Genomic DNA, 144,179 nt, shown 5'->3' on the forward strand with positions numbered 1-144,179 from the left:
TGTGTCTCATTGTAATATGGACCTTTGAAAAAGTAGATCGAAACTGCAACGTTTCCTACTAGATGACGCTACAGTCGCTACAGGACAGTTGGAAAGGCATATACTAATTTCGGCACCGACGCGACGGTAGGAGAGCCGTAGCTTAATTGGAAAAAGCGCTCAGGCCGCGATTGCCAGAGAGTCGCAGGTTCAAATCCTGTCGGTTCCGAAAATTTTTATAGGCATTCATAATTTCTAAAATATTTATATTTATTTGAAAATAATATTTTAATTTCTATTAACTTCATGGAATTATAATTGTTAAGTACCACTTTTTATTTCTAGGAGTTTTATTAACTGTTCTGTTATAGGTATTAAACCCTATATAAACTGTACGAAAATAAAATGTTTAATTCGCCTTTTTGATAATTATCAAAAAGGATATCATCAGGATTAACAAATCATTACAAGCCCACTACAAGGCACGTGTCTCCTCTCAGAATGAGAAAGGTGTAGGCCGTAGTTCACCAAGCTGGCCAAGTGCGGATTAGTGCGCAGGTGTAAAACGCACATTACTCAGAAAAGTCAGAAGTGCCAAAGCCCTATCAACTAGGCGCTGTTACAGATTCATAATGTTTTTGTTACAAAATTATGTTTGGATAGGTACTTTTAGGCTTTCACTAAGGAGAATTTATAAAGGTAACATTTAGGTGTCCCGTTTAATAAATCAAACCATTACCAGCCCAATACAGGGAAAGGGTCTCCTCCCACACAGAGAACTGCTTAAGGCCGTAATACACTACGCGGGCCCAGTGCGGATTGATGATTACGTAAATGAACAAGGTTTATACAGTTACCGGTCATTTTTTTTTTCTCTTATTGACAGACAGCACAGAGCCCACCTGAGGGAAAGTGGAAACCTTCGCCTATAAACAAAGCAACAATTCGCAAGGCATGCGAGGAAGACGCCCTGCAACGTGCCGCCCTCTATCTATCATTTATTTTAATATTCTACTAATATTCGGCGGTAGTATTTTCTCGGGTGAGCTCTGTCACAAAAATTCTATTACTTACGACGCGAATCTAGGTTTACTTCACTAGATGCGAATGTCTGGCTAAGATTCATCGGCGTAAGAAAATGCTAGTTAATACTAAATTTTATTACTTGTCTTTACAGTGGTTTTAAATAACTAAAACGTGTGTGTACTTATGTACACGCGTTGAAAGTTATACTTAATAATAATAATAATAAATAATAATAAATTCTTTATTGCACACACAAAAACAAAATACAAATAAACACATTTACAGAAATAATAAAAAAAAAAAAACTAGTTTAGGTGTGCAAAGGCGGTCTTATCGCTAAAGCGATCTCTCCCAGACAACCTTTGGCGATAGTAGATATTGGAAGGAACGGGTTGGTGCGGCAATAAAAAATTCTACCTACATAAAAATATTGCAAACTTAACTACATACATGGTATAAATTCTAATACTAAACATATAATTATTATATAAAATATATAGTGTTCATACATATAAATATAATAGTAGAAAGAATACTTCTTTGGAGTAACAAGATAAAATTTTTACTTTCGCCTTTTTCTAACGTTTGTTGAAAAAAACACACTTACAATAGAAAAAAGGTATTGAATACATAACGATAATAATAGCGAGACAAAAAACTTTATTTTATCTAGTTTTCTCACTATCGTACAACCAAGTTTAACTCACATAAAAAATTTGTTCAGTGTAGCGGTGGTTCAGTGGTTAGGACTTCGGATTTACTTTCGGCAGGGCCGAGTTCGAACCCCAGCACGCACCTCTAACTCGTAAGTTTTGCGTTTTAATCAATTAGAGTATCACTTTCTTCATCGTTAGGAAACCGCATGCCTGAGAGTTCTCTATAATGTTCTCAATGGCGTGTGGAATCCACGAAACTCTTAATGTGAGAGGCGACCCGTACCCTGTAGTCGATCAGTATTGGGTCGATATGATGATGGTGAATTAATGGGTTTAATTTAGAGCTAGAGCTAGCATAGAGAATATTTTCAATTAAAATTGGCTGCGAGAAACATATTATGTGGACGAATGTATGTTAGGAAGACCAATATGTCGAAAATGAAACTCGTGAAAAATATGAAAATATATTAATTTGTTCCATCAAGCACTAATGGCCCCAGGGACGGTATAAAAACACTAAAAGGTTAACACTTTTTAAATGCATGACTATCAATCTCCGATGCAATTTTAAAAGCCAAAATTTCGAGAGCCAACTCCAAATTCAGATGGATGGAAAGCTCCCTCGACACCTGAATATTCAGTTGTGACTCTACAGCGAGCTAACCTTACCAATTCTGTGAATATAAAATAACTTTTTACTATGTACTCTACCTATCTTACCTATTTATAACATTTACATTTATTAAAGTAATAGAAGAGCTTTTGTGACTGAGCTTATTTTTGCCGCTAAGCGGCATTGTTGTATAGTGGTCCGGTCTGAAGGTTGTTGCCGGTGTAATTACAGGCACATAAGTCTTAACCATTTTTCCTTTCCCATTAATGAAAAATTGTTAACAGCAATTGGGCGATGGAGATCTATATTCGGAGTATCTCTACGTGATCAAATGAAATAAGGGTATCTGTAAATGAACTAGAGTTACTGACATAGCTCAACGAGTCGTGAAGCTTAAATGGCAATGGGCGGGGCACATATCTCGGAGAAAGGATTGACTGTGCGGTCTCAAGGTGCTGAAATGGCAGCCCCGGACTGGTAAGCGCAGCGTTGGTCGACCCCTTACGAGGTGGACAGAAGACATCAAGCGCGTCGCTGGTACTTCAATCATTACCATAAAAATAATGAAATAATTACTATTTATCTAAACATTAAAAAATAAAAATATATTCGAACAAGTAGTAATATAAAATATAGCAGAACGCATACCACAATTATATGACGCAAAAGGGGCCGAAATGGGGCTTCAAGGGTCGCAGGGTCACTGCGGTTGTTCTAATACAAGTATTTTCACTTAGCCCATAGCTAATGTATAAAACTTTTGTTGTATACCGCTGAGCCTCGCAATTTAAAGAACTTCTATCCGTACATTTCAAAGGTATTTAAATGGACTTTTATCATCATTTTGAAGACCATTAAAAGTTCGTTTTCATGATTAATATTTTGTAAATAAGGAGAAGCGGTGATAGCCTAGAGACCAAGTTCAAGCCCCGGCAGGCACCATTGTCTTTTCGGCGTTATGTCCGTTTTTAATTTAAGCAATTTAAATGTAACTTGCTTTAAACGGTGAAGGAAAACATCGCGATTAAACCTGGCTGAGAGTATCTCCATATCGTTCTTAAGGACGTGTGAAGTCTGAGAATTTTTTAATTCGCGTTAAAGGGCATGTATAAACAGTTTCCTATATACCTGTTATGTATGATCCCTTTAATGTAAAGGTGATGACAACCTTAAATTGCCTCGTATAAGTCAATACTTTGGAATTCGGAAATGTCAATTTAAATGCGATGCAGCCTTTTAAAAGCATGACATTTAAAAATCATGAAATTTTGTGCAATTTTACAAAGGGCATATTAAGTAAGAGCAATTAAAGCCTCAATCGTAGACATTTCTAACTAATATTTTAAATGCGAACATGTGTTTGTTTGTTTGTTTGTCCTACCTTCAACCCCTCCCAGAAAAACCAAATGAATCTTTTTACATGCATTTTAAATTTATAAAGTGTAGGTAAAAACACTAATAAAAATTATAAAGATATAAAAACCAAATGGTTGGTTTGTAAAAAACCGGGATAAATGCGATCGAAGAATGCGGGAAACAGCTAGTTTGCTATATCCTAGCCACTTCAGCTCCAAAAACATATTAAAATGTTATTAGAGAGTAGGTGATCTAAGATAATAATTATTTGCTTCAATGTTTTGTTTTTATTATTTTTGAATTTTTTTGTTTTTGATATTATTATAGTTTTTTTTTTTTTATCTTAATTTTTTATAGCTTATTTTTATTTTATTTTTTGTGATTATTACTTGTTGTTGTTCAATTCTTTTAATAGTCCCGGGGAGACGAATTGGGAAACCGTAATGTCTTCACAGGGTGCGTTGCTAAATAAATAAATATTTAAAACGTCGAGATTACTTTAAAATAATGCAAGATAATATTTAAATGTTAGCAATGCATAGAAGCAAATTACCCTTATTACACACGAGATTTTATAAAAAGACTACGTACAGACGGACTTACTAAAAATAACTACTGAATAATAATCATTTATTTGCAAGAACGTTTGTACAATGTCAAGATGTTGGAATAAATAAATAAATAAATATACTACGACAATACACACATCGCCATCTAGCCCCAAAGTAAGCCTAGCTTGTGTTATGGGTACTGAGATAGCTGATGAATATTTTTTATGAATATAATACACATAGATACTTATAATATACAGATAAACACCCAGACACTGAAAAACATTCATGTGATGAACACAAACATTTTCCAGTTGTGGGAATCGAACCCACGACCTTGGACTCAGAAAGCAGGGTCGCTGCCCACTGCGCCACTCGGCCGTCTAATATAGTTAGTTTAGAGAGCATAACATTCTACTAAATTAATAGTGCGCAAATTTGGTTCAAGGATATTAAAAAGATCAACCTTAATTAAATGTCAAATTAAATTAAAATAAACACTACAAACACAATATGATAAAATTAAAAATGACAGCAAATAAATAATCAAATCGAAATAAATGATCCATAATTTATATTTAAAATTATTTAGTTTATAATAAATATTCTTTTACATCATAATAACATTTTTCGAGAAGCATGAAGTTTCATTCCGGCTTTCTTCTTTGTAAATAGACAAACTCGACCTTCGAAAAGACCTTGATATTTGAAGATTCAAATAAAACCAATAGAGAATGTTAGTTATATTTGAATTTGATATTCAGTAAATATGATTTCCTTAGAGAATATTCTTAAGGAGGGTTAGGAGGGTTGACGTCAGACAGGCGGTCTGTCTTATGATATTTGCGAAACTAACTAACCACCTCGTTGGTCTAGTTGTTATTTTATTCGATTGGAAATCACGAGGTCCTGGATCGATCCCCAGGTTTGGCCAATTAATGAAATTGAGTGTTTTTATCAAGTTATTCTTATTATATATTATTACTAGCTGCCCGCGACTTCGCCTGCGTTTGATTGTTTTTTGATGTGGCATTCAATTTAGATGTAGTTCTAAAAAAAATTAAAGTATTCAGTATCGCTAAGCCTTAAATGAGGGGTTTGCTGCTGTCCGCTTAGGAGTTCTGTCCTCTGTCTCCAACCACATTCAGATCTACACAAAGTTTGGGCAAAATTAAACACATATTATAACCTCTATAGTACAAAAATAATTATTTAAATCGGTTATAGTTTATCCGAGTTATAATGTAAAATCGTCAAACACTTTCATCCCCTACCCCAAATGAGCCGAGCTTAATGTCGGGATAAAAAGTATCCTATATTACTTCTAACACTTCCAAGAATATGTGTACGAAGTTTCATGAGGGGTTGATATGATGATGATGATGACACAAATGATTCTTACTTCAATTTTGAAGAAAACCCTTGCTATGCCGACTCCATATAAAGCAAGTGGGATAAAAGCAAGAAGAAGAGATCCCAGTATTTATGATGAAAAATCAATAAAACCATATAACACACTTATATTGAATCTTATCAATCTCAATTTGTTAACAAGTTGAATATTCAGCTTATCAGTTAGTCGCATGTCATTACTTCGTAACTTCGCCGAGGAACAAGCTCGTTTATTAGTAGGTAGGAGAAATTTGCTCGAGTAGAAATACCATTATTATCGTTTTGGAAACAGGACAGCTAACTTTATACGTTGATAAATCCCCCGAAAGTTCACTTCAAAGCGTGCCTCCATACAAATACAAAATGATTTGATACGAGTATAACTAATTGGAATAAGCTATGCCCCATATACTCTGGGCAAGCATCAGTCTGATTAATATTGTGAAGTTTATATTTTATTAACTAGGTAAGTATGAGTTTACATACCGATTAATTACCTTCTGGCCAGTGAGATAGTAATTACATTATGAACAAAAAATTAACTCTCATGCTTTAGATGTGTATTTAATTTGGCTTATTTTTCTTTATTAATTTTTTTTTTTTTTTTTTGTTACTTTGACATATGTATGCTATAACATAACAGAATAATGAAAAACTAAACTAAATCAAAAAAACTTTCATTAAATATTAATATGCAATATACAAAAAGTTACAAATTTTCTGCGCCCGGGCACCCCTACGTGGAGCTTAATATACAGCTTGTAAATTGGAGAGTCGTATCGATTTATTAATGCTTTCAGAATGACGTGAATTAAAATTAAAATTTAAGTATATAACTAACTGTGCACTGTTTAATTTGATTTACTTAAGATATATTCCACCGAGGTTCCGCTTTTAAATCTCACTCGTAATGATGAATATTTAACTAATTAGGACTGGTAATTTCTGATATCACACAAACAAACAAAATATAGAAAAAGACTTTATATTGTGAATCGGGCTTTATATTATTATATATATTTATTTATATTGCACGTGCACAATTTCCCCCCCCCCCCCCCCTGTTTATTATAATATTTTAAGACTTATTATTCTCTACGGCAAACGCCTTTCCTCCCAAAGGAGAGGTGACTACAGACTTTAGACACACCACGCTTCGTTAGTGAGAGTTTGCGGGCTCAATAAACGAACTCTCAGCTCCTTGGGTAAACATTATTATTTAGTATTGACGATAATGACAGTGGCTTTTATGCATTTCGATATTTATAAAACTTCAGAACAAACAAAAAAAAAATCTGCTCTAATAGAGCTGTTAAATAATTATGGCACGTACAAAAGTACTAGTTGTATCGGATATAATTATTCTTTAACTCTACGTATAAGCCTACCTCTAAAAACTGTGGCCAAGACGATTCACAGAAGAGTGTTTCATCTTTTTAATGCCGTTTCACCATTTATTATACGTGTAGGTAATAAGATAAAATATTTACAAAGAAGTTGGCTAGGTAGTACTTATGTATCCATTTATTTGGTTTGGGAAACGGATCGCGTGCCGTAAGAGATTTATAACTCAATCCAGCAATCAGTGAAACGCTTAACTAGCTGACGATAAGGTGTCGGCGAATCATTCCGACCCCCTATTTCGAGATAGCTGCGATACTTTCAACGAGGAGCTTATCACGTTATTTGTATTACGCAATAAAATAGAGTTAAGACGTAATAATGAAACGACTGATATCTGTTACATCCTTAGTTTACAAATATTTCAAGGCTAAAGCGGTGGTATTTTACCAGATATTGAAACTTTAGTGTCGACATCATTATATTTAACACCTGTCATAAAAATATCAATTAACATTTATTAAAATACTAGCTGTTGCGCGCGACTTCGTCTGCGTTTGATTTGCTGTTTTGTTTTTTGATGTGGCATTAAATTTAGTTGTAGTTCTAAAAAAAATTAAAGTACCTACTCTGTATCGCTAAGCCTTGAATGAGGGGTTTGCTGCTGTCCGCTGAGCAGTTCTGTCCTCTATCTCTAACCACAGTTTGGCCAAAATTAAACACATATTATAACCTCTATAGTACAAAAATAATTATTTAAATCGGTTAACACTTTCATCCCCTATCCCAAAGGAACCGAGCTTAATGTCGGGATAAAAAGTATCCTATATTACTAACACTTCCAATATACGTACAAAGTTTCATGAGGATCGGTTTAGTAGTTTTTGCGTGAAAGTGTAACAAACAAATTTACATTTACATTTATAATATTAGTAGGGATTAACTATGGGGAGTTACAAAGGCTTACACGAGCACTTTTGAATCGTTTTCTTTTGTATTACTCTGAGGATTAGAATCAGCACTTTCTTGATTCAAAAAGTTTAACCATACCATCATCATCATCTTCACCTCAACCATCGACTCCATGACCTATATATCAACCTTTTCCAAAACTGGTCCGATTTTTGCCAGCGTCGTTTTGTGTGATGTAGTCTGTTCATTTCTTAGACCAGCACTGCGTTTACCTGCGCCTTGTGCCCTCAACGTTCAGCAGTTCTTCGAGCTATGTTGTCTGCCTATTGCCACTTCAGCTTCTGTAGGGATCTTCTCACTTAAAATTAAAGAGATCATATTGAGTTACTCCCAGCTTTCTTCATCGCCCGATGAGTGACTCTGAACCTTGTTTTTAAATTTAACACTCCGCTTTTTAACAATTTATTGCTATTTGTACCATGTTCTAGTGTTCTATTCATTTTTTATTGTCTCGGTAACATAAAAAAAATGATATACCTACGAAGTTTCCCAATGCAACGCTTAATGGCAAGATAGCAAATACATGGCAAAATCAATGAAAGTCTCACAGTTTAACTTTACTAGGCTTTCATTACTATTATTTATATTTATTTGAAAGTTATATTTAATAGTTTATTAAATATAACTTTCAAATAAGCTTCTTAATAACTTCTATATCACCCAGGAATAGTGTGGCCAACGAAGTGGCAGTGAAACCTGAAACATTTCATAGTTCTTGAGAGATTTCACGCCGCTGCGTCAGAGAATAGTATACTTATTAGTTAGTTAGTCAGTTAGTCGATAGGTAGATGCACTATAATAAAACTATTCAACGAATTTCATTTTAAAAGGAAATGGTGAATATAAAATGTCTGTTAAATCTCAGATAGTACTGTTTAATGTAGCCTTCGGGAGTCTAGGAACGTATTTATGGTATTCTGAGAATAGGTCTGGGAATAGATTACGTGAGCGAATTAAAAGCCTTTTGTTTAGCACTGCCTACTAACATTCTGTTCATGAAAATTTTAGATCATTACATTATTTGCGTGTACGTGAGTGCCTCGTCAATGTAGTAATTAGTTAATTCAATTTTCAGTATAGGCAAGAGAACAGATTGTTCGATAGTGAGTTTTTCCTATTAAGGATTATTTTCTAACAGGTATGAGTTAGGCATTTGGCTTTCTCCTCCCTAATGCATCGGAGAGCACGTAAAGCCATCGTTAAGTGCCTACGCTCAGCCTGTTTTTACAGTTACACACACACAAATTTCTTACGGTAATAGGTACAGTCGAGGGTGTCGGTAGTCGGCTTGTACAACTTTAGTGGACAAGTGTTTCTAATGACTTCTAAATATTTTAATATTTGTAGAAAACATTATTTTTTGTTTTATCGTAAGAGTTTCGCTTTTACCTTCGTTCTGCTAATAAAATTAATATTGAGGTCTTTTTTCCAAATACCGGTAACAGGCGATGTCAAAGTAATAATCGAATATTGGTTGCCCGCAAAAATTCTCCAATTCTCGAATATTCCATGGAAACTCATAATATACCGCTCTCGTGGGAAATCTATTCTATTGCCCGTTTGTTTTGCTCAACTGCCTGCTACGACCAGCCAGATGAATGTCACACATGGCTTTATTGCCCTCAAATGGATAACTAGTTAAATTATTAAACGCATTTCACTGTTATCTATCCTCTATGGAATTGTGAATTTATCTATTTTTTATGCAAATTTGGGTAATATAGATACAGGGGGTGGAACAGTGATCATCATCTTAATTACATTAATCAATTGACGTCCACTGATGTGCAAAGGTTTTTTATAGGCCACGGTCAGAGGCCGCTGAATTCCAGCTGTTACTAGCGGCTAGACGTTAATTCTATCATCATCAGTAGCCTGTTACAGTCCACTGCTGGACTAAAGGCCTCTCCCAATAGGATGGTTTGCCCATAATTAACATGCTGGGCAGACGGGTATGTGATCGGAGTAGATTTTATCAGCAGCGTTCTCAGTTCTACTATTACTAGTACTTCTGCCCGTTCTCCTTTATATTCCCTCAGTCGCCACACGGCTAATAAATTATATATTTGAATACAAATAATTAGGAAAAAAGTTGTAGGAGTACCAATAATAGCACGAAAAAAAAAACGAGAAGGAACAAGATGACAAAAGAAGAGATGTTTAAAAAGGATATCCGTGTAAAATGGGTAGACAATGAGTTGAGGGTTAATAGAATTGGAAGAAAATAACGCGTAAAAGGGCTGAACATATCAATAGCGTGGGTATAATTACTTGTTGTAAACTACAAATTCATAAGTTTTGTAGTCTGGTTCATCTTCAGATGGTCCATGGTGGTGCTTCAGCCATGTCTAGTTACACTACTGACAAAGATCTAGGTACAGCCAAGCACTTTTGCATTCCGCTGCGTGGAAACCGATTAGGGGTAAGGGTTAAATATAACTGCCATACTATAATCATCTTTGAGTGCTCAACAATTAACACCAAATAAGTTAAAGGCTAACTTGTAGTGGAAAAAAAATAATTAAATGACTGATCATAACTAGGTCAAACCATCCGGTTGAGCGTAGTTTGAAATCGCAAATACGTCGATTGCGCTGGATAAGCAACGCTGATCAAGGTCGGTAACTGTGTGAGAAAGGACGAGCTTGACGAGAGGTCCAGAAGCGTGATTACGTATCTCGCGGGAGGCTTGCGACGGACGTAAATGTTGTAATCTTTGCTGTCAAACGTCATTTTTGTATTATTTTTAACGTAAAATTGACGTTTGTAGCAATGACTGCGAATTTAACGCCTGTCGGAAAGCTGTTGTGAGTTACGTAATCACCCTGCAGGAGCCTTTACTTTTCATCAGTGCCTCCGATTTTCTGTCCCGCCGTCAAAATTCTTACTGATATCTGATAATAGCCGTACTTAAGAATTCCATCTAACCTATCTAACCGTACTGCAATAATGCGGCGAGTCTAGGCTTTATATATCTCTCTTCTCTAGCTCTTTTGTGTCTATCAACAGAACATTAATTAGGTTGATGATAAAGTACGAACTCGATTCTTAGAAAAAACTAAGTGAATGCTCCAGTATTGTTCTAGATTCATAAATTGAAATCACTTTTCCATTGTCATAAGTACTTGCAGATTGTAACAGAAAGCACTCCATCGCAATTTTCGCAGTCGTTGAAATTACTTGAAACTTAAGAGCTATAAAGGTTGGCCGTTAAAGTCTCAAAGCCATTCCTCTTATTTTAACTTTATCGATTGCTTCCATAATTGAACTGTATTAGTGAACTTCGGTCTTTGTTTCAACTGTTAACTTTTCCTAATTGTATTTTCCTGTATCTTCAACTCTAGTATACCCACTTATAAATATGTATACACGTACCTATTTATATATATACCCCTCATTGGTTGGATATTATAGCATTACTTTATAACTGTTCATAGTTACTCAACTATCTTATATTACGATGTCATTTATGTTTGTGTTTAGGGAAAGAAAATATCGAGAACCAAAAAAAAATAAAAAACTCAAACCAGCATCCTAGAACAATATTTTTTATGTTTCACACATGCTTAAAAATGTTGTTGCTTTTTCGTTACTCAATTGTAAAATGGCAACTGTTAGAAACGAACAACTTCTGAGTTTCTTGCTGCCTCCTTCTCTGAAGAACATGCTTTCTAAACCGGAGGTAGAGTCACTACGTCGTAGAGTCATGACGCCAGCGCTGGAGTAAACACGCATTGTGTTTGTCTCAAGCTACATACGGCTTCAGTAACTGTGTGCGATCATTGTATGAATAGTCTACTAATGATAAAATTATATGATATACAGCTTAAATACATTATGGTCCGAAATGAAATGTGCCTCGAATAGTGCGTACCATGAGGTCAATCGAATAAGTGTTGCTTTATCTGACAACCTAAAACCTGAGTTATAAAATTAGCGTACTCCACCCGCGTGGCTAATGCAAAATGCAGGTGAAGCCAGCATTTTCGGAATTTAACGTGATATTATCATCAAGTATATAACAGTCCACTGCTGGACTAAAGGTTGTTTCAATGGAAGGGTTTTTCCATAATCATCACGTTGACAGACGTGTTGATTATCGCAGCAGATGGTAGTAGTAGCACAGAGGATGCTACTGCCTTACCTTAATCGCCTCGTACGACGATCGCGGGTATAGAAGGGGTGGTGACAACTGTATTCTGACCTGCCGTAACCACACGGCATACACAATATCATATTATAATAATCTTTGACGGCCGAGTGGCGCAGTAGGCAGCGACCCTGCTTTCTGAGTCCAAGGTCGTGGGTTCGATTCCCACAACTGCAAAATGTTTGTGTGATGAACATGAATGTTTTTCAGTGTCAGGGTGTTTATCGGTATGCGTATTATAAGTATTTATGTGTATTATATTCATAAAAAAATATTCATCAGCTATCTTAGTACCTATAACACAAGCTACGCTTACTTTGGGGCTAGATGGCGATGTGTGTATTGTCGTAGTATATTTATTTATTTAATATTGGAACATCGTGACGGATCTAAGCTTTAAATTCTCCCTGCCAAAAAAGATGAAGCCAGCGACCAGTGCCCAGCTGAGGAATGTTACTGTACTGAGGGTGGCGTTAACGGTGCTTAGAAATATCTGTCCGTAAATGTTCACGCAGACAAGGGTATTCTCATACTATGCCAAACGCGCGCAAATGAGTGGATATTTCTGTAATATAATTGACGGCTGACGCGGTGTGTACGTGACGCGTTTCTGCGAATTTTCACGCGTCGGCATCATGCTGAGTCAACCGCGTCGCTGGCAGAATGTCGGTTTGTGTGGTCGGTATACGTAATTTGATGTTTGATGTAGGCAAGTATGTAGGTGTTAGGAACAGTCAATCGTTATCGAGAGGGGTTGAGGCATGAATTTTCTATAGCCTCGATAAATAAAAGAAGGCAGACAGGCTACCTTAACGAAAAATATGGTTGAGTAACTCTGCCGTACTTATATAGTTATGTTATATAAATGTGAAAGTTGCATTGTGCAAGAACACTTTCGCATTTATAATGTTACTACTAATATCTTTACCTAATTTTATTTCAAAAATACTTTTCTTTGATTGGTTGTTAAGAATCCGTAAGGATTTATGTACTAATCAAAAATCTACAAATCACATCAAATTCAAACACCACATTTAATAAAAATCCGTTGTTATTTTAGTGTGAAGAGTTCGTAAGTTAATTGCGCTTTAAGTACCTACCCATGGCAAAAGTGCATCTATCCAAGATAAAAAGTAACATATGTGACTCACGCCCCATAAACTATCTCTATGTAAATGGCCAGTTTCTGGTACGCTGTCGATAATTATTGCTAAATATTAAATATTGGTTGATTATTTCCTAATTTGTGTTTCCGTAAGAGCACTTAATTTATTCTGGCTTAATTAGTTATAATGTTTATTGTCAACGGCCGATTGGCGCAGTGGCCAGCGACCTTGCTTTCTGAGTCCAAGGCCGTCGGTTAGATTCCCACAACTGGAGAATGTTTATGTGATGAACATGAATGTTTTTTATTGTCTGAGTGTTTATCTGTATATTATAAGTATTTATGTGCATTGTTTATAGAAAAAAATCATCAGTCATTTTAGTACCCATAACACTAGCTACGCATACTTTGGGGCTAGGTGGAGCTGTGTGTATTGTCGTAGTATATTTATTAATTAATTTATTTATTTTATGTATGCACCGATCAATGCTATTACGTTTAAGTACCGTATATTACTTAGTTTATCAAAGTTAAAAGTTGTTTTCAGATGATGTGGCTAAAGTAAGGTTTTCTAATAATAATTAAGAGCTTAGCTATAATGGGCTACATTTAGAGATACGAGCAACGTCTACAAGTTCGTTTGTAACATCTTGCTCATGTCATGGCTTCGGTTACAAATTTTATTTTTTAAATATATTAAGTAATTGGGTTGCATATTTTTAATCTGTTCCCTAATTACTTATAACAATTAAATCAGAACTAGCAGTTTGTGTCCTTAATTAGCACGTTTTGTAAGTAGATGTGTCAAATTCAGTGTCAATGTTTGAATTTTGAGTTATATTTCAAGTGTATTTACGATTCCATTGTCATAATTCAAGGGCTCTGAGTCGAAATACTACAATTGTCTTCTTAAATTACCTCTATTATAAATTTATAGGCCGAATTCCAAGCTGAAGCCATTAAATTTTAAAGGTGGAACAACAGTCCGAAAACAGTGGATTAATTACCACCGATCGTACCCTTTCCTATTAAAACAACGAAGCTTGTAAAATCTTGGATACTTAAAGGGATCGCATGAGGGATGAGTGAAAGTATCCCTTACAAAATTAAAATATAATACTTTGTATAATTGATATGATTCCCACTACTGGAAAATGCTTGTGTCATGAGCATGAATGTTTTTCAGTGTCTGGGTGTTTAAATGTATATTCTAAGCATTTATGTATATGATTCATAAAAAAATATGAATCAGTCAACTTAGTGCCCATAACACAAGCTACGCTTACTTTGGGGCTAGATGGCGATGTGTGTATTGTCGTAGTATATTTATTATTATTATTTATATGTAATAGACGTCATCGTCTACTTCTTTTTCACTACTGGAAAATGCTTGTGTCATGAGCATGAATGTTTTTCAGTGTCTGGGTGTTTATATGTATATTCTAAGCATTTATGTATATGATTCATAAAAAAATATGAATCAGTCAACTTAGTGCCCATAACACAAGCTACGCTTACTTTGGGGCTAGATGGCGATGTGTGTATTGTCGTAGTATATTTATTATTATTATTTATATGTAATAGACGTCATCGTCTACTTCTTTTTCACTACTGGAAAATGCTTGTGTCATGAGCATGAATGTTTTTCAGTGTCTGGGTGTTTATATGTATATTCTAAGCATTTATGTATATGATTCATAAAAAAATATGAATCAGTCAACTTAGTGCCCATAACACAAGCTACGCTTACTTTGGGGCTAGATGGCGATGTGTGTATTGTCGTAGTATATTTATTATTATTATTTATATGTAATAGACGTCATCGTCTATTACATATAAATAATAATAATAAATTAAATAGGGCCATTTGAAACAACAGCATAAAACAAAACTGTCGTCGTCGTGTTACCCCGTTATCGGTTACGTGAACTCGCACTAACGTTTCGTTTCCGCAAACTTGGAATGTAAAATGAAATGAAATGAAATGAAAATGAAATGAAATGAAAATTACACCTAACAGAATTAAATTATAAACAAAAACAACACAATAAAACACAGGTACAATGGGCGGCCTTATCGCTAAAAAGCGATCTCTGCCAGGCAACCCAATCAAGGAAAGGAAAAAAGAAAAAAAAACTCAGACTTAAGGGTTAGGTTGTACACAAGAGCAGAGCAGTTAACAAATTCAAAATAAATATATATATCAATTATTATATCATACAAAGTACAAGCCTACAACACAAAGAAAACTAATTAGGGTGGCATAAAACGTTTTTTAAGGAGTCTTTTGAAAATCGGTAGTGACTGCGCGCGCCTAATTTGAAAGGGGAGAGAGTTCCATAACCGAACAGCTTACACTGAAAAGGATTTAGAATAGAAAGAAGTACTAGAAGGAATGTGACTGACCCATATCAGTTTACTCGTGTCAGTCTCTCCAATTCTCCATCCATTAGTTACTCCGTCCGTTACTAAATTCATATTTGGACATGAATAAGTAAGTAGTACAAGCAGAAATTCAAAAAAGAAATATACTACGACATACACATGTCCATCTAGCTACAAAGTAAGCTTGTGTTATGGGTATTAAGATGACTGATGAATATATAAATACTTATAATATTCAGATAAGCAACAGATAAGCACTGAAAAACACAAATGTTCATCACACAATCTTATGGCAGTTGGTGGAATTGAACCCACTGCCTTGGATTCAGATATTAGCGTCGCTGCCCACTTTGCCAATCGGCCGTGAACAATAAAATGCTGTGATTATAATATAGAGATCAATATTTATTTTGTACATATTGTAATACTTTCGAAATATTTTTTGGTCAACACTTTAAATTTAATACATGTAGAGTTTGGTCGTTAGAATCATCAGCTCATTTTATGTATACCTTATACTAATAAAATGTTTTGACAAAAAAATATGAACTGCACTTATCTATAAAAAACACATGTTATACAAAAGTGTTTCTCTCTTATTGCTGAACACTCTCACCTTGTCTATAGTTGTTGTATATGTTCATAGTATAGTTTCAGAGACTCTTTAAATTAACAGTATACCTATATTATCAACTACTACATATTACTATCGAAGAAGTCTACAAGTACATTCCCTTAGCTATAGTATTACTTTGACTTGTAAGCCCTACAATGTGTGTAAGTTGGTAGGTAATTATGTTTGCGAAGGATCAAATCACGAGAACAAAACTTAGTTTTGTTTCAGGTAAACGTGAAACTCGAACGGAGTTCATCTAATTAGGTAAGTTTATAAATGTGCTACCTATTCTGAGAAAATACGCAAATACCTTGCTTTGTTTTACATAGATGAACTACCTACTCTATAGATCCATAAATATTATTTATTTATTTATACTCTTTATTTGCACACCTAAAATAACACAGACAGAATTAGTAATTAAAAGATTGATTGTATAGCATAAATACACCTTTGAACAGGGCTAGTATGCCATAATTATGACTACCCATTTTCTCACCTTATCTCATAGATATAAGGTGAAAATCATGGTAATTATCTCAATTTATTGCTTGGTGAAAAATCGTTGTTTGCCTTTTAAAGTTTTATTAGGTTTAATCTTTTAAAAGGGCTACTTATTAAAAGTTTAAATTTTAATTACGTAAATGTATTTACAAAGGTTCAAAATCACAAGAACCAAACTTCGTTACGTATCAGGTAAACGAGAAAACCGGCGAGGGTTGTCTAATTAGCTAAGTTTGCAAAATAGGCAACAAAAGTTGAAATGAGTATGTCTTAGTTTAACTTTAACTTTTTGCTAATCGATAGTTAATACGTGCATACATAACACATATATTATAATAATGGTATTATAAGGTATTTTCTTGTTTAATACGTAGAAGGTTATGTTTTTACTGATTGTGCTATTTCTACATTCAGTTTAACGATTGCCTTGTATTGCTAGCGACAGGAGCTGAGACTAGCTTGGGTCAACATTGCTTACCCAACTCAATAGTCTTTTCGTCATTTATTTTAAGTGATATTTAATTGTTTAAAACGCTCATTACTTCGGAAAGTTAGAGGTGCGTGATGATAATCAAACTCTGTACTTCTAAAAGGACAGCCAAAGTCTTACTTACCAGGCTAATAACACTTTTTTATAAATGAAAAGTCGGTAAAAATAAATGTAGTAAGTCCCAGAGACGCTCATAGAGGTTTCGAAATGACGGCCGAAATTGACTGGGATATTTTATTGAGAGCTACACCTATTGAAACAAAACTCTCGTGTTAAATTCGGGAATTTATAATTTCTGAATTTTCTCTGGTCTGGTCTAGTAAGAGGTGTTGGCAGTGGCTCATTACCTATCTACTGACAAAGACGTGCCGTATCGCTAGGTGAGATTGCAGTCAATGGCTAACTTGTGGAAATTTCACTAAAAAGTTTTAGATGTTTCTACCTGAAACTTTTTGGTGTAATTTCCATAAAGCTTCACATACGGGTTAGTGCAGTTATTGCTATCGATAACTTTAAATCCTCTCCTTTATAGTTTGGTTTATAAACGACTGCTTTGTTTTAAATTCGTGCCGAGCTATACAATACACCTACGGGAACGACAATGGAACGGGAATTGGAATATTTAATACATTTTATATGTAAGGTAAAAGTTTTGAATTGGATTCTCAATACGACTCGACATTCAAATTTCTATTTAAATATACCTCGAATATTCAATGAGGCTAAATGTACTGTTTATTAAAATGTCCCTCAATGCAAAATTTCTTTTTTAGCTTAGTCAGGAAAACTGTTATAAAGTCACACTAATAAGTAATGCATTATGATTTTTTTTTGTTATTTCACTACAAGTTTAACCTTAACAGCAATTTCACCTGGAGGTTATAGATTATGCAGTCTAGTTGGCGGGCTAATCTGTTACGGGTACGTCAGCCATATTAAACCCATACCTCTAATCAGTATCTTTGACTGAACTTGCGATATTCAGCATCTTCGTCAGCTTATATAAATGTATCATAATAATTAGGTACTTCTAGTTTTTCTCTAAGAGAAGGAAGGAAGGAAAATATTTCTTTGCATTTAATACGATGTGACGCGAAGGGGTCACATCGTATTAAATGCAAAGAAATATTTTCCAAATCTGACTAGTAGTGCCAGAGATTAGATCACAAAAATACACGCCGCCTTTAAAATCTTTCCGAGACTTCAACAAATTGTTTTAGATCAAAAGAAAAAAGAAGCTGGGAAGCATAATTCTTATATCGTCTTTGCTGGTAGCGCGACTACTGCCACTACTACTACTGCAAAGAGTATTTTTCGTAGGGTTTATATCCTCTCTTAATATAATACTTTTTTTATTAGAGATAATCGTAATGCATTGCTACGAGTAAATCTGTATGTGCAATTTATGTTTCTTATTTTCGTAATGCGCTATAAGATGTATTATTTCAAAAGGGGAACCCCCGTGGATAAATATTTTTCATACTTTTCAGTCATTTATAAACACTTACTCTACCAGCAATGTTAGACACAAAGTAACATCTATCAATCATACTTTATTCTTCGGAAAGTTTCTTAAAGTACCGCACTCACATTATATTCTCGTTTGGATATTAAACAGAACAAATATTTTTCTTAATGAATTAATTTGGGCATCTTTAGTAGTATTAGTTTGTATCACTGACTTAATGTTTGAATAATTGCAAACCTCATTAATTTTTTTTAAACTAAACGAAAAGGACCCAACCTGTATTGAATGACTGCCATAAAAAAAAATACTTAAACGTCGCCAAAGTTTAGCAACACCTTTCAATGACTGCGTGTGAAAAAAGACTGCGTAACGACTGGGCTATTGAGACGATATAAAACACTTATTTATAAGGATTTATTGGATATTCTCTGCCAGAGCCAGGAACTAGAGTTACCGACATAGCTCAGCGAGCTGCGAAGCTGAAGTGGAAATGGGCAGGGCACATAGCTCGGAGAACCGATAGACGTTGGAATCTTAAGGTGCTGGAATGGCGACCCCGCACCGGTAAACGCAGCGTAGGTCGGCCCCCAACGCGGTGGACAGATGTCATCTGGCGAGTCGCTGGGAGCCGCTGAAGGCAAACGGCCCAGGACCGTGGATTGTTGAACTCCCTACACTGACCTATGTCCAGGAGTGGACGTCCATTGGTTGAAATGATGATGATGATGTATTGGATAGAAGCAGGCGTTACTTTGCGGAATCCCATGATAATTTTGAAAATTAAGTTAAATTTGATATGCTGCGCGAAAAGCAGGAGAATCTGTATTTATAATTTCTTCAATTTTTATACTCCACACCAAACAGATCTTCGGCAATGTACCCTCTACGCACGTTTCGCTCCGAAACCGGAAAATCCTCAGAAATGTTGACTTTACAATGAATAATTCAAGTCAAGCTTAGTTCCATTGTAAAGTTAACATCTCCTGTTTAAAGTCACAGTCAAAAATATCTTTATACAAGTAGGCCCATACTACATGGCACTTTTGATGCGTACATTACATGAGATGATGGCGATAACCATATCCATTAACTTAAAACTAAAGCTACCGGGGTTCCAAACGAGGTTCCTGGTCGAGGTTCTTGTTGCCCACAACAAACTGAAACGGGTGTTTTTTTGTGTTATCACCATCGCACATAGTCATTTAAAATTATTAGGAGAGCAACCTTGTTAGAGCAATAATTCACACCCAACTTTTTTATCGATTACGTAGTCCTTTATACTATAATATGACTTTTCTATAAGCTTACGTTTAATACAAACTTTGAACTTTTTTAAGAGATATTTCCAAGATGTCAAGGCTTAGTTTTATATAGAATTTTGATTTGACTCAATGATTATATTACAAATCCGTAGTCTGAATTTCACTCTACACTTGTGGTAAGAGCTTCGGATTCGCTTTCGGGGGAAACCGAGTACGATCTACGGCATCACATCTGACTTTTCGGAGTAATGTGTGTTTTTAATTTAGCCTATTATACTCGTATCACGTACTTTAACGCTGAAGGAAAACATCGCAAGGAAACCTGCAATAATAACAGTTCTCAAAGGCATGTATAGTCCACCAAACTGCTCTTGGCCAACGTGGTGGGCAAAAACCAAGACCGTGCTTATTCTGAAAGAAGACACGTGTCCCGTAGTAGGCTGATAAAAGGTTGATGACGACGATATTTGTCATTAATAGGTTATATTATATGTTACGGTTAATTTTCAGAAAAGCTATCGATGTTAATATTAATGTTATGTTCTGTTGCAGGGTAAATGAAATTCGAAAATTATGCGCTCTGCACTCTGCACCCATTCGGACTACAAAATAGCAACACATGAAACGTGTCATAAAAGCCTATATTACTTTTTCACATTTATACGTCGTGTATTTTAATAACACGAGGTACCTACGGTGTATAAAGTTGATTCCGCTGTATAACTGGAGGATCTATTGAAATGTATTTCTGTGTGAGTCGGCGAGTGCACCTATTATTATGAGTATCCACAGGCCGACACGGGAGTACAGTAATCACTGTATTTTATCTACACGCACAATGGATTCGCGCAAATATATGTTTTTATAAAAGGCATATATCTTACACCAATCTAGTTGTATGAAGCAATGTAGATAGTTTTTTAAGTTGGTCACTACTTGCATCTTTTCCGTCAATTTTGTGATTTACAACATGGTAATGTGTCTCACCAATTTTCAGATTACAGTTTTCACCAATCCTCCTGTTACCGCGGTCTTTGTACGAGGCAACTTAAGGAATAGAATAAAGAACGGGCAGCAGCGTCCTTTTGTAGTAATAATTGAGGAACCAAGCAGGAAGCTCACCTGATGGTAAGTGGAAAACCATTGCCTATAATCACAGCAACTCTTCACAAGCCGCAGCACTTCAGACCGGAACACATCATGGCAACAATGCTGCTTAGCCGCAGAAATAAGCATGACGATATTTCTACCCCGGACGAGCTCTATCAAAAACTGTACTACTACTAAAACGACTGTGCTACTACTACTATAGAATGCGACTACCAAACCGTCTGCGCAGCGTAGGGATTATGGTCAAACCCTCCCGTTAAGAGTGGCATTTAGTCATGCAGTGGAATGTTATATAGAAGTACTAGCTGTTTCCCGCGACTTCGTCTGCGTTTGTTTTTGTTTTTCGAAAAACATGTGGCATTTAATTTAGTTTAGGTTTTTAAATCGGTTATCATTTGACGGCGTTATGGTGTAAAATCGTCAAACACTTTCGACGCCTCTCCCAAAAGAGCTGAACTTTATTTTCGGGATAAAAGCATCCTAATTACTTCTAATACCTTCAGGAATATGTGTGCAAAGTTTCATGATGATCGGTTTAGTAGTTTTTGAGTGAAAGCGTAACAAACAAACTTACATTCACATTTATAATATTAGTAGGGATTTTATTATATATATTGATTGCTGATTATACATCACCGATGTTTAAAACTAAACAAAGTGAAACAAATCTTGGTGATGTAAACAAATGTCTCGGTAAAGTAGTACAATGGTTTGAGGCTAATAATTAGCTCTCAACGAAAAAAAAACACTTAGAGTATTAAATTCGCGTTACCGTATGTTAAACAAGTAAAGAGCCTTGTACAACTTAATAATGAGGTATTGGATCTAGTGGATACGACAATCTTTTTAGGAATAACGTTTATTTATTTATTTAAACTCTTTATTTGTACACCACTACACAGTTAGGAAAATAAAGGACGAATAGAGAGAAACACCAAAAAAACTGGAGTAGAATACAAAAGGCGGCCTTATCGCTAAAAAGCGATCTCTGCCAGGCAACCTTAAGATTAGGAGACAACAAGAGCGAGAACAAATAGGTGGTGTAAAATTATTATAAACCTACATACCAATAACTACATACGAATACATAAACAAAATATACACAAATAAAAACATAAAATAACGTTATATGCTAAACTTCAATGGCTGCTAAATTATTTAAATGTGGGCCCATTTAAATAATTTAGCAAACAAACTTAGTTCTACAGTATACGCGTTTAAAACGATTTATCATTATTACATATATAGAAACTGCTAAGCTTATGTATTTTAGGTATTTTCACAGCATTATGTCCATTTAATTATGGGGGCTGCTGATATTGATACTATTTTTGTCCAGCAGAAGAAGGCTGTTCGTGCAATATATAAAAATGGGCCTAAGAGAGTCGTTAGAGGGTAAATTTAAAGAAGTTAAAATAATGGCGGTGCATGAACTGACTGTACATTGAATGATAAATTGAAATTAATTTATATCCATAAAAATAAAACAAAATTTAAAAAGAAAATGGACCGTGAATATGCATATTAGGAGCAAATATAAACTTGTTGTGCTGTTTACTAGGCTACATAAAATTGCTAAATTCATTCAAGCTAATTTTCATTCAAGGGCAGTTGTGTATTATTTTATAACAATTTATCGAATGAAATCTTTGAGATGTCTTTCAAAAGGTTTAAAGTTTATATAAAATGTAAGCCTAAAAAAAATTTATATTATAATGTCAAGGATTACTCAAGCAAAAGAAAAGCTTGGGTGTGAATTGCTCTTACTTCATAGCTTAATATTAATTTAATGAGAGAAGGTGATAACACAAATAACCTGGCTGAGTTTGTTGTGGGCTCTTCTTAGACCAGGGCGCGTTACCCCTAATAGCTTTAGGTTTAAGTTGGCGAACGAATTTATCTCCATCCCCCTTACAATAATGTAAACATATATGTATGAACGTTTGATAAGTGCCTGTGATAGTCCTCCACGAATAAAGAATTTTTGAATTTGAATTTGAATTTTTATCGTCGTACTCATCCCATAAATGTCCCACAGCTGGCATAGGCCTCCCCTCCCATGATTAATGGGAGAGAGAGATTAGAGATATGATTCTGCTCTGCGGCATAGAGGATCAGTATTTAAGAGCGTTAGGGTATGACTTTTTGAAAGTACGCTCTATAAAATTACACAAATTACACAAATCTAAGTGGTCGCGGAAAAATCTGTGCGTCTACAGAGAAATAAACAGTTGCAACGGACTGAGAAACCCGCATTTTTGCGAGGTCGGCAAGAAATAAGCTTAATAGTCGGATATTACGAGTGCATTCTATTTTTTAGCGGGAGAGCAGATGCAGTGCAGGCTTGGGAATATAAATAAGATTTACACCTCACATTCGAGAAAATGAGGTTGCAGTTACTCCTCTGTACACCCGTATTCGCACAACCCATAGCACGATTTTGTACATTCCGCAAGCTCTGATGATTCTCGGGTATCAAAACAGTGAAACGGAAAAGAAAATTGTACCAATTGTTACTCGTTTTTAACTAAATTTGCAAATAATACGTCTTATTTTTCTGGCTTCTGTTAGTTCGTTATTTTTTGGATATTTACCGAATTATTGGTTTCTTCGCTATCTTGCGCGATTTCATTCATTTTGATAGCTTGTCCTACCGTAAAAATTGTTTTCAAAACTAACTCATGTCAGAATAATTTTAAATCGATCAGGCATTACGGCATCTCTATGGTCGTACTGTCGTTACTGAAGTTCGCGATCGTAGTGAGATCAATAGTTTCGAACACAACCTTCATAGGCTTCTGTTGGAGGCCATTTGGCGATGGTAGAGACTAGACTCGAGATTGACTCTTTTAACTAGTCAGCCGATGTTGGAAGAGTCTCACTGAACCAACATGTTGATAACAATTTTTTTTTCTAGGTTATCGTTTCCCCGACTAATTATTCATTATAAATATTTTTTTTGGGTCTAGTTCATTTACATAGCAAACAAACATTTTGTTAAGTAAACGTTAGTAGTAAGTTATACGACATATAATTCAAAACAAGATATATATATATCTTAGGAACTGTGCCTCGCTGCGGTGGTTTCGAGGACGTTTTAGATTTTATTTAGTTATACATATAAATAGTTTATTTTAGTGTATAGTTATGTATTAATAAAAATTATATTTTAGAGTTAAAAGAAATACAAATAAAAGTAACTTTTCTAAACAAGATATTTTTGAATCATTTTAGTCCTAACCCATAGTGATTCGAATTTCGAAAACTAAACTATCGACGACGTGCGAGGCATGCAATTTTGTACTAAGGTTTGAGATGAAAATGTTATTTAAAAGCTGTGGTTTCCTGTTTTTGTTATAGGTAGGTGGCGCTGTAATTTAGAAATGCTCATATATTCTATTTTAATACTCGGTTTGCAGTTCACGGGATATACCTACTTATGTTTCAGCAGACGAGTTTTTTGCGACAGAGCTCGTCTGGGGAAGTATTACCGCAATGCATATTTCTGCCGCATATTTTGGTCTAAAGGTTATCGGTCTAATTACTGGCATATGGGGCTTAAAAGCTACGCCTCAGGTTGATGGAAGCGGGCCGCAAGTTGTACGGCGTATTCCTTGTTAGCCTTTCGAAGTGTTGTTCTGTTTATAGGCGATGGTTTTCACTTACCATCACGTGGCCATGTGTTTTGTCCACGAATTCATCATATCAACCCATTACCGTCCAACTACAGGGCACGGGTCTTCTCCCACAATGATGATGAGTCCACCACGCTGGCCCAGTGCGGTTTGGTGGACTCCACCCACCTTAGAGAACACTATGGAGAACTCTCAGGCATGTAGGTTCTCTCACGATGTTTTCCTTCACCGTTGAAGCAAGTGATATTTTTATTACTTAAAACGCACATAACATAACTTAGAAAAGTTAGAGGCGCATGCTGGGATTCAAACTCTAGACTAGACTATCTACTAGCCTATCACCGCTTCCGTGTATTATTACGCTTGAATTTACCAACTTTTTCTTGACGATAAATATTAGCAGGACGAAAACAATTTGATGATAATGAAACGACTAAAGACACCTGGGCCCTGATACTCGACAGTTTTTACATTTTAAATACCATCGCGATACATAATGTGATGTAAATTTTGACACCTCTTTGTAGAGGAGCTATCGGCTCCTAAGTAACAAACGGAACGGTGTTGGCTACCCTGAGTGAATTATGATTTTAAAAAAGGAATTAAGTCAAAACGGTGATAGCCTAGATGGGGCGTCGACCTTCTTTTCGGTTCGAGGTCGATCCCCGCCACGCACCTCTAACTTTTTGGAGTTAGATGCGTTTTTTAATTAAATATTCGTGTCGGTAAACATAGTCAGTAACCCCGCATGCCTGTGAGTTCTCTATATTGATCTTAAAAGCGCGCAGATTGTACCGTTTAAAAGGAGACCGGTATTCTGCTCGTAACGGGTTGATTATTATGATGATCATGAGAGAATCAAGGCTTCCGAAATATTATTGGTTCGACTTTTTTCGCCTGTACTTTATCAACTATGTATTTAACACATTACGACAAAGGAATATGCATTATTTTAATAGTTTAATTATTTAATTAGTAGATTGACAAGACGGCTTTATAGAAGATCACTTACTATTGTCTTTCTGTACCACATGTCAAACCTCTTTTGTCATTGATGTCTTGAGGTCAATACTTGTACTGATTACTAAACTGAATTGTCTCATATTGGGGTAAATATTTAATACGTGAAACGTAACCTAATACGTAACTAAGTGAAAATTAATAAAAATTATATATTTACAACTTCTAACCTTACGAGTACGAATGTTTTTAAAAATATCGTAGAGTACTATGGAAAATAATGCAGGCAAAGTATTAGCAGATTTGTAAGAGTCTTCAAACAAGGTCTCACCTTGTTCCAGTTCTGTGTTGTGTAGTGCTCTTTACAATGCCCAGTTGAATGAGAAGTAGTTTGCAATTTTATATTTTATTAGGTCCGCAATGCACATTGTTTTAAAAAGGTGTTAGGTTTATTTTAAGCGCATTGTGTTCCCACAGTTCAGTAAGACAAAAATATATAAAACTATTTCTCGTCTTAATATGTAGTTTTGATGGAGGGTATCTGTAGTTTTGTTATAGTCATTGAGATTAAAAATCTTCATTGAATATTCAAATACTAATGTATTTATCTTCAATAACTATATCTTCTAATCTTGATACTATCCAATTCTTTGTTACATGCTTCATGAAGGCATGCAAACCTTAGATGTATCTAGTTGCTTCAATAAGCAGGCATTATAATTATACCTTTGATATCTAGGGCAGTCTCTCAGAGACACAGAAATGATAAAAATAATAATAATAATAATAATAATAATAAGTTTATTTCAATTAACAGTTACACAGTAAATTAAAAATAGTACAAAATAAGGCAAACATAAGGTAATGTGTATCATGAAACCCAAATTCGATAATACTGCTATAGTGCAAGACTGAGTCGCAGTTATTATTATATAAAAATAATTCATCTAAGAGATGATCAATCTTACTTGCTTTAGCTAAAAGTCACTTTCTGAATGATGAAGCTATATTTGGAGTATCTCTACGCAATTAAATCTCAAATGTGAAAATCTGTATTGGAATCAGCTTACGAGTTGCGAAGCTAAAGTACCTACACAGCTCAGAAAACCGCTAGACGCTGGGGTCCCCCGGGTAGAACGGGGTATGTTGAAATGGCAGCTACGCACCGAAAAACGAATAGTTTGTGACCCCGCTATATAGACAAACGACAGTCGCCGGCGGTTGGACACAGCCAGCGTAAGACTAGAATTAGGATATCTCTGCAAAAGTCCTATGTCTAGCACTGGACGCCAATTGTTTGACAACAAAACCTCAAAAATATAGCAAGAAGTAAGGACAACAATTGTTCACAAAAAATATTTATGGAATTTCTATTTATGGAGTTTGGTTTCATCAATATTTGCTACCGTTATGAAATAAAGAATGAATAGCAGTAATAAGGAATATACCTAATTGGATTGCTTCGAAATTTGTTTTGTAGCGGTCAACTTTTACCACGTGATTGAAGTTTCGTTTTTGCTTTTCGTTTGGCAAAATAGATTTTTAATAAGCTTAAACCAAAATAAGTAACGAATGGAAGATTGAACTTTTGAAGAAAAAGTCGAATTTGTAACACCACTAAAAGCAAGAAATAATTATTTTCTTCAACATTTTTAAGCACCAATTAAAATGTTGAATTACTAAGTATACTTTATATACGGTTTCCTATTATATAGTTGCAAGGATCTAGTAATTTATTATAAATTGATAAAGAGGTCACACTAAAATATTAAAATTCTCCCCTATGTGTGAAATGGGGTTTGAGATATTGTATGAATGACCTGTGTTTTGGAAACATTAAAATGAATCCTTACAAATTTTATAAATGCGCAAGTGTGTTTGTTTGACCTTACTTTACGCCCCAGCTAAACAGCCTACTTGAGTTTTGGCTTAAAGTTAGGTGAAAGGACGGGAAGTAACATCAGCTACTTGTCAGAACTTTTACCGTATGCATTCGGCATTGTATTTGTAAGTCTTGACATCAACTTCTATTCCGGTTTGTCCTTTTTTCACGCCCAAGCTAAGCACCAATCAACTTGATTTTTACTACATAATTAGTTGAAAAAACGGAGAGTAACATAGGCTTCTTTTATCCCAGGAAAACGAACGGTTCCCACGGGATTTTTAAAAACAGTAATAAAAACGGACGAAGAATGCGGGCATCAGCTAGTAGTTAAAATATATAAGCGTTGTATAGGAGATGAAAGTAAGTTTATGGGAAAATTTTACTTATCTTACTTTACAAATAGGTCTATTTCTGTGCAGGGCTTTAACCGCGGCTAGCAACCACCCTGCCGGAAACACCGTAGCGCCAAGCAATTTAGTGGTCCGTTACGTTTCCTTGTAGAAACCGATTAGGGTTATAGGTTCAACAATCTGCCATAACCTTCTAGGTTAGCAAACTTCAACCTTTGAATTTATCGTCACTTAAAGTCTAGGCACATATCGTACATTCTGAACTTAGAAGCCAAACAGGGGTAAAAAAACAAACCTTCATAAATTGGCATGTTTCTATTTGAAATTTGCATAACTCTAGTACATGGCATCGTTATGGAATGATTATGGATCGCAGCATTTATTTTTGGGATTTGCAATATATTTTTTTTATTCGAATAGGGTTTATTCCGAAATGGCCCCATTTAAATTTTATATAGATCTGAAGAAGATTTTCGGAGACAACGGAACTTCTCAAAAAAGACAGCCACTTAAGGTAAAACCTGCGACCGCGGTACCGTTCCGAGCGACCAATCACGGGACTTGCTCAAACGGCAGCGTTTTGATTGTTCGCACGCTACACGCAAACTTGAACGCTGCTTAGGACTTTGGTTGTAAGCCGTGTTGTTGCCTTCGCACTAGCGCTGCTTTTACTATTTTTCAATACAGACACGCTAGCTTGCATTCGCAGATTCCATTTAACCTTAGCAGTCGTCCACAAATTCAGAAACGCTTGTATATACCATACTACACAAAACGCGTGGCGTTACAAAGAGCCGTGAGAAGCGTGTTTGAAGGTTTGCAATCTTTAAACACGCTTCTATATACTAATATAAATGTTTTAATCTGCTTTATAGGCAGGAAGGGAAACGAAAACGACCTTCATCTACACTCTAAACGTTAATACCGTATGATCAGACTCTCACTGTACTTTGTATGGACGGGGCCCTTGAACAGAAAAAATGGCACCAACTTATTGTTTCTAACACGTTAAAAGAACACTAAGTAGGCGCATGAGATAACAAGCCTGATATATAAGTAGCTATTTTCATAAAACCGTTTTTACAAGGATAAACGGTTTACTTAATGACTACTATACGACGTAATGGTCTGCAGTAGTTTATGAGTATTCTAAAAGATGGCGCTGGTTTAATAATAGTAAAATATTTGTTCGCAGGATCATATATATTCATTTATATTTATGGGTTCTTAATTAATTCCGATTTATTAGGACATTTAATTTAAAAGTTATCGCTAGTCTACAAAAAATAAGGACTAAAAGTATACAAGTCAGTTATTTGTAGATATTTTATTATTTTTATTAGGATAATTGAAAACGTTATTTTTAACTACCATTTTTCATTGTGGCATCATGCTTTGCCCTTGCCTAGATATGACCTCAAGTTAGTAGCTGAGTATTTTTAGGTAGTAGGTATTATAAAGGTTACACTCACCTCAGAGGAATCTACGAAATAACGAGTTCACTAAATCACTCTTTATTCAATAAAGTGTGATTTAGTGAATTAATGTTTTAGTGGAATATAATTTCAGTGTACGTATTTTTGCAATAAAATTGATACATCGATAGTGTGTCTCGTGTAGGGTGTTACTGTTATGTTGTTATGTCAAATCTCGTTTCGAAACCGGAAAATATTGTTTACAATTTTCCTACTGTAGTTTGATATTAATAATTCATTACTGTGTTTTTCATTAAATATTACCATATAATATATGATTATATTTTGCTTAAAATTAATATTTAATTTTAAGCGAAATATACCTACCTACTAGTAATTTAAAACTACATTGTATTGTCATTCCAATATTGTATTTTTTGGCAACACTGTGCTCTCACTCGTTTCCATTCTATTTTTAATCTCAGTACTGCGGCTGTCAATCCTTTTCTAGAAGTTCACCTTTAACAAATACTAGCTGATTCCCGCGACTTGGTCAGCTTTTGTTTTCAAAGCATCTCGCAGGAACAGTTTATTTGAGAGACGTGTGGCATTCAATTTACGTGTAGTTCTACTGATATATTTTTTAAACTGTGTATTCTTGTAAAAAAAATCATCAATAATTTTTTCAATTAACCTAGTGTAAAAAGAGTAAAATATCTAAAAATAGATGTTTTGATTAGGCGTAGGCCTTAATTTTTGTAAACTCGCGATTACTTTTAAATAAATGTCCGATTAGAATTAATTAAAAAGTATTTTACTGCTATATAAATACCCTTGATGATAATATTATTAGTTTGAATAAGAATAAATACTGCGATATAGATGTAACCAACTTTTGTTTCCACTGGCGATCTAATAAAATTTTAGAACACAAAAGTTATTAGAAAGATAAATATATAGTTTCTTAGTATATAGTAGTTATTACATTTCCGCGCGCAATTTTTCGTAGTTAATAATGAGTACTTTAAAAATGTAGTATCTAATTTTTATGTATTATCGATAGTTTTCATAGGCAAAATTTTCCCACATTGGGTTACATTATTGCAATTTTCTTAAGGATTTCCAATTTTCTTGTAAATAAACTATAGCCATGTTACTTTGTGATATTTCAGCTTTCTTTTGGCGAAGAAATGTTTTAAATCATCCCAGTACTTTCAGAGCCTATTCGGTACAACCAAACAAACAAAAAAATTCTCCTTACTTTATAATATTATATAGATATAGAAGTACATATAAAATATGTATTAGTTAAGTACAGCAAGCTTTCACCCTTTTAGGACTTATAGACCCGTTGATTAAAGCTGTACATTGTCTGTCACCCAGTGTTATAGTTTTATTAAACAGATCATAAATTTTAATGCTTCGTTAATATAATACTAACATTGTTCTTGCAGCGGTCAGAGCCGGGCGAAACAAATTTGCTGAAATCTAATTATATTTGGACGAACTTGTCTAATATTTCAATTTGTGGTTCACTTGAAAATTTATGAAATAGAATTGTTTAATGTTTACTAGTTTAGGCAGAATTATTGCCTTGCGTATCTATAGTTTGTTTGTAGAAGAGTATTATGTTCTTAACTTGACGCATGAATCACTTGTACCACTAAAATAAATGAACTAAAATAATGGATTTACTCCAACATGAAAAGTCAAAAAAATTATAAAAAACAAGATCCCTCAACTTAGAAAGCAAGAGATCGGAGCAACCTTGGCTTGCGCAGAGCGAACAAATATAAGGAAAAAAAACAATGCAAAGCCTTGCTTTATGATCCATTTCCCCTTTAGAGTTCTATAAGGGGGAAATGGACAGGCCATGTAACCCAGTGTTAAGAGATGGACAAATATGGACGGAGTGGTGCAGTCCAATTATAAATCGCAAGAGAGTCAGACTTTTAGAAAGTAGCGACCACGAAATTAAAGAAAAAAGCTGAAGAGTTTTTGATTGAAGAGGTTTATTTTTGACACTAGACTTTTGTAAAACCTGGGCAAATAAGATACTGAGGACACCGGGGCGTAATATAGGGATAAATGGGACTGGTAGTTTGACGGGACTGTGTGGTGCGACCATTGAGTTTTACAAGTTGGTCATAGTCAACATTATCATCCGTGGGATCTCTAGTTATAAGTGGGAGGTCCCGAGTTCGATTCCTGACAGTGGCAATTTTCAGAGTAAAAAGACGGAGATTCTCAAGCCAACGCGTAGTATATTTTTATAGAGTAGCCCAACTCAAAAAAGCTTTGTATTAATGTAGGTACCAATAATATGTTAAACCCAGTAACAGTATTATGCACAAAACATTGACATACTGAATAAAAGAAAAAGTAGCTTTCGCCTTTGCAAAGTAACATTTCAGATTTGACCCTTATCAATTCAGCCGTGACAGCCTGTCCGTCCATTAGTCACTTTCTTCATATTCCATGCAGAAATATTTCAGAAATAATATACGAGGTTAAATGAGGTACATTTGATTTAGATTTATTTCATATTTGGTTAATTAATAATAATATTTTTATTTTAATACGCATAGGTTTGCGCTTGATAAATTAGAAATAAATTAAAAATAATATTAAAGTTTAAATATCTATGTGAGATACTTCTTACATTATCATAGCAACCCAATAACGGCCTACTACAGGGCACGGATCTCCTCCCAATTTTAGAAGAGTTTAGGCCGTAGTCCACCACGCTGGCCCAGTGCGGATTGTATTACTTCACACGCCTTTGAGAATCTTATGGAGAACTTTTAGGTCTTACTTCTCACCATTCATTCATTTCATTGAAGCAAGTGATGTTTTAATCGCTTAAAACGCACATAACTTAGAAAAGTTAGGGGTGCGTGCTGGGATTCGAACTCGGCCCCTCGAAAGTGTAGCGGAAGTCCAAACCAGTAGTCTATCACCGCTGTTATTTTATGTTGTTTTAGGTTCTAAACTTACTAACCCAAAAAGAAGAAACAAAAATATCTGTTATTTTATAGCAAAGCAAGTTTTCAGCTTCATCCTACGTGACATTGGCAAAGTTGGTACAAATGTGAGACATAGAACCACAATTTGATTGAAAATAATATCGCCTGAAAATATAAAAATACACAGACCACTTTTAACAACTGTTAAATATAATAGAAGTACAATTTAGATCCTATAGGCATGTTTGTTTTTTTCGAAATTGTTCATGTACGTTTGATAGTACTTTTTTAAGACGTTCCTTTCTGTAGCTTTTAGGTTAGGTCTAACAGACCTCAGTATTTGGCATTAATTTCAACTTGATCAACGCGTTGTTGAGAAAAAGGGTCTTGGCATACAGGCATAAGAAGAGCGTAGCGAACCTATACCTCAAGTTTATTTGTTCTTTTTGAGGTACAGAACCCTAAAAATGAACTCTTCAGTTGTATAATTAGGTTGGATTATAATTAACAAAGTCTCTGAGTGCCTGGCACAGGGAGGATATAGGCGTCTCAAAATCATAGCTGGTTGAAATCTTTATAAAAGACCTAGTAGCGACCTGTAAACTTCCTGTTGTTGGGATATTTCTATTTTTATTTATGTATTAATTATGATCCATTTCCATTCCATACTACATTGCTTCGTGGGACAAATAACCTTTTCTTTCAAATTTTTTCGGGTTTGGTGTTTAATATTAGAAAAATTTCTACTAAAATACTTTGGTACGACAGAGTGGCTTGAAGTATTATTTTAATTGGTTACCTGCGTACTTGAAGCATCAAATCAGTAGAACAAAACTTTGTTACATTTAAGGTAAACGTGAAACTCGGCCCGAGCTCTCCTAATTAGCTAAGTTTATAAATTTGTTACCTATTTGGTATAACAAGTTCTTCAGAAAGTCGGCAAACAAGATTCTTACAATATCTCTTGGTATCGTTACTTAACATAAATTGAAAGTTCTAAACAATGTTCAAAATAAATTTCTTGTTTTAATATAGGTACCTATTCGTAGCTTGCTTTTTGCAGTCGCTTTAAACATTTAATTACGCTCTTAATTGGCCCATTACGAATCCCCTTTACACGCTATTTTGCTATGTATTTTAGGTAAGCTTTTGTAACGAAAAAAGACAATTCGAGACAATTCTTTGCTTTTAAAAGTATGTTTTGCTAATTTCAATTAAGAAAAGATTTATAATGCCTTCTATTTATTTTCGTTTCTTACATTTTAAGTATAAAAAGCAACGTAATTTAGGTATTTTATTCATTAAAAATTTTAATCGGGTTTTGTAAAAAAATACCTAAATTACCTTTAAATTTTAATTAATTAATGGCTTTAAACCTAATAAACACATTCGGGTCTGGTTCTAATACTGCTGCCATATTACGAGCTGGCTAGCCCTAGATATAATATGAATCACATTAAAAATATGCACTTGACAGATAGTTGCGACGCAGGTAAAGCCGAGAGGCACAGCTAGTTTATAATATATATATATTTAGTCAATGTTTTAAGTGACCAAATTTTGTACTCGAACCACATTTGGATTTATTAAATACAGATACAGTGAAATTTCTGGTCTGCGAACGTGACATATAGCTCATGGCGTTATACTACCACTAATATTAATAATAAAGTTTAAACGAAGCATAATTCAATTTATATACCTAAGTAGTATTATTACTAATAACTCCGCCACTATCCCTATCCCTATCCCATCCCTATCCCTATCCCTACTAATATTTTAAATGTCAATGTAAGTTGGTTTGTTACGCTTTCACGCAAAAACGACAAAACCGATCCTCATGAAACTTTGTACACATATCCTTAGAAGTGTTAGAAGTAATACAGGATACTTTTTATTCCAACATTAAGCTCGGTTCCTTTGGGAAAGTGTTTGACGATTTTACACCATAACTCCGACAAATTATAACTGATTTAAATAATTATTTTTGTACTATAGAGGTTATAATATGTGTTTAATTTTGCCCAAACTTTGTGTAGATCTGAATGTGGTTGGAGATAGATGACAAAACTTCTAAGGGGACAGCAGCAAACCCCTCATTTAAGGCTTAGCGAAACTGAATACTTTAATTTGTTTAGAACTACAACTAAATTGAATGCCACATAAAAAAACAAAATCAAACGCAGACGAAGTCACGGGCAACAGCTAGTTAATAATAAAAGCTTCACCTAACCTCATATATTCTAACAAAGATCTTCTGCTAATGCATACTTGGTATAAAAAAAAAATTAGATCAGCAACTACGTAAAAGCAACCATTTAAATAACTCTGTAAGCGCCTTTCTAATACAATTTTACACTTTGTGATCTATTGTTGTGTTTAATCAATATCCGTAAAATATCCATTAGAGATATTCTCATTCAAAGCGTATACAAAAATCTTTTCACGCAATTTTCAATTTTCACGCCTTCCGTTTATCCAATGAAAGAATTCAGGGGCGCTTTTAATTGATTTTTTTTCGCTTTGACAGGTATTGATCGCTTAGTCTTTCAATAGGTGGGTTTCTGTTTTATTTCACAAATACTTAGCGGCCGGATAATAAATCACTGTAAGCGAAAGCGGCTTTTAAAGCCTTTCGGAGTCTATAAATCATACAGCGAATGAGGCGTAGAAATACACGCGCAGGGGAAGTTGTATACAAATTCCAGCTTTTGCTTCGTAATTATATCTTGTTCTGCGTTATTTGTGAGGATTTGAAACGCTAAGGAAATCCGTTGTTTTATTGTTCATTACACGTATTCTGATTAAACACTTATTGCGAGTTTTTTTTTTTCTATAGAATCAACTATTAAATACTTTCAGATTCACTATGTTATTTTGATTAGTTGTTAGGCGATAGCAATCGCCTCATCAATTTAATGTCGCTTTTTTATTTAGTTTAGTATAAATTAAAGAAATTGTGTTTTAATCATAAATGATATAAGTTCGTTAAAATCTATTGCTAAAATCATGATTCTAAGCAATTACAAAATGATGATCGAATGTGTTTCCACCGACCGTCAATTCTCACTTGTGTATCGATTATAGGTTAAATTATACACTATTACTTCGTATTAAATCAGTAATACTTAGTAAATAAATATCCTAAAGCTGTACGTTGTAAATATAATGTTGTACTTGTAGTATAACATTTCATTTACACCAGAGTTTGAAATGAACAACAAAAAATAATTTCCTATATTTAAATACTGAGGTACCTTATTAAAATAATTTAGCTAGATTATCGTGCTGGGAATTCATACATGGCAACTGCTAATAAAATATGATAAGTAACTTGTTTGTGACATGAATAACTATTGGACACAATTTACTGGAAATCATAATAATTTTGTTCACAATAATATTTGAATAATTTGTTTTTGCCAGCGACTTCTTTCGCGTTTGTTTAGGATTTCAAAGTATTGCATATAAACTGTTGATAACCAGGTTTAAATATTTATTATTAATATAATGCAATTTATATCTACAGGATTCGAGCTATATCTATGTAAATTTTCTCTACATCCGTATTGCTGTTAAGTAGTTAAAAAAAAACCACTTGTGATAACTCCTAAAATGACAACAACAATTTAGATACAAAAATAAATTTCTTTATTGTACCAATGAAGCTCTGGGAATTAAATGGCACCTACGTAAAAATATGACTACGTAGATGTGAATTAATCAAACATCAACCATCGGGGTAAGTAAGACGTAAATTTTCAATAAAAACCCTTAAGTAACAAAAAATTACCGGTCTGACAAACAATTTATGTTTATGTTTTAGTGAGCAAATTGGTATTTTCATTTTCAAATACAAAATCTTTTTGAAGCATTGTGGTTGGCAAACTTGACGCGTCTTACTTTAATGGGTAATTCTAAATGCGGTTTCTACTTAGTTACTTTGTGTTGTAGGAACAAAGAAACTTAGTGTAGTTTCCCTTACTACTTCATTTCCCAGAAACCGCAAAGAGGACTCTAGATAGAGAGAACAAAACAAATCAAATGGAATTGAGGTCAATTTATAGATCTAGTATAGAAGTAAGCCACTAAAGACGTACAAACATACGTAGGTACGACGTTGCATATCGTGATAATGTACATTATATCCAAGTATATACAAAATTGATATGAAATGTAATTTTGATTTAAGCTTTTCCCTCAGAAATTATTATAAATAAATAAACTACATAGTGAAAATCAAAGATATCTATCCCTCTACAATATTATTTACTCTACTTGTAGTAGTCCCTTAATATGGACAAGATTAGTTATATCAGCAGTATATGGATTTCTGTGGTATTCAAACTCTAAGATGAAATAAGTTTATACGATCTATTTAGTTTGGTACAAAGTTACATAGATACGAGTACCTCCTCTACATATATTACCTAATATGCTGTAGTTTGTGAAGTAGGGCATAAAATATAACGATCTAGTAGTTTTGAGAATTGTTTGTAATTTCGACTTCTTGCTATTCATATCACATCTAGTAAAGTTTCAAAACCTTTTGCAAAATCATCTTAGTTAACAACATTTTCATTAGTTGCTTAGTACCAAGTATCATATTATATATAATTATGTTTATTAGAAGCAAACATAAACTCGTTGTGCAGTTTACTAGGCTACATAAAATTGCTAATTCATTCAAGGGCAATGTATATTATTAAATAACAAATTACCGAATGAAATCTTTGAGATGTCTCTCAATCAGTTCAAAGTTTGTATAAAACGTAAGCTTACCGAAAAATCCTATTATAATGTTAAGGATCACTTAAACGATAATAAAGCTTGGGTTTGAATAGCTCTAACTTCATAGCTTAATATTAATTTACTGTGAGATGGTGATAACAAAAAAAATACCAGGCTATGTTTGTTGTTGGCGTTTTGGGAACCCTCGTAGCTTTAGGTTTAAGTTAGCGAACGAAGTTATCACCATCCCCTTACAATTATGTAAACATATCTGTATGAACGCTTCGTAAGTGCCTGTGATAGGCCTACATGAATAAAGAAATTTTGAATTTTGAATTTTTAGAATTATTTGATACTAGGATAGTGATACTTATGTGAGTATACCTAACATATGTATGTTAGGTATACGTTTTAAGCTTCATGTGTAAAATACGAAAGGCAATTCGGTATCTCCAGCATGTCGGAGAGCGGAATTATTCCGTGCTAATGTGAAAGATACCGAATAAGATACGCAGGAAGAGCTCCTTTTGCAGGTGCAGGATACGTGTAAAACTCTGTTTTAGCAAAATTTCCAAACGACGCTTTCTTCGTTAGAATGACAGACCCAACTTTAGAGCTTAGATCCAATACGCCACTGCAATGAGAGTTGGCAGGTTTTAATGATTAAAGCTACATGCCAGTGGTAATAACTGAGACGAACGGATTTAGGAGCTCTCAGGATCTAGTTGACCAACGACAATTTCCTTGTAGGTACTGGTAGGTACTTATAATTTCTTTACTTACACTAAAATCAAATACGTTGACCAAACCAGCGAATATAAAAATACCAATCACTAGTACAAGAAGTCACTCAGCCGGCGACGGAGAGAGCTATGCTCGGAGTATCTCTACGTGATCAAATCAGAAATGTGGAGATCTGTAGAAGAACCAGAGTAACCGATATAGCTCAACTAGTCGTGAAGCGCGGGGCACATAGTTCGGAGGAGGGATGGACGTTGGGGTCCCACGGTGCTGGATTGGCAGCCCCGCACTGGTAAGCGCAGCGTTGGTCGACCCCCGACGAGGTGGACGGACGACATTAGGCGCGTCGCAGGTAGCCGCTGGTATCAAGCGGCATAAAACCGTGGGATTTGAAACTCTCTACAAAGACCTATGTCCAGCAGTGGACGTCTATTGGTTGATATGATAAGAACAAGAAGCAACTCAGTCGATGGGCTGTAGATTTCTTCTGTCTACTGAGACAAACGTTCCACTTCAAACAGTTAAATTGATTATAATAAGGTATTGCACCTAAATATAGATAGATTTACTTACTAATGTTTAGTTGGTACTCGTGTGTACGGTTCATTTTTAGTATTATTTATTTATTATTATTTATTATATTATTTTAAGTAATGAAATATTTTTAGGGGTACGCACAATACCTATTTTCTGGATTTGTTTTAGTAGTCATTGTTTGCCTGGAAGAAATCGCTATAAAGCGATAAGGCCGCCAAACGTATACAAACGTTGTCTTGTTATATTTTTCTTTATTGTTTACTTGTTGTGGTGTGTAATAAAAGTATATCGATTCATTCATCTCATAAATACAAAACTAAATTATTGAAAGCTTTATTCAATAATTTAGTTTTGTATTTATGAGTAAACCAGTGTCATCTTTCTCAAATAGGCACAGTGAGCTGTCAGTGATATTAGACCTGTCAGCTTAGTTTACGATTTGGGTATGACCGAATTGGGACTGCTGTCTATCTCAATATAACTTAAAACAATGATTGTATCAAGCTGTTATTAATCCAATCTACATCATAGTAATTTAAGGATTGTCAGTAATTCAGAAGTTGCTAAGTAATATTAATATTTAAACTTATTACAGAATTGTAAATTATCTAACAAATCCACCACTCCGCATTGGGTTAGCGCGGCGTGGTGGAATACTGCCTTAAACCCTTCTCATTGTGGGAGGAGACCCGTGCCCTGAAGTGGGTTTATATGATAATATGATGGGTCAGTGTAGAAACTTCATTTATTTCGTATAGTAAACAAAAATTAAAAACAATATATTATGTACCTATGTTTAATTTTGCGCACCTGCCAATTAATTGTTTTATCGGTCATTATTTGAACGTAATTTTTCCCCTTATTATTTTGAACTTCTTACCACCTAAAGAACTTCATCTATTAAACAAATCAGAAGTGGCAATTCCTAGTCCCATTTTGATAATTAGGATGTTTTCTGTTTTACCTGTTGTTCTTTTAAGGGTTCCATACCTGAAAAGGAAAAAACGCAAAAACTTATAGGATCACTTTGCTGTCTGTCTGGCTGTCCATCTGTTTGTCTGTTTGTCAAGACCTTGTGTCTCGGGCTCTTGTGGAGATATAAAGTTAAAATTAAAACGATATAGCTGAAGCTGTAAGTAAACAAACTTCTAAGTTCATATAAAACATAACATAGCTTGTACATAAAAAATCTGAAAAGAGCGTTTATTTATCAATTTGTATATTGATGTATTAAGGACACTAACATTATACATACATATCACATATAGTAATAAACTTGTATAATATTTTACACGTTTACTTATATGTATTTCGATAACAAGTGACCACGATATAAAAAAAAAATAACATGTAAACACAGCAAAAATAATCATAAAGACAGGGAATAATAGGTGTTATGTACGTAATATCTACCTTAAGGGAGGGCTTACCGATAGGTAAGCGATTTATTTTACGTAAATATAATCTTATCTTATCTTATATCTTTAAACGAGCAATTCTTGTATATACGAGTATATAATTGGAATCTCGGAATCGGCTCCAACGATTTTCATGAAATTTAGTTTACAGGCGGTTTGGGGGGCGATAAATCGATCTAGCTAGGATTCATTTTTAGAAAATGTCATTTTATTCGTGTTTTAATATGTATATATATATATATATATATATTATATATATATATAATTGGAATCTCGGAATTGGCTCCAACGATTTTCATAAAATTTAGTATACGGGGTGTTCGGGGGCGATAAATCGATCTAGATATCGATCATTTATATTGGAATCTCGGGAAAAAAAGGCAAAAATATCCTTTTTGAGAGATTCTGATGCGTGCGATGCGTGAATGGTAAACGTTACGTCAAACGACGGAATAATGTAGTAAGTATATCGGAATTGTCGGAATTGTTGTTTCTTTAAAGTTCTATAAAACAGTCCGTGACATCATAGGGATATTTAAGTGGGCTCATTCGCGAACGAAGTCGCGCGGGTCCGCTAGTTTATACTTAAATCCTAAAAAATATAGTCTTGTAAAACATAATCAACCATCGAGCTTCAACAACGATATACTCGGTCACAATCATTGTTGGCTGTGTTGAGGATAACGAAACAAAAAGAAAATTAATTAAATTGTTAAATGTGAATAAAGATAAGAAATAAGAAAATTTCTTTAAAAAAAGAAAGGAAAATAATTGTTGCATTATTACTCAAAGACAAGAATAGAATACTTTCAGACTACATAATTATAAAAAGAGCAAGCAGCTTAGCGCGTTTCATCTGCCTGTTTCAAATGGACTAAATTATTATCTATTATAAGGTAGAAGGTAGACCATGATACTCTACATTAAATTCGTTAGTAACTCAATTTGTGACGTAATATTTTAATCTCGTCTCAATTTAATGATTACAATATTACATTGTAAAATTTATATCCTCCACTGTAAAGGTAGTCAACTTGATTTTTGGCATTCAGTTAGTTGTTGGACGAAGAGTAACGAAGCCTACGTTTTATCCCAGGAAAACAAACAGATCTATACAGGAAATTAGTATTCAGTTTTAAGGCAGGCCTGTTCTGCAAAAATAAAAAAAGTCCATTAAACCAGTACTTGTTTATATATTCTATGGGTAAAACTTTTAATATAAGCAGCCAATTTACGTCCCACTGCTAGGGAAATACCTTTTTTATGACGATAGTATGAGGATAGTACAAGTATTTTCAACTCGCTCGTCTTTGATTCCGCTATTTTTCACCCGTCTTTCTGAAATCACCCATATCACTCTTCAAGTAAAGAACCTACCTAAAGCTGTGTCTTACTTGAAAATTTTAAGATTTCAGAGAGAAGATAACTTCACACAAATGTATGGTTATTATGTTACATACGGTAATGACAATTAATTGTACATGATTTAATACTACCTATAGTACCTACATATACTATTTTCACTTAAGCTTACGTGTTAAGAAATAGCCTTTAACACTACAATCTTCTTCTCTTCATCCAGTCCAGTCCGAGGAACGGGTGTGAATCACCACCAATTCCGCACACTCCAGGCTGGTGCTATGAATCTCTCGAGAAAACCCTAATTCTATTAAATGGACCTGGATCTCGTGATCTGTGTTTGAATATGATAGCAACAAAATCAACGAGGTTACATAAGTACACACATGAGTACATATCTTTTTATTTGCACCTATCGTTAATAATCTGCGAAATTTTGCATGTAAATATCAGACACAAAACGTTGGTCGTGCATTTTAATTTAGTTAGCTCAGCGTTCAAAACAATTTCGCCTGCATTTAACACTAACTAAAATTCACCTGTCCCAAAAACTCGTTGAGCTATGTCGGTAACTCTGGTTCTTCTACGAATCTCCACATTTCTGATTTGATCGTGAGAGAGAGAGATACTCCGAGCTCTCTCCATAACCCGCTGAGTGACTCTGAGCCTTCTTATGAGGCCTATAGTTAACGAACATATTTCAGAACCATAGGTCATCATACATACATAACACACTTAGTGAGTGGGATAACGTTTAACCGAAAAAGAAGGAGTGTTTTGAGTTCGATCGATTTATCGTTGTGTTGTTGTTTTTCTGTGTCTGTGATTTTTCTGATTTGTCATCACAGATCATACATAGATGGACCGATTTGAATGTAGTTTTTTTCTTCACTTAAAGGAGTTTGAAGGGGCATGAGGTACGATGGTTCAGTGCGTACCAATAAACGTGTGGCAGCTGTTGTATACGCACACAATGTTTAGCCTTTATCTCAAGAATGTTAAATTGTGCATAAATATTCATATTCGATATAACAAGGTTAATTACAAATATAACAGGCACCTATTTTGTGTTGGATTATCATCTATAAAGTATAAGTTATAAAGGTGGGTTTATAAGGTTTTGTCTATTCCATATAAACAAAGTTAAATAAAATAAACACCGCAGAAACTAATTAGAGTACAAAATTCATGTGGGACCAACAGCGTTATATGGGGAAGTAAAGTTTGATGTTGCTCTCGCAAAATTAGGCAAGTTGGCCAAAGTCAACCCCGTCCCCTAACAAGTTAATTTAAACTGTCCGAATAAATTTCACTAAGCCGTGACACTAATTCAATTGCTTTCAAGGTATGCTGACAACAAATTTGCAAAGGTAACCTTGATAATTTTAAAATTTTTAATATGTAGTTTTGAAATAAAAACATGGTCATACTAAAGTGAATTAGATATCTACAGAATTCTAATAATTTTATATTATACAAGTAGTATTAATGTTTCCTAGAGAATTCGGTAATACTTTGTTTTTATATAGCTCTATGGAAGTGCTTTAGGCGTGTTGATTTATTATGACCAAAAAAATTGTGAATGAGCAAGAATGCTTTGAACTTGTATCCACAAATTTCGGTCAATATAGTGGTTTGCATTATGTAGGTGAGGAGATGTGCAGATTTTGTAAAGATAGGTAGGCTGCTAGTCGCGTTTACTCATGAAGCACACTAACGCAGACTTCATAACTTTATTTCTAAAACAAAGCAATAGCCAAGTGTGGAGCTTTAAAAAAGTATTATTTTAAAGATACGTTAAATATGGTTTGTTACCAAATTAGGTAAGTTAATCAACTTCATTCAATTTTGTATTCCGATGTTAAATTTTAACAGTATTTCTGAGACATATTAATCATAAAAAGTTAGGTTTAAGTAGATCATGTTTTCAAAATATACCAAATTCTACAAAAAGTTTAAAATTAAGTTTAATTTACGAAGGTTAACTTGTTATTTTTTTTAAATACCTTATCAATCTGCACATACCTATATTCATAGTGAAACTGCTCAACTAAATATTTAACACTAATATATCTTCAGACCCACTAATATATCACTGACCTGCTTAACATACCTAGACATATTAAAACTTATTAGTTAAGTGAAAGGAAGATGAAAATAGAACAAATATTTACAAAGCCTGAAATACGGGTTTGTAGGTATAGCCATAAATCACCGTAAAGTACACAAATGTTGTAAAACAAACACCTCAGATTCTAATTAGTGTACGAAATTCATATGAGCCCAACAGTATCTTGCCAGTATGCTGTTTGATGTTGCGTTAACAAAATTAGCCAAGTTCAAGAAAGGGTCAAAGTAGAACGTAGCCCTAAAGTTAGTTAAGTTCGTGTTATGCAATAAAATTTAAAAATGGCTAAAATTAGCAGTTTATTAATAATTCAAATGAAAAAATATACCTGTATATTTTATCCTGACTACTGAAAAACTTGAAACAAACGGATTACATGAGAATAGAACATCTCGCAATTTGGCTAAACAGTTCGTCGCGGTCGACATAAATCACCGTAGAGTACACAAATTTAATCAAACAAACACCTCAGAAAGTAATTAGTATACTAAATTTATATGGGACCAGCAGTAGTGCGCGTAGAAATGTATGACGTTGAGCTCACAAAATTAGGCAAGTTGAAGGTTTCATGTAGAGTTTGGTCATAAACTTACATAATTTCGGGATGAACGTGACATTCGCACAGGGACATATGACAGATATAACAAATATAGACCAACAAAGACTGAAGTACCTCTCGTCGCAGCCATAAATCATTGTAGCGTAAAGAAACTTAGCAAAATAAACACCACGGAAACTAATTAGTGAACTAAATTCATGTGGGACCTTAACGGTTATATGAGCAAAGTATAGTTAGATGTTTCGCAAACTTACGCAAGTTTAGGGCCAAACTCAACCACGTCCCGTGACAAGTTAATTTAAACTGCCCGAGTAATTTGTACTAAACCTTGACACTAATTCAATTACTACTACCTACACAAACTCCTACAATGATAAAAAACTAAAAGCTTGCAGATTTAAAACCTTAAATTATTAATAATCATCGTGCTGAATGAAATAGTTATTAGTTAGTTATTATCTTTTACAGTAACAACGGAATTTAATTGTAAATAACTAATATGCTATCTATCGATATAATATATTAAATCGCCCGATAATGCTTTGAATAGCAATGTGTAATTATAACCCCCAAAGGCTAACTCGTGGATATTATAATGTACTAGAAATAAAACTAATTGTTAATTCAGCATCAGGACGAACACAATTTAATATACACTCTACTACAATGTACAAATGCGAAAGTGTGCTTAGTCGTGTTTAGGTCTTTTTTCGCGTAGGTACTTAGCAAAAGAGTAACGGATTGACGTAATTCCATAATGATAGTTAAAGAGCCGAAGAATAGCTTTCCAAGGCTTATCCCTCAAAAACCGATCCACGTAAAATAATTCTTTTCTAGCTATTTAAATGAACTATTAGTTGATTTGTAATATGTCGTAATAGATATGATTTCATTTGAAAAGTTACCTTATGAAGCAATATGTTAAGAATATTAATTCTTATGAGCTTCGCCACCAACCGATCACGATACCTTTTTTTTTTTTCGGATTTTGTGTCGCTGATTAACCCTAATAATTTTAACAGCGTAACGCGGGCTTGTTGACGTGCCTCGGAATGGAACTCTGCCAGGAAGAGTTTAAAACCTAGGCATCGAAGACGCGAAGGAATCGTCGGCCTGAGGGCGTCTTATGTGAGGCCGAACTTCGGCTCTGGCGACAATTAGTGTGAAAGGGTTACGGACGGTGATAAATCCGCACGCCTCCGAGGCCGTGTGATCCCACGTCCGGATGACCACTTCCAGGCACAGGTCTCCTCTCAGAATGAAAAAGGTTAGGCCGTTCCACCCCGCTGGCCAAGTGCAGATTGGACAGACTTCGCGCGCCTTTAAGGACATTATATAGAACTCTCAGGCATGCCAGAGAGGCACCATGATTCCCTTCCCAGTAAATGCGAGTGATATTTAATTTCATGAAACGTACATTATTTCGAAAAGTTAAACGTGCGTGCCGGTGCTCAAACTCAGTCCTCCGCAAGTGAAGCTAAAGTCGTAACCACTAGGCTATAACCGCTACGATGAAGTAGAAGCAATCTCAATATTGATCGCAGCTACAATTATATATACTTTATTTTTCGGCAGATTGGCGCAGTTTGCAGCGACCCTGCTTTCTCAGTCCAAGGCCGTGAGTTCGATTCCCACTACTAGAAAATGTTTGTGTGATGAGCTTGAATGGTTTTCAGTGTCTGGGTGTTTATATGTATATTCTAAGTATTTATATATATAAGTATTTATACTGTATATATTATAAGTATTTATACTGTATATTATTTATAAAAAATATTCATCTTAGTATCCATAACACAAGCTACGCTTAAATTGGGGCTAGATGGTGATCTGTGTATCTACGGTGATATGTCGTAGTATATTTATTTATTATATACTAGCTGTTGCCCGCGACTTCGTCTGCGTTCGATTTTGTTTTTTGATGTGGCATTAAATTTGTTATAGATTTAAAAAAAATTAAAGTATTCAGTATCGCTAAACCTTAAATTAGGGGTTTGCTGCTGTCCGCTGAGGAGTTCTGTCCTCTATCACCAACCACAGTTTGGACAAAATTAAACACATATTATAACCTCTATAGTACAAAAATAATTTTTTAAATAATTTGTCGAAGTTATGGTGTAAAATCGTCAAACACTCATCCCCTCTCCCAAAGGAACCGAGCTTAATGTCGGGATAAAAAGTATCCTATATTACTTCTAACACTTCCTAAAATATGTGTACAAAGTTTCATGAGGATCGGTTAAGTGGTTTTTGAGCGAAAGCGTAACAAACAAACTTACATTCAGATTTATAATATTAGTAGAGATGTAGGGTAGTTATGTGAACAACCGCGTAGATCCTAAAGTTGTCTGGAAGAGATCGCTACTAAGCGTTAAGGCCGCCTTCTATATTCTACTTTTTATGTTTCCTCTTGTTGTGTCCATATTTTTTATTTTTGTGGTGTACAAATAAAGTGATATTGGTATAAATAAATAGATACAAGACTGCGTTTTCTATTACTACAATACACCAGAGTGACAAATAGTCGCGATGCACATGTGACTCATTGGCCACAGGTGAAGTTTTACTGCATCCCGTCCTGGTGTGTTCTATTTTTCGTGATAATACTGACATAAAATGATAACTTGTCTGGTATAATGTGACAGAAAACACTAAAGTAGGAAGATATAACTATTAACTTATTTATAGTTAGGTAAATGTTTTAATTAGTTTGGATAAAAATGTTTAGATACCTTTATATACCAGGATTGCTGCATCATAAATGAAATTAATATATTTAAAAATAAAAATTACTTCGGTTCAGAAAAAATATATGCCGTCATCACTTATACTTATTCGATATTCTGATATATTTTTATTATTTTTTATTCCACAGTGTAAGATGGTAACGGGCTAACCTGTTTAAGAATATGGTAGTTATAGTTAATCAATTCTACGCGACCTCGTACCGGAACGCTAAATTGCAGTCAAGGGCTAATTTGTAATGGATTAAAAAAAATTCAAATAAAGTCCAAATAGTTTACTGGTTCATTGTGGTTAGCTAGTTATCGCATTGGTTACTCCAGTGGTCAGAAACAATTAATATAATATTATATTTTTAACGTATGAAATTTATATAATTTTACCACTGGCAATTAGTTACCGCGCTTTTAACAAATTGTAAACTAGTAGGTGGTTAAAGCAATAAATAATAAAATAATTATTGTGATACAAAAGTTCTCTATTTTACAACATATCTTGCACACGTTTATGTACATATTTGCTACATAACATAAAATCTATATATAATTATTTTAAAGTATAGAGCTGGTTCAGATGTAGAACCTTCTGCTGATATTGGCTATTTCGGTTGTAACTTCACAGTAAAGTTCTAATATCGCATTAAAATATCGGATTCACTAACCCGAAAGTACGCTAGTTAAGGGTCCCGAAATCTAAGATTGCAACATAAACTTACTCGATTCTTTATTGACCTACTTTCATTGTTATACTTATATTGTATCTGTGCTCATGTCACTGAACGAACATTAAACATGGTCTATTTGCTCATATACTCGTACATTCATAACGAGTACCTACACAAATTTTTTTTGGCACATTTTTCCTTTTCGGTAGTTATTAATCATAGTAATTATCTGATAATGAGTAAATAAAGAGTTAATTGGGTTTTGGCAAGAAAGGGTCAGTGTGAATATGTAAAATGATCCGGTCTGCGGATCCGATAAGCTATTAATTCGTGTCGGAAATTTATATTATCAATTATGTATAGACAAAGATATACTCGTATATATATATGAATGAAGGAAAGTCTCGTGAAGAAACCTGTATGCCTGAGAAAACCTGAGTGGAGATCCGTGCTCTGTTTTGGGCCGAATCCGTGCTCTGTTTTAATGATGATTTATATATTATATCATCGTCCTCGGCTGGACATAGGACTTTTGCTAGAACTTCCACTCTCCCTGCGATTAGTGTGATGTTGTCTGTCAAAAGGCGACCTTATCACTAAAGTGATCTCTTCCTGGTTACCTAATGTATATGGAATTTATACATTAGAGATTGGAAATCGAAATCAAATCAAATTATTACTTTTAATTTACGCTCAATATACATACAATTAAAAATTAAGATGATACATATTGAGAGAAAAAATAAAATATATATGCTATAAATTTAATTATATATTTTTACTTACTAATATCATGTACATTATAAAGTTTAATCTCTCATCATTTGTCTTACAATTATAGTTATGATGTAGTTCTATCTAGGTAGTGTGAATAGCCCTGCCGTACAAACAAAATAAACAAAAAAGTAAATAAATACTTATAAATGTATACTATAATAATATACACGATAAATAAATAACACTATAGATGCTTACTTGCTTATATACATACAAAAACAATACAAAACTTCATACAAATACAAAAAAACTTACTATAATCCTTTATTGCCATACTCTATTGTTAACACAAGATTGTAACAGCTTTAGCGTTAGAATTTTAGCGACGATGATCATCGGGGAGTGCATTCCACAGCGTTGCAACTTTTATAGTGTAGGATTCCGAGTAGCTTTGAGTTAGATGAGTTACACTTCACCATTCTTAGTGTATTTTCTCCTTAGCAGGCCGCTGAGATTCCTGGGATCAACACGGGACAAGGTATTTAAAGTGTTGTTCCCCCACCTAGTGCGGAATCTAATCTTATTAATAGTAATGATATGAAATCACATTTACTCATATAGGTACGTGTATGCCTGCTATTATTTATTGATTGCCATTTTTTTTTTAATTCTTAACATTAGCTTATTTAAAAAAACAAAAATAAACAACTACCCGCAGGGCTTTTGAATGCCCAAGCAACCGCCGGACAGGGCTCCAGAGTGAGGAACCTCCTCACAATACGCGCCGTTTCAAGGACTACTGCCCTCTATATCCGAACCTTGATCCTACAACCAAGCGAAAGCTGCTTAATATGTTGATACGTGTTATTTTATCATTAGCCTATTAAAATCATACTGCTAGGAACACGCGTATTCTGTCATAGGACAGATGGTTTTAGAGCATAAATCAACGACGCTGTTCCAATGCTGTTGCCTTTACCGACGATTATGACAAGTAAATGATTAAAACTGAACCCATCGGCTTAACGTGCTCTCCTAGGCACGGGGGTAGACACCACCAATTTCCTAACTCTGACTAAGTGTTACCCACATACCATCCTAGTATCAGTAAATCGTGATGTAAGCGTCGACCGACAAACCTATTGGCGGTGACCTGGATTTACTGACGTCAATCGCGGTTACTTCCGAGCGTAGGAACTCAGAGCGTTTACTATTTGATCTAACATCGATCGGTAGTAACATAATTAGTTATAGTTTTACATTGTAATTTTTATTACAATAAAATAAAATTGAAATTGCACTTCTTTGCATTCCCTGGTTGCACCCACGTAAGTTGCGTATTGGATTTTTTTAAACAGAATAAACACAATATTGTATTTTAATTATAACTTCTGGTCGAACCAGGGACTCTAACACAGGACCTCGTGATCAGTAGGTGAATATGTTTATCGCAAGACAACGAGGGGTTAGCATACCTATTAACTCCTGGCAGGATGTGTTCCATGCGTTATGCAAGTATTGCTCTGTTCATAGGTGATGGTATTCCACTTACCATCAGGTGGGTTTTCTGCTTGGTCCATTAATAAATAATAATAAAAATAATCCATCAATTAATAATAATAAGTGTAGATAATTTATTGTTTAATTAATAACAGGTACATAAAGATGTGTTTCCTTTCGACATTAAATGTGAACACATCTGATGGCATGGTTGTCACTGCGTAATTTTTATTACAACAGTTATTCCTAATAAAGTGTTGATCTCAGGGTAACATTGTGAAACAGAAGTTTATTATTATTTATTTATTTATTTGTTTATAAGACCCCAGCAATTAATTGTAACTACATTCATAAAATTACGAACTCTGTCTAGTACCAATACATCAACTATAGGTGTATACAGCATTATCGTTTAAAAAATTAAAAACTTAAATAAGTATTTAACTAAAAATTATTAAAAATAATAACGTAAATATGAATTAAGCTATGATACAGATTGATTAGTTGTGAATACTGAAAGGGGTAGGTACTAAGTCTATGGGGTTAATACCCCTTTGCCAAGTAACCTTGTGTATTGAAGACCTTCGCATGCTACACATGTGCATCGCTAGTTAATGAATAATGAACTTTGCAAACTTGTATCATGACTATCAAGTAATATTATATTTAGAGCGGTTGAGGTTCCTTTGATACGATCCAATCTCCGACCATATAATTCAATTTGCTTTATCCCTTGCCGAGAAAATGGAGGCATATCCTCGTCGATAACTAAATTAATAATTTCAGTTGACGCCATTATTATGGCGAGATTCAATCAGACAAAGCTGCCTTTGATTTGAAATTTAGGGAATATGTCAAACGCGTCTACGTTTAATCTTATATGATTATAATATATTTAGTTTATCTGGAACATACTATATTTTCAGTAGTTCCATTAGGATTATTAAACCAAAATTTTTTTTTCTCCCTAGTTTTTTTTCTGGTGCTAATTTGTGGTGGTGGCATCATAATATGGCATTTCCAATGGAGTGTTTCGCTTGGCTATAAAATTATTTGCATCTCTTGCCCTTCGAATCGAATCCGTCGCTACATAGCTTGTTAGTACTACTAACAAGCTACTTGTTGGTACCTACTCACTGTAGGTATTTACACAACTGTCACTGGGTTATCACATCCACCGCGCCGCCTCTGAATTTTCAAAGTTATGTGCGTTTTAAGTTATGAAAATATCACTTGCTTCAACGGTGAAGGAAAACATCTTGAGGGAACCTACATGCCTGAGAGTTCTCCATAATTTTCTGAAAGGTGTTTGTAGTCCACAAATCCAAAACCCTTTCCCATTGTGAGAGTAGACCCGTGCCCTGTAGTGGGCCGGTAATGGGTTGATAGGACGATAATGATGCTTCACTCTAAATAACATCTTAGCACACACAAATAAGTATTCAGATTTCAGTACTTAAGTAGCATGAAAAATATTATTGCTACATAAATATACCTTTATCATCATCATCATCTCAACCAATTGACGTCCACTGCTGGACATAGATCTTTTGTAGGGAGTTCCCAATGCACGGTCCTGGACCGCTTGCCTCCAACGGATCCCAGCTACTCGCCTGATGTCATCTGTCCACCTTGTTTGGGGCCGACCTACGCTGCGTTTACCGGCGCGGGGTCGCTATCCCAGCACCTTAAGACCCCAACGTCCATCGGTTCTCCGAGCTATGTGCCCCGCCCATTGCCACCTTACTAAAATTAAAATATGTTACGTTTCAACAAAATAATTCCAGCAAATTTTGGATTGTAGTATTTTGAATATTTTTCTTCTATATACTCAATTAGTTGTGAAATGAATCAGTTTAACGAAATATCTGTTTTATCGTCATCATCCTCAGCGTAATAATTTCGCTATTGAACAAAGTTTCGTAGAAGAGGTGAGATTTTCTTGTTATAGTGTATTTTTTATTGTATCATCTACCATGCATTTACAGCACTTTATTAAAACGCCTTTGATCCAATGTGTGTTGGCGAGCTTAACAGATTAATCACACGTATTAGTCATAACAACTAAACTGACTAACTGTGCTGCCCACGTAACATTGGCATCGCCCGAGTTTTGAATTCATGGTACCGCTACGCCTGAGAACATGCTACGTATATTTCCATACATTTGTTTTGTACATAAGTTTCTAGACACAGCTAGATTCCATGAGATAAATGTTTTTAATAGTCTACGTATGGGATATACAGAAGTTCCACTTGTTTGAGCTCTAATTGTTTTAAATAGTGTTCTTTACAATTCAATTCAAATTCAAAATTCATGTTTTTCAAGTAGGCCTAGTTTATGACCACTTTTGAAACGTCAAATGTATCATGTAGAGATAACACGCCTTTCGCCATCGCGAGAATTTAGTGACTCTACGATCTGTCCACCGACCGCATTGATTTAATATTTATCGTAACTGTTTATGGGGTGAGGTTTAGAAATTCTGTGTTTTTTCGTAAGATAAGGTCACCATTTTAGCACCTTAGAAACCAAACATCATTGGGCCTTTGCGTTATTTATCAAAAAACCGTATTAACCAACGTTATTTCATTTTCTCACCATAAAATAATACCACAAGATATACTAAACAATATCAAATCCTATATAGGCATCAGCCCGAAGCGACAAAGGATAATACGCGAGGCCTATTTGATCCTACACAAATATTTGCTACATCAGACGAATTTCGGTAAAAAAACAATACTGCCCTCACTGTTTACAAGCTCCGTTAAGTTAAGCCTAGCGCAACCTATTTTGCTGAAATTTGCACCGTCTATGTTTATGTGAATATTGAAAGTCCGTACCAACAACAGATTGTTTTCAGTAACAAATATACCGAACAAAACGCATATTTAAGCAGGCCTTCTGGGCTCCACATTTCTAGGCTTTTCGAAAGTCAAATCGTTTCTCTCCGAATAAATAGTTTTTTTTTTTTTTAATGATAACGTGTTTCCAGCGAGTTTTAAGTTCTAACGAAGGCAGAATTACTTCAAAATAACTACTCTTTTCTTGCATACTCTTTTCTTTGACGGCCGATTGGCACAGTTTGCAGCGATCCTGCTTTCTGAGTCCAAGGTCGCGCATGAATGTTTTTCAGTGTCTGGGTGTTTATATGTATATTCTAAGTATTTATGTATATTATTCATTAAAATATTCATCAGTCAAGATGACTAGAGTACCCATAACACAAACTACGCTTACTTTGGGGCTAGGTGGCGATGTGTGTATTGTCGTAGTATATTTATATTGTTTATTATTTATACAGCAAATTGAGTTAAACATTATCGAGTTATTAGCAAAACTATAAAGAGAAAAACTATAATAATCATATATTCATTAATGCAAAATAAACCGACAATCATGCAAATTTATAATTTAAAGTCTACTTAGGATTATTGTGAAATAATGAAGAAACTATATTAATTTTGATTTCCATGTTAACATTGTAAATGTGAAAATATGATCGTTGGTTTGCCTTTTATCTATGTAAGGCTCAAACATTGATCTGTTGTTGATGAATTTTGGCACACATAGATCTTGCAACCTGGAGATGAATATTGCTTGGAATATTTATACATAAAAAGCTGATTACCCATGGCGTTAAAAAAAATGCATTTGTTACCTATGCATAGCTTGAGCGCTTTACTTACCTCAGTGAAATTTCGGTGAGTACAAATAGTTAGCGGCCTGGAAACGGCCTTAAGATAAATTTTATTTAGCTAAAATCCCAAAGAATCCCTTTGGGGTTCTTAAGAACCCAAAATATATGCAGATGAATTCATGGGTACCAGCTACTATATTAATAAGGGAATTAAAAATGTACATTGTAAACGTCAAATGGGAAATAGAATTTTACCAAGTGAATCCGAATCTTTATACCAGCTGGTTGCAATACATCTGGCGTTACTATGAATAACGCTTTAGGTCTCGTGCTTTCACAACAACTTATTCAACATCTTTATTACTATTTTGAGTCGAAATGTGGTCATGATGGTAATTGGTACCATCATGACCACATTTCGATAACTTTAGGCATCGGCAAATTAAGCCCCGAAGCAACCTATAATTTTGCAAAAGCTTTTAAGTTTATAATGTACCCGATAAGCAAGTATAATCGTCTTCGCCAGTGCATAATTAAATCTTATACCTACTTCGTGAATTTTGTTATGCTAATAGTGATTTCGCACGCTATACCTACTGAGAACCGATTTTAGCTTTTAGGTATAAATTGAAAGTCCACAACTGTAAGGAAGACGGTCTGCCCTATCTGTAATAACTCTACCTTGCGTACTGTTTCCAACCCTATGCAAAGTGTTTAAGGGCAAGAGGAGTTTCTCAATTCAAACGACACTTCAGAAGAAAGGTCCTATTTTAATTTGGTGAAGATTTATATAAGGGATCCTGCAGAAATCGAGGGAACTCTTACATAAATTGAGTATTTTTGAAGCCAAGTGGAAGAACCAGGAAGACCATGGATGGCCACTGGAACAATACAATAATAAGTATTACATATTGCGCTTCGATTATGGTATATGGCTGCTAAGCAATTAATGCTTGTCACAATAAAAAACATGATGGTGAAGTGCTGAGAGAACTCCTCAACCATTAGCCGGCCACGGTAAAAAGGCCGAATTGAGAACCTCCTCCTTTTTTTAAGTCGGTTAAAAAGTATAAATAAATCTTGTTTTAGATAAATGATAATAATTTAATTTAACTTATGTTTCAGTTTTCATTTAAAACTCTGAATACACATTCAGCGCCACATTAAATGACTTCCAGCCACCTTTTTAAGGCCGTTCGTCCATCGAGCTGGACCTCGTCCTTCACCGGAAACGCACCGCACTAACACATTTGTGGACTTCGCTCACTCCTAGACTGGGAGTGGGTTAGCATGTTCAGGGCTTAGCGTCTAAATGCGGTCCCACATCGCCTGCTGTGGCCATAGCAGGGTCCTTGAAAAGCCAAATTGTGGTCAGGAAGTCCAGTCTTTTTTGGTGGGGATTGGTCCTCACTGTCGTGTATTACACGACAGACAGAAAGGTGAGACGCCAAGCAAGGGCTACCGACGTTCGAGCAAGGAGGGTGGCCCTTCCCTGGATTTGTAAGGATGCTGGTGTAAGCGGGCAAAACAACTGGTTTTAAGTCGGTTCTGGTGACGCCCGATAAGGTCTCGCTCACTGAATTATCGCGCTATGCTTATTACTAAATGAAAGAAAGCAATGCTTTGCCGGACGCTGTAAACCGTGGCTTGCTTTATTATATTTGAGCACATTTGTCTTAGTGCGAATATACTGTGTCGTAGTAATACTTTCCAAATCATTGAACTAGGTTTCCATTTAAAGGAAGAATGTATTTTCTTTAGCCACAAAAATGGCACTTAATTCGAAACCGAAAAAAGCTTTCCTAATATAAAGTTCAAAACTGGATAACCTATACGCCATATAACTTGAATGTCTTTTCAACGCTCTTTGCGGGAAACGAAGTCAAAGAGAGATATCGCAAGTGCTCTTCGTCGCCTTTCGTGGAAGATGGCTTTCAATATCAAATTGAATTCCGCGGTTCATTGATTTTCAATTTGTTAGGGAGTCCTCTCGCCATTTACCATAGGATACCGCATTCCGTGGCCATTATAAATCTTTTGAAACACCCCGTAAATCCGTGTTCAGATTTTTCTGTTGTTATGCAAAAATAGCTCCGTATTTTATTTAGGTTGGAAATATTTCAAGTCAGAATTTTTCAAAAGAATACTATGTACTTATATCATCATTCTGTTATTTTTATAAAATATAATTTAAACATTAACTTATATAACAACGTTGCAAATATGAATTTAAAAAACCAGTTGGTTTTTACTTTAATTATAATGAATAAAAATATTTTGCTTTTTATTTGCATTCGATCGTGGCTTTGCTTGCGTTAATGTAGATTTTGTCAATCAATTTGGGTACAAACCCATTTTAATAGGTTTTTTTTACATTCCTCGGATATAGTCCTTTTTTGGATGAACGGTAAGTAGGTATCATATGTCTTATTCAGTATCTCTGATGACAACGTGTATATTTTGATGTTGAACATTCGCATTTGTAATAATAGTTTCTAGAATTAGGAATGACGATGATTTTCTTCCATCCACATTACATGAGCGTCTATTATCTATCATCTAGCCTGATGCATATTATCATTAAAACTAAAAATAAAACAAAAACACATCATATTTAAATTTCAAAATATAGTTAGGTGGACCGCTTATACGAACTCGTCTGGCTGTTAGCGATAAGCCCAAGCCTTCATTTAACCACCCCGAAATAAAATAAACAAACTACCCCCTTTATTCATAATTCTAAATCACTTTAATCCCCGGACATTGAAACAACATTGATTATATTGCAGAGATTATAGAGGTGTAGTTTATAAACCCAACCCAAAAGGGTTAAGTGGCTATAAAAACTAGAACCATTAAGTATAGTAACTGTAATTAAACCTGATCTATATATTTTTTCGCCAGAGACGAAATCGAGACGTTGTATTACTATAACATTTTGATTACTATAGAATAATGTACTATCATCATTTTCATCAAATTCAAATTCAAATTCAAAAATTCTTTATTCATGTAGGCTATAGGCAGTTATGAAGTGTTCATTGATATATGTTCACATAATTGTAAGGGGGTGGTGATAACTTCGTTCGCCAACTTAACCCTAAAGCTACGAGGATTCCAAACACGCCCTAGTCTAAGAAGAGCCTACGACAAACTTAGCTTGGTAATTTTTTTGTTATCACCATCTCACAGTCAATTAATATTAAGCTATGAAATGAGAGCAACTCCGACCCAACTTTTTTTGTCGTTTCAGTAATCATTAACGTTTTAAGAGGATCTTTCTGTAAGCTTACGTTTTATACAAACTTATTTAGACATCTCAAAGATTTCATTCGGTAATTTGTTATTTAATAATATACGATTGCCTTTGAATGAATTTTATGTAGCCTAGTAAACTACACAAAGAGTTTATTTTTGCTTCTTATATTTATATTGTTACTGTCCATTTTATTTTTAAATCTTGTTATATTTTTATGGACATTAATTAAATTTTCTAATATGAACTGACTACGTTCCAATATGCTACTTGTAAATACCCAGTGTATTATATATTACAGAAATAATATTTTTTATCATATACGAAAACTATATTGTTACAAAGAAACTTAGTAATAGGGAATTTAAGTTCATATACGCACGTAACAACAATTGTCAAAGAAACGGTCTCTTAGTATTCGTAAATTAAAGGATTCTAGAACTTTCCCTTTGTTAACAATTTCCGTGTAAAGCAGGTTCTAGATCTTAAATATGGGATATAACAGTAAGAGTACATCGTAGCACGGTCATCAAAGCGAAACCAAGATGTACCTATCTTGGTTTCGCTCTGAATATTCCCAATTATAAACCAGATATCAAGTGTGACCTCGGCTACCATTTTGGACTATGATAAATAAACCTGCTATTGGAAGTGTTTTCCGGAGCCTTAGACTGAAAGGCTATTCTAATTCCAAATCCTCCCTGTCTGAACCTACGTAACGTTTCCGTTAACATTTTTGGTATTTTTGACGTTTTTAAATAAATAAATATACTACGACAGTTCACACATCGCAATCTAGCCCCAAAGTAAGCATAGCTTGGAACATTCAAAATATAGTTACACTTTTGTCATCTGAATGTGAATGTTTTTAGAGATGGGTGAACATTGTATTACATACTTAATATATATTATAGATAAAACGGTTAAAATAATTTGAAAAATATGCGTAGTTATTAAAAAAACTTTTTTGACAAGAAAAAGACTTTCTAAAACAACTAAAAAGCTAGATGAAAATATTTTCAACAACCTTTTTAAGTAGGTGCCAAGTATAATGTAACATGACTAAGTAAAGATATACTTTGTATTTGGTTCCCTTTTATTTCGTAGCAAGGAAAGTATTTAGTAATTTTGTACACTTTACTTAAATAACGTACCGATTAAATTTATATCTTGCAATTTAGTAGTTTCAGAAAGTCAGTTTTTATGTCAAGCTTTTTTTCTATGCTTTTTAGAGAGTAGGTTTTATCACAATTATATCTGTGTTATAATAGCCAAATGTCAACTACTCGTAAACTTGTACAAAATATGGCTTTTCTCGAAGCCTCAGGCATTCAGGTATCGTTGCTTTGTTTTGTTTCTCCGTTGAAGCAAGTGACATTTTAATTACTTAAACTTAGAGGTGCGAGCTGCGATTCGAACTTGGCTCCCCAAAAGTGAAGCCGAAGTCCTAACTTACGGCACTACCACCGCTTCAAAAGTGAAAGTGTACTTACCAGGTATTAATTAAATTTTAGTCGCCGGTATTTCCGGTATATTTATAAATCGTAAGAATATCGAAAATCCCTGTCTACTCTCAAAATAAGCAGTGATTTACCATCGTTGCAAAATTTTCGTTTGAAGTAAGTACACGCTTGAACTGACTGCTACATAGTTACAAAACAAAAACCTGAAAGAGAATAGCGTGGGAAAGCATTGTAGATCGTATGCAATTTAAAATTCATTTGCGATTCAATGAAGACTTGGTAAGCAACAACTTTACTTTGTGAATATATTATTTCAGGTTTATTCTTTGTTGGTAGTAAAATCATCTTGCCTAAGTTTATTCTGAAAGAATGTTCTGGTGATTTGTAGGTTAAGATAAAAAATATCTTTACTGAAGAAGAGTATTCTAATTATTCTGTAGCAGAGTCCTAGACATAGCCGAGCATAGTTCTATTGTGAGATTTCATTTGCTTAAAATGGTGCGTAAATATAATCCTTTAATTACTCTCAAAACAGCTTGTCTGAACTAACTAACTAACTGTAAAATTAAAAAGTAAATATTTTGCAGAATAATTGATAAGTGGTATTAAAATAATGAGGTTTAAAAATATAAGCTAGTTTGCATGAATACTCCTATAGCTGTTTTTTTTCGATTCACGTAGTTGTAGAACCTTTTACTCTATGACGTCAAAAGGTACCGGAGTGTAACTAAATTACTTAGCGCTCTGAGAATATAAAATGTTGTTAACGTCTATACTTTTATTAAAGTTGGCCTTAAAATTGAAAGCTTTCTTACTAATTGAAGTTAGCTGCTAGCTAGCCCGTCCTAGCTTTTACGTGTGGCTACTACCATTGGTCCGAGGTTGTGTGCCTTCTATGGCACTTCAGAGGCATGATATGGCAACCCTAAAAACAAAGCAATATTTCGCAGGGTATGCGAGGGACACGTCCTGGAAAGTGCCGAAGTGCCGCATTGCGTCCATCAATCTGAGGCGTAGGTGCTAAGCCTCATGTGGCTGTAATTCGTTTTTTGAAAGTCCGCGAGAACCGTTCGTCAATCAGATGCACTTTCACTGAACTTTATTTATTTATTTATTTATACTCTTTATTTGCACACAAATAAAAAAAAATACAGAAGAAGAATAAAAGAAAACACAGACAGAAGAAGTATGCAAAAGGCGGCCTTATCGCTTTGTAGCTATCTCTTCCAGGCAACTTTCTGACCTTTCTCAGCAAATTTTCGCCAAGATCGGTTTAGCTGTGAAACAAAGGCCATTTTATAAATCTGCGTGAACGTTTTCCATGCTATCTCAAGTATCCTTTCAGGTTGATTGTCTTAGGCACATCTAGGCAGGATGTGCCTAAATCAATCAAGGTTAGTGCAGGTGTTAAGCCGAACGTAGACAACAACCAAACAAACCAACATACATACTATTAAATTTATATTCTTTATCTTACTATAGATATATACTAAATAGTAACAAATTAACTCATAGGAATGTAGTTATCACCATAATCTCACTCGTATACACATTTTTTTAAAGTACCTACTCATCAAAAGTGTCATCTGTGGCCCTATATGAATAAAGAAATATCTGGCTTTAAACTTGAACAAATGTATCAAAGTTATAAGATATAATAATAAATTCAAATTCAAATTCAAAATTTCTTTATTCATGTAGGCCTATCACATGCACTTATGAAGCGTTCTTACATATATGTTTACATAATTGTAAGGGGATAGTGATAACTTCGTAGGCCAACTTAAACCTAAAGCTACGATATAATAACAATAATAATAATAATCATCAAGAGTTGTGTTGGTATAAATTAGTGAAAATCTTAACGAGCGGGGGAAGCGCCAATCAATCGCTATTCATAATTATTGGCCGAAGTCTCCCGTCTCCTCCTGCGTCGGCAACAGACCTTTTTAATTGCAATTAATTTCCATAGGAACACTGAGCAATAAAATAATGAGGACTATCATAATCGGACGGTCGCAACGCTCGACCCTCGATAGATCGAAAATGTTTGATTAAGGAAGAAACATAAACATTTTAAACCCAAGCAATATTAATATAATGCTATTCAGAACTCAAGCATATCGTTCCAAATACGGATTAAGATTATAATTTGAGCCCTTTCAGAAGTTCTTTAATGATGGAAGCAATTATGATGACTTCAGTTTGTTCTCCTAAATAAATTTTATCATCATCATATCAACCAATTACCGGCCCACTACAGAGCACGGGTTTCCTCCCACAATGGGAAGGTTTTAAGGCCATAGTCCACCACGCTGGCCCAGTGCTGATTGGTGGACTCCACATACCTTTGAGAATATTATGTAGAACTCTCAGGCATGCAGGTTTCCTCTCGATGTTTTCCTTCACCGTTGAAGCAAATGATATTTTAATTACTTAAAACGCACATAACTTAGAAAAGTTAGAGGTGCGTGCTGGGATTCGAACTCGGCTCCCCGAAATTGAAAACGATCTACCCACTGCGCTATCACCGCTTCTCCGAATTAGCTGTATTTAGCATAAATATTAAATAGCTCTTTAATATCTCTCTCTTCTATTTAATACCTACCAGTACTATATAATGGTAATATTAAACCTAATTAGGATGTAATACTCAAACCCAAAGCTCAGTTTTCCACATCAATTTATTCCCATAGGGTTCAGCGATGTGATAAATTAAATACCTACTGGGAATTCGATTGACTTATTTGGTTTAATATCGGTGCGCCGTTATACCCTGCCTTTGTATCTGTCATTAATGGCGTTGCATCGTAATTATCACGGATTTAATGTAGAAGTATCAGTCATATTATCTTTGAGTACTCTAGGTTAGAACCAGTCGGTTGTAAAGTAACGAAATAAGAAAGGTTTTTTTTTAAAGGTTGTGACATTAAATTTTGAAATGTTGTTCGTTAAATAACGATTTTGCTAGAAATACTATTCCGTTAATTTTTTGGGTTCTTTAACAATTTAAGCGAGTTAAAATCCCTTCATGGCACTTTTGACGCGTACTTTACAAAAAAAAATGTGTACATGGTAGTGATGTGACGGCGTTAACTACATTCGTTAACAAACCTAAAGCTAAGTTCCAAACATACTCTGATCTAAAAAAACCCAGAACAAGTTTAGCCGGGAGTTCTTTTTGTTATCACCATCACACTAATCAATCTCAGTAATTCAAGACTATTTTATAGAAATCTGTAGAGCAATAATTCCTACGCAAGATTTTTTTTTTATAATTAACGTTATGCTTTTTATTATAATAGGAATTTTCTACATTGTTACGTTTCATACAAACATTGAACTTTTTATAGACATCTGAAATATTTATGTCTATTACTATTTACATCAAAAGCTAAAATTTTATATCTATAGGTTGTTTTTTTAACTTTGTCAGTTTTGCGAAATAATAAAAAAAAACCTATAGACATGACAACTGTTTACTCTTATATAAACTATAGCGCTGTTTGGCATGTGTATACATAGCATGCAAATCATTCAGTAAACAGCTTAAAAAAAACTAAAATAATCTTTATATATATAATTCTTGTGTGCGTGTGTATGTCACTGAACTCCTCCTAAACGGCTGTACCGATTTGAATGAATTTTTTGGTATGCTTTTGGGTGGCACCCTGGATGGTTTAGATTCACAAATCAGCCCGACAGATGGCGCTGGGGTCCGCTTGTATTATATAAAAATGTAAGAAAAAGAAAAACAGCCATTAACTATTTCTTAACTTAAGCTTAACACTAGGTATGTTAGGATGCGCTAGCCATTGCATATTATATGCAATGATTAGCTCCAGGATAGTATAATGTGATTTTAGCTATACGGATACACGATACTATAGATCCCCACTGGATCATCGTAACCTATTCTGACCGCTACACTAATTACGCGCCGCTGTCGAGGCATGGTTCAATTTTCCGGTATAATTTACCCCCATGGGCGCACCCCGTAACTGTGTAATAAATTCAATATCTATTGGGAGTTCCAGTGACTTATTCGTATATTGTTATTGGCAACGATATTACTGCTCACAGACTAGCCTATTACTATGGTAAAATCACAGAAACCGTACAAATATATTTAATAGAAATAGGATAGCAAAATGGACAAATAGAATATTTGAAAACACCTTAAGACGATTGCAAAGTACTTAGAAACTAATAAACATTTTGCATTAAAAACAATATAGTAAATAGGAACCGGAGAAAATTTTTAAGTCAAATTATGCATAAACAAAACAATAATTTATTTTTATTAATATTTTGATTATTTAATATTATGTACCTAGTAAAAGCAACGCAGCTGCGTTTTAGAAAAACACTGTCAATATTTTTCTTGTTAAGAAACCCACATATTTCATAAGTTCTCGACGAACAAGGCATTCGTCGATAGTCCATTGAAACCGAAGTGAAGAACAATAATAAAGATTATTATATATCACTACCTACCTAAGAAGAGTTTTCTAGAGGATGGTTGTTACCTAGTAAGTCGCGCACATTTCTCTAGCTCGTTGCAATAACGTTGATGTCACTATGATTTGTGAACGCTTTAGATCATAACCCAAGATACTTATTGTCCGAACAAACTAAAGCTCATATAAAGCGCTCGTCATTATAAGGTAGTGGTATCTACTCATTTTATATGTGATTTAACGTCAAATTATCTATTTTCCCCATCTTCACCAATATGAATTTGTGTATTATACGTGGGAAAATACTTTTGCTGATACTTCATAAATAATTTGTACTTGCACTATACTTTATACTGATAATTCAGTCTTGCGGAACTATTCAATGCTTTTAGCGTAAACTACACTGTTGTAATATTGTTAAAATATTGTTGTGATTCGATAAGAGATGACGACACCAATGACCAACCTATAGCCCAATCATATTATAAATATTGTTCTTAGGCAACAATTCTTTTTGGGTTGTGATTCCTTTTAATCGGTTTTCAGGTTCATAATACAAAAGTCCAGAACTGCTATAATTTAAAAATATTTAAACCAATAAGTGGAGAGTTAAATAAGACATTTTGTTTCTAATTTACAGTCAAAATTCTAAATAGTATTATATACGGCTTGGGAAATAAATAGGGCGTTAATTTTCTCTAATATTGCGTGAGAAGCCGCTGTATATATTTAAATTAAACAAGTTAGGTATATAAAAAACCCAATCTACCTCTGTAAAAAGTACTACGTTAAGTTAATAGAGTCATGTGATATGACTATCTTTTTGTAGGTTGCGTTCTCTCCAGAAAGATATTCTTGAGGAATATGGTAGTTTTAATAGAACATCCTATAAATCGGCTTCAACATGGCTGACACAAGTGATAACTAGACCACCAGCGATTAGCTAATTTTGTAAGCAGATTGCAGAAAGGTCGTTGGAGGCTAAAAAGGAAAAAAAAATATCAGAAAGATAGCCGTTGAGGATATTACATTTTATCTATATATATTTATTCATTTTTTTGGGCAACATGTAAATGTAAATATATGTTATATTTACAAATACATTAACGTGTTGCCCAACATCATTGAAAACAAAAATATAGAAGATTTTTCATACTGTTTTATGGGTTGTTTAAGCGAATAATCCTACTAAAGGTGCAATGTCCTGCCCAAGATTTAGTGCGGGCTTTTAAAATGCATTCTAAAATATGACACCATTTTTGAACAACAGTAAAATCCGAACATTAATTCGGGAGGTGTTCCAGAATATTTTAGCCAGTGCAAAAATGGCAATGCCAAAATAAACATAAAAGAAAAAATAAATATTTGGTTTACACGAGATATCTTTCAATATGTATTTTTAAATTTTTGTGGCATGTTTTTAATTTAAACAAGTTTCAACAAAGTTAATAAGTGCTAACTCAACACAACAGTATTAATGCTTTCAATTGAGTTTTTTTATATTCTTTAATTACACCACACTGATTAATTAAAGGAATTGAAAGTGCAGTGCTTTAAATTCAACTGCAATAACTCTTAAAGGTTAGTCCGCTACCGTACTAGACTGCATCATCATTTACTACCAGGTGAGATTGAAATCAATGACAAACATATATAAATATTTACAAAAAATATTAGCCTAACTATAGCTTATAGGCATGGTACTAAAAATTCTGGCGCTATTGAATATTTTGATTCTTTGTATTGCCAGACTTAGATGTTGGGCTGAATAAGCGCCAGCTCTTGGGTATGGTAGTTTTAACTAACATATAGTGAATTAAAAAAATCGACACACTGAGTATGACACTCAGTTATATGACCAGCCCGGCCGTTGACAAACCTCGGGATCCGTAGTTGAGCATGCTAACGATGAAACAATCTGTAATTTTTTTTTTAAATATTTATTGAGAATATCTAGAAAGGCTTTCAATAGACGTATTTAAGTTTAAAAATCGTACGTCGCTACGTGGCTAAAACTCTGTTAAAATCATTATTGCGCAGTAGGATTGACTACAATTTATTATATGAATGTGGAGGGTTAATAGCGTAAGGACTGCTACCTACATAACAAATTGAAAATCAATGAGTCGCGGAATTCAATTTGATGTTGAAAGCCATAGCTCACGATCACGTAGGTGTCGGAGAGCACTTATCGATATTATACCTCTTTCTTTGACTTCGTTTCTCATATAAAACACTGAGAAGACATTCAAAAACTTTGCATTTCGCAGCCTTTATAGTTTTAGGTTACAAAGGAGCACTTTTACGATACCTTCCTTTGACTTCCATTCAAATGTAGAAACCAATATTCTCACATTGGAAATATATTTAAGTTTTATAGCAGGATATAGACTTGTCTGACTTCAGATACTTTTTGGATCCCTATATTTTACTTAACCCTTTTGGATAACGTTTACCTACTGGTTACCGGAAATACTAATACAATGACACATTCCAATTTTTTTTTTTTATCTGTCATCTTCAGCAAATAACAACTGATAAAAGCATTTAAAATTTCATGTATAAACAACTTTTAGAATATCAGTATTATTCATCATTTACCGACCTCTAAATGGTGCAGGTCTGTTCTGAGAATGAGAACGTTTTAGTATACGTAGTCCTTATCGCAGCTGTCTGCAGATTGATAGATTCCACAGGGCGTTGAGAACATGACGAAGAACTCTCAGGCGAGAAAGTTTCCTCATAATATTTTTTAAAGCAAGTTATATTTAATTCCACAACATAAAATCGCACGTAACTTCGAGATGCCAGAAAGCCAGAAATCGAGCTCGGTTCCCCGATAAACAGGCCTAAGTCCTGACCATTAGACATTCTTACTTATTTAACATCGGTATCATTATGGTTACGTAAAATAGCAAGGTACTATTCATGCGTTTCCTTCCAAGATGAGCAAGTTTGACTCACATTTGGCCAGCTTTTTATAGATAGAAAATACTTAAACAACCTTATTCCGTTTTAAACTAGCATAACTGGCTACTAGCGAAGCTATATAAGCTTGTAACCTACTTATATACATTGAAAATATAAATATACAGACTTCTCCCAAAGGGATATCGTGCGTGGCGTGCCTCCAAGCGTCAGAAGGAGAGTAATATTTAATCAGTTGTATATATTTTTTAGATATCAATGTGCAAATAAAACATGGCGAAACTTGGCAAGGCGACGTACCACTCACCTCATATACAATTGAAAGAGGATTCACCTACGTTTCTTCATTTTAACATGAACGTATTTTATTAATAACAACAATACAGTAAGACATAATGTTATCTTGTTCATATTATGACAAAGTTATCTTGGTAGATAGACCTATTTCTAAGCCATAAGAATATTATGAGGTTTAATAAAAAAATTAGCAGTTACAATATTTTTTGTAGCATTTTATATCGTGGCAGAAAAACTCTCAAGATGTTTTTTATTAGCTGCGAGGTAAAGTTTGTAAAATTGCAAACGAGATCTTGTGTACCACTTATAAGTTTTATTAACGACCAAGGAAACTGGGCAGATGTCTGTTGAACATATTGCCAAGAATATTCAGACAAAATTGAACTCAAGTTAAAAGATTATCTTCTTTTAGATGTTTAAATAATATTGATTTCGTCATAAAAAGCATCATATAAAATATCATGAAAATAGCTGGTGTTTATAAAATGCTTGCGAATGCGAATTGAAGGCTTTTCATGTCAATGGATATAACAATAGAAGTATTTGAGTGAACCAAACTTCATTCAAATGTCATTTAGTACTTATTTTTTAATTTTACTGGCTCTTGCACTAGTATATAATCAACAAAAACTAAAAAGATTCGATTTTATTTAACTACATTGTTTCTACAGTACTGCAATAATAAAAGCTTGAACAATATAATATCTCAATATTGGTATTGCTCTTCCCTGCATAATAATGAATTGGCCTTCTGGAGAGTACATTCATAAATTACTCGACATTACCGTTCATAATACAAACAAAATTACTTTTGGTCACTAGGGATCCAGGATATAGGTAAACGAATAAATATTACCTACCTATATTATTATCTGGCACAATTTATTGCATGGCCACGACACTGCTGTATCTCTACCACGGGAATACTGGTATTTTATTTTATTACTATTATTCTACCGAAACATACAGTATACAATTTTTGCGTACTCGTAATTTTTTCAGATGTGATTCGAGAATTTATAACGTAAACGATCTATGAAATAAAAAAGGAAACATGTTTTATTTTAAAGTTATTCTGCAACTAAAAATACAGACTGCGTCGACTGCACTGCAAAATTTATAAAATTGATAACGCACGCAGTCACCCACACAGGTACAAGTCCACAAGTTAGGTTAGGGTAGGGGGTTTACTCACTGCCCTCGCATTTTCATACGTTCAGTGTTATTATAAAACTGAACAGTTATCTAACAACTAGCTTTTGGCCGCCTTCTTTGTACGCGTTGGTTTCGGTTTTTCAAAAAACCGTTTGGTTTCCTGGAATAAAAGAAGCCAATCTTATTCTCCGTTTTTTAAACTAATTAAGTATATGGTAAAAATTAAGATGATTGGTTAATTGCTTCGGGCGTGAAGAAAAGACAAACATGAGGCCCGATAGAGGTTATCGTCAAAACTTACGAATACATTGTGACTCTGCAAAGACAGACAAAATCAATCGAGTCACAAGGGGCCGAATGCATGCGGTACAAGTTATTTTTATGTTCAGAGTTTAAATTACTCTTTTAAACATTTTTTTGACAAAGAGAACAGAGGTCATTGGGTGTATTTGCACCTGGGTTATAAATATTGAATTAAAAAGTACTCTTTCCACGCGGTAATGTTTTGCTTTAAATCTACGTCGAAAAAAACGTTAACGATTTGGGAGTTACCAAAGCAGTTGGTAGAGGTGACACCATCCTGGGGTATATGATATTGACTTCTTTCAATAGCTGTACCCTTTGTGGAATTTCATTTGTAGTCGAAGAATCCTGAAATCTACTTAAGTTAAAATGATTTTTGAATTTAAGTAAGTTACGTTGCCCGCAAATACTTATTAGTGATTCTAGTTAAGTATACACTAAGAATGCTTGAATATAAAAAGAGAACACGAGTTTAGCTACGTCTCGCGTGCGAAGTGACTGTAAACATACAAACACACGAAGTGTAACATTTAATTATACGCCGGCGAAGACTGTTATACGGGCTTATCGGAACATTATGAAGTTAACAGCTTCGCGAAATAAACACAGAGAGTTGAAGTGGAAAAGCTTCTGGTGAAGTTAAGTTTACTTATAATTAATATAATCAAATCGAATCTAACTCCAACAGCTACGTTAGTCTAATGGTTAGAAGTACGACTGTAAATTGGAAGGCATGGGTATGATTACCGGGTAGGTCGAAAATTTTTAGGCATTGTGTTTTCCTGACAAGTTTTTTTTTAGTTGATACTAGCAAGGTATTATGAAGTTAGCTTTATCAGCTGTACATCCTTGTGCTACAGAGTACACATTTAGCCTTTGTTTAATATAAACTGGGATAGAAATAGTTAAAGCACTCAAACATGAATTCGATTCAGCGACACTGTAAGTTATAATTCCTCTCTCTCATTTGAGAGTAGGCCTGTACTAATCAGTGCGATATTAATTAAATAATATAAATAAATTCTTTTTTTTTCATACTGAGAAACGTCTACTGTTATTGGACGTAGGAAGTAGAACATGTCTTGTGCCACTTGTGTCCAGGGACTGTCCATGCTTATCTTGACGTAGTTTTGCCACGTAACGGGGTATGGTTATACAACCAACGCTTTACTACTGTAACTATGATGAAGGTCAATAGTCCTGGACTTTAGGACTATCATCTATCATTACCACTTATATACTCTTTACCAATAAATATAAAAAAAATCTATATCATCTCTTAATTATTAATCAGTAGTTTAAACTTTATACATACATAATATTATAGACTGAGTCATTTTCACTTACATTAAGTTCGATACTCGTATAAATTTCGAACTCCAATTGGAAAGGAAGAATTTTCAAAAATACATTCTTAACATAGCTAACCAAATTTCAGCCTAATCTGTCCAATGTTTGAGCTTATTTTGACGGCCGATTGGCGCAGTTTGCAGCGACCTTGCTTTCTGAGTCCAATGCCGTGGGTTCGATTCCCACTACTGGAAAATGTTTGTGTGATGAGCATGAATGTTGTTCAGTGTCTGGGTGTTTATATGTATATTGCTATTTATTTATGTATATTATTCATAAAAATATTCGTCAGTGATCTTAGTACCCATAACACAAGCTACGCTTACTTTGGGGCTAGGTGGCGATGTGTGTATTGTCGTAGTATATTTATTTATTATTGTGTATGAGTAAGTAAGTGAGTCAACTTTATCCCAATAAATCAGTCAACTTTTTTTTATACTAGTAATCGTCCAGTGATCGAAATACGATCATAATTAATTTTAATTATAAATTTGAACGTTATAAACTTTCTATTGTCAAAGACTATACTCCTAGAATCACAGATTTCGCCAAGGCACTGAAATTGACACTATTTATTTGTTTATTTTTTTCAAACAAATTATAAACCTGTTAGGCCATTAACTCAAAGAAAAAGAATTATAATCGAAAAAATACTTTAAAAAAGTATATATATTCGTGTGTGCCAAATATATGGTAGTATGTGTTGTGTTTTTTTATTGAATTAATGCATTATTTAAAAAATAAATATTAGTATTCTGCACTCTTTCTCTAGATATACTAGTGGGAAATTTCATACTCCTCAATTTTCGGTAAAGGCGTACAAAGTTTTTGCTTCACGTTCAGATTTAAAGATAAATATATGCATGAGATCCGCTTAGTCTCAAAGAAAACGATTTACCACTAGAAATAAATTGCGCGTTAGTAAATTCGACACACCATTAACCGAACCGTTTTTACTTATTCTGCCAAATGAGTAGATACTTCAGTTTAGAAGCCGCATGAAACTGAAATCAAGACCAGCGCGCATTTTCCTAGGCAACGCTTTGGGTCGTTACATTAAAGTTTCACAGAAGCCTGGCGGTATCCGCAGCGGATTTTACCCGATGTAATTTCACACTACAGATTTTCAGGTAACGCCTCAATAATGTTCCCCACTGGAATATCCCGTTCGTGTAAATTACTGGGGGCTCTCAACCCCTTAAATCGGACGCACACTAATAAATTAGTGCTTATATAGCAAGCGAATATGGACTTTTAGTATTTCTCGCTTACATTAAAGCCGGGGTCTTTGCACGGATCTCATTGTTTTAGAAACCTATCGACAGGAACTATCTGTGTTATCGAGAAGATTAGACGCGTATTTATGACAGATTTATAATAATTAGCACGCACCGAACAAACAGATCAGAGACAGTTCTCAACATCCGTCCTCCTCCCACGGGTGTCTGAAGAGGCCATTAAATGAATATAAGGGGGAACGGGCAGCAACGTCCACTATGCTACTTCTACCATGGTGATGATTTGAAAACCTTCCCAATAGGGAAAGGCTTTAGTGACTTTAGTCAGCAGTAGACTGGTATAAGCTTTTTATGATGTGTTGTAATACCTACAGGATATTTTCTACAATTTTCAAATTATATTTTCTTGCACCGTAAACAAATACATATTCCTTTAATCCTAGCGATTAAAGGAATATGTATTTGTTCTATCTAAGAAAAAGCGGCTAGAAAAGTTATTATTTTTCAACTTGAGTCATTATAAGTTGGAACTCGATCACAGCAGGCCGTAGTATCGAATTAAACTCCAGTACGAACCCTCGTTTTTGAAATAAAGTTGTTTGAAGCAGCTGTCGCCGTGGACAGTAGTAATGGTAATACGATTCAACGATTATGGCTGTCCCGGTATACCGGCTAGGGTTGTTACATTTTCGAGATAACACCAGAAAAAGAAAAAAGAAATGACACAAGTTTATCTAGCGGTGATAGTCTAGTGTTAAGGACTTCGACTTCACTTTCGGGGGGCCGAGTTCGAATTCCAGCACGCAACTTTAACTTTTCTAAGTTATGAGAGTTTTAAGCAATTACGGTGAAGGAAAACATCGTAAAAACCTGCATGACTGAGAGTTCAATTCATAGTGATCTTAAAGGTGTGTGAAGTCAGCCAATCCTCTATCACTGAGCCAGCGCGTTAGAATGCGGTCTAAACCCTTCTCATTGTGGGCAGGGCCCTGTAGTGGGCGGGTGATGGGTATTTTTAGCAGTAATATTAACTAGAAGTTTTTAGTTACCAGCCTATACCTAACCACATAAAGTTGATTTCACTACCTATAAAAGTAAAAATAGCGCAGTGTCATTTATTTTTCATTTCTACTACGTACCATTACGAGTAACTTCACCATTGGCAATTAAGTTTTAACAAAAAATCTTGTCGTGGATGTACATGTGTCGTGGTATGTTGTAGGGAGAACCAAATTCCATTACACAACTTCCGTGGACTTTATTGTTGTCATCCATCCATGTCCTAGTAAAACCTCTATCAGCTACAAATACGCTACTCAAGCACCCTCGGACCTCAATGTCTATCAGACACCGCCCATTGCTATTTTAGTTTTGTAACTCGCTGATCTATGATTGTTCTAGGAATCTTCTAATTTATGCTTAAATTTAAATTAATTTATTTGCTTAAAATATTATACATGTTTAGTCGCAGTCTATGACACGCAAATCTTAAAGTATCTAGGTATAATAATTTATTATACATGTTCACCACTCCATTGCAAATATATTAAAAATAACAAAAACTGTAATTATAAGAATGTCATATGCACGCTATAATAAGTTAGGTATATTTGTTGTATGGCATAATCAAAAGTCAAAGTAAAACAAATAAAATTCTGAATAAATGTTTCGTGGCAAAGAATTCTTTTAAATAATAATATAACTTACATACCCATCCTCATATACCATCGTCCTTCAAGTGACTCTTTGAGTCTGGACTGAAATTAAATATTTGGGTTTAAACCTCATACGGTATTCGACATAATGAAATGATAAGCGATAACCCTACCTGTTCCTACGGTAGATGTTTGGCATAAAGTAACGCTTAACAGTACTATCCTCGAAATTAGTTCAATATACGTGTAGCAGATATTGTTGGAACGCAGGTGGGTGTAGAATTATACTGCCTGAAAGTTTCTGGTAAGAGAACACCTACGCAATTTGATTTGCAAATTGTAATTAGGTACTTAAATACCCTGGGGCGGTGTGACGTAGTTGATATTAGTTGATCTGTCGATTGCGTTATCTGGTTGACGGAACTTAAATGGTTATCTTCATGCTTTAGAGTGTAATTTTCATATGTACCTACTAATATTCCTTCTGCCTCGGTAGTTTATTGGTAAGCATATTTCGTTTCGTTTTCGTTAATAAATAATAATATATTTTATAATTTTTTATTCCGTAGTCATGCCTAATCCCTTCTGTTTCGTTTGGGGATTGCCAATATTGTATATATAAATGTATTATTGATATTCATTGTATACTTAGGTATATATTACTTAAGTTACTTATATATATAAGTTTAGTATTTATTTTTATGTAGGTATGAATGCAAATATATATGTTTATTTATATGCACCTGGAAGAGATCGCTATGTAGCGATAAGGCCGTCAAATTGTTTTCTTAAAACTTTTCATTAAATTTTTCTATACGTTTATGTGGTGTCCGACAAAAGTGTTTTCATTCATTCATTCATTCATAATTTCGCATTTATAATCAGAAGTGAGATTTGATAAAATCCATAACTAACTCCTAATAATATAAATTGTTCTGTAAACTGGGTATCGTACTTATGCATTACGGAGCAAGCACCTTAAGAGGTATCAGAGGTAAACGTCGAGCAACATTCCCTACATCAAATTGAAAAGGAATGAACCACGGAATTCAATTTCATATTGAATGCCATTCATCTTTGCCGCTTCTGCGAGACGGTCTGAAAGCGTTACATCTTGACTTTGCCACTCTGCTTCACTGAAAAATGTTCAGCACTTAGAACCGTCGCATTTAAATTTCAGGCAAGAATTTAATTTTTTTTCTCGAAGGATGCTCAAGAATATTAATAATTTTATCTCTGTCTTTCTATTTAATTTTATATCACTTTTTTACGAGTCATCTGCGTCTTAGGATGATTTATGAAGTTTGTCGACGATATGGATACTTATAGTAGGTACGCCTTCTAGAGAAACAATATTAAAGTATATCTTTATATAATTCTAGCAGTTTATTCCACGTACAACTACTATTTCGTACATTTTTGCAATGTTTTCTTTCATTATACGACCCACCGCGACACAATGTCAGCCGCAGCGACTGAAAGGGTCTAGCGGGATTGTCAATAGGCCTTTCTTAGGAATTAGGATAGTGAATATGAAATGGAACTAAATCATTCAAAACGGACTTTCCAGAGATTAGCGTGAAAGAAACCAAAAAACTAGCAATAAAAAGAAACAAACTCTTCTGCTTTTAAAATTAGTTTAGCTGATATATACTAAAAAGGATTATTTTAGCGATGTAAGTATACATGTGTCAATACAATCGATACAAAATAATTAAAATTTCGGTATTTTCCTGTATAAATAAGCCAAAAAGCATGCACCTGTGATTGTGATTTAAAAATAACTGCTTCTTATTATGATTGTTTGATCAATCATTTTAAATTATAAAAATCAATGAGCTCGTTCAAGTTTGAGCTAATAAATTCGTTTTTATAATACGAACATCACTATTATTAAAATCATCATTATTATCAACCCATCACCAGTACATTACAGAGCACGGGTGTCCGCTCAAAATGAGAAAGTGCGGAAACACGCCTTTGAGAATTATGAAGAAATCTTAACACTCATCGTCCACGATAAGGAGACTGGAGTGTTAACCACCAGCCCATCACCGCTAACTCCAGCTCTCACCGCTTTTTCAAATGTAAAAAAACGTAAGGCTTTTAAACCCCCAACGGACTTAAAAGAGAATTTAATAAAAGCGCAGAAATGCAAATTGTACCTAGAAATAAATAGCAGCAAAATAGGTATTTATTAATAAAGCCCAACAGTAGCGAGCTCGAGCACAAATGACCATGAAAAGAGCTAGTGGGCGCTGTAAGTGTACACAAAGGCTTAAGGGTATAACGTCTAACGTTTCCTCTCATTATGAGTCGAGACCACCATTCAGGGGCTCAAATGAGACTTAATGAAAGGTACGATACCATTATGAGGGCAATTGCGAGCTCATAAGGGAAATTAAAAGGAGACAAAAAGGAGTATTCGGTTGCAAAAAAGGTTAGCGCGTATTAAACTACATAGTAGGTGGTTTAAATGAGATTTTTGTTTTTGGTAATTTTTTTCATAACAGTCTTCGCTTGGAACCAACATTCGCAACGAATGATAACGGATGATGCAGTCTTCAATGGAATGGAATGCATGAAAAAGTTAGAGGTATGCTAGTTTCGCAGACTCATGCGACTAATTGGTACGGCTATTGTAACGGCTACGCAGTATACTGCGTAGCAGTTGTCTACGTCGCTGACACACGTAAGCGATGTAGACAACAGCTACGGAGCCCACATCGGAGCCCATACATTATACACAATATTGCAAGCCATAAGGGCTAATGTTTTATGTATGGGAGCATTCGAAAGAGTAAGACGTGTTTAGAGTTGGTCTTTATTTTGTGAGCCAATGTACAAAAAGCGTATTATAAGAAGTCTAACCTTTGTTATGGTTATATACTTTGTGGTTTACTGTTATATAGATTTAAAGCGACGTTATCCACCTCTTAAATATGTAACCATAGTTAATTTAGTATGTTTATAGGAGACTTCTCCAATGAACATACTCAACCGCCAACCACTTCCTTCAGACCGGAAATGCTGCTTCATAACGTCTTATCATTTGAAATGTGCTGGAAGTTAAAGTGTGGCAAAACAGTGCATAACTATTCCGACGTTATGCAACGTTTATTAATAAGGTTAACTTCACTGTGCATAAACTAGGTACTAGGTAGGTATTGTGCTATTTTCAGAAGCAACTGCCCAGTTTGCGATCACAAGCCGACTATTTCAAATGTCTGTATTGGGTGGCCTACAATTTACGTTCTGCCGGCTGGTGTTGTACGTGCGGTTGATCGTGTTTGCATAAACTGAGCTTCTGATGAGTGCTTCTAAATTCGTTCCTATTAGGGTATGAAACGAATGTTTTATGATCTCTGCTCTGTGATTAAGTTACTTATTTTTAATAGATTTTATATTGGGCGTCACCATGATTTCTGATTTTTTATTTTGTAATAAATAAGTTCAATTATGGTTCAACAATCACCTAATGGCCCTGGATTATAAACAAACTGTAAATCTGTTGACTAATTTATAGTAAAAAATATCACAATTCATTATATATTATTACCAGTCAACCAACTATATCAATTACTGAAGGTCTCAACGAATTAAAAGTAGTAATAAAAATTACTTTTAAAATAAAATAAGGATGAGCCATTTAATAAATTAAACATAGTTTTATTAAATTATCTAGTACGTTCAATCTCAACTATTTCTTCCTGAAAAAAATTCCGTATAACTTTGTAACAACAACAGTTTACGTCGCGTCGGCGCACCGCGCGCGCGCCGACTGCTCGTCGAAAAATTTGCGGGTAAGCACACATAACTGTTAATGTTTTGGTCATTTCGGAGCGCTTGATGTGTTGTAATAGAACAGTAATTAGTGTATTCTATGGTGTTAACTTAAATTACTTTTTAAATAAATTAAGGATGAGCCTTTTAATTAATTAAACATAATTTAATTAAATTATCTAGTACGTTCAATCTCAACTATTACTTCCTGAAAAAAAATCCGTATAACTTTGTAACAACAACTACACACACTACACATAACTGTTAATGTTTTGGTCATTTTGGAGCGTTTGATGTGTTGTAATAGAACAGTAAGTAGTGTATTCTATGGTGTTTTTGTAGTGTAAAAGTGTAATTACATATTAAAAATTTCTTGTTTGTGTTTCAATAACAGTTAAGTTTATCATGTCATGTAGAACGTAGGTAATTAGTGCTGGCATTTGCTTGTACATAACTAAATGTTCAGGTTAGTTACAACTAAAACTACATGTAATAAGTACTTATAAGCCGAAAGTTTGTGGTAGATTTATTATGATATAGATACAGATATCTAGTTAGGATACAAATATTCACCCAAAACTACAGCCAATTTTTCTTTTTTAAGTAATAGTTTTAGGTGTATATAAATGAATTTGTATAACCTCGGCTGTAAGTGGGTAAAATGTATAAATAATGCATATGCACTTACAATAAATAAATAAAAAATCTCTTGGATTATAAGCCTTAACTCGATGGAACAAGATTCAAGTTATGAGCAAGTTTGATAGAAATATAATAATAACATTGTGTTTTGCTATACTCACGGAATTAATTCTTATATATTCTTGTTTGCTGAAGTATTTTTAAGCATAACTGCTTAGGTGGTGCATTCACATTCGTGATTAAGTCTGACGTGTGGACTTCGTCGTGGAGTAGCTGCCTCATTAGTCTAGTACGGATAACGAGTTCTATTACTGAGTTGGACCAGAAATTCGTAAGCATAAAATTTTTCTATTTAAAATTTAAATTCTGGGTACCCAACCGGAGTCGGAAATTTCGTGCCTCGAAGAGCACGTCAAATCGTCGCGCCTCAGCCCGGTAAGTCACTGAAATTAAGAAAATTAGTACTTTATAGAACTTGATTAGTATCCAATGACTTAAACAAAGTACACAGAATTGACAAAGAATAAGTAGGAAAATAAACTCAAATTATTGTTTTTTTTTTTTAGAAAGAGCTTAAGAAATGCAGCGTTAGTAAAATTTTATAATAAACGCCGACTATCGAGAACCCCTTTCCAACCCTTATTTTATTAATAGTTTATTTTATCCCGATATTTTATATTATTACATATTAATCCACCGTAGTTGCCAGGCTGCTAAAACATTGTTTTCGGAAGTCTGTGACTTAATGAACTTATAATTTATTACTTTGCGTAGCTAAAATAGGCCTATGCTGTCACTTTTTGTAACTTTGCCAGTAACCTTAAAGTTAATTATTGTTCAGGTTATTTTATGGGGTCGAATGTTCACCCCACGATTTCTGTTACTCGAGATAGGTACTTTAAAGCTGCCAAAGATATTTCCTTAAACAAGATACCTTTATTCCTAACCCCCTATTTTACCCCTAAACACAAAAAGGCAGGGTTCAGGGGCTGCTTTCGATTCGCTGCGGCCAAGATCTGGAATGATCTTCCTCCTCCGTTCCGTACATGTGATAATATTCTTGGCAAAATAGTATTTAAACACAAGCTAAAAAATTTATACCTTAGCTTACAAATTGAAGCAGCGAGATTTGTCTATGCAAAATGAGTACTGTTTGGAATAATTATGTATTTATTTTTTGTTTTTTCTACAATTTCATTTTATTTTCTTTTATTACTTTTATTTACCTACTTGTTTAATTTAAGTTTGTGTTAGTTTTAGTTTTATTGGCTCTCTTTTACAGTTTATTTGGATTTTTTTTTTTTTATTTAAATTTTTTTCTTAAATTTACTCGGGCGTCGCGGTTGTTTGCTCAGTCTGATACTGGTGCAGACTGAAAATCAGCGCTGAGCATTGTTGCTAATGCACAGCATAAGGCTGAGTTTGCGGACATTTGCCATATTGTTAATATTAATTAATGATTCTTTTAGTTATTAATCTTGTATGGCAATAAAGGATTTTTATTATTTTTATTATTATTCTGTAACCCTAGCTCTCAAAAAGCACAAAAGTAAGAGAAGGAACCAATAATTTAATATGTTATCGGAACTATCGGAAGGAATATAATATATGTAGTAAAAAGTTACTGGATTTATTACTTGCAAATAATTAACACCACAGATATTATATATCATGTTGTATTTTTTAGGAAGAACAACTCCTTAGGCGGCCTTTCTGTTTCTTTTCTTGGGAAAAAAGTGTCTAAAATAATTATAAGTAGAGTAAGTAATCAAAATGTATACTTTAACTAACTGACCCGCGCAACTTCGTCTGCACCAAATCGGTTATTAGAGGTTTTAATATCTTAAAAAAACTTAGAAACGAATTGCAGCGCTACCTACCAGATCAGGTTTATTTCCATGCGGACCGCTGCATTTTTCTTGCTTTCCCGTCAAAATTTATATTTATAAAACTATTTATTCGGATAAGGATTCATATCATGATAGGAACATGTTACGATTATACCCGTGTTTTGAAAGAAAAAATATAAAAAAAGTAGTTATTATAATAAATATATTATGTATCCCGGAGGAAACTTATTGTTTATAGGGATAAAAAGTATGTTGGGATATCAGCTACCACTATACCAAATTTTATTTAAATCCGTTCAGTAGTTTTTACGTGATACCCGGACAGACGGACAGACAGACAAAAATTAAATAAAAATCTGTTTGGACTCGGTATTGATTATAAAGCATCCCCCGATAAAAAAATTCAAAATGTATTAAATGTACAGAAATCTTCCAGTTACAGTTTTATTATAAGGATAGGTTTTTAGATATGTAGGATTCGATATAGTTGTGCCGGAGATTGCTTTGTAAACGGTAAACGATTATCTGATGCATTCATAATTTTCTAACTGCTTTTTGTAGATTCTAACACTTACTTCTACCAATAAAAGTAAAAAATTCGTTGGAAAGACAAGAAAGAACCCGCGATACCGCATTGATTAAAGTGGTATAAGACTATTAGTACCATAGGCCATAGCTGTGTATGATACAAACAGAATCCTAAAAAAAATCATAACCCCTCCGTAGTCGGGTGATAAAAAATGCTTTATGACGTATAAAAATAAAATCCAACAGCACGATCTGTCCTGGAACTTCGTATCACGTTTCAGCGTCATTTCATTCGTACCTTTTTATTTTATTTACCTGATTTGGACTTTGATCGAATCTCAATATTTACGAAGGTGTATTCTGAATTTTATGTTCAAATCGGCATTTGTACGCCCGGTAGAAACTCGAGACGCATGTGGAACAAATATTTATAAGCACACAAGCACCGCCTATGTGCGCTATTATATTTTTAAGGTTCGCCTTAGTTACTAGGTCATGCCGGCTAAGGCCAGGCTTTATAAAGATTTCAAAACTGTTGTTTAACCTTCTCTACCTTTGTTGTTGTACTAAGTATATAGTCAGGTTTCTAGGACAAAACAAGACATTGAAAAACAATGCGGGTCGCTCGTTAACATTTTATAATACCGGCTTTATATTACGAGTGAATTGATTATTTATGTTGTGTAAGCAATAAACTTATTTAAATATAAGTGTACCTACCAGATGTACTCAGTTTCCAAAATACGTTTTTAATACAGTTGCCCAAATATCGATACCTATATCATGCGGAAAGTTGAATTTCCAGCAATACTGTGTGCTTGACCATTTTATTTGTTTTTCGTTTAGTAAATTTAGCAATCAAACTAATACGTTAAAAAGTGCATAATTTTTAATTAAACATTAATATTGAAAATTTCATAAATGTACAGGTTATTTAAACTAAAAATTTAAACACACTTTTCATAAAGCAGGCTAAATGAGTATTACAAATGACCGGTTAAATGAGTACTATGCGAGACCGCATGGCTGATGGATCTTAACAATTAATAATTGTAAAGTCAAAATCTCCTGAGTATGCTCCGTGGCTCCGGGCAGTGACCCTGCTTTCCGCGTCCAAGGCCGTGGGTTCGATTCCCACAACTGGAAAAATGTTTGTGTAATGAACATGAATGTTTTTCAGTGTCTGGGTGTTTATATGTATAAACTATAATATAAGTATTAATTTTTATTTATTTAAACATCTTTATTGCGTAATAAAGGAGAAATTACAAATATAGTTAAACAAAAAAAATTAACGATACGACGATAACGAACCTTAACGATAGTACACAATAAAACATGAGAGACGGAAAATCGCAATTAAAATAAACAATACATAAATTTACACACTTAAGTACATACTACTAATAACTAATATAATAAATTATTAAAAGAGATAAATAAAATAAGATATAAATATATATATATATATATATATATATATATATATATATATACAGATATAAATATATATATATATATATATATATATATATACAATAACAAATATTTATATTTGTTATTGTACTTATGTATCTATAGTAAATATATATAAGTATTAATGTGTATTATATTCATAAAAATATTCATCAGCTATCCTAGTACCCATAACATAAGCTACGCTTACTTTGGGGCTAGATAGCGATGTGTGTCTTGTCGTAGTATATTAATTTATATTTATTTATTTAACATATTTTTTACTGGAACCTGCACGAAAACCTGCCCATCAGACTTGGTGGTGTTTGGTCCTAATTTATAACAGAGGTATCCAGCAGACTGGCTAGAAAACGGTAGAAGGCTGGCTCAGGTTGTAGCTCAAAAGCTGCTTTCGATTTTGCATTATCGTCATCGGGTGACATCTACTTTTAAATAAAGTTTAGCGGCCACCAATTGGAAATCCTTCCTTTTAAGTGCCGCTTTCTTTAAATCTGGTTAACTAAGTCCGGTCAACCCCTTTATATATCGTCCAACTATTTGCGTCCCTGTGGCTCTTCCCAACAATTTTACCTTCTAGTATGTCTTGGGAAGGAAACTGGTCTCTAAAGTATGGTTGTATGTAGTAGCCGAAGAAAGCTACTATACTGCGCATATTGTAAGCATCAGTTTTCTGTCCTTGGCTACTAGGTCAAGTACTTTCTTATTAGATTTGACTTGTGCTTGTTGTGAACATTTGGCGGACCAAAAATAGCAATTCATTAATCGACATCTTAAATCAAGTTTTAATTTTGGGTTACAGAGTTTTTTTGACTGTTTCTGTTTATTGTCACCCACCTCCCCAACTGGGAATAAATACATAGGACTTCTATACACACAGTGCTTTTCAATGTGTTCACTACAAAAAGAAAAATTAGTCACATCAAAAGAGTAAATAGATATAATAAAAGTAAATGAGGCCACAAAAGACCACATTACCGACCAAATTGCTTATTTTGTCCGGTGACATTTAATTATACATGTGGGGATAATGGACTTCGTTCATGCTGCCGGACTCCAGTTACAGTGGCATTGTTGAAACTACCGTAACAACAAAACCTTATTATTATACGTGAAATGATGAAACCACCTGTAATATCATTAATAATATTATAATACGTAATAAGCCAAAATAAATATTTTAGCTTTTACTATGGAAAGACGTAATAACTCGTAAAAGGTAAAAGTATGTCCAAATCTGTATTGAAATACTATAAAATATAATATGTCTTTTATTTTACGGTTTTACCCACGTTAACCAAGGGTCGTTAACTTTATGTTAAAATATTATAGTTTGAGAACTGCGCGTCTATTCGTTGCAATTAGGTATAGGGTAAAGTATATCTACAAAAGATTTTCTAGTCATTAACATGCCTTTTTTTGTAAGGAAAATTATTTAATTTTTAACAATGACGACTGAACTACAGATAATGTTTGTGTTCACAATAATCACCGCTGCACTAGACTTCGTGGCATAGAACAACAATAATAAATATTTAATAAATAAAAAAAATGTACATGCATCTCGACCTACAAATGTCTCTTTAATATTTCATCAAATATCTAGGATATTGATGCGTCAAATATTTTTTGTATTTCTTAGAAAGGCAACCAAGCGTAGTAGTTTAGTGACAAAGATTGATTAACTGCCATATTCATATCTCGCTCGCACAGTGAAGATTCCATAAATGATGTACGGAAAATCTCGTTACACGTATGACTTTAATTCAATTAATATCAATAATGTATATGATTTAATTTAAACTATATGCGAACGAAAGACTTGTAAAACTTTCATGCATATAAGAATAAATGTAAATGAAAAAGATGATCAAAATTTACACAGAGATTATGAAATGATTTTAAGAAATTAATACTAGTTATACAACATTAGAATTAAATAAAATGCTTAGAAACTTGAGATTTAATTAGAAAAAATACATCTACTATTTTATCATTTGCTATATCTTAACAAATCTTGTTTTTTGATGAAGAACATCTATTGGTGCTACTTAGCAGCAAAATTTATGTTTGCCTGTATGGTATCGATCTAAATTATTTTTTAATCTACCTATTAATAAAAATAAATATTTTTTATTCATTTAACTTTTTCGAAAGAAAAAAAATTATACTAATAAAAACAACGATTGATTTTAATTAAGAAACTCAATTATTTTTTGTTATTTTCTTCCATATTTGAATAATTGTTTTTTATCATTAAATATAATTTCTGCTGGGCGTCCCGTAAGGTCAGCAAATTGTTTTTTTTATATATTATGATGTTCATGTGTTTATCTACTTACTCGTAGTACACTCATATGTAAGTGAAACAGTATTAATAATAATGTCATTATTTATTTACCACGAATTTACGATTTAACGGTATTTAAAATCCTGAAGCTTCGATCTAAAAAACATCGATCATCCGAATAGAAAGGTTATCAAGTCTTTCAAGTTTACACACAAAATTTCCCATTTTTCATCTACAGCAGTTGAGTGCAAGAATATCAAAGATTGTTGGCATAAATCATTTTCCAATTCAATTTAAACGACACAGGGTGTTGTTGTGGCATGATATGCCTTGCAAAGAAGGTACGTAAGGATAAAATAGATACGCCCTAATAAAAAAACTAAAATTTATTATACTAACATAATGTTGTGTGAAATTAAGTTATCGTACTTTCCAAGTAAAGCATAACTGTGACTACCTCCTTATTGGAATTATTCAACGCAATTCGTTTATTTGCTGATTGGTTTCATAATATTTGTAAATAAAATATAAGGAACAAACAATTCGCCTTAAATGCCATGCAAAAAATATATGTTATTACATTAATGTTTTCTTTCTACAATAATACTAGCTTAAATCCAATAATCGTCAATATTAAACTAAGTAACAAATTCCAAGACTGACATTGACTGAGATTAATTGATTTTATTCCAGATCATTTCTAAACTCAAGTGCTAATCTAATCGATTGTTATTCATGTCAATTTATAATATCAATATAAATGTTAAACTAGAATATTTTGTCTGTTAAATATTCTTGGATGGTATATTATTTCATTATTTTTCACGACGCTGGTAATTTTTTGTATATTTTAGGCGCCATAATGCAAATACTATTCTTAAATAACGCTATGGAATGTTGCTTATACATTAATTTATTTTTCTGCGTTTGCTATACATATATGTAAACAAGTGATTGTTCTTTTTGATAAATACCAGATATTCATAAATATACAAACAAGGAAAGGTAAGTATTTTCAGTTTCTTTTCTTGGGTTTACATGTAGGTATCTGTGTGATGCAAGTGACATATAGCTCTCAAATTCTCCCTCGCAGACGAATTACCCCAAAATATTATTCCATATCTTAAACTTGCTTGCATTGAACGCAATTATAACTGCTGCCTGGTTAACCTCTTTTGAAAGCATTATATAATGCAAACGAAAATGTGTTTAATTTTAAACACAATTTTTCAATATGATTCTTCCAATTAAGGCTATCGTCAATTTGCAGGGCTAATAATTTTGTTTCCTTGAATTTTCCTAAATTATGTTTTATTAGTAACCTAACTCATTTATAAGTATGCATAATACCTGTAATTGAGCTTACATAGCAAAATTACTAATCAGTGAATAGATTACTGTTGAGTATAACCGTAAACGGATGACTACATCCTCCCTCCTAAAATCAAGCCTTTAATAATATTAGATTTAAAATAAAATGACTTATCTTTATTAAACTCATCTTTAGACTAACTTGATGCTATATTGGAGTTATTTCCGGCTCAACCACGAAGTTGATTTGTGGAAAGCGCATAGAAAATTTAATTTTAGACTGTACTATATTAAGATGATTATGGTATAAAACTGTATACATAAATATTATGTTTATATGTACTTATAGGTATAACTTTTTTTAAATTATAATCGAGGCACGCACAAATTGCCAGGGATTTTACGGTCATCCTCTTTAGCCTTTTAATGCGCAATGCCGGGCTCTGCAGGGCATTGCGCATTAAAAAGCGGCTCCCAGCAACTAGTTTGAGGTCCACCCCGATGAGAGCCGACCAACGCTGCGTTTACTGGTGCGGGGTTGCCATTCAAGCAAATTGGGACCCCAATACAGCAATGTGTGTTGTAACATTACACAATTTAGCTGCCTAGATTATAATCCATACAATTCTAACGCTTTCCAAAACAATTTCAGGCTGCAATTTATCAGAGGCAACATTTAAATGACCAAAGTCGGCATCAAACTTGTTTGGTTGATGGCTGCGCGGCTTCAGTATTGCGTTTGTTTCGACCTATAAATCTGTTCCTAACTTCTTCTTAAAGCGTATCTCGTGTCGCCCGCTCGTTGTTCGCTTCGAAACCAATCTTAATACAGTGTTGTTGCCAAATGCTGTTTGCGCCTCGGATGTACCATTTTCTCGCTTCTAGTTTTACCGCAATTGTTTAGTGGGCTATACGATTTTATGGCGTCTTGTGTTTTTAGTTCTTTTTTTATCTTTTAATGCAAAATGAATGTCTTTATGTAAATGCTATGAAATGACGAATATTCAATTATTGAGTTGCGTTAAGTCGCAAATTACAAATACAATAAGTATCTAAATGTGTATTACATAAATAAATCAACATCAAATAAACCCAGTAACAGTCGACTACAGGGCACGGGTCTCTTTCTACATTGAGAAAAGTTTAGACACTATTCCACCACTCTGGTCTAGTGCCTATTGGTGGACTCCACACGCCTTTTATAACATTTTGGAAAATAGGTTGGTATGGGATGTTTTCCTTCAACCTTAAAGCAAGGGATATTTTAACTGCTTGCATTATTTAAAAAAAATTAGAGGTGTATTTTCGAACCCGGATATTGATGCCAAAGTCCGAACTACTGTGCTTTCATCACTACTCAATAAATAAATAAAAAAAAATCTATTTAACTTCTAATTTAATTTAAGCACTATCATCACTAGGTACTTTATTATATCATAAGGCCTACCGTATTTATTAAATTATAGCGTAATGTACCGTGTTTTAAAAGCTGTGATTTAACTTTTTATTGAAATATAGGAATAATTAATAGACAACGCAGATAGAATGGTATAACCATTTTGTAATGCCTCTACCAAAACACAGTGAGTGCCTTAAGGTACTAAATAAAATGATTTTTGGGTTGCCGTGAGTCATGCATTATTTCGATCTAATTCAAAGTATGTGCATGTTGTAAAAAGCTTTGAAATATAAAATTTAGAAGTTAACAAAATTCTAACATTCAAAGTCGATCAACTATTATAATTAAAGACTGGTGTCAGCGTTGCTTAGCGAGTACGGTCTTTTAATTTCCAACTTTGATAACTCTCGAAGTCTCCAAATTCTACCTATCCACAGAAAAGTTCAGTGTGCCAAAAATTTGTAAATCAATTCAATGCAAAGTCTTTAAATCGAAGAATCAATATCGCTCGCAGTTGCAGGTTATACAAGTAGATACTCTTTATTCCAAAAATTGCCTCAAAGAGTTAAAATGTAAGTAGGAAGAAGATTGTTTTGATTCCCATTTTGTTTAGTAAGGAAACTCATTTCAATTAAGAATGCAGTTGCTGTATAGAGTGTTGGTATCCGCTAAAAAAGAGTTTCGCTTGAAAATAAATTTAAACGGGTGTAAAGGGTTAGCAGATTATTTAAAATACCAACGCTTTCGAAGTTAATTCTATCAAATTTTAAGTTGAGATGATATTTAAAGTACATAGGTACTCTCTGGTCTGCCGAATTTTTTAACCAAAATTAAAATAAGATCTTAGATCCCACAATTAGAAGGGTTTAGGTCGCAATTCACGACACTGGCCATGTACGAATCGGTGGACTCCACACTCCTTTTGAGAGCATCACGACGAACATTCAAACATGCAGGTTTCCTCACCATTCATGATGTTTACCTTCACCGCTGAAGCAAGAGATATTTTGATAATCTACTTAAAACGCACTAAGAAAAGTTTGAGGTGTGTGCTGGGTTACGAAATCGGCCCTCCGAGAGTGAAGCCGAAGCCCTAACCACTGACAGCCGGAGGCTATCACTCTTCATATTACTAAACTATAAAAAATAACTTACCTAGACGTAATACTATTCAATTTTAACCGAAGTATTTACGCTTCCCCACTATGAGCCGCGCCACGATATTTATGGAGGTCTGTAGCAGCCTCCCAAATTGAAATACATTAATATTTTACCATAAACGCGACACTTTCATGCGGGACATAACGTTATCGTAATTGGATTCTTCCCTGAGAGCAAAATATGTCTACGCAGGCAAATACATTTATTATTCTTCCTCGTACTAAAAGGTAGGCATGAGAAATTTAATTTAAAGATTACAGAAAATGAACCACCTTAAAGTAAGTAGCAAAATGATGTATAAGGGTGAGAATACGGTATCCATACTTTTTTTTATTCCACTTCTACTTAACCATTGACTGCAATTTCACTTGGTGGTAAATGATTATGCATTCATGTTAGGAATATTGCAGTTATATTAAACCCATACACCTAATCTGTTTCTACGCGACACCGTTCTTGAACGCTTAATCGCTTTAGTAGGGTGGTAACTAGCCAAGGTCGTCTCTTCTCCACGACTATAAACAAAATCAAAAACTACGGAAACTAAAGAAAACACAAAATACAAAAGCTAAAAACTAAAAAATAAAATAAAATGTGGACTTGTCTTTATTGTGACTAAAAGAAAACATATATCGTACTTAAAGGTATGGAAAGTTATAAAAAAAAGATTTGTTTTATAATTTTTTTATTTGAATTGGTAGCCGCTGGAAATATAATAAACCTTGCAAGTATAGTCAACAGGAATAAATAGGAATAACTCCTATATGTATTTTTGTTGTTTATTTATTTTTATATTGTGTTCTTAAGCCTCAGTCGGATGAATTTAAATAATTAAGCTATAGCTATTCAAAGTATTCAAAATGTTTTAAATTGAAATGAATTAAATTATTGTTGTCATCATAATCACTTTAACCGCTTGAAGTCCACTGCTGGACATAGGTCTTTTGTAGGGAGTTCCAAAATCCACGGTCCTGGGCCGCATATTTCCAGCGGCTCCCAGCGACTCATTTGATGACGTCTATACACCTCGTTGGGGGCCGACCAACACGCGTTTACCTGTACGGGGTCACTATTCTATCGTCTTGGAACCCCAATGTCCATCGGTTCTACGAGCTATGTGCCTTGTCCATTTCCACGGAGTTTTTCCAGTTTCGGAGTTCATTCTTGGACGGCCAATTGATGCAGTGGGCAGCGACCCTGAGTTCTGAGTACAAGGTCCTGGGTTCGATTCCCATAACTGGACAATGTTAGTGTGATGAACATGAATGTTTTTCAGTGTCTGGGTGTTTATATGTATATTATAAGTTTTTATGTATATTATTCATAAAATTATTCATGAGTTGTCTTTGTACCCGTAACACAAGCTACGCTTACTTTGGGACTAAATTGCGATGTGTGTATTGTCGTAGTATATTTATTTATTATTTATTGTTCTGGTCAAATATCGTGACACTGGAATTATAAATAACAGAAGATTATAGTAGCAGTTGCCCTAATAGTGAAATTTAAAAAAAAATCTGGATTGCTCATGCCATATTGTATTTACCTACCTGAGTAACTTAAGTTAGCAATAATCCTGAAAAACTCCATACTTGTAATTTCCTCTCTGACGCGTTGTCCTATCTGAGACGCGTTGAAACCGATTAGGGGTTTTTATTTAAATTAATACCCCCAACAGGTTAGTCCACTTCCATCTTAGTAGTATTAGTAATTTAATTAACTAAAAGCAAACTTCCCCTATCTGAAAGCCAAAATTAATAAGCACGATAGTGAGGTATTTCATTTTCTCCGCATTCACGCAACAATAGAATATTAAAATTAAAATCCAACAACAATGGGATCTTGCTCACTGTGTCATTGTCTACGAAGCGGATTGTATTGTATAATAGTTTCATAAAATATTTCACTCTACAATATACACTCTACAAACCCCTTTTTCGCTTTGTTGGTTCAAATACTAACACACTGTTTATCAAAATTTCTGATGCTTTAGTTCATATCAAAGAGATGTGAAAATTGAATATTCAAATTTCATAGTGTATTAGGGTGCCTTATTAACATTATATATTGTGAAATTAAGCTTTAATGGCTATACTCCGAGAAAAGCAGGAGAGTTGTATGGTGTAATTTATAATTTCTTCAATTTTTATACTTCACACCAAACAGATTTTCGGCAATGTACCCTCTGAGCACGTTTCGCTTCGAAACCAGAGCATCCTCAGGAGATGTCGACTTTACAATGAATAATTAATAATTGTTGACTTAACAATTATTCAGTATCGCAAAGTATTTCTGCTTCTATCTAACATTATATATGATTTTGTCTGGTGGATGGCTTCGTTTTAGATATCATCCGATACGTTGCAGCGTAAAAACCGTTTAGAGGTATGGGTATAACAGGTTACTCCGCTATTATCTATAACTGCATCATCCGGTGAAATTTCGGGTATCCATAAATATGCTCGCATGTTGTTGCCCAAACCATGTGATGGGCGATTACCGCACACAAAATGTTTTATCATTCAAAGCTGTAGAATTTTCTGCTCACTTAATTTTCATTTTTAGTTATAGCATTATTATCTAAAGCTTTTTCAACTTCTGCAAATGAAGGAAACGTGTGCGATGAAGTGTTACAAACTGTTTTAAAAAGTGTCGAGCATTTCCCATTGTCCCAAGGAAGCATCAATATGAATTTCACGTTACACGACAGCTGAAATATTTCCAAGGGAAGTTCGCTCTGTCATCCATTTTACTTTTAGTTTAATAAATCTCGAGCATTCTAAAGCAAAGACGGGTCACAAAGTTAAAAGTCATGTTACTTAAAAGGGGTTTAACGGGGCCGAGAAGCTTCGGAGGGCGAAAGAGGATTGAATCCGCACCTGGCGTTTGCCACTATATACTCTGAGCTAACACAAGAATAGCTTTTGTGTGACCGGACGAAGATAAATATTATTCCATTCAATGGCTCAGTTTATTGTAATAAAATATCGTTGAATAAAACAAATCGGCTTTTCTGTAAAACTCTTAATGTAGTTTAGTTGTATTGTATTGTTGAACTGTGACTCGCAGTAAGAGTAGTCATATTGTGACTTGTTAATCATTCTCTCGATTATTCAGGCTTGTAAACAAAGAATAGTAAGTAACTTCAAAAGGCTTAGAATCAAAAGTAATTCACTTTCAGTTATAGAACTTTACCTGAATTTATAGAAACAATTTTACGGCGTAATTCTTACTTATTATAAATACCAAAGAATGTTTGTTTGTCGTTCATGCCCTAACTAAGCAACTATCTAATTGGTTTTAGGCATAGAGATAGTGTTGAAAGGGCCGAGAGTAATATAAGCTACTTTTTATACCAGGAAAACGGACGGTCCCTACAGGATTTGTAAAAAACCGTAATAACCGTAATAAAGCAAGCAAAAATCATAAATAAATCATATAAAAAAAGAAATTTAATAATAAATATATATACATAAATATTTATAAATCTTTCCTCGTGTGATAAACTTGATCTTCTTGAAGTGGATTAAAAAACTCTGAACTACTTTAATAATAAACACAAAACAGTACAGTATGCAGACATAATTAAATTACAGTAAAAAAAACAACACAGCTTTTAAAGGTCAACTGTCCCGTTATACCAAATATATTCTTAGTACCTATGATGCTGGCAGTATTTCAGTTTTTCCCAAACTCCAGCTCCAGGTTTTTTTTTTTTGAAATAAATACACCTACTACGACCATACACAAATCGCCATCTAACCCCAAAGTGTGTAAGCGTAGCTTGTGTTATGGATACTAAGATAGCTGTTGAATATTTTTATGAATAATATACACATAAGTACTTATAATACACAGATAGTGAAAAACAATCGTGTTCATGACACAAACATTTTCCAGTCGTGGGAATCGAACCCACGGCCTAGGATTCAGAAAGCAGGGTCGCTGCCCACTGCGCCAGTCGGCCGTAAAGTCCTGTACTCGTTAAACATTTTGATAATAATTCCCTCCAGAGCTGAAGCCCTCCCGGTCCGCACCGCTGCAAAGTACACGTAAATGAATATGCTATCAAGGTTTTCATATTTGCGCCTCTTAGCCTGCTCGGCACTGATATCAGCCGGACCCACCACTGATAAGGGCCCCTTAAGATGTGATGGGTATCGGAACACATGGCATCCCGAACAATCGACCTTCCCAGCCTCCAGCGATTTTTTATTGATCTATTTACGGAATTTCACAACGTGATTGTAAAGACACATGATGGTAGACCATTTTTCCCTATTTCGATCAATCCGCACCAATTTGTCGCAACATCACATTTTCATACATGTAGGCAGCTCGAAAGCCGCAACCAAGCCTCATACATATTCAAATAGTGAAAAACAGAAACAAGCTGAACCCACGACGTGTTATAATTACAAAAGGCATAAATAAAGTGACTGATAAGCGAATAATACATATTGCTATAGTTTTTTTAATAAACTTCTCACCTTAGATTTTTTGTCTATCACCTTAAAGTAATTATAATTATTTCCCATTTCCAAAGAAATGTATTTTGTTATTAGTTATAAATGAATATTATGTTTAGAGTTACAAACGACGCTAAACACATAAATTGTGATTAAGTATGTTATTATTTCCATATTTTTATAATCAGTCAATTTTTTTTTTGTACCTAATTGATTTCTGAAGAAAAAAAGTCTATTTTCATGAATTATAATATCTGTGTCCACATCACAACCATCGTCTACATCATAATTTTAGAAATTTAATTTGAAAACTTTTGCATTGTCTTGATTATTCTTATCAAAGATTTCCATTTCACTGCGCCTCTCTTTGGAGAAAAATATAAGTAGTTAATCATACTCTTATCAAATCTTAATAAGAACAAAATACAATTTAGTTATAAATGAATACTTTCGCTTTTATATTGCCGGAACATAAATTTTGCTTTCTTAGTTTATCTTTGTAAACATAATAATTTTATTTGAGTTTTTTTTTTAATTACGTATTTAAATTACGGGCTTCTTGTGACTTTATGATAAAAATACTTAAAATGACTTATACCCAAGTTCCAACGAGTCAAAATATATATACTTAATGTGAAACCACTTGTAATTAAACAGGACAAATGTAATGGTCTGAATGAATGCCCATTTTAATTCATCAATTATTCACAGCATGTACTTACCATTTAACTCATGTGCCGTGGTACAATACAATTTTTACTTCAATTGAAGTTATATTGAATTTTATCATATAATATGATAAAGTAATTCGATAATTCTGTTTTAATAGGAAATTTTAAGATGTTTCGCTACTAAACCCTTTTTTCAATATGAACATATTTTCTAAAGAATATTGAATCGTGAAAAGTTAATTATCTTGTTTGCCTTAAATTATACTTTATTAATTAAGCTCAAATATGACTTACTTATGTACATAAAAAAACCCTTGACCGTTTTTATACACGTTGGTCAATGTCCGAAGATTTTCCAACTGCGCGGGAAATATTACACTTAGTGCACAAGAGGGTTCGCAAGTTCCACTCTCTTTCCCCCAACTCTCATCGTCCGACGGAACGGTGATCAGGCACAGGATCAACAGCTAAACGTGTTTTTGGAGAATCACCGCCAATTTCCTTAATCCAGGGCTGTTACTAATAATGTCTTGAGAGAAACCCCCAATCCTGCTCATTGGCCTGACCCGCGGATCTAACCCAAGACCTCGTGATCTGCAATTGAACTTACTCACCGCTAGACCAACGAGGTACACTCTAAAAAAAAAATTGGTTATTCCTAACAAGATAGTTATTGTTGTGATCAAGCATCTCGATTCCATACGAGCCTAATAAGAACATAGATACATCAAATAAGATGATAATGATTGTTTATCATAATTCAATGGACTGGGCAACTGTATTGCTCCTATTATTGTTACTTAACTAAGGCATATTCTTAACTGATTCAATTTACGTACTTGTTTAAGCTAAATAATTAAAAATGATCTAATCATACAAAGAAGTAAATAATAATAGAAACAACGTATTTATTTGTTAGAATCAATGAACATACCTACATTGTTAGCTCAATCTATAATGAACTTGCTGCTATAACTAATCAGCTTTTGTTGTTATGTTTATTATCATAATTGTTATAATTTATATAACGTCAACTAAGAGAAAATCTCTCTTAGTTGGCTTTCTTTTTTTAGAGTGTAGTTAAAAACATAATCCGTACTAATATTACACATGTGAAAGTGTGATTTTTTTTTGCCGAACCAGTGGCACTACCTACAACGGAAGGTTCCGGGCCACCAAGTACGGAGACAAGCGCAGGAGAATGAAGAAGAAGTGTTTTTGTTAGTTTGAACTTTTTTACGCTCTAACTAAGCAACCAATCAGCTTGATGTTTGCATAGAGTTAGTTGAGAAGTCAAGGCTTTTAATGGTTCCCACAGGATTCGTAAATAAGCGTCTTAACGCGGGAAAAAGCTAATACCATTATAAAGAAAAAATAAGTTAATTAGCCAAACAGATGCATGACAACAGAACAGAACAGATGAATTATGACAGTAATTTGTAAATTCTTGAAACTGAAAATCTACTTTTCTACATTTCTTTTGGTAGATTGTGAAAAGAGACTTCAAGTCAAGATCAAATATCTCTTTATTCAAATAGGTCCATATATGGCACTTTCGATGCATATGTTACATAGTTTCAATTCTTTAAAATGAACAGTCTTGCACCAAATTTAATTCTTGTATTATAATAAACAGAAGTAGGTAAATAAGCAAATTCTTGTTCCACATCTCGGAATTGTTATGCTACATACAAATGAGGCCGATGGTATCTGAGTTAATGTAGGCTCTTTACATAAAGTAGGCCCGGTACCGTTCCTATTTTGTAAATATATGGACACTAATAGTGGGTGTTTCCTATTCCAGTCACGTCGCCTTCCCTAATACAAGAAAAACACACAGTGTCTCTATAAGAATAAAAATGTGTAGTAAAACATATTCGTAGAGTTGCCTTCTGCTTAACATATACGAGCAGCTTCTTATTTTAAAATGTAGTCTCAGAGAAATCTTTAGATGTCTAACTTCATCAAATCTTAATCAAAAGATTTAAAAATAAATAAGAACTGGAAGCTCGTTTTTACCGTAGTCTCACAAATTTTATCCGTGCAAGCAGGAAGATTGTGGAAATAAAGACAACTAACGTTTACTTTCTTTTCATTTTTTTCGATCTCTCTCTCTCTTAAACAAATGGCTTGAATGTTAGGTACTATGTATACATAGGCATTTTTGGGTTCCTAGTTTGAGGCCAGGAACTAAATCCAGTAATTGGTGCATTGTTTTTTATATTAATCATTGAAGGATAACAAAAAAACGTTTTTTTGTTCTACTTGTCTTTTTGTTCTGTATTTTTTGTGGTGTGCAATAAAAGTATATTCATTCATTCAAGAAGAAAGCAGATGGCACACCTAACGGTTAGTGGAAAAACGTCAAGTAGTGTTGCTCTTTTTATAAGAGCACGTCATGCAACATGCCGCAATCAATTTGATGCGTAAGTGTTAAGCCTAATTTTCCTGTAATTACACCGGGAACCACGCCCTTCAGACCGGAACACAGCATTGTAACAATACTGTTTAGCGGCAGAAGAAGCCATTGCGACACGAAAGGCTATGTCAGTTACTTTAGTTCTATGAATCACTTCGTTACGAATCTTATCCCTCAAAGAAATACCAAGCATAGCTCTTTCCATAGCACGCTGAGTGACTTGAAGTTTGTGAATTAGCCTCGCTGTCAGTGTCCACGTTTCGGCGTTTCAATTCTTGTTTATGGCTTTTGTCTGGGCACAAGGTACTAATAATTGTTATGATATTTCCAGGACAACAAAATCACAACATCAAACACGTCACAAAGTGTCACTTTTATCAGTCACGGACAAAACGTATAGCGCAAAACCTAAATAATATATTGAGATATGTATCAGCTGTTTATCGGCGGCCATATTCGTGCTTTTTTGTAACTCCAACACGTCGGGGACACAGGCTGTATCTGCTTTGTACCTACAGTCCCTGTTATTTGAATATGTATGAGGCGCGGTCGCGCGTTTCGAGCCGCCGCCTGTATGAAAATGTGATGTACCGATAACTTGACAAAAGGGTTGATCGAAATTGGAAAATAAACACGGAATTGTTTATACATAGGATAAAAAACATGAATTGATTTAGAACTACACATGAATGCATTCATTGACCGAAAGTGATGATGCAGCGAAAGATAGAAAACGCATGCCTGCATGGGCATCTTGGATGCATGCGTTTTCTATTCTCTTAATTTTATACAGGATAGCCAGTTGCGTTCACCGGGTTCCATACCAGGGTATGAAGTCAGCAGGTCAATTGCATAAAAAGGGCAACAATTCTCCTTCTGTACGAGTTATGTATCAATTTTAGAGTAGGCAGTGCTTTTGTGCACGTATGAAGTGAACGCCACTGAGGGTAGCAAAGATGCAAGCTGGGGGTTCCAGATTTATGCTTTGCGTATCAGTAACGCATTATACTTTTAAAGTACCAAGTTAAAAAGCTCTACAAGATGTTCATAAGAAATATTAACTTCTACATATTTTACCATAAAACTCCGAATCATTGTAAGGATCCGCAACATTACGTAGTTGATATCCTGTCCACACGTTAAAAGCGCTTTTCTTTCTTTTTTCTAGCACGCACTGTGTAGACCTTGAATAATATTTGTAAGTGTTATATAGTCAAAGTCAAAATCAAAGTAAATCTTTATTCAAATAGATAGCACATAGATGGCACTTTTGATGCGTACATTACATGTAAATTATGACATAGAAGTGAGTTGATGGCGATAACTAATAGGTGTTATTTTTTTTCTTATCACGATGGTGATTTATTGTCATTTAAAACTATTAAAGAAGCAACCTGGTTAGAGCAATAATTTACACCCAAGCATTTTTTCAGAGACATCTCCAAGATATCAACTGGTACTTTATTGGAAAATTGCATACAATATCCTTTGAATCAATTACTTATTTTATGTAGTCTAGTTTATTGCACTCCATGTTTTTATAGGACTTATATAACTAATATTCGTCAATTGTTCTGACTTTGACTTTAGCTGCTGACGTCTGTCGCATTTTAAGTTTAAAAAAAAAAGGTTAGGCATTCGACTTTTGCTGCAGTCCACGATCAACTTTATAACTAACCTTTACATCAAAAAATTTAAATATAAAAGCATCGAAATACATTTATACACCACTCAAAGCGAATTAAACCCAATAAAACATGCCCATTCTAATTACGTCGTTTTGATATTTTTTTATTATTTTTGTCTGCTTGTAGAGAATGCAGCCGAATTTTTCTTTTTAACGGACACAATTGCTTCATAGATTGGCAGTTCGCGATGCGGTTCAATATGGATCGTTTTGCATTCGATTTTATTCTTTAACTGATTTATAAAAAGGGGTTGATTCTCAATTCAAAGTTATGCATGAACATGGTATAAATATGAGATAGGAGTTTTTGAACGACCAACAGCGAAATAGTGACAGCGACTAGTATGTCTGTTATAGACAGTTTTCTCTGGTGGGAGGCTTCTGCCTCGGCTAGTTACCACCCTACCGACAAAGAAGTGCCGTTAAGCGATTAAGCGTTCCGGTACTAAGTCGTGTAGAAACCGATTAAGGGTGGTTTAATATAACTGCCGTACCCCTAACAGGTTAGCCCGTTACTATTTAAGACTGCATCACCAATTACTGTGAAGGGTTAACTTGTAGTTGAATAAGGCGGAAAAAGGGTCAGGCGGAAAAAGATGCATATCCCTCCTAATTTCTCCTATTAGATAGGATCGAAGGACCAAGGGATTTAGAGTATTAACCCACCGTCCACGGCGTGACTAGCTGAAGAACATTAGAATGCTGAAAACAGTTATCCCACTCTAATTGGCAGGCTTAGCACTTTATGGGTGACAATAGAACCGTCGGGCCGGTACTAATATAAAAATTCCATAACAAACGGTAATCGAACCTAAATACCTCGTGGTATTTAGCCTCTAGACGTACGAGGCTTTACGAATACACCTATGAAATACTATACAGTCGGAGCTAAGTAGAATTTCAGCACAAACTTACTCGTATGTGCTTAATTCATATTTTATTCAGTGCAGATTGTAGGAAACGTGCAGCGCGCCAATCTACATTGCAGCAGAGGCTTTGGATTAAGCTTCGGCGAGTGGAGAAACTACTATACTTCTGAAACTAGTATTCTTTATATTTTTACCCGACTGCCCCAAAAAGTAGGATTATGTTTTTTTGAGTGTAAGTGTACATCTTGTATTTCAGAAACGAGCTTAATAAGTTTTCTTTTAAAAGTTTTTCAAAACCTTTCAAAATTATTATAATACTAGTTGTTGACTGCGACCTCGACCGCGTTTATTCTTGGTTTTTAAAGATCCGCAGGAAACATTTATATTCCCGAAATGAAATGTACTCTGTGGCCGTCTTCATGATGCATTGCACGATGATGAGTTAAGCGGTCAGGCTATGTATAGGTAAGCGGTAACGCCATGCATAGGTAAACGACTATGCCATGCTATTTTTTAATTATGCCCATCTCTAGGATGCAATCTATATCAAAACGAAATTTCATTAAGATCTGTTTATAGGTTGAACGGAAAATAGGTAACAAATGAATAAAACAACAAACAAAGAGACTTACTCAAGAAGACGAAGCTCCAGCCAAAGCTGTACGCTTGCTGTACTATAAATAGAATAAATAATAAATACACAACAATACACACATGACCATCTAGCCTCGTAGCTTGTGGTATGATTATTTTTATGAATAATAAACATAAATACTTATACAGATAAACACCCAGACAATAAAATCATTCATTTTTATCACATTAACATTTTCCACTTGTCTCTGAAAGCAGGGTCGCTGCCCATTGCACCAATGGGCCCTCAACGTCGTATGTTTACAGAGTATTTGAATTTTCCTTTAACATATTATTCATTTTAATATTTTATACACTGCAAGCTGTGCCCCGCGTTCTTCGTTTACGTTTATTTAGTTTTTTTTTAAATCCCGTGAAACCCATTTGTTTCCCTGGGATAACTATTTTTTATATGCATTATGATCGGTTCATATCAGTTGTAATGCGACATCAAACCAGAACGCTACAGCGCTTAGCAGCACGTCTTAGTCGGTATGGTGGTAACCAGCCACGCCGGAGCCAGGCCAGAGAAAATTAAAAAATAATGAATTCCCAAAATTCAAAGAAAGGTTCGAACCCGAGACCTTTCATTTAAAATCACAGGGCAAAGGGCAAAGGCAAAGGCCGCTTCGCAGGGAAGGTCGTCAAACACACATTCGCATTTGTAATTTTATTAGCTATTGCCCGCGTTATTCGTCAGCGTTTATTACGATTTTTTCCAAATCCTGTCGAAGCCGTTTGTTTTCCTTGAATAAAAGGGAGGACAGAAAAGGAAGAGCTAGGACGTGAAGAAAGCATAAGCAAGCAAACAAACAAACAGGCTTTCGCATTTATAATATTAGTTAGAATATAATTTTTGCTGTGAACGTCTAACGTATCAGAACTGGAAATTCTTTTGCATGTTACTTTAGCCGCAAGGAAAAGAATACGATAGTTTTTTTTATGTTAATAACACTCTATGTTACTTTAGCCACAAAGAGTTTTATTAACATACATACATACCATCGTTCACTTGAGCTTTCTTTTTCCTATCATAAAGACATAGCGTTTGGAATTCACATTAGCAATGGTAACTCGATATGTGAGCACTTTGTTCTCAGAAAGGCTATAACATCAGCATATCTGAGTAAAAGAAACGAAACTATTTCTGCAACCTTGTGAATTTGTTTAACCAACTATATATTTTATAAGTTTTTCGTAGGAAATTTCTCTACTAGGTTTATTAACATTTTCAAATATGCTTCTTAAATGTACTGGACCTGGGGTAGAACTATATTTCACACTCGCTGCTACCAAGACTTCATCCGTAAACAACTTCTGATATTTAAATGTGTTCCATATACTTTCATGTTACAACCGACTGCATCTCAACACCCGCCGGTTCTCAACTCTTAAGTCATTGCGTCATAGCGTCATTGAGAATTATGACGCAATGACTTAAGAGATATTGCGGGATTCAAAATACATAACTTTGTTACTTATAGCGTAACAACTAAACTGATCTTGAAAATTTTTTCCCAATGAGATAGCTCGGATCATATCATTGTAACCAACATAATTCAAATTCAAATTCAAAAATAATTTATTCATGTAGGCCTATCACAGGCACTTATGCAGCTTTCATACATATATTGTTTACAATTGTGTAAGGGGATGGTGATCATAAGACTTTTTGGCCCGGGGAACTTAAATGTGACTGTGGGATTCTTAAATAAAAACGGCGTATCCGCAAGTTTACTTAGTAAGATTTCTTATCTTGTAATTTTATATTACTTATAGCTTTTTAAAAATATGACAAAACAATCGCCCAAATAATTGCGGTGAAACTAGAAGTGCGAGAATGACATGTGCATGCGAAATTTGAACATTGCACCAAAGTACGTCACAGGCGTAAACACTATTTGGCAAGAACACAGTATTAAGATTGGATTCGGAGAGAACAACGAGCGGGCGACGTAAGATACGCTTTAAGAAGAAATTAGGAACAGATTTACAGGTCGAAACAAATCCAATACAGAAGCAGCGCAGCCATCATCCAAACAAGTTTGATGCCGACTTTGGTCATTTAAATGTTGCCTCTGATAAATTGCAACCTGAAATTGTTTTGGATAGCGTTGGAATTGTAAGGATAAGCATAATTTTCTATTCTGGGTTTGTTGTTTACGTAAATTTATTAGACGTAGCTGCTAAGTTTAGTTTCGTATTGAGTATATTAAAATAATACAAGTTTACCATAACAACAGACTGACTAACCGCTAGGGCAATGCGTAGTACTGAACCCTAATATAAGTAATAAACTTAAGTACAATAAAATATTAGGGACGGCCAATTTAAACTTGTAGACCAACCATTGTGTCGTCCAAATCCAATTCATAATTAACTCAATAATATGTATTGTGGTATTGTAACTCATAGTTTTAGTTTTTATTAAACGTCCACTGCGTTGCATTTTTTTTACTTCTATGTTTATATTTATACAATTAAATGAACGAAAATGTAAAGCTACTATTACTGGCACGTTAATATTCTATTATTGTTAAATTTTTGGGTACACATTTAAGTATACCGCTATTTCTAAGTCTTTACAAAGTTTTTAAGAATTAATAAATTAGTTTCGCGAATAATTTTTTGCGAAATTTTTCGCGATAAGGTAGTTATGTTAAACCCATACCCCTATGGTTTCTAAACGGCACCGTACTCAATCGCTTAGTGGCACGTCTTTGTCGGTAGGTATAATTCATCAATTCATCTGTATTCCTATTAGAGTTTGATGTAACTTTACCCATTTTACAGTGATGCATTTGCAGCGCATGACAGAATTCAGCTACCTTTTCATAAGGTACTGGAAGCTTTGATAAACTTTTAATAAGCATACTCAATATTGTACAAATAAATGAGATTAGTTAGACGAAGTTGCAGCTTGTTGAGGCGTTTCTTCACAAGGAAGGACCAACATCTAAATGAGATCCACATATCTAGGGGTCGTAGTAAAATTCCGTTGAAACTACCTTCATTAACCGAGTTTCTTGGAGTTGGTACTGCCGTGTTAGTGTTTATGTTTATTTTTATTTTGTCTCGCCTCAGTAGAAGTTTATAAAAGTCGAAGAGATAGTAAAAAATTACGAGCGTCGGCGCAGATTAAATCAAGCAAGTGATAAATTCTTAGCACTTCACAAATCTTATTTGTAGTAGTTTTTGCAATCATATAATGCGGAAATACATTAATCCTTATCAGTAGGTACACTTAATTTATGTTTGTACATGTATTGTAATTGAAGCGGTGATAGCCCAGTGGGTAGGACTTCGGTTTCACTTTCACGGGGCCGAGTTCAATCCCATCCCACTTTTCTAAGTTTTGTGCGTTTTAAGTAATTAAATTGTACAGTCACACGAAAAATTATAGTAATTCTTTTACATTTAATTGTGTCAGACTCTGGATATTCCTACCTGATGACATACGTCAGGCAAAATCCTTGCCTCTTTTTAAAAGTATTAGAATTTATACCATGTATGTAGTTTAGTTTACAATATTTTTATGTAGGTAGAAATTTTTATTGTCGCACCAACCCGTTCCTTACAAAAACTACTATTGCCAAAGGTTGTCTGGGAGAGATTGGTGAGATTGGATGGTTTTTTATTATTTTTTATTTGTAAATGTGTTTCTTTGTATTATGTTTTCGTGTGTGCAGTAAAGAAATTAAAAAGAATAATAATAATAAATATTACTTGCAGTGCTCACTCAACGGTAAAGGAAAATATCGTGAGGAAACCTGTATGTCTAAGAATCCTACATAATGTTCTCAAAGGCGTGTGAAAGTCCACCAATCCGCACTGGGCCGGCGTAATGGACTACGGCCTAATCCCTTTTCATTGTGGTGACCCGTGCCCTGTACGGGGCCGGTAATAGGTTGATAGGATGATGATGATGAAATGTATGAAATGACGTATGAAAACACGTTCACATTTACCCCTTTTTACATTTATTTGTTTACACTTTTACGTTTATATATTTTTAAGAATTTACAAATTAATTTTGTTTCACCCATAAACCACCTTTCATTATGCCCTGCAGTTTGGTTGCCTCGCAGAGTTCGCTTTCTAGCGATAAGGCCGCAAATTGTTCAAATTATGTTCAATGTGTTGTTTTATGTCGTTCTTGTATGTGTTTTTTGGTGCACAATAAAGTATACATTCTTTCTTTCGGAATGTCCGACTAGAAGCTTATAGCTTTGCGGCTTTAGTGCAAATTATTGGTTTTGGGTTTTTCTGATGAAAAACCAGTTTAATACCAGCCCGCAACAAGGAAAATAGTTCTGTTTCACTGGCATAGCTACTTAAATAAATATACAACTGTATTATATATTACATAATATACCGAAGATAACTATTTTCTATGCGAGTTTCTATTATATAAAAAAATGCTTTGAAATTGTATTCGTATCATTTGCGTTGATCGAATGACAACAATATTGTGTTGATTGTCAGTCACCAATTCGCTCACACTTGACTGCCTTGATTAGTCAACCGCAATGTGTTTGTGGAGAAGCAATTATCGGACTTAATACATTATTATTACTACTTGTATTTTAAGATGGACTATGCTTTGTCTAATTTAGGATGGTATTTTGTTTGTATAGCTACCTTCGTTTTTATGTTTATTTCTTTTTATGGAAGAGCTGTGTCTTCTGTCATAGAGGTCGTAATACTACCCTTAAAAGAAGGCTCCAGACATTAGCGTTTACAGTAATTTTATTTACCCAAATAAACTATTTTTTAAATATTTTATTCACTTACAAAAATACATTTAGAATTAAATTTATAATTATACTCGCAAGCTTGCAAATATTTATATGTTGCTATGTATATATATATAAATGATTACTTTCACATTAATATGTAGTAGTAAAGTAGTAGTTTTAGTGTTTTTTTTTTTAAATTACCTCATTTTCGGGGCCGCACAGTGGATAAGGTAGTTAGGCTATATTGTCCCCACATGCATAATTAAGCGACGCCGGACAAAATAAGCAATTTCACGAGATAATGCGCTGTTTTCTAGACTCGTTTGCTTTTACGATATACAGTTACTTTCGGAAATTAAATCCATAAACAGAGACAATTCTTGCAAATCGCTTTAAGGTCCAGTTTCTTATGAAAAAGAGGCCCCAAAGACGTATTCTGCCATAGAAAATACGGTACGTTATATGATCAAATGAGTCTGCTTTATTAAATTGTCATCATCTTTAGCCTATTAACATTCCACTGCTTGGCACGAAACTCCTCTCTCATAGAGGAGAGGGTTCTAGAGTCTATACTCTAGAACTCTGGGATGGTTCTATATCCAACATGCTGCTTGAATAGTTGTTGTTAACTTAAAGCTGATTGGTTAACTTTATGTTTTTTATGCGCAGTTTGCGGGCTATAGCGAATAATATCAAAGTATGTTAGTGTTAGTGATAATGATTTGAACCGAAATCCTAGAAGGCATGACGATGGAAAACATCAACGTCCTAGATAATTTTATTTAGGTATTATAATTTCTTAACAGAAACACTCATAACCAAACAAACGGCCACGGAGTTCACGCCATTTTCGTCTACGAATCACGAGATCCTAGTGTCGATTCCTAAGTCGGCCAAAAATTATGAGGGAAATGGTTTTGTCTATTAATAAATAAGTGTAGGGCCATTATATTGTCAAAGAATATTAATAGCATGTATTCACACTCACGTAAATATTTATTGTATGTTAAAGTATTTAAATATATATGTGCTCTTATTACGTATATTTATTAGTTTATTTTTAAATTTATTAATTATATTAAATATCTTTGATGTATTTGTGTAGACTAGTCTATGTATTAGTATGCAGTTATTCGCATTTTTGGTTTAAAAAAAAAATTGTAACACTAGCAGTTTATAGTACTCGTCTTTTTTTCTAATTCTAAGGTTGCCTGGCAGAGATCGCTATTCAGCGATAAGGCCGCCTTGGATTCTATTTCTGTCTTAATGTTTCGGTTTTTATTTTATTTTTGTATAAGTTATTGTTGTGGTATACAGAGTTAAATAATAATCAATTCTTTATAGCAGCCCATAGTCCTCTTCCGTGCCTTGCAAAGTATGTTAAGCCAACAGTCTCTTATTTAAGCATCCTGGGGTGTTGAACCTCTTTTCTATGCAAGAAAAGCTCTATGCCACGTAGTCAGACATGAAAAGGTATAAGATGATGATGATAATGATTTTAAAAGTATTGAAATGAAATATTAATGAAATGTTAAGAGTTGAACGGTATATCAAGTTATATTTTTGTGATATTTTTCTTCCTAACATGTGTAAATTAATCTTAAAGTCGTCGACAAAGTTCATTAATCATACCACGTTGTAGCCACAGGCGGCTCGTAAAAAAGTAATATAAAACATCTACCTGAAAATTAAATGGATGACAGCAGAAGATAAAATGATTAATATTCTTAAGCATTCGCGGGAAAACTTTTTCAATTTTTTCCTAAGATGTAGATACGTAGGTACTAAGTGGTGAACTTTTTCGAGTAAAGCAGAGTAGCGAAGTCGAGATGTTACGCTTTAGACGATCTCGAAGAAGCGGCAAAGATGAATGGCTTTCAATATGAAATTGAATTCCGCGGTTCATTGCTTTTCAATTTGTTGGAGCCGTTGGAGGGAACATTGCCCGACGCTTAACTCCGGTACCTCTTAAAAGGTGCCAATACATTCTAAGAAATCTTTTACTCGGAATTCCATACATTTAGCGAATCTAGAGCTTTACGGTAAAATGGCAATACTTTATACTAGACTTAAGTTGCCGTGATGAAATAAAATCAATGGCGAGTAAAAAGATAATACTATTTTACAAGTTTCTTAGAATGGGAGGTACTCAAAGTATTACCTTGTCTATTTCATCGTAATGTGCGTTTTAACGTCCCATTGCTGCACACAGACCTCCTTTCTCTTAATAGACAGAGTTTTAGAGTATAGACCCACCACACTGTACCAATGCTGTTTCGTAGGCTTTAACGATTTTATTAACAAGTAATAATAACTTCTGCTTAGAATTATCTTAGTGGTGCCACCAATTTTCTAACTCCGGTTCGCTGTTAAGAATTTCTTAACAGAAAAACCCAATACCTAACAGATCCCGGATCCGGGAATTAAACTTTAGACCTCGTGATCCGTAGTCGAACATGCTAACCACTAAGTCAAAGAGGCAGTTGTTTTACAACAGTAATAAACAAAAGCAATGTGCCTTAAATAAATGCTACAAACAACTAACAAAGTCCGCAAATATAACGGCGTGACACAATAAAGTGAATAATGGTTTGACGACACTAGGTAAGAAGTAGGCAATAAAGGAATTAAAGGTAAATGGGTGGAACACTGTAGCATTAGTCATCACAATGTCTATACTTGGTGACATTTCGATAGTGTTGATAAATGATAGCGTTTATTTAATAATTATTGTAAGGAATGCTAAGTTTATATAGCGAAAAATTAATTGTATCATCATCATGCTTTTGCCCGCGGCTTTTGTCAATAAACTCTACTTGGTAGTAATTATATAATTATTGGAAAATTAATAAAATAACCAGAAAAAAAGAAGCAAATATATAAATTAATGTTCTGTAAGAAGTTAGAAAAAAACATAGACTCAAATAGAGATTCGTTTATAAAATAAAAAAGAATATCCATTGATTGAATTACTATTACCTTTGTACTAAGTTTTGTTAATTTTTTTATTATTTTGTTTATTATGAAGAATTTTTCGTGTAACTTTTTATGTATTTTTAACCATTAAATTATTGTTGCTTTCTGTTTGTGTGTTAATATTAAGATGAAGACTAGGGGGCTAGTTGAAAACCAGGGCTACTTATACTGTGCAGCTATAACAAGCCAGCTCCTTTGTCACACTCTTTATTTGATTAATTAATGTTACACATGTTTTAATTTTCACAAATGTGTGACAGTAAATTTTATTATCTTTATGAAAACTAAGCTTAATTTGATTATACTCCGTTTATAGCAAGAGAATCTGTATGGTGCTATATCAAATTTCTTCAATCTTTTTACTGAAGTATGCACAGATCTTCGGAAATGTACTACGAACGTTTCGCTCTGAAACCGGATCATCCTCACGAGATGTTGACATTACAATGAATAATTGTTAAGTCTTAACGTTTTAAGTGTTGTAATGGGTCCGAAGCAAGGTGGCAACACAAGTTACCTTAGTGCGAGTGTTAAAGCAATCCTTTGTGTGAAACAAATCAATAGAGTATCACCGTGTCTATAAGGAGATTACTGCTGTATACATTTTTCTAAATGAAGTAAATAAATTATTAAATTATTAACACTCATCTCCGGTTTGGAGTACAGATTCTCATGCTTTTCGCGAAGTAAAGCAAATTGAAGAAGAAGAAGAAGAAATACTTTATTGCACACAGACATCGAAATATACATAAAATATAGAATAAGCAACAGAAAAAAAATTGTAGGCATGCAAAGGCGGCCTTATTGCTGCAAGCAATCTCTTACAGGCAACCTCTGGCAGAAGGAAAAGCTGCAAGAGAGCGGGATAGTGCAATTATATATACATATATATTCGAAAATAAATAGACATACATATAAAATAAATATATATAATATAAATACATAATTGATGATTTTCATAATATATTATCCTGGAATTCCGCAAAGTAACGCCTGCTTCCAATATTTAATTTTCTTTCTTTAGTAATAGATCGCTATACCTTTTACTATAACGGCATATGGATCGATGAATAGATGTTTCGAATTAAAAATATTTCCACGAAATCTCATTACTATTACAACGCCGTGTTAGGTGCGAAACATTGCACCCCATTAGCGCCCCCCAGTTGCGTGGAAATTACATTTAATGTTAACCTATTCTTGTTTCCACCGCGGTAGCACCGCTAAATTAACGGGACCTCGCTGACAACGAAATATATTCCTTTGGCTGCTGAATAAGGAAGCCCAGTTGTCTTAATTAAATTGTTTTTAGGGTAGATTCTACTTACGATATTGATGATTCATAATTACAGTTCCCTGCTTGCTAAAATAAGATGAACTCGTTAGTCTGAAAAACAAAAAGATAAACTATAAAAAAAAGATCTGAAGTTATGATGAATGATTATGACGATGAACCCTTATGCGAGAGTAGAGGAGAAAATAAATTGGATTCAAAAATACTTATAAAATTAAACATTAGCACGTCATGTTCTTATTATTCAACCGGTTCCCCGCGAGTTTGTCTGCATATAACTTCTGATAAGTACAAAATGATTTTTGCCCCATGCCAATGTTCATGGGAAAAATGTACAAAATAGTAGACACATGGTAGGTACAAGTTAACAATATACCTTCAACGCTATTACTTCGTTTCCAGGTGATGGTTGCGCTATGACGCTAATGGTTGTACCTTTCTCAAAAATAGGGCTATCATATGTAAGGTTTAGAAATAAGTGCGTTTAAACTAGCTAGACAAACAAACAAACAAAATAACCCAGTGCTTCAGGCTTCACTGCCACTCAATCTAGTGGTCAGTGATAATGCAATCTAAGATAGAAAACCAGAAACCTACCCAAAGGAATATCGCATTCCTATGACCATCTTCGACGCAGCATCGCAACGGAAAGCTGAATCGCTTGGTGGGAAAGTTTAGCCTGTAGGGATAAACAGGTCGCGACCCAAGGAACCGACTTGTCTACACCAGTGTCCATTGCCTAAAATGTTTTTTTTTTAAATAATTGCTGATGTTTTATCATTATTATAATTTATTTATAGGTACTCCGCTTAAAGCAGGAGAAGCTGTATAGAGTAATTTAAAATACTTAAATCATCTCAATCATCATAATCTTCAATCTTTATACTGGTGTATACACAAAACAGATCTTCGGCAATGTACCCTCTACGAACGTTTCGCTCCGAAACCAGAGCATCCTGAGGAAATGTTAACTTCACAATGAATAATTGTTAAGTCTTAACACTTATCTCCGGTTTGGAGTACAGATTCTACTGCTTTTCGCGAAGTATAGAAAATTGAGCTTAATCTTCATAGTATATTCATGGAATTCCGCAAAGTAACCTCTGCTTCCAATATCTAATTTTCTTCCTTTCTTTAGTAAGAGATTGCTATACCGTTTACTATAACGTTATATGGATCGATGAATAGATGTTTTGAATTAAAAATATTTCCACGAAATTTAATTACTATTACCAACCTCTCTCGCTAAACATGACTCATCTTTCTTAGGATAGGGTTTAGCGGTGAACCACTGCTCTAATGTAAATTGGTGGTCCAGACGTCCAGAGGTGAAACGCTGCTCGAATGTTTATTTTTTTAGTTAAATATTTATCACATTTAAGTGGTAGTACCAAGGTTTCATTAATTTATTTAAATCTATTCAACTGATGGGCCGCATCTGAGGTACTTATAAGTACTCAACAAAAAAACCTTTGCATCCTAGTGCGAGCGCTTGCAGGGCACTGTGGGCTTAACAGACTCATATCCAACCTGAAGTTCCCGGACGCAAAACTATGCTACATATAATTTGAACCTGCCCGCGTTGATGCATAAGCGTAGCAACCTTTTAGGGAAATATACAATAAAACCAGAGGATGCTATATTTCTTCCAGCAAAGTGGTGGCAACCAATACTTGGAGATCTAGACAGCGGCAGATCGTAACCGGTTGACGTGATACCGGGGACCAGGTAAACTTGATCCGCAAGCAGAAGAAGAAGAACCGAGATCCAGAGAACAGATTGACTTGTAGCTCAAGCCACGGTAGTTTAATACCAATTTCCTACCTTAAATTTTTTGAACCCACTCGGAAATTGATCCTTTGACTTCATGATCTGGAGCTGAGCCGGCCAACCACTAGAGATAGCGTACGAGGTTTGTGTTGGTACTAGGTCTGTGAGGGATTCAGTCAAATCCGGCCAATATAGTAATCTCTATTAGTCGAATCAGGGTGAAACCTAACTCCATTCAAAATGTCGAAAATTCGAACGTGACATCGAAACATACAAACATTACATTTTAAATAACAGTAGAATCAGATATATTGACATTCTACTGTCAATTCTACATAACATTTGTTATAAAGTTTCGTCCGCCCCATTATAATGTTTATGTATAAACATTCAGGAATAAATATTTGAAAAATGTCGTCTGCATCCCATTATTCACATGTATTGTAAGAATGTTGCAGTACTTTTCCAGTTCTTAAATTGCAGTTCTTTGACATACTTATGTTGGTGGATGAGACAGGATGGTAACTCACTAACTTTGCGGATAAACTTCGCGGGCATTCGTCTAAAACTTTGGCAGCCACCTGAACTAAAAACTTAAGACCTACTTACTTACGCCTATTTAAGCAAACTTTGAAAAGTTTAATTCATATGCCTACTGACTGTTTCACGCGACTTTATCTGCGTGGTATATTCTTTAATTTCGTAGATTCCCTAGCTTTGGCGGGATAAAATGTATCTGATGTCCATCTCGCGGATTCAAGATACCGAATGCCAGATTTTTTCCAATTGACTCATTATTAGAAGATTTTCGAAATAAATTACATATTTTATCGTTATACCACATCAAAATCCAATCAGTGATTTTAGAATAAGGAAGAATAACACAACGCAGAACTATTTTAATCTAGCATAAACAACCACAAAGCAGTATTATTTTAATAATGTTGACGCTCTTGTTACATAATCACGGGATAGCCATAGTATGCCTGCTAACCAAGAAACGGCCGTATCTGGAGGCTAGCTTTGAATCGTGATGCGATACATTTTTTACATCGCTTTTTATGAAAATTAATTGTAAGACTTAGGCTAGGGAGCTCGTGCCACAAATCGGCCGAGCATTTAATAAATATGAAAAAGAAGGCATATTGTTATTTAGTCCTGAAGAAAACTTAACCAATTTAAGAGAGGTCAACGCTAAGCACTGAATGGATTTATGCGTTCAAGAACTGCGAATAGCACTTTGTAGCGAATAAATCTCTTCAGGGAATTAACCACTCAAACTAAGTTTGTTCTTAACTCTAAGGCCGTGCAAATAGTTCTTACGGAAAAGTATTATGATTACAAAGCTCCAGAGTATTAATTATTTAATATTAAATTATCTTAAATAAATAGCCTTATTTTACTTAATAAGCGCAAACATAAACTGAATGAAGGTTCTTCTTCAAGGTACATCGAGAAAGATAAAGACTTAATTCGGACCTACAATGCTGGTAAGTTGCTAAGCTTTAATAAGTTAAAACTATGTTTTTAATAACAACAGAACCAAAAGGAAATAAATTGATACCTATTAATGCAGTACAAATCAAATAGTATGGTTACCAAACAAATATAAATAAATACTGCTGTGACCCTGTTCACTTTACTAGGAATCGACGTGGAGCAATTTTCATTTTATAGAAATCCGCGTTAATCCAGCTCCATTGAACGAAACAGTCAAACAAACCAATTTACTTTTATTTATTTAGTTTATAGATCACACCTCTACCTGTTAAATGTGAAATCGTTTCGTACAAAAATCGGAATTCGTATTGAACAATAAAAGTCCGATAGCGGCTATAAATTTGGTATAGGGACGTTTAAAAAAATTAAAACTGCATGCTCTGAATCATGAGGTCTATATATTCTGGCCGTACCACTGGGATTTGGCAACCGATACATGATTGTGCACTTACAAAGGGCGGGGTTTCGGACTCTTGTACCGTTACATTACATTCCATATACGAGTATAACTGTTCCTACAAATATACGTCTAATGTAAAACAGTTGTATTGAAAGCTCTTGAAAGCTTTTTTGTTAGGAGCCGCTCAAGGCGATTTTCCGTTTTAGGGGTAATAGTTCGGAAACCCGGAAAAATATGCTCAGCTTCGCGAGCGTATTATGAATAAGGATTTATTTCGTCTTTATGGAAAATAAATTCATATACCTACCTATTATATTATTCCAGAGTACGCCTGGAGCTTATGGCCCACAACACTCGACATATAAACGTTATCTTTGTTAATTTTATTAATAACTTATTGGTGGTAGATATTAGTAAACGGCCGAATGACGCAGTGGGCAGCGACCCTGCTTTCTGAGTCGCAGGCCGTTGGTTCGATTCCCACAACTGGAAAATGTCTGTGTGATGATCATATTGTTTTTAGTGTCTGGGTGTTTATCTGTATATTATAAGTATGTATGTGTATTATATTCATCAGCTATCTTAGTACCCATAACACACGCTACGCTTACTTTGGGGCTAGATGGCGATGTGTATTGTCTTAGTATATTTATTTATTGATATTATTAAAGTACTTTGCTAACAATTTTCGAAGTAGTAGGTACTTTTTATTGCTGTCTCTAGATAGTAACGTGTAGACTAAGAATAAATGTGAAAACCCTTTTAAGAATAAAGATGAAATTGAATTTTGCGCTTTATAATCATTATTATCCCTATACTGGATTAAACAAACGGGATGCTATTATGATCTAAAAACTCGCTTCATGAATTTAATAAACTCGACAATAAAATTTCACAAATGTTAACACGAAGGTTTCTGTTTCATTATGTGTAGCGCCTATCTCTTTTATAAGATGAAATATTTACGTCTTTCCTCCCAGTTCTAAGCATACTTTAGGAAAAAATTTAATAATATCTTTTCGTGTACCTTGCGCTTAAAATATGTTTCTAAGAGACATAAATGTGTCTGAAAGAGAAGATCAGGGTATGTGATCCAATTTAAATTACATAAGTAATTTTTAACAAAATATGCAAAAAGGCAATAAGCATCAGTAAATAGGATTAATTACGATATTATTATTACAAAACCATACCTTGATAGCTCAAAATACCAAATAGGAAATAAACAAAATGATGTCAAGGTCAATAAATCTTTGTATTATTTTGTTTTTTTAAAAGCTATCCTCGATGATAAATGTAGCTAATTAAATACACAGAATGTTGTTCTTTTACTAACCTATTATTTCTATTATTTTATAAAAAAAAGATTTTATTTATATTGGATTACCTTTGAAAGTCTCCTGAGAATGTTCTGGTGGCGGAGTGAAACGTGTATAGTGTGAAACTCGGTGGATCATAGGATGATTCGCGAAGATGATTCATGTTGTTTGCTTTTCATACATGTGTAAATTGGGAAGACAGATGAATTACATAGGGCTTGCTTATTGTGATGGCATACTACATAACACGAGTATGTCAAATTTAAGTGTGTGTCTGCTTGTTATACTTATACAAAACCTTTTTAAAAGCAGGTAACAGCAGGTAACAAAGGTTCCTTTTTATTTCAAAAATCTTCGTCATTAAGAGAGTGAAATGGAGGTTTGAAGATTGTAAGAGAATCAAAGTTCTGGCATTAAAATTCAGAACGTTAACTTTGAGGGTTTTATTACCCGCTAAGAAATGTTTATTCCAACCCTACAATAATCTGTGATGTTTGAAGTTAGACCAAAATTAAAATCTGCATAGCTTTAAATCTAAAAACTCTAAAACCCACATGTTCGGCAATTTCTTAGGAAACCACACAGACCTCTTCTTTCATCTGTCAGAGAGAATAAGAGCATTAATCTACCAAATAGCACCAATGTGGGTTTTTGAGGGTTAACGATTATCATCAGAAGTGATAATAACTAGGGCAGATCGCTTATCATGCTGTGTTATCACTAACCAGCACACTAAACTAATCGGCAAATAATTGTAAGGTATTAAGTTTTTCTTTTAAGGTAAGTATTTTTTATTACACAAGCTTTTTGCAATTTTCCATTAATAAACAAACATGAATCTCCTTATTTCCCGTTAAGAAATACCCTAATGCCGTGGTTGGGAAGAAAATATAAAGTAATGAGAGACAAGCGCGTAAGTCCCCTCTAAGCCTTTGCCAGCGTTCGCTTTAAGCCTCCGGTCGCCGCGCACGCATCGCGCATTACCTCTAATTGTGATTTAATGTCAGACCCGCTGAATCGACATTTTGAAAGGATTGTGCGATACATTACTACGATAATTTAGAAACAGACTAGGTTCAGAAAAGCCTCGTAACTACAAATGCCGCATGTTCCATTGAGGGTTAACTTGTGTTTCGAATCCCTGGTGTACCTTTGAAGGGTTATTAGGGCTTCTTGAGGTAGGTAGGCACCGCTGGCTGGTATGCCAGTTGCCTGCGAAAGCGTCCCCGTGGTAAAGCTAGGATTATAGGATTATTGTGTTTGTTGTCGGTTTCCCACAGCATAATCCTCGAGTTGGTGTGCATGCTATTGTTACAGTGAACGTCTTTTGATAGCAAAAAGTGATTTGGGTTAGTCCACTATGATAAACAAAGGCATGCAAAGGTCGTGAGCATTTTCAGACGGTGAGTATGAAAATGCTCACGACCATTGATGTGTTCTCTTACTGAATGGTCAGTAAGAGTCTGACATTGCACAGAATACTTTGCGCGGCGTTTTCTTCGTGGCACAAGAGTATCCATGAGGATTTGCTCCTGATAAAAAAGGGGTAAGGTAACTTATTCTACGGATCAGGAGTTACGGGTTCAATTCTCCGAGTTAAAACTACAGAATTTAGAGCCGTTGGTCTCGGCATATTACGTAACGATTGTGCCAATTATTTTGTACTCAAATCTGTAAATTTAAATATCAATAAAGTGCTGTTTTGTACGGAGAACATTTACTTTAAAATACCTCTGAAGATGAAATTTTCGAACAAAGTTGTACTATAATCAAAATCGAGTGGCTTATACCACCGGGAATGGAAATTCCCGGTAGCCACACAAGTCTTACCAATCGGACCACTGAGAAATACTCGTTCAGGATAAATAATGTAACTTCTTAACCCATCCTCCGTTCTAATAGAAGAAACTATAATATGATATTAATACCCATCCAGATTATAATTCAGAGCATGGTTGCTGGACCAGGGCAACTAAAGATTCTTGTTGTCTCAAGTAAGCTGCACCATTCTCAATATATATCATTCAATCACCACCATTATCAACCCATTACCGGCACTTTAACGGTAAAGGCCATAGTCCACCACGCTGACCAAGTGCGCAGTGGTGTACTTCACAAATCACACGCCTTTGAGAACGCAATATTTATATAAGGAAGGAAAGATGCTTGAAATGCACATAACCCTGAAAAGTTAAGTTAAAGTTTCATAAACTTCTCAAACATATAAACGATGTTTTTAACGTAATGCTCTATATATATATATATATATAGAGCTATTGCGTCTTAACTATGATAGTTAGGAGTATTCCTCTATAGACCTTTTTGAAGGTAATAATGAGTACTTTCTTCATGTAGTACATATGTTCTATGTATTCTCAATAGTTTTCTCAGTGCACGCTAAGTCATATTATATGATTTTGTAATTTGGGTAAATTTTCTGAAGGAGCCCCAACTTTTTTTTTTTATAAATTATAGCCCATGCTACTTCGGAATGGTTTTGCTTTGTTTTAGCGAAGAAATTGTTAAAGTTGGTCCAGGATGTTTAGGAGCCTACTCGCTACAAATAAACAAACAAAAAAAATATTAACTCTTTATAATATTAGTATAATAACTCTTTTAAATATTAGATTTTAAATAATTAATAGTGTAAGTATAGTGTTTTAAAGGGTACAAATTAAAACATAAAACATAATATTGTTAGTCACTTCACAAAGGATCCAGAAAAAGATTTTAACAAACTAAAAACAAGATAATCTTTTATTGTTAAAAGCAGCAATTAAAAAAGGTTGGTATTTTAATATTCTTGGGTTGTACTAATTTTTTTAATCTACATGGTAATTTTAAAAAGTCCTTGTTTGTTCTCCCCTCCGTCATTTAATAGGCAGCGTGTATTGTCCCTACATGCATAATTAAATGCCGCTGGACAAAATAAGCAATTCGAGTATTAATGTTTTTTTCTGTATCTTCCTTTGCCTTTATGATGGCTTAGTAATTAGTTTTTGATTGTTATTTTACAACAAGTCTCTCGACTGTAATCTCACCTGATGTTGAAAATCGGGGTTGGCAGTTGTATTCAATCCAAACCCCGAATCGGTAAAAAACGAGGTCCACTGTAGTGCATAGGCCGCTGTTTTAGAGTATGGAATATTCAATTAAAATGGAACGTATCACAGATATTCTAATGCTCAAATTTATACAAAAATTAACAGCCAGTGCATTTGGCAAAAAAAAATATGATGTTGAGAATTTTCGGCTCTGCCTTAAGGCCAGTTTTGCAATGACTGTACAATTTTTCCATGCCCAATAGCTCTTCGTTTGCAAGCTTATAAATCATATACTAAGAGTAAAATTAACCGAGTGCGCCTCCAAGTATAGGGTACCAAATAAAAAAATTGCATAATAACCAAAAATTACGTTTTACCAAAATTATTTATTTGATATTTCAAAATCTTTTCATGCTAGCCCGCGGTGTCACTTCTTATGCCACGCTTTTTTATATTACTTTACTTTTAGCTGACAGAGATTTTTATCATAATATCATCATCATCACCGCAACCCCTTCAGGCCCACAGCTGGAGATAGGCCTTTTGTATAGATTTCTAAAATGCATGTTACTGGACCACCCGTTTGATGCCGTGTGCCCACCAGCACTTTAGGAGCCAACGTGACCAACGTCCAAAGTCTACGTGATCAACAATAATCTCTAAACTCTAATCTAAATGGATGGATCTAAATGCCCGCCCATTGCCACTTCAGTTTTGCAAATCGTTGAGCTATGAAGGCAACTTTATTTCTTCTATGGATCTCTTCTTTTCTGATTTGATCACGTAGAGATACTCCCAGCAAAGCTCTGCCCTTCGTCTGCTAAATAGCTTTTATGAGGCCCATAGTAAGGGATTACGTTTCAGAGAAAATACTGTGATGAAACATAATCATTATCATCATAATATCAACCCATTACCGGACCACCAAAGGGCACAATGAGGAGGGGTTGAGGCCGTAGTCAACTACGCCGACCTAGTGCGGATTGGTGCAAACCACACACCTTTGAGAACATTATGGAGACCTCTCGGGCATGCAGGTTTCCTTTCGATGTTTTCCTTCATCGTTGGACCAAGTAATATTTTAATTACTTAAAACGCACATAACTTAGAAATGTTAGAGTTGTGTGCTGGGATTAGAACTCGGGCCCCCAAAAGTGAATATATCACCGCGATGAACTCGAAAAAAATAAATTAAAGAAAAAATGAATACCTAATCTATTTCAATTAAACCTTATTATGATAATGAAACATAATAAACAATTATAATAGAATAGGTATATACGTTTCAGAATAAATAGTGAAAAAAAAGAATACAATGAAAAATTCTGAAAGGTAACAAACATATTATTAAGCAATCTCTTCTGTATAACGGATAGAATAGAAATTGTTCAGAGAGGTAAGATGTCTTAAAATAGTGACACTCGCAGTCCCTGTATCTTTTAGCACAACAAAAGTGGCTTTGTAGAGAAATATTTACTATAGTAACCTGTGTATTTGAAAGTTTGTATTTTCAGTAAATAATGTTTGATTTTAAACTTTTTCTTCTTAATTCCACACTGTATGTACAAGTGTGTTGTATAATTTCTGTGCCCTGCGGTTTCATCCGTGTAAGGGACATAGCGTAGGCACTAGTACACATTTTAAAATCTTCAGTAAATCAGTTGCCTAACGCATTTTTCAATCGTAGTTCCAAATTAACATACAAACGAAATAGCAAACATAGCCCAGCCATATTTTTCAACATAGTTCAAAAACGAGTTGTGCGCATATCGTATTCTTCTTCCTACACACCAGTTACACTATTTCAGTTTGAATCATCTATAATAGTTTGATGCCATATCTCGAATGACCACAAATAATCGAAATGTGTAATCTTGTAGCAGCCCCAAATATTAGTTGATAGCGCTGGATAAGCAACTTTGACTCAAGTCAGTGAGTGGATGCCCGACTTTTTAAGATTGACAGAATATTTGGCACCGATGATGATGACGATGATGAAGAATAGGCCGTGAAGCCCTCATATTTCTGCAGTATCGTTAAGTCCACAGTGAGGGGTTTGCTGGTATCTGCTATGGAGTTGTTTTCTATATCTCCAATAATTTTCATTCGATGTATACGAAATAAGACTTAAACTGATAACACATCCTCTTCATTGTAAAAAGAAACATTAAAATTGATCTATTTGGCGGAGTTATGGGAGTGATGGGCTATCCAACAACGAAACAATTTTTCAAATCGGACAAGTAGTTCCTGAGATCATCCATATAAGCAAATAAACAAACTTTATCTTTTTCGGCTCTATCTGAAGAACTGCAGTGCATACAGTTTCAAAATTGATTAAGTTTAAGAACATACGTACAATGTACATACAGTGGCGTGCACTTCATACATGCACGAAAGCACTGCATACCCTAAAATGTATATATAACTCGTATAGGAGGAGATTTATTGCCGTTTTATGCAATTTACTGCTGTATGCATACCCTGGTAAGAAACCTAGTACCCCCTCTGTGTACATAGTGAAATAACAAACAATACAAATTAAAATTCGTTACAAAACGTTTATTACACGTTTTTATCAAGATAAAATAATAATATTTGACGAAGGATGTCGTAGAATCGTAAAGGTTTCTGGCGTTCATATTTCCACCATTCATTCTAATTTCTCTCGTTGACTTATTGCATCACATAATAATTATTCAATAAAAGCTATCATTTGTCACCATTGTCCAAATGTCACCAAGTAGACACTGTGATGACTAATGCTACAATGTTCCACCCATTTACCTTGAATTCCTTTATTACCTACTTTTTACCTGGAGGCGTCAAACCATTATTCACTTTATTGTGTTACGGGGCCGCGTTCGTGACTTTTGTTCGAAATATTTATGGTCGCATCGGGTGTGTGTCCGTTGATGTGGTGTAGGTAGTAGTATAAACATAGCTTGAAGGAATTTTTCGATTGTAAAAAACACTTTAAGATGATACACCTTATATAAAGTGTAAATAATAGTGCATAAACAAAGACAATAAATAACACTGAAGTTTTTAACATAAGTTCGGATTTGATTGCTCTGTTTAAAAATATTTAAATTAAGAATTAAAAAAAAAACAAAATTACATAATAGTGTATAATATTCTACTTCAGTCAAGCCCCTTCATTAAATACCCATATTGTGGGATCCGCCATTTTGTGACGCACACACACACACACACACACCCACACACATACACACACACTCACCGACTCACAAAAGACCTATACTTACAATGTTCTCGATATATTATAATTGTTACAAAATTTGTAATTACTTATTTTGATATGAGAATAAAATGATGCTGTTTTTAACCTAACAATATTTAAAGTTAATGTGGCATGTACTTTATATTACCGACGAGTAGCATTCCAGTAACGCAATTTACCGCGGAAGTACCCATGTAGATATGAACGTACTTTCATCATATTCAAAATTATATAAACATCGCAATGTTGAGCTAAAATGTAGAGTGTTTCATTAAAACGACTGCGGCTAATCAGTATTCAGTGAAATACACAATTAGCCAGGCTCTTATCTATTTTTGTGATCATTAAAGTGCTAATCACTACTAATAAAGGGGCTGAAATGAAGGGAGCTCTCGGTTACCGGATCGCTGGCATTTATTAGCATTTCAGGATGTATTTTAATCACTGGGGAGGTTTTTTCGCATAAGTAAATCGCATTAAATTTGCACTTATTATAGGAGTCCGATTTCTCTTTACTTACCTGTTATCGAAGTCTGTTTGTCTTGTTGTTTTTTTCATGTCATTTATGGTAATGGCGAGATGTCAGGCTTCTGATATTGCAGTTTGAGTTTTTGACGTGCGAAGCGCGATTCAAGATTAATAGCCATTCGTTATTCGGCTTCACGCGAGAATCTACTTGAGTTTACCTTTATTCAAGGAATTAAAAATATTACCTCTACCTTGCATTTATATAAAAGAAGTTTGTCTGTTTGTGAAAACGTATCCTGAGTACTTTAAAGAGGCCAGCATTTTGACAACGAACCAAGGCATAAGGATCGTCTTCTTGTACCTAGGATTAAACTAGCCTTATATAGAGAAAATGCATTTTGTATGGCTATTCGAGTATATAACAAGTTGCCAGATTCCATAAAAGGAATGAATCTTCCTTTATTTAAGAGAAAATTGCATGAGTGGCTATTATTTAAGTGTTTTTACTCAATTAATGAATTTTTTGACTTTACTTAATATTATTATTCTCGATAATTTTTGTATGCATGTATTATCAACAATATAATGTATATTACTCAAGAATGACTTTGTTAAATATTTTTGCGTCCAAATTGTAGTTGTAATTTCTTTTGTAATGTTTTCCTTTTATGTTTTTATTTCATATAATTTGATTGTAAGTTGCACACCAAATTAATGGTAATACACTGTTTCAACAACAAAAGCTAAATTTGTAACATCTGATTATCTACGTGTATTTATGCAATAAATCTAAATATTATTATTATTATTATTTATAAAGTTTGACTTATCTATGATACCTTGTAGGAGAGATAAATAAATAAATAAATAATAATAATAATAATATAATAAATATATTACGACAATACACACATTGCCATCTAGCCCCAAAGTAAGCGTAGCTTGTGTTATGGGTACTAAGATGACTGTTGAATATTTTTATAAATAAAATACATTAATACTTAGAATATAAATATTAACCCAGACACTGAAAAACATCCATGCTCATCACACAAACATTTTCCAGTTGTGGGAATCGAAGCCACGGCCTTAGACTCAGAAAGCAGGGTCGCTGCAAACTGCGCCAATCGGCCGTCTCAAGAGATCGTCATGAGATGTCATAGTTTTTCTATCATTTCCGCGTGACAATCGTTTTGTATAATTCCTCTACAAGTTAGCCCCTGAATGCAATCTTATCAGATGGTAAGCGATGGTGCAATCTAAAATGACAACGGTCTAACCTTTTTGGATTTCCAGTTATACTGGTTTCCAAGTGACATATTACAGGTACGCTGAATTGACGGCAGGTCTTTTTAGCTAGGATGGTAACTTGCCACGACCAAAGCCTCCCACCAGACATTCGTGTAAACACCAACTAATAAATATCCAACAGGCCTGTTACAAACCTTTTGTTTTTGAAGCTGACATTATTATCAAATTCAAATTCAAATTCAAAATTTCTTTATTCATGTAGGCCTATCACAGGCACTTATGAAGCGTTCATACATATTTGTAACGGGATGGTGATAACTTTGTTCGCCAACTTAAATCTAAAGCTACGAGGGTTCCAAACGCGCCCTGGTCTAAGAAGAGCCCACAACAAACTTAGCCAGGCCTTATCTAAAAACTTTATCTACACATTTAAATTGAGTACCAATTAATTGCAGACCTCTACAGTGAGTAATACTTTCATCGTAAATTAGGCCTTAGTGATTCTAAAAGCAGTTACGTCAGCCATTAAGGCTCCGTGATTCTTATCAAAAGGATCTATCTATCGTAATTTTTTCTTAGAATGAGTTACCGTTGCCTACGACTAGACATGAGAACCGGTACGAATAACTTTCTATTTACAAGGAGATTAAGAACTGATAAGAAATATCAAATTTTCTTAAGATCGGTTTCGTAGTTATTTCCTTGAAGTCATATTAAGTAAACTTCGAATTATAATGTGGCCAAATACAAAAATAATACAGAACTAAAACTGGAAAACGCGCTCTCAGTATTTGATTTTGTTTGTTTGAAAGGTTAATATTTTGAATAAATATTTTATCATGAATTTTTATCAACATTAAAAATCTTGTTATATTTTTGTGTTTTTATATACCCTTATTTGGGTATTTTATATACCCTTTTTTTGTGTTACAAATTCCCATTGTCTTATTTTTTGTGAATCAAAAAAAATTACAATGGAAATAAAAAGAAAGGGTTCAAAGGATAAAATTAAATAATAATATTTTTCATATTATGAAACATTTACCCTTTTCCCACGCGTGTTTATTTATCTTAAACTCGTCGAAAAAGTTCATTAATCATACCACAATGTAACAGACGGTTCGTAAAATATGATATAACATATAGCTGCTACCTGAAAATTAAATGGAAGGCAGCGCAAGATAAAATGATTAATACTTTTAACCATTCAGCGGCGATAGGTTTTTGTTCTAACACTAAATACGCCTTTCTTTAAGTTCCAAGTAAAACTTTTTGAGTTAAGTAAAGTAGACTTTCAGACAGATGACATTGGAAAAGTCGAAAAGGAGAATAGTTTCCGAAGAACGGCTTCCCTGACGCAGTGGTAAGTGCTGAGGCCTGAAGTGAACAGGCGGCCAGGCCAAACGGTTGAAATATACCTATGGCATCGTCTGTCAAATGGACAAGTACAGCAACGAGCCTTGTCGAAGTATTCTTCAAATACAAAAGTAAAGAAAGAAAGAAAGAAACATTTATTTTTTACATTGCGCCACACATTACAATATTCACAACACCACATATGTTATGTTTTGCACAACCTAGAAAAAAGGTGCCAGCTCAACATTGTGCTGCATGCGCCAGTAGGAGCATACAGCACGGATTTTCAGTTGGCACCTTGTACCAGGTCACACCACGGAATTACGTCGCCATCCACTGACCACATTTTAATATTTTAATTTAAATGCTTAATTTAACAAAAATCAATCGAAAAAAAAATACAACAATAAAACGAATACTACTAAACTAACTAAATAAATACAAATAAAACTATAATAATAATAAATTAAACTAACATATATTTATATAAACTTGAAAATAAAAACGTATATATATCAATAACTAATTAAGATACAGTGTAAAAGGTGGTTACATAATTTAAACGTACTACAGCTATATATAATAATAAAATTAGTAAGTGGTAAGGTTTAGAATAGTTAAGTTTACAGACTGTCTCTAGAGAAAAGATGACTCCGCCTCATGTTCTTGGAATTCCACCTGTTTGGCCAATAAATATTGTTTAATTTGGTTCTTAATCCCAAAGTTACTTTTAAAGTTCTTGATTGGCGGAGGAATATTATTCCAACACTTCGTGGCGGAGTACGTGAACGAGCCCCTAAACGCAGCAGTACGATGAAGTGGGATGCGAAGCTGGTTTCGACTGCTTCGAAGCTTCCTTTCATCGTCACTAACCCAATTCAATTTATTTATTAAATACTTTGCTTTATTACGCCATAGAGAAGACATGCAACTTCCTTCTAGAACCCATTTTTAACAAGTGATGATTGTTTAAGAAAGGAGTTACATGGGTTCTAGGAGGTATGTCTAAACGAAACCTCGCACATTCATTTTGCACTCTCTGGATGAGACGTTATCCAAATAGCGATTTGTTTTGAAAGTTAACAAAATAAATTAATATTATATTGTGAAAACGAATAGATTACTACCCCCATTGTCCATTTGGTACATTCGCAAGAGCTAAGCTAAGCTCTAAAACCTAAACCTTCTTTTCTAAATAATTGCAATTTGGGAATTTATAATTGATGAATTTTCTCTGGTCTGGTCTGGTTGACTTGAGGGCTATGTTTAGCTATTATCCTACCGAAAAAGTGATTTAGCATTTCAGTACATTGTCGCGTAGAATTGGATTAGGGTTACGGCATAAACACACCTCTCAAAGGTAAGCCTGAATCTTAGACTGCATTATCACTTAAGAATTAAAAAATAGCATCATATCAACCCATTACCAGCCAACTACAGGGCACTGGACTACCACGCTGACCCAGTGTCGATTGATGGTCTTTTGAGAACTTAATGGAGAGCTTTAAAGAATGCGGGTTTCCTCTCGGTGTTTTTCTTAACCGTTAAATCAAGAGAAAATATCACTTGATTCCATCACTTGATGAACTCCACAAAACGCACATAACTTAGAAAAGTTAGAGGTGCGTGCTGTGATTTGAACTCGGCTCACCGAAAGTGATGCCGAAGTCGGAACGCTAGGCTATCTCCGCTTCCGCTTAAAAAATTATGCTATCTTTCAATTTGACTTTGTTCTATAAGACCCAACAACATTGAAACCTGACTATGATAATGATGTTTTAAAATGAGCCTTTATTAAGTTATCCATATGAATAAGTATATTATGTAGTAGCAGTTTCACACATACTCGTATAATATTATACGGAGTAAAATCTGCTGCGAATACTAGCGGGTCGCTGTGAAAATTTAATGTAACGACTCTGAGCGTTGCCTAGGAAAATGTACTCCGATCTCGATTTCGGTTTTATGTGGCTTCTAAGCTGAAATGCTCATTTACCTGAATAATTTTGTGCGATAATACAATTAACCGCGTTTTGATTTTGCGGTCGGTGAATTAATATTCGACGGTCACAACGTCAAAGCGTATCACTGGTAGAATAATAGTATACTACTAAATGATCCTTTTGATAATATAATCTTTAATATGTAAATTATAAGTTAATTTAAACAATAAAGATTTGCGATTCTTAAGATTATTTGATTTATTAGAGATTCTTTATTTTTAAATTAGTCCGCGACTAGATTGTGTGTAAATGAAATATAAGGGCACTTAGAAATAGTAGTGGTTACCTAGAAACCAGGATGTGGCACAACTGTTATTTATGACTGAATGAATTGAATTTTTAATAAAGTACGTAAATGTCAACGGCTTAGTATAGTCTCATTCATTATTCTGGGAGTATAGTTATACGTTATGTTGACCAAGCCAAAGCCGTCCTATTATTATATAACGGACATAATAATTTCTTGTATACCCAGTTGCATAGATCGTGGTCACGATTTGAGTCCCGTTGAGTCCCGTCGTGACAACGATCCATGCGACTGGGTCGAAATATCGACAAATCCAAAATAATATCGTGGTATGTACCCGTTGAACTATACTTAAGAAATGTTAATTAACCACGAAAATCATTGTTTAAAATCTTTAAGGACATAATTATGTAATTAATTTGTTTTTGTATGCTGTCTTTATAGTCAATAATAATTCAAATTATCGATAATATTAGATAATTATATTTGTTGTTAATGTAGCCCTGGAAGCCGAAGTGGGCGCCATTAGAGTACACTCCGGGAATATTTCTTAAATAAAGAAGTAAAGAACTCACTAAAACTTAATGTTCCCGATAAGACTCTGTAAATATTTGAGCCAGTAAAAGTAAGTAAGTAATTGATGAAAGATGTTACAAATTATTTTCGGTATAATTAAAAAGTTGGTGGTTATTTTAAGATCACGCCAATTTACATATAAGTGAATTTCGATCGAAATTACACGAGAAGCTCCTTACATAGCGAGAATTCTAATCAAGTAAAGAAAAATGTTTTAGTGGTACTTTAGTTGCACATGTTTCATAATTTGCACTGCAGATTCCCTCGAGATCTCATTTACCGGTGAGTACCGGGCCAAGTGTTAATTAAGTACTAGAAAGTGAAAAATCTTAGCACTAGCGTTTTCAATCTCATTTTATTTTTATTTTATACGGGAATTTAGTTAGTAAACGCGATCTCCGCATTTTCAGTTTATATCTGTTGCCCGCAAATTCATTCGCTAAAAATTATGAGCTTAAATTAATCTGTTTTTAGTAACAGTAAGATTGCACCCAGTAAAAATACACAACTAAACTATCACACTAGGCTGTCCTAATATACGGCTATGAAATTGACAGCAGACTACCCAACTAATATGATACATCTAAGTCCTAATTAAAAATGCTTTATTGGTATATTTTGGCTTGAAACCACAAATATCTTTAAGCTAAAGATAAATCTCCCCCTAGGCCGAATTTGTTGAAAATATGTTTCCAAAGGCCGCCCGGGGACCAAAGCTTGGCTGGCCAAAGGTAACGAAGAAGCGTTGCGGAAATGAAGGCATGTTTGATTAGGTATTACTTATTGCTGCTATGCTACGCTCATTTCTGGCGTGCCATGCTTTGTTCTGCCGCAAAGAAGCATTGTTACATTGCTGCTTTCAGAAGGGCGTGGTTGCCGGCTTAATTACAGGTACATGGGGATTAACATGGGCCTTAGGTCGATGGACGTGCCCCTGGCATGCTCTGCAAGGTGTACTCTGTTTACAGGTACGTACTGTAAAAAAAAATGGTTTAAAAAGTAGTCACATAGACAAATAGTAACAAAGGTTCGATCCTGAAGGACGTGAAGAAAAGAACTATTTTACATGGTTTCTGTCGTCCTTGCTTGGCAAAAATATTTAAGTGGGCGCGTGGATCATCATAATATTTCACTTGACTTTAACACATGTTATAGATAACTGACCACGCTCTTAAAACGTACCTACGCATTTTTTTTTAGTTCACAAATCCGCACTGGACCGCCGTGGTGGACTACGGCCAAAACCGTTCTCATTTTAGGAGGAGACCCGTGGCCGGGTCGTTGGTGGGTTGATATGATGATCTACGCATCTACTCCATGGTTAAGTTAATTCAAAAGATCATATTGTGCTCGACTTTTGTGTATTGATTTCCAAGTAAAAAACTTTAGAAACTTTGAAATTTGACCTACAAGATATAAATCTGTAAGTTGAAGTTACCTAATTATAATTACAAAGTCGAGATTATAAACTTCAAACACCGAAAATACATTTTACTCTTCAATGTTTGCTTTCATTATATTTATTACGATAATCCCAATTAAATTTGGCTCTGGATTTAAATACATTTTATTACAATTATTAAAATAACATGATATGAAAATTATGCCTAACAATTCAATGATGTAACCATATTATATTTAAATCTAAGATTAAAATGGTTTGCAATGTTTTATAACTACCATGGCCGAAATCTTGTAAATCTGTATAGTGATTTTACAACTACGCGGGAGATTTCATAGTTCATATCACAGATAAGTGTGTTCAAACAAAGCAGCACTTTCTATTCCCTGATTCTTGTAGTCCGATTGGACGGCAAATCTGACAAAAGATCAGGTGGAAGACCGACAGCTTAACGTACTCTCCGAGGCACGGGGTCTCTAGGCCTAAAATACAGTTTTTTTTATAGAAAATCCAACCCAAGATCTGGGGATCGAACCCAGGCCCTCGTGATATGAAGACGAACACGGTAACAACGAGGCACTAGACCAATGTTTTGCATATACCAACTATGATTAGGTACATAAATAAACAAACAATGTTATGGATGTGCGTGTTATTAAAAGAGGCTTTTTCCTTTATATTAGTAGGGGGTAATCAACGTTATTAGAAAGCAACGAACAAATCAGCAAACACATTGTTCCTAATTGTCGTCGGGACCTTATAGCTCAGTGTTCTGTAGCAATTAATTGGGATTAAAGAGATCTGTTGCCGACACAGAGACTGAGCGAGGCTACGGGCTATTATTAGAAGTAGCGATTGATTAGCGCTATTTTATTTCCTATTATCCTTTGGATTGGCCTGGCGATATCTGAATAGCTGATATTTGCAGGAAACCCCGTCGTGTCCTTTATAGGTATGAATTCTAAATAATACTTAACATAACACGAAAATTGTATTGTATTATTAATAATACGATGAAACTTCATGAAATAAATAAATAGGAATAATTCGTGCAGCCCGTTCTTGGCCAAGCTAGAGACAAATGTAACATGCACGCTACGTAAATTGACATGAAACGCTGTTGCATGTCTGTTTGAATAGTACTGTTTATTAATATCTCATATAATTTTTTTGATTTAGTTCTTGATTATTACTGTATTTTAATTATTATTTTATATAATAGTCTAGATGGGTCATAGTAACCAAATAAAGAATTATTATTATTATTATATGCACATCTATACTTATAATAAAACTGTAACTGGAAGATTTCTGTACATTTAATATATTTTGAAAATTTTGACCGGGGGGTGCTTTATAATCGACACTGAGTCCAAAACGGATTTTTATTTAATTTTTGTCTGTCTGTCTGTCTGTCCGGGCAACGCGTGAAAACTACTGAACGGATTTAAATAAAATTCATTCATTTCATTCATAAAGTTCATTCATCAAGACATTTTAACAACAAACATTTTTAAAAAATTTTAACAGACTACAATTACTCTTGACTTTAAAACACGCACAGTGCTACAAAATTTGAGCATTTCCTTCGATTTATATTAGTTCAGATTATTATTCCTTGACGTGGTGACAATGGGAACGCCTCAAAACTAAAATAACTTTCAAATTTCAAAATAAAAATTTCCTATTTTGAAATGGGTTGAAACTAAGAGAGTGAAAATGAGTGCTACTTAAGAAAACAGCAATAATGTAAACCAAAGTAGCAAAACTCATTATAACCTACACAAAAGTCAGCATGGGAATAAATCTAACTATCGTAGCTTTAAGTCGCAATAGCTGCTTTTGTGTTCTAAAATTATGTTAGATCGCTGGTAAAAACAAAATAAATTGTAATGGGTTAAATTAGAGTCGCAGTATAAACTGGTATTAATATTAATAGTTTTTATCACCAAGTTTATTTATTCCAATCAGACATTTAAAGTCGAAGTTATCGCGAGTTTGAAAAAATTTAGGAACTACATATAAAAAAAACTTAGTTGATAAAGTTCGTCTTGAAAACTACACAAGATGGAGTAAGTCAATGTTACTATTGCCCTGCTTCTTCAGATTTTGAAGATCACAAGGTTCACAGCAGACCGAGCAAAACGTAGATAAATAATACGGATGTTATCCTATTTAGTAGTTAATTAGTACATACAAATCGACAAATCCGATCAAATGTTCGCAATAATCCCGATAACATTAACACAGGCAATTAGGTTTATGATAATGTTTTTGCTGGTTCATTTCCGCCACATATAATTAAATGGATTAAATTCTTTGCAGTTTACGCAAATAATCACAAAAACAACCAAATTAAAGTGAATAATGAATACCCGTAACACTGCCAAAGTAATCATATAATATTCTCATTATGAAAATTTAACTTCATTTCCTAGTACCCATAACACAAGTTACGTTTACTTTGGGGCTAGATGGCGATGTGTGTATTGTCGTAGTATATATTAATTAAAAAAAAATGATATACTCCGCGTCCGCGTGTTGACTTTACAATGACAATTATTCATCTTCTCCTGAGGATGCTCCGGTTTCGGAGATCTGTTTGGTGTGGAGTATAAGAATTAAAGAAATTATAAATTACACCATACAGAATCTGTTCGGTGTAATTTATTCGCCTTACCTGCTTTTCGCGGAGTATAGCGAATTAAACTTAATTTTCATAATATATCATGGATTACCGCAAAGTAACGCTTACTTCCATCCAATATAATATTGTCAGCCTATTTAGCCTAAAAGTAAGATAGCTGCTCCACAATGCGAAAGTCGAGCTTTTAGGAAACTTATCACAGATTAGTGATATAAACCCGTGACCACGTTGGTCACGGGTTTATATAGCGTGTTTTTCTCAAGGTGTTTATAAGGGCCTGAGATACTAAGATTTTTAAAGTAAACCTAATTGAGCACTTTTCGGTCGAGCAAAAATCATGGAACTCACGTCATCAGAACTGTATGCTTTCCTATAACTATATGTTTACTGTGTAAATACATAGATTTAGTTTACACTTCTATCGGCAGTCCCTAATACTGTCTCGCAAATACTGTCTTTTATTTGCATTTTGACCTAATACGGGCGAATCGTTGGCCGGCCGACTGGCGCAGTGGGCAGCGACTCTACTTACTGAGTCCAAGGCTGTGGGTTTGATTCCCGCAACTGGAAAATGTTTGTGTGATGAACATGGATGTTTTTCAGTGTCTAGGTGTTTATCTGTATGTTATAAATTTGTGTGTGTTTTATATTCATAAAGATATTCATCAGCTATCTTAGTCCCCATAACACAAGCTACGCTTACTTTGAGGCTAGATGGCGATGTGTGTATTGTAGTCAGAGGCGTGCACAGGGTCTTCGAGCAGGTTATGCATAAAGCAGGAATATGGTATAAAATGGAAAATTTCCCCTCACACGCGAGTTATATAAAATAATTTGGGTAGGCAACGCTTTTTACATGTATGAAGTGCACGCCACTGATTGTCGTAGTATATTTATTTATTTATTGTAACAGGACCTCACGATCAGTAGCCAAGCAAACATACTAACAACGAAGAAAATCAATATGTTTTTTTGCTCTGATTTTTTCTGTGGTATTATTATAAAAAAATGTAAAACTATAATTAATATGTACAATTAATTTAAGAAAAAACATACGGTAGCCTGGGCGGAGCTGAAGTGTTTGACAATGAGTCAAGTGCGATTCAGACTCCCTTTCTGAGTGTTCCGTAGTTTGGATGGAAAAGTTAATGCGTTGAGCAACGTGGTGTAACTATGCTCTTAAATCTTTTCCCCTATGAGAAGGGAGGCCTGGGACGGTGGAAACGGTCGGATGATTAAACAACATGATCCAACAATAAAACTTCTGTTGTTATATCATGCGTTTCGGAACCCTTAAACTCACTTCTGTACATTCTGATTCTTATTGAGATATTTTTGCATGAACAGTACCTGTGGTTTTTTCCGTTAATTAATTCTCAGTGTTATAAAGTTGGCGGTGTTAACCCCTCCTGCCAGTCATTAGAACCCACCATCCCGAATTGCAATAGTGTGGTGGGTGTATGCCCTAATGCCGTCTCCCCTCAAAGTAACGAGGCCTGTGCCCAGAAGTGGGTGTAAAAAGTCTGCGGATGTACCTACATAGTTATTTATTGTATGAAAAATGTTGTTCAGGGAATGAAGTCTGAAGATTGTATTATTGAGCGAATATAAGTTGAGAGGGTAGTTTGTTTATTTTCTTTTGCAGTGGATATAGGAAGGCTTCGGCTTATCGCTAGCGGCCAGCCGCGCTCATATGAGGCGGTCACCTCCCATCTCTATTTGGGATATAAATCATGAGAAACACACATTTCCTTTCTACAAAATGCTCGAGGCAAAATGTATTTTCTTGGCCTGGCGTTATAAGTGAAATAGGGTAAAGTGATATTGCGTATATCTTTTTGATTGGCCCATGTTCGTGTTTACATATTATTATTAGATATTCAAGTTTTGTTTTGCTTTCTTCACTGACATACGTGACATATTGACACGGCTTCTGAAACCTGTTACTATAAAACTTTTCAGAAGTGGCGACTAGTTAAGTCACACCGTAGCCCGTGTGACTTTTCCTTATTAACTACGAGTTAATAAAGAAAAGTCACACGGGCTAGTGGCAGTAATTTTTCCTTTCATGTAAGGTATCTCTAAACAATATATTAAAAATTTTATAATTTAATTTAAGTGTTTTACCTTCACCTGGAGGTAATTTCAAGTTAATGAATTTTTAACATGCATATAATTTCGGCATCGGCGGTAGGAGAGCTTTAGTTTAATGGAAAAAGCTCTCAGGCCAAATACCCAGAGAGACGCAGGTTCAAATTGGTGGACGAAATTTTTGAATGCATTTGATATTTCCTCAAAGTGTAGGTATAAACAGTTTACCTACAAGTAAATTATATACTTAAAATAAAGCAATGTCTCAACTTTGGTTTTAAAATTGTCTCCTTGTGATATGAGCCTATGAAAAGTAGCTCAAAACTGCAATGCTTCCTACTAGATGGGTACTACAGTCACTATAAGACTTAAAAAAGTAGAGGTATGAGAGCCATTACAGAACCATTATAATATACTCCATTTATGGCCAACCTGTTGAGAAACTCTGCTGAGGTCACTGAGCATCGTCTTAAGGTCTCCCAGGGTCTCTGCCATTATGACTACATAGTGGGCAAACCGAAGTTGAGTGATGTACTCGCCGTTAATGTTGATGCCAAGTCCGTTCCAATCCAGAAGCTTAAAGACATCCTCCAACGCAGCGGTAAATAGCTTCGGGGAGATAACATCTCCCTGTCGCACACCTCGCTGCAATTGGATTGGTCTCGTAGTCTGATCCTGTATACGAGCTGACATAGTGGCGTTTTTGTATCTATCAACCGTAGGCGTAGGTGTTAAGCCTCATGTGCTTCTAATTAGGACAGTGGGCAGCGACCCTGTGATGAACATGGATGTTTTTCAGTGTCTGGGTGTTTATCTGTATATTATAAGTCATTATGTGTAATGTATTCATAAAAATATTTATCAGCTATCTTAGCACCCATAACACAAGCTTCGCTTACTTTGGGGCTAGATGGTGATGTGTGTATTGTCGTAGTGACTGTATATATTATGTATATTTAAAAATAAATATACCAGAAACCATGCACTTAACACCGAAGTTCTAGGCCTACAAATGTAAGAAAATCTATCCTAAATCAAAGTATTTTATTTGGCAGAGTGAATGATCGAAACAGTGATACAATATACCACCGCTTGACCTCGTCGCTTTAACTCGTTTTATGGTGTTACTTGCGCTAAAGTAATCTTTCTTCTCTACATTGTTACTTGCTTACTAGCAATAGTGCGCTTTGCTATGGCTCAGTTGGTTATTAATTCCCATGCATGCAAGAATTCAGGGAAAAAAGTTTATACAAATACACTTGTATATAAATTTTTATTTTTTGAGTTTCGCGACTAATATACATACGAAATTTTTATATAAGCCTATATATGTATATGAAAGACATTTCCTTTTTGGTTAATTATATTGGACAGATTGTAGTAATTCAATTATGTAATTAGCAATAAATTAGTTTAATCATAGTAATAATAATTGATCACCAGTCTAGCAATTGCATTAATGTATTCGTAAAACATAAATGCGTAATGAATGCGGGAGGGCGTTTTGTACCACACGTTGAATGTAGATAAAGTCTGGTGGCTGATTTGATAAAACATATAAATAGGTCTACAGTTTTTAACTCGATTCAAATATAAAGCATCAAAGCTAATTATTATACTTTTAGTTTTCAAGACTTCTTCTTCTCTTCTCTATTCCCTTTTTCTGTTGGTTCTGGAATAATAACAACTTCAACGAAACAAAATGTTTTTAATCGCGAGATTTTTTTGTTTGCCCATCCTTCACGCCTTAACGAAGAAACCCATTAACTTGATGTTTGGCATTGAGTTAGTTGAGAGAATGAAGAGTAACATACTTTTTATTCCACGAGAATAAACGGTTCCCACAGGATTTGTAAACCGTACGCGGACGAAGAACGCGTTAACCGCTAGTATCTTTATATGTTTGAACATATAGAAAGACACCCGGCATGGTGTAGTGGGAACACGCCGCAACAAATTGAAAATCAATGAATCGCGGAATTCAATTTGATATTGAAAGCCATCTCTCACGTTGGTTTGGAGAGCACTTTGCGATATCTCTCGCTTTGACTTCGTTTCACACGTAAGGTCTCATATTTATACTTTGAAAGGTATTAAACTTATACTATGTAGGTAAACCAATCCTCAGTCATAACTTTAACTTTTAACAACATTTTACTTCAAAGAAAGAACAACTCAACAAGTTTGGCGTTATTTCCTTTTCAAGCATTTCTAATTTACTTTAGTTGGAAAAGTGATGATTTTTATAACAATTGACTAATTTTTGTTTTTTTTTTTTTCATTTTCGCTACAATATGTATGACATTCGTAACCATGCAAGTTGCATTATAATAAAATACAAGTCTAGCCGTAGAATCAATGCATTTCAAACCTTACGCAATATTAACAACGTATATTTATATCTTTGCCAATGAACGAACTGTGCATTTTTAGTTTAACCACTTTTGTTGTGGAGTTGAGATCGTAAACGAACATTAGGGGATCAGGAAATATTAATAAACAGTTTTCTTTTGTAAAAACTAGGTCTGCCAAAGAACATAATTCAAATTTAGTTTTTAGACCTTTTTTAAAGCAAGATTAGCTTGTATTTTGTAACAATTTTACCTTAAGTTGCTTTTTTTTTCGACAGCTGGTTGGCGCAGAGGGCAGTGACCCTGCTTTCTTAGTCCAAGGCCTTGGGTTCGATTCCTACAACCGGAAAATGTTTGTGTGATGAACATGGATGTTTTTCAGTGTCTGGGTGTTTATCCGTATATCATATGTTTTTGTGTGTATTATATTTAAAAAAATATTCATCAACTATCATAGTACCCATGACACAAGCTACGCTTACTTCGGGGCTAGATGGCGATGTGTGTTTTGTCGTAGTAGGTGTATATTTATATATATATAAATCCATAAAAAAGTAAACGAGCAGGCAGGTTCCCTGGTGTTGAGAGATCACCGCATCTCCACAATCCAAAGAATTAGATGTTTATCCAATCTCCCGTTAAATCAGTGGAAACACCGCAGATGGAAACAGACTTAACATTAGAAAACACGTGTTTCATCTCCGGACTGTTCTTACTAGTGGTCGGTCACTCTCACTGTCAACAAAACTTAGTTTACTTGCAAAACTGGCGTGTTGTTTTTCCAATGGTGTTTTCTTAGTAATAAATAGCGGTTTCCACGCTTGGGGAAACATCCATCCACTATACAGATTGAAATTCGGTTGACAGCTAATTCCGACCGCTTCTCACATCTTCCGGAGCACTAGAAACTTTTGCCTAGGCAAAACGGAAGCCTTGTCGAATTATATTTCCTCGGATCACGGACTTTTTTATAATACATATATCTGTACAGGACGCATGGCGACTCATTATATAGTTGTGAGTTTGATACATTCAATTAGTTTCAAAAAACGTCTCTTAGTAAGATTGTAGTAGTAGTTAGAGTGTAGGCGACTTAAGTCTATAGATTTCGGAGCTCCCGACAATATATCTTAGTCCAGCAGTTGACGTCCATCGATTTATATGATAAAGATGATAATTAGCACACACTGTAGCAATTAATAGTTCACGTATACAATATCAAAAATGCACGAGTAAGGTTTTACAATATCCTTGAGTGTTCATTAATCATGACCTAAATTTAAATATTATGCATAAAATATGTCGAAAATTTCCCTAGACCCTTCACTGACCCTTCCATCAGTCTAAGTCATTCTCGTAATAGTTAAATTAGTCATTGTATAGCCATGCACACCTCACCTGTCGACCCAGCGTGATACGTTATAGGGTCTACACAAAGTCTCAAGACGTACATTATTAATTTCTTGTTATAAGTTAAGGAACGCTTGTGAAACTGAATAACTTTACAGGAATGGTATTTAACAATTCACACTTAGTTCTAACCGGAGACGTTGAAACTATTATGTTGAATTATACAAGAATTTACAATGAAATATTATTCAAGATAGATTATTCAAGATAGAATTTCCTATGTATTCTTCTGTGATATTTTAATCTTTATCTGCGCTAACCGTGTCCTTCTATCCTCTTACTTTGATAGTAATTGTTCTCCGCGGTTTTATTCGCGTTAGATATAGATCGTAGTGAAATGTTATATAAAAGCATAGAAGCATAAGAACATAGGTAAGGGGCCCTAACTTACTTACAGTTGAATGACGCGCACAAGCGAGAGTTTAAAATTCTATTCCTAATAATGACATGTATAAATTTTTTAACCATCTGCCAACTTAAGATCGAGAGATATAATAACGCATTACAAGTAGTCCTATCTCATTAGACAGCTACATTTTTAAACAAGCGGAACATTTTCACTAACGTGAAAAAACTCTTAAAATCTCTCAGTAAGCACTACATATATTAGAATGGTAGATTTTTTTACATAACCCTTTCAATATGGGTATCAAAGGAAACGGAGTGACTAGTGTCGGAGGTTAATTTTTTTTTTAAATTTAATTTTAAGTTATGTCAGTTACGTCTCTTTTTTGCTCCTCTAAACTGCAGGCTTGTCCTCGATACAAAATGGTCTTCAAAAATATTATTATTCTTTCAATGAATAATATTTTTGCTTAAGTTATAGTGCTAGTTCGTATTAGCAATATCTTAAATAATTTTTCTAGGAATCAATAATTAAGTAGGTACAATTTTTTTATTAAATTAATAGCTTGTAAATATTGATGCTAAATTCCAAGATATTGTAAAAAACCCTAGAAATATTCGAATGCGAGGTTATTCACAGGCCAACTACACTAGATCTATCTGTACCGCCCAGTGGGTTAAAACCCTTTTACCAGTGGTTGGTTGGTTGGTGATTCTTTTAAATTCTAACTTGGCGGAACTCGACCACATGAAAAAAAACCTTTGTTCTTTGTAACTCAGGCATATGTGTTGTTGGACAGAGAGCGAACTATACGGTGGAAACACAACAAAACAGCTAGAAGCAACATCCAGGTTATTGTTATTTTATGTATCAGGTATTATAACTCAACATAGTTGCCGCTCCATACATTTTGCATACATATTCAGCTTCCTGCTCTTTTATTTTGATGAGGTACGCCGCTCTCACTCATTTTCCGATCTTATAACTTCCAGATGAATGAACCCAAGGCGCATTTTACATTTGCTTATACGTAAACGTTTTATGGTAAGCACTGAGACGACAAATAAATTCCCAGCTTTCAAACCTCTCATACAAATGATATTCGCGTTCATAAAAAAAAACTTGCTGATTCATAATCTGTTTCAGTGTCGGTCTTTGATAGTAAAATATTCAAATATTCTGGCGGCACACTTGAGCCCCGAGGTTTGGTCGACATTTCAAAATGGAAATAGACCTGTTCATGCCTACAGGGGGAATCGTATTCGACATTTGGCACAAAATCATGATGCAAATTTCGCGAAAATGCCAAATATTATGCGCGGTTAAGTACCAAAGCCGAGTGTGGTGGAGCTCGTAAATTGAATTGCGGTTATATTTTTTATGTTCGTAGCGTCCTTTTAGAAAGTTCGCTCCAAGTTATAGCCCATATTTAAGAATCTACAAAGAGTAGACAAACAGAAACGGATAAATGAGAAAGGATTATGTCCAGGTGTGATAGGTCTCAGTGAAAAAGACCTGATAGGTCCAGTAGTGGACGTCCGAAAGGCAACAGTACTGCTGACAGCCCCTCCTCCAGCGGGTGTCTTACGAGTTGACTAAAGGGATATAACGGACTGCGGTCATCAGCATCCTCTATGCCATTACTACCATCTACTGCAATCACAAGCCCGTATGCCCAGTTTGGTAATTATGGATTTACTGCACCGACACAACGTTGTCTGTTTATCAGTTTTTGTATTTCGATACTTCGATGAGTATACTCTTACTTACTCATTTCATACATCTATCACCATTCTACCACAGTACAGCGGGACGCTTGAAGCACTAGCATTTTTATGTCATTTACATTTAAGTTAAGCACTAAAGATTTTTTCTTCACGCTTCCGATATAAACCGCTAAGTTTTGGAATGCCCTTACAGCACCTATGTTTCTTGCCACAAATAACTTAACCACCTTCAAGGCAACAGTGAATGACATTTACTAGGCAAGCTAAACCTAGACCTCTTCACTGCTGCGTCCAGAGACTCTTTGTGACTCTCTGTGATGTCATCTGTCTGTTTATACAAGTAGTAACAGTAGTATAGGTACTAGTCGAGGGTCTGCCAACGCTGCGTTTACCGATGCAAGGACATCATTCTAAAAAGATTTCAAAGTCCAACGACCCTAACAGTGCTAAAACACAGTCATCTTTATCATCATATCAAGCTATTACTGGCACACTAAAGGACATTGATCTCCTCTCAAAATGACAAGGGGTTAAGGCCGTTATCCACCACGATGGCCCAGTACGGACTGGCGGACTTTGAGAACATTCTGGAGAACTCTCAGGTGCAGTTGAAGCAAGTGATATTTTAATTACTTAAAACGTACATAACCTAGAAAAGTTAGAGGTGCGTCCTGGGATTTGAATTTGCGCTTCCGAAGGGGAGTCGATGTCCTCTCCACTGGGCTATCAACTTTAATCTAAAACACAGTATGTAATATAAATCCATCCTCGTTTATCATAAGAGAGACGGTATTAGAGCATAGATCCAACACGCTGATCCAATGCGGGTTGGTGGGCACAAGGAATATATCATTAAATTATGTTGTCAAACAATATCACTAAGTACCATAATAAGTATCTTCGTACTTAAACAACAAAACAAATCAAATAAAAATAGTTTGTGTTGGATGAATGTTAGTTCCTTCCAAAACTTATAAAATATGAGGTAACATAGAGAATCAGACCAATCTTTTCATGGTTTAACATTAATAAAAATGTTCACGATAAAAAATAAAGCTCCGTATATAATATTTTCTATTTAAAAGAAATGCAGGAGTCGGAACGAATGTTTTTAAATGATTACTGTGGAGCGTACCGTATTGAAAGTATTTTATTAATAGAACACTGTACCTTCTGTATGTTGTATATTTTTACAGTAACCTTTGTAATGTAAACCTTTTGAACCCGTATTTATAAAATTTTGCTCTCCTCATTTTTCACTCTATTCCATTGATTAAGCTCGCTTTCATTAATAACCTGTTTAATTTAAAAACACGATATTTTGAACCTCCTCAGCTAATTTTTGTCCTACTATGGGCCTGTAATGGTGCTGTAAATTTAAGGAGCCGGACCAGGGTTTGATTCCCTGCAGGCACGATTTGGGAATTGATAATTTCTGAATTTTGTAGTGTGTAGCAGGAGGCTTTGGCTGTGGCTAGTTACCACCCTACCGACAAATACGTGCCGCTAAGCAATTTAGTGTTCCGGTGCGACGCCGCTTTGAAACCTATAAGGGGTTTGACCACCGAACTCTCTATCAGGTACGTCCGCTACCATGCTAGACTGCATCATCACTAACCACCAGGTGAGATTGGAGTAGACGGCTAACTTGTAGTGGAAAAATAATATGTGCAAGTGACAAGAAACGGCTAAGCGTGTTCTGCAAGGTACGGGCGGGTTTTTAGCGCCATTTTCCTAACTCCAGGCTAAAGAAAATTCAAGGCCAAATAATTTTAATTCGCTTATTAAAAGTGTTAAAAATTTGCAAAATAATTATTTCTGACAGGACTGTTAAACTCTTTTAACAGGTTCGTTTAATTACCTTATATTTAACTATCAGGCCCAGTATGTCTGTCTCTGTTACTCCGAGTATTACAACGGCCAATAATAACTTCCCGGCTTACTACTTGACTTGTATAGTAACACGGGTTATTATTATTGCCAGTGTTACTTCTGTTAATACAGCTAATAGTAACGGACGGTCCCAGACCAACCAAGTGCGGAGAAGGCCCAGGAACAGGAGAAGAAGAAGAAGACAGCTAATAGTAGCCCGGGCGCGCAAAGAACTTAGTAAACGAATTTTAGGAATTTTAGGAAACTACTGGTAATTTCATTAAAGAAAATCCAAGGCCCAATACTTTTAATTTGCTTATTAAAAGTGTTAAAAATTTGCAAAATAATTATTTCTGACCGCATCTTAACTTTAACATGTCTGTTAAACTCTTTTAACAGGTTCGCTTAATGTAACTTATATTTAACTATCAGGTGTCTGTCTGTCTCTGTTACTCCGAGTATTACAACGGCCAATAATAAGTTCCCATCGTACTACTTGGCTTGTATAGTAATACGGGTCATTATTATTGCCAGTGTTACTTCTATTAATACAGCTAATAGTAGCACCGGCGGGCAACAAACGAATTATGTATATCCAAGTATTCCAAGTGAAGCAGAATAAACAACCGTGGATAAGAGAATACGCTAAAACATTTATATATTTTTTGACTATCATGATATTCATGAATGAGGTAAAATTCACTCAGAGCGCAAGAAGTAAGCGCGCTGGATAACAGAAAGGCTTTCATACAAAATTGGATTTCGTGCTCCATTAATTTTCAATTTGCGTGATTGCAATTTTTGAGATTTGCTCCTTCCAGGGTCGACGCCTGAACTGAAACTATAGCTCATTGCGTAAGGCACGCGGTTTCGTGATTCTAATAAATGAACCGAGAAAAAGGGCGTTCTAAGAAACCCTCAATGGCATATATATCCTTGCAACATTAAAAATAAAAATTATATACAAAATTTATAAGCTTAATATAATTTTTGGTAGTAGTAGACCTTTTTTGACAGAGCTCGTCTGGGAAGGTACTACCGGCATGTTTTGTCTGCCGCCAAGCAGCATTGCTGTGTTTCGGTGTGAAGGGCGTGGTTGCTGGCGTTATCAAAGGTGCATGAGGCTCAACGCCTTCGCTTTAGGTTGATGGACACAGGGTTATAGTTTGTGGGACATGTTCTTTGCATGTACTGCAAAGCATAGATCTATTTATAGGCGATAGCTTTCCACGTATAATCCAGTGGGCTATCGTAGAAAAATCTGTTCACATGTGAGAGAAGCAACCAGAACAATAATGCATGTCGATTGTTACGCCAATTGTGTCATTAGTAGGATGGTACGCATGCATTCAATCGTAGTCCCATATGCCTTGCGACTTGCTGTTATCTGTGAAGAATTATGCCCTTGATCTCCGACAATATTCATCAGATCTTCATTAAAATTAGACAATACAAGCTTGGTAGTACCCACTGTCATATAAAAAATAATTATTAAAATCGGTGCTAATTTAACGGAAATATGAAGTAAAATTGATAAAAAATTTCATCCCATTTCCCGGAGGAAACTTATTGTTTATCGGGATAACAAGTATCTTTTATGTTGCCCGTTCAGTAGTTTTCACGTGATGCCCTGTTGATGTTCTCACTAAGTATCGATTATAAAGTCAAAATTTTCAAAACATATTAAATGTATAAAAATCTTCCAGCTACAGTTTTATTTTAAGTATAGGTTATATTTCCTTCAGGTTTGATAGTTAGTTGCAATTTAAAAAAGCTATTAGGCAAAGCTACCAACTTCAATGTTTGTTGTGGTGTCAACTTTTTCCATACGCAGGGTCTCTGTAAAATTAAACGAGGCATGCGGGTATTGTAGCTCAAATTGTTTTAACAGTATTACTTGAGTTCGCGTTAAATCTAAAACTTGCTGTATTAGGTACTTTTATCCCCGACGTTATTAAAACACAGGTGTTCATTAAAGCAAATTTTGAATCATTATTATACTATGTTTAGAGCTCACTTTACATTGGACATTGGTAAAAATAAATGTTCTAGATATGAAATAATGTAGGAGGATTACAGTAAATGCAAAGCTATTGCCGATTGGCGCAGTGGGCAGCGACCCTGCTTTCTGAGCCCAAGGCCGTGGGTTCGATTCCCACAACTGGAAAATATTTGTGTGATGAACATGAATGTTTTTCAGTGTCTGGGTGTTTATCTATATATTATAAGTATTTATGTATATTATTCATAAAAAATATTCATCAGTTATCTTAGTACCCATAACACAAGCTACGCTTACTTTGGGACTAGATGGCGATTTGTGTATTGTCGTAGTATATTTATTTTATTTATTTATTTACTATCATCCTTATCAACCCATTACCGGCCCACCACAGGGCACAGGTCTCATTTATTTATTTATTTATTTAATTGGCAATCAACAGTTTACAAGAACTCTTATAAAATAAAACAATAAAATTAAAAAAAACATTAATTTTATATTTTAGACCCACTTAGAGACTGCCTCAACTTGCGAATAAAAAACTAGAATGTCTGTTAGAAAGAGAAAAAACGATTAAGAAGAGAGACATGAGATTATGAGCTGTATGATCCATCAAGCTGTGATGCCGGATAAACTAATCGGATCTAACTAGCCGCGAACAAAGACATACATTTTAGAAAAAAATACAAAAAAAAAACAAATACTTAAATTATATATTTAAAAAAAAAAAAATTATGCTGACAACATATATATATATATATATATATACTAAAGAACAAAACTAGCTGAACTAATACAAAAAAGAGCAAAGGAAAAAATACTGAGTTTAAAGTATCAAGTACTAAGTATAGTCTCATATCAGAAGGGGAAAAATAATTTGCCCAAATGCAAACTGGTGGACACCCATGCATTGGAGAACATTATGAGCAACTCCCAGGTACTTAAAAATAAACTAAAGGACCACTTTCTATCGCAATACTGTGGTACTGTTTAAACTCAGTTATTTTATTTATTTTTTTATTCTTTGCTCTTTTTTGTGTTAGTTTAGCTAGTTTTGTTCTATAGAATATACTGTCAACATTTTTAATATTATTTTATATATAATCTAAGTATCTAAGTATTTGTTTTTTGATTTATTCTAAATGTATGTTTTTCTCCGCGGTGCTAGAGCATATAAGTAGTCTCATGTCTCTCTTAATCGTTTTTTCTCCTTCCAACTGACAATATAGTTTTGTATTCGCAAGTTGTGGCAGTCTTTAAGTGGGTGTAGACCAATATTACATCTATATGTTTTTTCATTTTTTTTTTAGTTTTTAAGAGTTGTTGTTGTAACCTGTTAATTGTTCATTAAATAAAAAAAAAAAAAAAATTAAGTACTACAGTTTTTAGATTTCCAAAATTTTGAGATGCATGGCGTGGACGAATTGGATATCCCCGAGAAGGAAGACCGAAGACATCCACTACACTATCACCGCTTATGTTTAAGCTTTTAATGGAACTAAAAACACAAAAGGACGAAACCTGTGAGAATTTAAAGATCCTACCTAATTATTGTTGTGTGCACTGCTTATATTCAAAGCGATTCTTAATAAAGCTTCGCCTGCATCTTGGCTTGTTTACTTTTCTTTGTGAAAGTACACAAAGCTAGGAGTGTTTGTGTGGAGTTCTGTAATGTTATGTTTATTGTTATGAAATGCTTAAAGGAAAGCAAAGATTACTATTTAAAGTATCTTTTCATACACACAATAAGATTCATGAATTAGTATAACAATAGTTGACTTTTACTCATGCCGAGGCGAGTTGGAAGAATATGTACAATATTATAAAAATATTCTCTTGGGTCAGGGGTTTAAAGTTTTAATTATAATTCTAGAAATCAACATATATTTCAATATCCAAGGTCATTGTCCCTTTATCAAACAACTAATAGGCCAAAACACCAAATTACTCTCCTTGATAGCGGCATGAATAAACTTTATATAAGAGAACAACGAATAACATACCATATTTGAAATTGAACACATGGTGCCTGTACTCGGAAACTTGACGGATGAAATGCCGGATGATATTACTTTTGATATATTAAAAAACTTTACCTCATCTGACAACTTCGAATTTTACGTGATAGATAAGTAAAGGTTGTTATTTAAGTTTGGTCGTCGAACAACAGTGTCACAAATAATCTGTATAATTGTTAAAAGAAAAAAAATTGTGCATAAAAATAGAATGATTATACTAACAGTTTGGTGTATACTCAACCAAATGTAAGGGGGCGGTGCGGCGGTGTTGTCAATTTTATCAATGCGGTCGTTCCATGTGGCAGAATAAATTATTCCCTCCCTCTTAAGTAATTAATTTTTTATTTCTGTAATTTTTATAGAAATACTACCTGCTGACCGACGTCGGATGGATATGTGGACGGACGGACATACAGATGTATAACAGATGTATTATGAAAATGAAGCTTAATTTTCTATACTCCGTGAAAAGCAGGAGAATCTGTATGGTCTAATTTATAATTTCTATACTCCACACCAAACAGATCTTCGGCAATATACCCTCTACCCTCTTTAATTTTCATAACATATCATGGATTTCCGGAAAGTAACGCCTGCTCCTATCCAATACGTACCAGAACCTTACGTACAGAACCCTCAAAACCAAAAGTCGCAGGTTATAGCTAGCTTTTCTACGAGCGCGTTGGAGCGCTGTTGGCTAATAAGTAGAAGATCCCGTGTTTGATCAACGGTGAGCATGTTTTGAGAATTTATAATTTCTGAGTTTATGAGACTTCGACGGTGACGGGTACCACCAAAAATTGATGAGGTTTATACGTTTTACATAACTGCCATACGCCTGCCGTTTACCCTACAGGTTAGCCTTACTTACTACTTGGCTTAGACTGCATCGTCATGCACCACCATGAATTACAGTCTAGGACTTTTAGGGGAGTATAATAAAAAAAGCTACTATATGAAGGTAACTGCAGAGGGAAAACGTTAGCCGCCGCGCCGTCTTGGCGCAGGAAATGAGGGGTATTCTTACTTATTCTTCGGACAGACGCCATAACGAGCTGTTTTAATTGCTCCGCCTCGTAATGAATTCTACATTTAAAATTCAGAGGATGTGCTAATGAAGCGAACAAAAGAATTATATAAAAACAGTGTATGAAAAAAACTAAACCGACTACAATCTTGTATTAATCATCAGCATCATCCTCAGCCTATTAAAGTTCGTATGCTAAGCGAAAATTCTGTTGTTAAAGATAATAAAATAAAGCATAGGCCCGGCGCGCTGCTCCAATGTAGGTTTGCGAGCTTATAGAACGTGTAACAGAATTACGAAACAAAATTGAAGGATGCATAAGTATATTTCATAAGAAGTCACCCTGTAAAAATCAAAAGAAGCAAATTTATGTTTCCATACAAACGAATACAGAACATTTTAAGTGGTTCTTTCAATAAGCACATTGACAGTGGTTCACTTAAAAGCCCTGGGTTCGATTCCGAGATTGGACAATGAATCGGGTTTTGCTATTAAAAATTTTCAGTACCAGCCAGAAGCTGGAAAATTGACAGTTTTCTCGCACAGTACGGCATGTGCCACCGGGCCCGGAAATTATAACTATCATACTATAATCACTCTTAAAGCCTACGTGGTAACCAATGGAAGAGTAACTACAAACAAATATACTTTTCAAAAGTCCTTATACAGTAGGCCTACTTGGAATAAATGAAATTTTATTTTGGACATATGTATTAAATGAAAAATCCTCTCTTATAAGAGAAGAACCCTTTGCCCAACAATAGGCTGTATTAGATAAAATTCAATTAGATTAAATAAATGAAATAATTAAAGATGGTAGTTTCATAACACAGTTAATTAAAATATGTAGTTATCATTCATTTAGAAACCACCTCGGTTCTCTTCTTACCCGTTTGATACTCAAAGCATGAACTGTGAGGCAATTAGACGCCTATAATTACCATGTTAATTACAGACAGCGCTCTTGTTTCTCATCGCGCCATTCCGACCGTTTCGTTGTTATTTTAACATAAATTTGTTCTTTACAAAGTCAGCTTGAGAGCTAGAACGATTAAAGAGTATTTATTTTGCAAATAAAACGAATTAAAGCTTATTCTAAAAGGCCGGCCTGTAAGTAGAGCGTAAGATGTTTTTTCAGCAATGTAAAGGGGAAATGATCTAAAAAAAGAATATTAAAGTAGCGGGCGATAGAGTGTCTCTGCTTGTTTAAATTTTAAACGATGAAAATCAGCGTTGCGGTAGGTATTCCTTGGCAGGTACGTAAGTTTCTTTTTTGTTTTTATATTTGTACAATAATAGTGGTCAAGAAAGCTTATTATTATTGAATTAAAAACACTGACGCAGTATGAAAAAAAATTACCAATTAATCAACATCTTGTTGGTCGCCGTGGTTTCACCGTTAACCAAAAGTTGTAGCGGAAAACTAGAAATGGAATAAGTTGACTAATGGTGAAAAAAAATATTGAAATCGGTTTCGTAGTTCTTTATATTATTAGTATATTTGTAGAGCCACAAGCAGGCAATAATCTAGCCAAAGCCACGCCAATCAAAGGAAATTACGCGCAAGCAACAAAATATTGTCGTAGTATATTTATATTATTTAAAAAAAAAATAATCTCAATGTTTTGAAACAAAAAAAAATATATATGTTAATATTTTATGCTTGTTGTCTAACAAGTCTAACAAGTTTGTTGTTTTGTGATAATAAATAATATACTACGACAATACACGCATCGTTATATAGCCCCAAAGTAAGCGTAGCTTGAGTAATTGGTTCTAGGATAGCTGATAAATATTTCTATGAATATAATATTACATAGAAAATTAAAATATACATGAACATTTATGTTCATACCACAAACATTTTCCAGTTGTGGGAATCGAACCCACAGTCTTGGACTCGAAAAGCAGGGTCGCTGGCTACTGCACTGATCGGCCGTCACGAGGCAGATAATATGGTAATCAAATAATTTTTTGGGGTATGGCGGATATATAAAAATAAACGCCTTAACGTCTTCTACTAGGTACTTTAAGGAATATATGTTTTAATGACTGGAGGTAAAATGTTACTACGGCATAAGACAAAACTTTTTTTTCTTTTGCTTAAATTAAATAAACAGTATTATTAAGTACATTTAAAACCAAACCACTGCGCTCTACAACCGCATAGTACTTTCTCACTAACATTACACAAATACAAACAAAAGTGAAACAAAATGACTGCATTTTGCCTAAGTGAACAATGTAAATCAAGTCAGACATATTAAACCAACTCGTAAACACAAGCTTAATCTCACTGCACTTAGTAGCATTGCGTTCATCTGGATAAAGGTTACCTATTCTCGTTTAGTCTAGGCAACACACAAGACAGATTGACTGCTGCAACTTGCGCCGTGAGCCATAAATCGTAATAAAATTACTGAAATCGCATACAATGTATGCGTGTACAGTGTAAATCATGTCGAGGCTGGAATACGGTCTATGCAAACTTAATCTCATCTGCACTTACTATCGTGTTAATGCGTTGCGATATATTACGTAATTCATCATGCTCTAGAATTATGACGATTGTAATCTGTGTGAGCACACTTGTCACAACATTCAATATGTAAAGTGGATATAAACAGTCGACTTACAAGAAATGGTCATAAATTAGTGACATCTGCATATCGTCTGCGAAAGGTGCAGAAGTCATTTGTGGGATTGAGTATACGCTTTTATAATATGATTCCTAAGGTAATTTTGGACCTACCAATGCATAAGTTTAAAGAATGTGTTAAAACACATTTATTACAGCGAGGTTATTATACAATTGATAAGTTTCTTAATGACAAGGTTGCTTGGAAGCATCCGCCTCCGCTATCTTCTCTCATAAGATAGAA

This window comes from Pararge aegeria, chromosome 11, assembly GCF_905163445.1.
Source record: "Pararge aegeria chromosome 11, ilParAegt1.1, whole genome shotgun sequence".
NCBI lineage: Eukaryota > Metazoa > Arthropoda > Insecta > Lepidoptera > Nymphalidae > Pararge > Pararge aegeria.